At 38.6% G+C, this 117,356-nt stretch overlaps 2 protein-coding genes across 2 annotated transcripts; one reads left to right on the forward strand and one right to left on the reverse strand.

Moving 5' to 3' along the window:
• The first annotated feature begins 4,592 nt into the window (after positions 1 to 4,592).
• Positions 4,593 to 115,596, forward strand: LOC115503744 (ATP-binding cassette sub-family A member 3-like). Its single transcript, XM_032591628.1, has 4 exons — positions 4,593 to 4,750; positions 101,112 to 101,299; positions 101,992 to 102,162; positions 115,327 to 115,596. The coding sequence occupies exons 2-4, from the start codon at positions 101,163 to 101,165 to the stop codon at positions 115,355 to 115,357; spliced, it is 339 nt and encodes a 112-aa protein (XP_032447519.1). The 5' UTR covers positions 4,593 to 4,750; positions 101,112 to 101,162; the 3' UTR covers positions 115,358 to 115,596.
• LOC115503745 (non-histone chromosomal protein HMG-14-like) lies at positions 40,532 to 40,933 on the reverse strand. Its single transcript, XM_032591629.1, has one exon. It carries the CDS (start codon positions 40,931 to 40,933, stop codon positions 40,628 to 40,630), a length of 306 nt encoding a protein of 101 aa, XP_032447520.1. The 3' UTR covers positions 40,532 to 40,627.
• Positions 115,597 to 117,356: the final 1,760 nt, after the last annotated feature.

Here is a 117,356-nt window from a genome sequence, read left to right on the forward strand (position 1 = left end):
CTCCAGTTGAGGCTCTGAGGGATGAAGGGCTTTGTCTGCAGTCACTCAGCACATCAGCAGAGGAGTTGGGATCTGCCTTTGAAGTCTGTCTCCGGGACTCTAATCCTTTTTTTTTTTCTTTTTCTTTTTTTAATGTTTATTTATTTTTTGAGAGAGACACACACACACAGAGGGTGAGCAGGGGAGGGGCAGAAAGAGCAGGAGACCAAATCTGAAGCAGACTCCAGGCTCTGAGCTGTCAGCACAGCCTGATATGGGGCTCAAACCCACGAACTGCGAGATCATGACCTGAGACACTTAACTGACTGAGCCACCCAGGCGCCCCTCCAGAACTCCAATCCTTACAATTAAGCTACACAGGCAGAAAGAGAGGAAGAGGGCATTTCAGGCCAGGTGAAGTCCATGGCTGGAAAAAATATTGTCTAGTCCTTGGGAATAATAGTGTTCTGCCAGACAGAGTTGGGTTGGAACAGGAGTGTGAGTGTGGAGGGGGTGGGGGCTGATGTCCAGGAGCACCAGAAGATAAAACTGGAAATGCCTCTTGGAATCAGGAGGCTAAGAAGTGCGATTCTTTGGAAAGAAATAACATGCTCCAAATAACTGACCATTTAAAAAGATGATTCTTGTGCCAATGTATAGGATGAAACAGATGAGCAAATGTGCAGTCTGGGAGACAGGTCAGGGGGCTCGAGTGCTTCTGTTGTTACTTCCCTGATATTTGGGTTGTGAGCTGTGCAGGGCATTTCTTAGGGAATAGTCATATCATAATAAAAGGTAGTATATGGGGAAATGCCAATATATTTACCAATGAAATAAATTGTATATTATGTATTTAGCACAGAGTAGCCACATAATAAATGAACCTCTTCTATCATCAAAAAACGAAAAGATACTGTGGTGGTTGGGAAAAGCTGATTTCAATTACACAATTTTTTTGTTCAGTTTACTATTCTTAGAAATGGATGCCAAGGACTGCTGGGAATACAGAAATGTTTATGGGCCATAAATTGTGTTGTTATTATTCTGTAATATTTATTGAGTTTAAAAAATGTAGAGGTATAAAGAAAATAAGGAGTTGGTCTGTTATTCTTGAGGATAAAAAAAGCAAAACCAAATACTAACTAGAAGAGATATGAAATAGGAGAGGCAGATTTTTCCCCTTCCATTGTTAATTAAATAACTGAGCCTTGGTTAAAATACAAAGCTCCTGTATTCATTTCTAGAAAATCCTGTAGGAATAAGACTAGTCTGTAAATCGCCTCAAATCATCTTCCTTATAAAGCTTTGTGTATCATCATTCAGGTCTTCAGTCAAGTACCACCGGGAAAATTGATCTTGGTTGAATTAATTCTGTTGGGGCCAGTGACACAGGGTACTAACTGGTTCCAAGGTTGCAGAACCTTTTCATAATGGAAGTTATGCAATACCTCTGACTGTGGTCAGGAGTTATACAACCTGGCAGGTAGAAGCGGATTCTTAGGTGATCACATATGCCAGGAGTCCAACTGGCAGGTTCTGTGGAGGCTCTAATACCTTCTGACATCTCTTTTGTTGTTTACTTAATATATTTTGTTAAAAATTATAGTACCTTCTTTAGCTTCAGTAGAAGCAAAATTAGCATATGATTGGAGATTAATGTTCTTTTTTAATCATTTTTAAATTGCATCAAAATAACTGTGTAACTATTTAAAAGACAGGGTCTGTGAATTACTCAAGGTCATCTTCCTTTTATGAGTTTGGGTAACATCACCCAGGTCCTTAGTAAAATTTGACTTGTCAGACAGGAAGTTCTTGTTTGAACTTAGGAGCCTGTGACCACCTTTGGAAGAAGTCCTCATAGAAGGGTAGGGCAGCCTTCTTCCTCCCACCCAGACTGGGTAGGAATAGTGGTTTTAGGGAGGCTGGTTGGTCCTGAATTCCAACTGACTACCACAAGTCTGATGTCCACCTGTAGAACATGATCTAGAATCTAGATTAGAAGCTGGTTTTGCAGGTGTGGACTGAAAGGCCATCCAGTTGTTCAATAAACACTTCCCTGCCCCAAATGTTCTGGGGGGGGGGAGGTGGCGGGGGGGAGGGTGTCACTGAAGTTGGCTGAGACAGTGAGGGATATGGCATGCTTTTGGGTGACATAGAAATAAACACCCTTTTATGCCTAGTTTACAAAGAGCTTCCATCCAGAATGGTTGTTAAGAGTTTCATATACATTTAGGGATTTATGAAAATGATTACAATCTACCCTTGAACAACATAGGGGTTAGGGGCACCAACACACCCCCTCACACACAGTCAAAAATCCACATATAACTTTTTCCTCTCCAAAACTTAACTACTATTGACCAGAAAAGCCTTACTGACAACATAAGCATAACATAAGCATACCAATTAACATATAATTTGTATGTTGTATTATATACTGTATTCTTACAATAAAGTAAGCTGGAGAAAAGAAAATGTTATTAAGAAAATCATAAGGAAGAGAAAATACATTTATAGTGCTGGACTGTATTTACAAAAAAAAAAAAAAAATCTGAAGTGGACCTGCATACTTCAAAAACCTAATGCTTATGGGTCAACTACATGTTGTTAGTTTAACTCATCAGTGTGATGCATTATTAACAGATGTCCTAATATCCCAATTTGTCTCTAAGGCTTTTACTGGTGTTCTAATGCCTTTTTTGATGAAATCACCACCAAATCATTCTCAGGTAGAGGATTAGGAGCTTCTCCATTAGTGATTCCCAAGAAAAGGCTCTGAGATCAGCTAGTTTGGATTTGGATCCTGGTTTTTACTACTTGTACATACTGGATGTACAAGAGACTTTACCACCTTTATGCTGTTTCCTCAATTGTAAAATCAGATAATATTAGAACCAACCTCCCAGAATTTGTGTCTCCCAGAGGCATAAATGAAATCATTTTGTTGTGTTTAGCAGGTTGGTGTTTCATGAGTATTCTTAATAAGTACAGTAAAACCTTTGTTTGTGATCATAATTCATTCCAGAAACATGCTTGTAATACAAAGCACTTATGTATCAAAGCGAATTTCCCCCAGAAGAAATAATGAAAACTCAGAGGATTCATTCCACAACCCCAAATATTCATATAAGATGATCACAATACTGTAATATAATACAAGATAATAAAGAAAATACAAAATATAAAGAAAAATAAACAAATTAACCTGAACTTACCTTTAAAAACCTTTGTGGCTGGTGTGAGGGAGACAAGAGAGAGGAGGGTTTTTGTGTAGGATGAGTTTCACTATCGCTAATGGATGTTGACTACAGTACAGTATTAATAAATTCTTGTCATAGACTGTATTTAATGTAACTGGTAATAAGACAGTGGAAGAAAGGGTCTGTGTCTGCAGGCAGCCTGACCTAGAATGAAGCAAAGCATTCCTAAGCTTACTCTTGTGTGGAAAGGCAAAGGACCATCCACAGGTGCTTTGAAGGGACAAAAGATACACTAGTGTCAGTTGTGGGCACCTTCCAATGTTCTGAAAAATCACCAATTTCTGTCAAACACCACAGCCTGAGACCGGGCATCCGGGCATGGGAGACAATCACCCACAATGCTGCAGAGATGGGGGAAGGGGGAGAAGAACCATTGGCTCAGTTATGATCACGTGACATTCCGCATCAGGTACAGTTAAAATTTATTAGAAATGTGTGCTCCTCTTGCTGAACACTTGAGGAAGTTACTCACAATCCGAGGTTTGACTGTATTATATTAGTATTATTAAGTGCTATTGATGTTTTTATTTTATTATTATTAAAATAATGAAAGTCCTCTTAGTAGTAATGACTTAATAGAAAGAATATTAATAAACGTAGCAATGCAGGGACTGGTAAAGACGTCACTGGTGTCACTGCCCATTCCCTGTCCTCCCCTGAGGCTTTGTCCAGGGGCAAGGCAAACCTGCTTCTGGAATTTGGGAAGTTCTCTGCTAGCTTCCACCTCCCCCACCCCAGGAGGTGGCCACTTGTACTTCTCTAGATTTTCTGCCACTACCATGCTGAAGGTGATGGCAGGGCAGAGCTGTCACTAGGATGAGGCAAACACAGTGGCTAAGGTACTCACTTCAAGCGCCAAATTTAAGAGACATATTCAGAACTCAAAATACACACTACTTTTAAAAGATTTTTAAAAAATTGTTTTAAGTGCAATATTGAAAAAAATTAAAACACCAAGAAGATAAAAATCCACCATGAACAAAATACCAAAGTTTTAAATAAAAACAGGGTCAGGATTACCCTCGCACCTCACGGCACTTTTATATTTGATTTTTTTATTTTGAAAACTAAAAATTAATCAAAAATATTGATCTTGATTACTCAGCTGGCTTCCCCTTAAACGCAGCCAATGTGAGCATCTCACTTCCCTCCTCCTTTTCTAGTTGGGGAGGTGCCGGGAGAAGGAAGCAGAGACCCACCCTCGAAGTCGGAAGTTGGGCTGGGCTTGTAGGCGCCGGGTGGGCGGTGGGGAGGGGCAGGCTGGAGAACCGCCACCGCAGGGGCTTGGCGGGTGGGCGGTGATGGGGCCCCAGCGGCGCGCTCTGGGTCCTCCCGCCCGCCGGGTAGCGCGCCTTGGAGAGGTCAGAGAGAGAGATCCGGGGGCGGTAAACCCGCGGCGGGGCGGTTGGGTAGGGCGTTCCGACATCGTGTCGCAGGCGGAACTCGCGCGTGCACCTGAGCGTGGGAGGTGGGGGCAGATGGGCAGGTGTGGCGCTTTGGATGCCTGTGTGGTGAGTGTCGCAGTTCTCTGCCTTGGGGTCCTCCCGTCCGGTCTTCCCTCCTTGGGGTCATTCTCCCCAAGTTCCCGGGCTGTGGTGGAGGGTGCTCCCGGACTCTTCCGGAGTTCCACCCCCTTGTTGGCGCTCCTCCTGGAAAACCTGTATCTGCACTCCCCAAAACGAATACAAACTCAAAAACCCATTAGAGACGTAGGTTTGAATTTAACTGTTTTTATTTTATTTTTTATTTTGGTTGTAGCTTAATGATTAGAAGGAAGGTTTGGGGAAGTGCCCCAGCTTTGGTTTTAACTTGACGTTAGGGAAGTGAGTTGACCTTTGTGAATCTAAGCTATAATGTAGGAATATGATCTTACCTATCTCATAGGGTTTTTCTTTATGGGTTTTTTTAAGTTTGTTTATTTTGAGATGCCCAAGAGTGGGGGGAGGGGCAGAGAGAAGGAGAGAGAGAGAATCCCAAGCAAGCTCCCCACTTTCAGCACCTAGGCTGATCCCATGAACTCTGAGGTCATGACTTGAGCCAAAATCAAGAGTTGGAGGCCTAACCTGCTGAGTCACCCAGGTGCCCCCCATTTCTACCATTTTAAGTATTAGACCTCTGTGCTTTTATTATATTCACAGTGTTGTGCCCCCATTACCACTACCTAATTCCAGAATATTTTTGGTTTTGTTTTTTTTTTTTTTAATTTTTTTTTTTTCAACGTTTATTTATTTTTGGGACAGAGAGAGACAGAGCATGAAGGGGGGAGGGGCAGAGAGAGAGGGAGACACAGAATCGGAAACAGGCTCCAGGCTCTGAGCCATCAGCCCAGAGCCTGACGCGGGGCTCGAACTCACGGACCCCGAGATCGTGACCTGGCTGAAGTCGGACGCTTAACCGACTGCGCCAACCAGGCGCCCCTGTTTTTGTTTTTTTTAAGAACATTATTTATCATTCTTAAAGTCTATACTCACTGAGCTGTCACTTGCTATTCCCTCTTATCTACAGTCCTGGCAACCGCCAACCTTTCTATCTCTATGGATTAGCCAATTCTGGGCATTTCACATGAATAGAATCATATAATGTGTGGGCTTTTATGTTTGGCTTCTTTTACTGAGGATAATGTTTTCAAGGTTCTTTTTTTTTTTTTTAATGTGAAATTTATTGTCAGTTGGTTTCCATACAACACCCAGTGCTCATCCAAACAGGTGCCCTCCTCAATGCCCTTCATCCACTTTCCCTTCCCTCCCACCCCCCATCAACCCTCAGTTTATTCTCAGTTTTTAAGAGTCTCTTATGGTTTGGCTCCCTCCCTAACTTTTTTCCCCCCTTCCCCTCCCCCATGGTCTTCTGTTAAGTTTCTCAGGATCCACATAAGAGTGAAAACATACGGTATCTGTCTTTTTCTGTATGACTTATTTCACTTAGGATACCACTCTCCAGTTTAATACACATTGCTACAAAAGGCCATATTTCATTCTTTCTCATTGTCACGTAGTACTCCATTGTGTATATAAACCACAATTTCTTTATCCATTCATCAGTTGATGGACATTTAGGCTCTTTCCATCATTTGACTATTGTTGAAAGTGCTGCTATAAACATTGGGGTACAAGTGCCCCTATGCATCAGCACTCCTGTATCCCTTGGGTAAATTCCTAGCAGTGCTATTGCTGAGTCATAGGGTAGATCTATTTTTAATGTTTTGAGGAACCTCCACACTGTTTTCCAGAGCGGCTGCACCAGTTTGCATTCCCACCAACAGTGCAGGAGGGTTCCCATTTCTCCACATGCTCACCAGCATCTATAGTCTCCTGATTTGTTTATTTTAGCCACTCTGACTGGGGTGAGGTGGTATCTGAGTATGGTTTTGATTTGTGTTTCCCTGATGAGGAATGACGTTGAGCATCTTTTCATGTGCCTGTTGGCCATCTGGATGTCTTCTTTAAAGAAGTGTCTATTCATATTTTCTGCCCATTCACTGGATTACTTGTTTTTTGGGTGTGGAGTTTGGTGAGCTCTTTATAGATTTTGGATACTAGCCCTTTGTCCAATATGTCATTTACAAATATCTTTTCCCATTCCGTTGGTGGCCTTTTAGTTTTGTTGGTTGTTTCCTTTGCTGTGCAGAAGCTTTTTATCTTCATAAGGTCCCAGTAGTTCATTTTTGCTTTTAATTCCCTTGCCTTTGGGGATGTGTCAAGTAAGAAATTGCTGTGGCTGAGGTCAGAGAGGTCTTTTCCTGCTTTCTCCTCTAGGGTTTTGATGGTTTCCTGTCTCACATTCAGGTCCTTCATCCATTTTGAGTTTATTTTTCTGAATGGTGTAAGAAAGTGGTCTAGTTTCAATCTTCTGCATGTTGCTGTCCAGTTCTCCCAGCACGATTTATTAAAGATACTGTCTTTTTTCCATTGGATGTTCTTTCCTGCCTTGTCAAAGATTAGTTGGCCATACTTTTGTGGGTCTAGTTCTGGGGTTTTTATTCTATTCCATTGGTCTATGTGTCTGTTTTTGTGCCCATACCATGCTGTCTTGATGATGACAGCTTTGTAGTAGAGGCTAAAGTCTGGGATTGTGATGCCTCCTGCTTTGGTCTTCTTCTTCAAAATTACTTTGGCTATTCAGGGTCTTTTGTGGTTCCATACAAATTTTAGGATTGCTTATTCCAGCTTCAAGAAGAATGCTGGTGCAATTTTGATTGGGATTGCATTGAATGTGTAGATAGCTTTGGGTAGTAATGACATTTTCACAGTATTTATTCTTCCAATCCATGAGCATGGAATGTTTTTCCATTTCTTTGTATCTTCTTCAGTTTCCTTCCTAAGCTTTCTATAGTTTTCAGCATACAGATCTTTTACATCTTTGCTTAGGTTATTTTCCTAGGTTTTTCATGCTTCTTGGTGCAATTGTGAATGGGATCAGTTTCTTTATTTCTCTTTCTGTTGCTTCATTATTAGTGTATAAGAATGCAACCGGGGGCGCCTGGGTGGCGCAGTCGGTTAAGCGTCCGACTTCAGCCAGGTCACGATCTCGCGGTCCGTGAGTTCGAGCCCCGCGTCGGGCTCTGGGCTGATGGCTCAGAGCCTGGAGCCTGTTTCCGATTCTGTGTCTCCCTCTCTCTCTGCCCCTCCCCCGTTCATGCTCTGTCTCTCTCTGTCCCAAAAATAAATAAAACGTTGAAAAAAAAAAAAAGAATGCAACCGATTTCTGTACATTAATTTTGTATCCTGCGACTTTGCTGAATTCATGTATCAGTTCTAGCAGACTTTTGGTGGAGTCTATCGGATTTTCCATGTATAGTATCATGTCATCTGCAAAAAGTGAAAGCTTGACTTCATCTTTGCCAGTTTTGATGCCTTTGATTTCCTTTTGTTGTCTGATTGCTGATGCTAGCACTTCCAACCCTATGTCAAACAACAGCAGTGAGAGTAGACATCCCTGTCGTGTTCCTGATCTCAGGGAAAAAGCTCTCAGTTTTTCCCCATTGAGGATGATATTAGCTGTGGGCTTTTCCTAAATGGCTTTTATGATCTTTAAGTACGTTCCTTCTATCCCGACTTTCTCGAGGGTTTTTTATTAAGAAATGATGCTGAATTTTGTCAAATGCTTTTTCTGCATTGATTGACAGGATCATATGGTTCTTATCTTTTCTTTTATTGATGTGATGTATCACACTGATTGATTTGCAAATGTTGAACCAGCCCTGCAGCCCAGGAATGAATTCCACTTGATCATGGGTGGTGATATAATGGTGAATAATTCTTTTTATATGCTGTTGAATTTGATTTGTAAGTATCTTAGTGAGAATTTTTGCATCCATAATCATCAGGGATATTGGCCTGTAGTTCTTTTTTTTTTGCTGGGTCTCTGTCTGGTTTAGGAATCAAAGTAATGTTGACCTCATGGAATGAGTCTGGAAGTTTTCCTTCCCTTTCTATTTTTTGGAACAGCTTGAGAAGGATAGGTATTATCTCTGCTTTAAATGTCTGGTAGAATTCCCCAGGGAAGCCATCTGGTCCTGGACTCTTATTTGTTGGGAGATTTTTGATAACTAATTCAATTTCTTTGCTGGTTGTGGGTCTGTTCAAGTTTTCTATTTCTTCCTGTTTGAGTTTTGGAAGTGTGTGGGTGCTTAGGAATTTGTCCATTTCTTCCAGGTTGTCCAGTTTGTTGGCATATAATTTTTCATAGTATTCCCTGATAATTGCATGTATTTCTGAGGGATTGGTTGTAATAATTCCATTTTCATTCATGTTTTTATCTATTTGGGTTATCTCTGTTTTCTTTTTGACAAGCCTGGCTAGAGGTTTGTCAATTTTGTTTATTTTTTCAAAAAACCAACTCTTGGTTTCATTGATTTGCTCTACAGTTTTTTAGATTCTATATTGTTTATTTCTGCTCTGATCTTTATTATTTCTCTTCTTCTGCTGGGTTTAGGCTGCCTTCGCTGTTCTGCTTCTGTTTCCTTTAGCTGTGCTTTAGATTTTGTACTTGGGATTTTTCTTGTTTCTTGAGATAGGCCTGGATTGCAATGTATTTTCCTCTCAGGACTGCCTTTGCTGCATCCCAAAGCATTTGGATTGTTGTGTTTTTATTTTCATTTGTTTCCATATATTTTTAAATTTCTTCTCTAATTGCCTGGGTGACCCACTCATTCTTTAGTAGGGTGTTCTTTAACCTCCATGGTGTTGGAGGTTTTCCAGACTTTTTCCTGTGGTTGTTTTCAAGCTTCATAGCATTGTGGTCTGAAAGTGTGCATGGTATGATGTCAGTTCTTTCATACTTATGAAGGGCTGTTTTGTGACCCAGTATGTGATCTATCTTGGAGAATGTTCCATGTGCACTCTAGAAGAAAGTATATTTTGTTGCTTTGGGATGCAGAGTTTAAATATATCTGTGAAATCTATCTGATCCAATGTATCATTCAGGGCGCTTGTTTCTTTTTTTTTTTTTAATATATGAAATTTATTGTCAAATTTGTTCCCATACAACACCCAGTGCTCATGCCAAAAGATGCAGGGCCTTGTTTCTTTATTGATCCTGTGTCTAGATGATCTATCCCTTGCCATAAGTGGAGTATTAAAGTTCTCTGCAAATACCACATTCTTATCAATAAGGTTGCTTATGTTTGTGATGAATTGTTTTATATATTTGGGGGCTTCCGTATTCGGTGCATAGACATTTATAATTGTTAGCTCTTCCTGATGGATAGACTCTGTAATTATTATATAATGCCCTTCTTCACCTCTTGTTACAGCCTTTAATGTAAAGTCTAGTTTGTCTGATATAAGTATGGATACTCCAGCTTTCTTTTGACTTCTAGTAGCATGATAGATAATTCTCCATCCCCTCACTTTCAATCTGAAGGTGTCCTCAGGTCTAAAATGAGTCTCTTGTAGACAGAAAATAGATGGATCTTGTTTTTTTTATTCATTGTGATACCCTATGTCTTTTGGTTGGAGCATTTAATCCATTTACATTCAGTGTTATTATTGAAAGATACAGGTTTAGAGTCATTGTGATGTCTGTAGGTTTCATGCTTGTAGTGAGGTCTCTGGTACTTTGTGGTCCTTGCAACATTTTACTCACAGAATCCCCCTTAGGATCTCTCATAGGGCTGGTTTAGTGGTGATGAATTCCTTCAGTTTTTGTTTGTTTGGGAAGACCTTTATCTTTCCTTCTATTCTGAATGACAGACTTGCTGGATAAAGGATTCTCGGCTGCATATTTTTTCTGTTCGTCACATTGAAGATTCCTGCCATTCCTTTCTGGCCTGCCAAGTTTCAGTAGATAGGTCTGCCACTAGTCTTATGGGTCTCCATTTGTAAATTAGGGCCTGTTTATCCCTAGCTGCTTTCAGAATTTTCTCTTTATCCTTGTATTTTGCCAGTTTCACTATGATATGTCGTTCAGAAGATCGATTCAAGTTACGTCTGAAGGGGGTTCTCTGTGCCTCTTGGATTTCAATGCCTTTTTCTTTCCCCAGATTAGGGAAGTTCTCAGCCATGATTTGTTCAAGTACACCTTCAGCCCCTTTCTCTCGCTCTTCCTCTTCTGGAATTCCTATTATACCGATATTGTAGCATTTGATTGTATCACTTAGTTCTCTAATTCTCCCCTTATACTCCTGGAATTTTTTATCTCTTTTTCTCAGCTGCCTCTTTTTCCATAATTTTATCTTCTAATTCACCTATTCTCTCCTCCACCTCTTCAATCCTAGCTATGGTCACCTCCATTTTATTTTGCACTTCATTTATAGCATTGTTTAGCTCCTCATGACTATTGCTTAGTCCCTTGATCTCTGTAGCAATAGATTCTCTGCTGTCCTGTATGCTTTTTTCAAGCCCAGCAATTAATTTTATGACTATTATTCTAAATTCTTGTTCCATTATATTGCGTAAATTGTTTTTGATCAATTCGTTAGCTGTCGCTACTTCCTTGAGTTTATTTTGAGGAGAGTTCTTCCATTTCGTCATTTTGGGTAGTCTCTTCAGTGGCTCCAAACTTCAGGCACTTCCCCTGTGCTGTCTGGAGTAACTTGTGTTGGTGGGCGGGGCTGCAGCCAGACCCGATGTCTGTCCCCAGCCCACCGCTGGGGCCATAGTCAGACTTGTGTGTACCTTATCTTCCCCTCTCCCAGTGGCAGGACTCACTGTGGAGTGGTATGGCCCCTGTCTGGGCTACTTGCACACTGCCAGGCTCGTCGTGCTACACTGATGGGATCTGGTGTGTTAGTCAGGGTGGATCCACAAGGTGCATAGGGGCGGGAGGTGCAGGCTGAGCTTGCTTTGTGTTGGTGGCCCCCTATGGGAGGGGCCCTGCAGCACTGGGAGGGAGGCAGACCTGTCAGAGAGATGTATCCACAGAAGCACAGAATTTGTGTGGTGCAAGCAAGTTTGGTGACAGGAACAGGTTGTCTTTGGGGTTTCAGCTGGGGGATGGGAAAGGGATCTGACACTGACCAGTGCCTTTGTTCCCCGCCAAGCTGAACTCTGCCTTCCAGGGCTCAGCAACTCTCCCTCCTGGTGCCCTCTCGCCCTCCCCACTCTTTGAGAGCAGAGCTGTTGACTTTTAAAATTCCAGATGTTAAGTCCCGCTGACTTTCAGAACTCACAAAGTCCAGCCCCTCTGCTTTTGCAAGCCAGACTTCAGGGGCTCTGCCTTGCAGGGTGGGCTGCCCCTCCACCCCCCGGCTCCCTCCCGCCAGTCCGTGTAGGGCGCACCACCTCTCCGCCCTTCCTACCCTCTTCCGTGGGCCTCTCGTCTACACTTGGCTCTGGAGACTCTGTTCTGTCAGTCTTCCACCGTTTCTCTGGGTTATTTAGGCAGATGTGGGTGGAATCTAAGCGATCAGCAGGACCAGGTGAGCCCAGCATCCTCCTACACTGCCATCTTCCGGTCAAAAAAACCGTTTTCAAGGTTCTTGGGTGTTTATCAGTACCTCAGTCAGTTTTTGGATATACCACATTTTGTTTGTCTGTTCATTAGTTGATGAACTTTTGGGTTTCTACTTTTTGACTATTACCAATAATGCTACTATGAACATTAGTGTACATATTTTTGCATGGACATGTTTTGTAGTCTGTTGGGTATATACCTAGAAGTGGAATTGCAGGGTCATATGGTAATTATATATTTAGCTTCAAAAAAAAGTGTTGTTTTTTTTTTTTTGGTGTATTTAAGTAATCTCTACGTCTAAGGTGGGGCTTGAATTCCTGACTCCCAAGATCGAGTCATATGCTCCACCAATAGAGCCATCCAGGCACCCCTGTATGTTTAACTTTTTGAGGAACTGCCAGACTTTTTCACAGCAGCTGTACCATTTCACATGCCCACCAGCAGTGTGTGAGGGTTCCAGGTTTTCAAGTTCTTGCCAACACTTGTTTTTTTTTTTCTGTTAAAAAGTGTGTGTGTGTGTGTGTGTGTGTGTGTGTGTGTGTTTTAAATAGCCATTCTAGTGGTATCTCATGGTAATCCTGATTTGCATTTCCGTAATGACTCGTGATGTTGAGCATCTTTTTATGCCCTCCTTGGTCATTTGTGTAATTTCTTTGGAGAAATGCCTATTTAGATCCTTTTGCTCATTATTTAATTGGTTTGTCATTTTGTTGTTGAGTTGTAAGAGTGCTTTATAAATATTCAGTATATGAAACCCTTATCAGATATATAATTTGAAAATATTTTCATTCCATTCATGAGTTGTCTTTTAGTACCCTTCAGTACTCAATAGTTTTATTCTGATGAAGCCGAATTTATCTGTACCTTTATCTGGTATCCTAAGATTGCATTGCTAAATCCAGATTGTGAAGATTAACTCCAATTTTTTTTTTTTGGAGTTTATTGTTTTAGCTCTTACATTTGGCTGTTTAATCCATTTGAATTAATGTTTGTATGTGGTACAAGGTAAGAGTTGAACTTTATTGTTTTGTATGTTGGTTGCTTAAGCACTGTATGTTCAAAAGACTGTTATTTCCTCTTGGATGAACGTGAGACCCTTGCTGCAAATCAGTTGAACATAGATGAATGGGTTTATTGCTAGACTCTCAACTCTGTTCCCTTGTTTTATATATCTGTGCTTATGCCAGTACCATACTATTTTGATTATTGTCACTTTGTAGAAAGTATTGAAATTAGTAAGTGTGAGCCCTCAAACTTTGTTCTCTTTCAAGATTGGCTATCCAGGGTTCCTTGCCCTTCCATATGAATTTTAGAATCCATGTATTCATTTCTACAAAAAGCAGTTGGGGATTGATTGATTCTGTAGTTCAATTTGGGGAGTACTGCCATCAATTTGGGGAGTACTTTGAGTCCATGAACATGGGATGTCTTTTCATTTATTTAGATGTTCTTTAATTTCTTCTTTTTCCCAGTTTTAAATTGTAAAGCTGTAGAATTGTAGGGTTTTTTTTTTCTTAAATATACTTCATGCCCATTGTGGAGCCCAGTGTGGGCCCTGAGATTAAGACCTGAGCTGAGATCAAGAGTAGGACACAACCAAATGAGCCACCCAGGCACCCCAAATTGTAGTGTATTTAAAGTGTACAACCTGATGATTTGGTATACGTATACGATGTGAAAGAATTCCCTCATTCAAGTTAATTAATACATCAGTCATCTGACCTAGTTGCCCTTTTGTGTTAAAAGAGAACGCTAAGAACACTCTCTTGGCAAACTTCAATGATACAATACAGTATTATCAACTATAGTCAGATTATACATTAGATCCTCAAAATTTGTTCATCTTATAACTGAAAGTTTGTACTATTTTACCAATCCCTCCCTACTTCTCCCCACCTCTCAGCCCTTGGCAACCTTGAGATTACATAGAATCTATAGATGGACTTTAGGTAGTATGGGCATATTAATAACACTTTCAATCCATGAATTCAGGAAGGCTTTCCATTTATTTGTGTATCAGTTTCTTTCATCAATGCCTTATAGTTTTCAGTGACTTTATCTTTTATTTCCTTATTTAAATTTATTTCCAGTGTTTTATTATTTTTGATACTATTGTGAGTGAGGTTGCTTTTTCTGATTTCATTAAATTGCTTATCTGTATTCTCTTGAAGTCTTTGAGCATCTTTAGAACATTTATTTTGAATTCTTTCTTGGGCAATTTAGTTTGGGGTCAGTTGTCAAACGTTTACTGTGTTCCTTTGGTGGTGTCATGTTACTCCTATTCTTTGTGATTCTAGTAGCCTTGCTTATGAGGCTGCACATTGGAAGAGACAGTCATCTTTTCCAGAATTTGTGGGCTGACTTTGATAATGAAAGACCTTCACTTGTTGCTGGGAGCATGCTGGAGTGTGTTGTGACAGTGGGTCTAGTGTTGCAGGGTGCCAGCTGCAGGGGCATATGCCTCCTCTGGCTCTGTGGGGACAGAATGTCTTTTTGGAGGTCCACAGCAATGGAGGCCAGCACTGCTGGAGTCCACAACATTGACAACTAGGTGGTCTTTGGTGGGCACCATGGGGGTTCACAATGGCTGCAAGGACTGCTGGGGTCCTCAGAGGCACTTCCAGGTCTGAGGCTATGGACAAGGGCAGGCAGCATTGATGAGTGGAGCCTGTGATGTGTACACCCTTGGCTTTGGGGGCCAGCTGCTGGTGCTGGTGTAGTGGCAGGGGATGGCTGCAGACACACACACACTTAGTGGTGGGGACCAGAACCAACTAAGGATGCATTATCAGCTCCAGGTACCCTGACTGTTGGCATGCCCTCTGTGGCTAGGATCTCATGCCAAGGACTTACAACAGCAGAGGCTGGTGACAGGAGTCTGGTTGTTGTGTTCAAGTGTACAGCTGGTGGGGCTAGCTTCAGGTAAGCCCAGTGGTGCAAGCCAGTGACAGGAGACAAGGTTGGAGCTGGGCCACAAGAAGCTCTGGGGGTCCTGGCTGTCGGTGTGCATTACTGTGGCTATAGTGTCTCCACAGGATAGGAATGTTCAGGTGCACAGCCTGGAAGGGCTAGCTGCAGGTGAACCCAGTGGTGCTGGCCAGTACCTATAGATAGGGCCAAATCTGGGCCCACAAGCAACTGTAGGGGCCTTGGCTGTTGACATGGCACTTATGTGGCTATAGGCCCCTTCAGCAGAGGCTGGTGATGGGAAGTGAGGCTAGTGGCAGGCAGGTGCACGGTTGGAAGGGCTAGCCTCAAGTGTACACATGGTGGTGAGGGTCAGTCATGGGAGGTCAGGTTGGCATCATGTACTTGAGCAGCTGCAGAAGCCTGGACTGGCTACTAGTGTGGATCCTGGGATCTGGTGGGGATAGGGAACCTGAGAGGCATCTGGTGTCTACAATGCAAATACCTGTGGCATTAAAACTAGTGAAATCTGCAGGGCATCTGCAGTGGCTGTGCTGGCCAATGTTTTCTTCAGTGATGAAAGGTGCTGAGGTCCTTTGCAGAACAGGTCACTGAGAACCAGGGTTGCTCCTACTGTGTGGCTGATCCTGTAGTCCCTGCCCTTCTTCCTTGTTCCTAGCCATCTCTGTGTGTCAGCTTTGCTGGTCTCTGGATGGGATGAAGCAGAATCAGGTCCTTTGTGTGGTACACAAAAGACTGGGGGAACCTGTTGCTTAACTTGATCTCCCTTTCCATGCAGGAAGAACTCCTTCTAGATGGGGTGCTGCCTCTTGGTACTGAGCAGTGCCAATATGGGGGATTGGGATGATGAGACAAAAATGAAGCTGTTCTTCCTTTCCTTTTTCTGTAGTTATTCTCCAGTTTTTTGTTCCATTACACTCCTCAAGTTTCTTACGTGGACTCCACTGCTCTCCCAGAGCTATTTTTATTCATGGATAGCTGTCTAATTATTGATATCTGTGGAGAGGCTGGGGTCTCCTACTTTGCTGTCTTGGTGATGTCATTTCCTTTTTTTTTTTTCTCTCTTAATGTAGGCATTCAGTGCTATAAACTTCCCTATTAAAACTGCTTTTGTTGTATCCTATAAATTTTGATGTGTTGTGTTTCCATTTTCATTTGTTGCCAGATTTTTTTAAATTTCCCTTTTCATTTCTTCTTTGACCCATTGATACTTAAGGAGCATGTTGTTTAGTTTTCACCTATTTAAAAATTTTCCACTGAATTTTCCTGTTTTCCTCCTGTTATGGCTTTCTAGTTTCATATCATTACAGTTGGAATAGATGATTGATATGATTTCATTATTCTTAAACTTAAGATTTGTTGTGTGGCCTAACATATATCTGTCCCTGAGAATGCTCTGAGAAGAATGTGTATTCTGCTGCTGTTGGGTGGAATATTCTGCATATGTCTGTTAGGTCCATCTGGTCTAATGTGCAGTTTAAGTCCTGTGTTTCCTTGTTGATTTTCTTTCTGGATGATATGTCCATTGTTGGAAGTGGGGTATTGAAATCCCTTCTATTATTGTATTGCTGACCATTTCTTTTTTTCAGTTCTTCTGATTTTTGCTTTATACATTTAGGTGCTCTGATGTTTGGTGCACAAATATTTACAATTGTTATATCCTCTTAGTTGATCACTTTATCATTATACAATGCCCTTCTTTGTCTTTTGTTACAGTCTTCCACATAAAGTCTAATTGTGTGCTGTAAAGATAGCTACCTCTGCCCTCTTGTGGGTCCATTTGCATGGAATATGTTTTTCTACCCCCTCAGTTTGAGCCTATGTTTATTCTTAAGGCTGAAGTGAGTCTTTTTATTTATTTATTTATTTATTTATTTATTTATTTATTTAATGTTTATTTACTTTAAAGAGAGAGAGAGAGAGCACAGGGTGCTTGGTGGAAGGGAGGGGCAGAGAGAGGGAGATGAGGCTCTGAACCCTGCTAGCCCACAGTAGAGAACCCAATGCCAGGCTCGAACTCACAAACCATGAGACCATGACCTGAACCTAAGTTGAAGCCTTAACCAACTGAGCCACCCAGGCACCCTTAAAATAATTTAGAAGAATGGATTTACTCTTGTCATTTTATTATTTTTTTTTCTCTTTTGTGGTTCCTTTGATCCTCTCTCCCTCTCTTGCTCTCTTCCTTTATGATTTGATAACTTTTTGTAGTGGTATGCTTTGATTCCTTCCTTTTTTTCCTAGATGTAGGCTCTTTTTTTTTTTAAATAAATTTTCTTATGTTTATTTATTTTGGAGAGAGAGAGAAACCGAGTGTGAGAGAGGGAGGGGTAGAGAAAGAGGGAGACACAGAATCCAAAGCAGGCTGTAGGCTCTGAGCCGTCAGCACAGAGCCCGATGCAGGGCTTGAACTCTTGAACCGTGAGATCATAACTTGAGCTGAAGTCTGATGCTTAACTGACTGAGCCACCCAGGTGCCCCTGATTCCTTCCTTTTTACCTTTTATGTATCTATTCTAGTTTTTTGTTTTATTGTTAACACGCGACTCACATAAAATGTCTTATGACAGTCTATTTTAAGCTGGCAACAACTGAATTTTGAATGCATACAAAACTGTACATTTTCATGCTATCCCCTCCACCTTTTGTGTTTTTGATGTCACAGTTTACATCTTTTTATATTGTGCATCCAGTAACAAATTATTGTAGCTATAGTTATTTCTATTTTTTATTTTTTTTAAGTTTATTTCTTTTGAGAGAGAGAAACAGAGTGCATGAGTGGGGGAGGGGCAGAGAGAGAGGGAGAGAGAGAATCCCAAGCAGGTTCCCAAATAGCGTAGAGCCCGATGTAGGGCTCAAACTCAGGAGCTGTGAGATCGTGACTTGAGCTGAAATCAAGAGTCAGATGCTTAACTGACTGAGCCACCCAGGTGTCCTGTAGCTATAGTTATTTTTTAATACTTTTGTGTTTTAACCCTTATGCTAGAGTTATAAGTGATTTAGACATGACCATGGCAATATTAACAGTATTCAATAAATACTCTTTGTCTTGTTGAGGAAGTTCCTTTCTGTTCCTACTTTATTGGATATTTTTGTCATGAAATGATGTTGGATTTTGTCATGTGCTTTTTCTGTATCAATTGAGATCATGTGGGTTTTTTCCTTCATCCTTAGCCAATGGATGAGTAAGTTAATCAGCAGACATTGATTTAATCAATTTTTACTCAATGAGTCCTCAATAAAACTCTTGAACAATGATATTTGGAGAACTTCTGACTTGGTGAAGTTCATCAGTGTGCTGGCAGTGTGGCATGCTGGAGAGGTCATGTAAACACCGTGCCTCCAACCCCTTGCCCTATGTACCTCTTCATGTGGCTCTTCATTTGTAAGAAACTGTAATTTTAAATATAGCCTATCCCTGCATTCCAGGAATCATTCTAGTAAATTAGTGAAGTTGAGGATTGGGGGAAACCCCGAATATGTAGTTAGCCTACATGAGGAACCTATTTGATGCTAGCATCTAAAGTAGGGGCAGGTAGTCTTCTCAGACTGAGCCTTTAACCTGCAGGCTTTGTGCTAACTCTGGGTAATTAGTGTCAGAACTGAACTGAATTGTTGAACACCCATTTGGGGTATGAAAGAATTGGAGAATTGGTTGTTTGGAAAAGCAAACAGAAGGATTGATGTAAATCATTTTTTAGATGTTTGCTAGAATTCACCATTGAAGTCATTTGATCCTGGCCTTTTCTTTGCTAGCAGGGTTTTGATTACTGATTCAATGTTTTATTATAAGTCTGTTTATATTTTCTACTTGTTCTTGAGTTGGTTTGGTAGTTTGTGTGTTTCTAGGAATTTGTCATTTCCTCTAGGTTATCAAATTTGTTGCCTGTAATTGTTCATAGTATTTTTTTATAATCCTTTTTATTTCTATAAGATTGGTTGTAGTATTATTACTTTCTTTCCTTGTTTTAGTAATATGAGTCTTTTCTCTTATTTCTGGACAGTCAAGATGAAGATTTGTCACTTTGTTGTTGTTAAGCAAACAACGTTTGGTTTCCTTGATTTTATTGTTTTTATATTCTCTATTTTATTTATTTCCACTTTGAAATTTATAATTTCCTGCCTTCTATTATCTGTGGTTTTAGTTTTCTCCCTTTTCTAAGTTAGAAGGCTAGGTTATTGATTTAAAATCATCATTGATTTGAAATGTGTGAGTTTATAGTTAAACCGCTTTCACTGCATTGCATAAGTTTTATTATGTTTTATCTTTGATTTCACTCATCTCAAAGTATTTTCTAATTTTCCTTGTAATTTCTTCTTTGACCCGTTGGTTGTTTAAGGGTGTATTGTTTACTTTCCACATATTTGTGAATTTTCCAGGATTCCTTCTACTGATTTCTAATATTATTCCTTGTGTTCATGCAAAATACTTTGTATGATTTCAGTCTTTTACAATTTATTATTTTGTGTAATGGTCTGTTTTAGAGAATGTTCCTTGTGAACTTGAGAAAATATGTATTCTGTTATTGTTGGGTAGATTTTTCTATATATGCTAGTTTAAGGTGGTTGATAGTGTTGTTTATAACTTCTGTTTCCTTACTGATCTTCTGCCTTTATTGTTGTATTCACTAACTGAAAGTGGGGCATTGAAGTTTCCAACTATTCTTTTTGAGCTATTTCTCACTTAATTCAGTTTTTGCTTTACGTATTTTAGGGGCTCTGTTGTTAGGTTCTTATATGTTTGTAACTTTATATCTTCTTGATGAGTTGACCTTTTAATCTGTATATTATGTACTTCTTTGTCTCTTTTAACAATTTTTGTCTTAAAGTCTATTTTGTCTTTTATTAGTACAGTCATTCCTGCTCTTCTTTTGCTTACTGTTTACATGGAATATCTTTTCCTGTTCTTTAACTTTCAACTAATGTGCGTCTTTGGATCTAAAATGAGACTCTTGTTGAGAGCATTTAGTTGAATCAGGCTTTTATATCTATTCTACCAGTGTTAGCCTTTTAAATGGGGAGTTCAATCCATTTACATTCAGTGTAATTAATTATAAAGTAAGACTTCAGACATTTTTCTCTTTGTTTTCTTGATGTCTTATTTTTGTTATTCGTGATTCTATTACTGTCTTCTTTTTTGTACGATACTCTCTAGTGTACCATTTTGATTCTTGTTTCTTCTACAATATATTTCTTACTAATTTTTCTAGTCGTTGCCCTCTGGATTATATTTAATATTTTAGTTTATAATAATCTAGCTGAATTAATACTTACTTAATTTTAGTAGTATACAAATACTTTGCTCCTATTTACCTCTGCTCCCTTTATTTTCTTATTATCACAGATTGCATCTTTATACTTTGTTTTCCAAATAAATATGAATTCATACATTTTTTAGGCAGTTGCTTTTAAGTCATATAGGGAAAAATGAGTTACAGACCATTAATACTGACTTTATATTTATATTTTAATCATTTAATTCACTGGTTTCTCCATGTGAATTTAATTTACTGTCTAATGTCTTTTCTATTTCATTTTGTCTATTACAATTTTGTGTAACTTTTTAGTTGTTGCACTATAGTTTGCAAAATGGTTTTAACTTGTAGTCTATTTAGAATCATTATTTTATCAATAAATTGAAATGTAGAAGTTTTATGACCATATCAGTCCTCTTACTTTTTCCCCTTTGTACTGTATTTGTCTCTTATGTCTTCATACTGTATTTATCTCATACATCTCCACTTATTGAAAACTTCTTCAACTCATGTTCTTTATTTTCAACAATCAAGAACTATTCTAATGAACTCAGGAAGAGAAGAATACCTTGTTTTATGTGTCCAGATGTTTACCATGTATGTTCTTCTTTCTTTACTTCTTATGTTCCAAGTTTTCTTCTGTTCTCATTTCCCTTTTGTCTGAAAAGCTTACTTTAATAATTTTTATAGATCAGACTAGCTGTCAATGGAGCCACTTAGTTTTCCTTCACTTGTGAATGTCTTTATTTCAAACCTGCATTTCTGAAGAAATTCGTTGCTAAATATCCAATTATACGTTAATAGTTGTTTTCTTTCCGCATTTAAAAAATGTTGGTCAGTTCCTTCTCACCCCTCTAATGTCAATCTGTGATTTTTCAACTCTTTGTCTCCTCATAAGTAATGTGTTGTTTTCCTCTGGCTTTTCTTCAGGAGTTTTTATTTGTTTTAAATTTTTGAGTTTGATTATGATGTGTCTACATACATTTCTTCAGTTTATCTGATTCAGGGTTTGCTCAACTTGTGATACCTGTACGTTTGTGTCTTTTGCCACATTTGGAAGTTTACGACCTTTATTTCTTTAAATATTTTTTCAGCGTCACACTCTGTGTCCTGTCTTCTGAGACTCTGATGAATTGTATGTTAGACTTTATATTTGTTGTCCCACATAATCTGGAGGCGGTGTTCATTTTTTAAAAATTTCCTCCTCCCCTGTTTTGTTCATATTGAATAATTTCTATTGATCTTTCTTCAAGTTTGCTGACTCTTTCCTCCATCATCTTCATTCTGCTCTTGAGTCTATCCAGTGAATGTTTTATTTTGGTTACTTTCAATTCTAAAATTTCCCTTTGTTTTTTTCTCATATCTTCTATTTCTTTGCTCATACTTTCTTTTTTTAATTTATTTTTATTTTTTAAAGTTTATTTATCTTGAGAGAGAGAGAGAGAGAGCGAGCAGGGAGGGGCAGAGAGGGAGGGAGTGAGAGAATCCCAAGCAGGCTCCCCACTGTCAGCGCAGAGTCTGAGGCAGGGCTCAAATTCATGAACGATGAGATAATGACATGAGCCAAAACCAAGAGTTGGATGCTCAACCAACTGAGCCACCCAGGAGCCCCTCATACTTGCTATATTTTAAATTTTGTTTCAAGACTGTGATTATTCTCTTGAATATATAATAGTAGCTGCTTTAAAGTTTTTTTGTTTTTTTCAGGTAATTCCAATATCTATCACCATTGGTATCTATTGATTGTCTCCTCCTCTGCAACCTGAGACTTGTGGTATCTTATATGCTGAATAATTTTGGATTATATTCTGGACATTTGTGTATTGAACTCTGAGACTCTGGGTCCTGTTTTAAATCATGTGGGGAATATTGATATTTTTGTTTAGCAGGTAATTGGCCTTGTCATAGGGTTGCCAGATGTAGCAAATAAAATACAGAGTGTCCAGTTAAATTTGAATTTCAAATAAAGTGTGGCTAATATTTTAGTATAAGTGTGTTCCTCTTAAATATTTGTTACTTCTCTGAAATTCAGATTTAACTGAGCATCCTGTATTTTATCTGGCAACCCTACTTGCTTACGTTTAAGCCACAAGTTCCAACCTACCTCTGTGGGCTGTGGTTGCAATATCAGTTCAGTTTTTTTTAAATTTGTTATTATTTGAGAAATTGATAGTGGTTTCAGGCACAGGAACAATATAAGTACTGTTTTCTAGGAAATGCTAAACTGTACTGCAAGACGTAGGGGTATTATGCAAGTCTTATTTATTTATTATCGAAGTATAATTAACACACAATGTTACATTCGTTTTCAGGTGTACAATACAGTGATTTGACAGCTCTATATATTATATTATGGTCACTATAAGCATAGCTATACCTGTCAGTGTACAACACTATTAGAGTACCATAGACCGTGTTCCCTATGCTGTACCTTTACTTCCTGTGACTTATTCATTCCATAATTGGGAGCCAGTACCTCTCACTCCTCCTCACCCATTTTTGTCCATTTCCCCACCCATCTTCCTTCTGGCAACCACCAGTTTGTTCTCCATAGTTATGGGCCTGTTTTTGCTTTGTTTGTTTGGTTTTTTCAATTCTGCATACAAGTGAAATCATATGGTGTTTGTGTTTCTCTGTCTGACATATTTCACTTAGCATAATACCCTCTGGGTCTATCCATGTTGTCACAGTCAGGTCAGTTTTTTTAAAACTTTGCTGTTCTCTCTGAATCTTCCCGGATCTTAGACTTTTCAGCTTAGTAATCAAAGTGATTAGCATACTGGGAGCCGCTAAAATGGCGGAGAAGTAGGGGGACCCGAATTTCCCTCCTCCCTCAAACACACCTGTATTGAGTTCCAAACACTTGGAATACCCAGGAATACAGGCTGCAGAATGACAGAAAAATCTCCACAGGTGGAAAGAGACAGCTTGGCAGGACAGATGTGCGTCTTGGCGAATTGGAAGAGATAAAACAGGAGGCATATGCTCAGAAGAGAGGGGACCCCTTCTGTGGAGAAACTAGAGAGGCTGTGGAAGTGTGGTATTGTACTTGGACAAGAGAAAAACCTCTCTGGACCATGGATCTGGGAACGAAAAATATGGAGAGAGCCAGATTCTACTTTGTAAACAGCCTTAGGAGATAAAGATCAGAGTTTTCAGGGGTGTGCGACTTTCTCTGGACTGGAGCCTGCCATGTGCGCGTGCCTGGTGGGGAGGGGAGCCAGCACTCTGTGTGGTAGTGATCTCAGGGGCGCACTGGGAGAGAGCAGTCCCCTCCCTTGAGTACTGTGGGAAGAGGATTGATTGCCCTCCCAAGGATAAAAGACCCTGCAGGCGCCATCCAGAGGCCCTTTGTGGGCTGGGCAGAGTGGCATTACCCCAGAACCAGGTTTGTGCAGAGCAGGATCCTTTAAGACATTGGGTTTTGAATCTCAGCCGAGCGCCTAGGAGGCACAGGAGACTGTGGAGCAGGACAAGCTGGCTGGCTTGCCCCCATGCTACTCTGTGAGGATGGCCTGAACAGCATGGTTTGATGTACCCAGTCCAGGGAGGAGAGTTTGGGGTGTCGCCATTTTTCTCCCCATCACCAACACAATGGAGCTTCATAGAACAGAACAGCAGCCCCTAGTTGAGGTGGGACCAGCTTATACCAAACTCTGCCCCTCTGTGCCTGGTAACTGCTTATCAACTGGAGCGGGACTGGCACTGACTGAACCAGATGGCCTTTCCTCCAGACCAGCACAGCCACTGGTCCCAGGCACTAACAGAGAACTATTCTATGGTTTTGTGTGTTAGTCTGTTTTTTAAATTATTATTATTATTATTATTATTATTATTATTTCACTTTTCCCTTGTTTTTCCTTTTGCCGGCCTCTTTTTTTTTTTTTTTTTTTTTTCCTTTCCTTTCCTTTGGAATCAGGCTTATAGTTTCTGTTTTGATTTTTGGTCAATTCCTATTATCTATCTACATCTTTCTTTCTTTCTTTCTTTCTTTCTTTCTTTCTTTCTTCTTTCTTTCTTTCTTTCTTTCTTTCTTTCTTCTGATTGTTTAATCAGGCATTTTTATTCTTTTTACACCTTTTCTGTATCTCCTTTTTATTTATTTTCCTCTGTCTCTCTTAGGATTAAGCCTTGTAATTCCTTTGATTTTCTGCCTGGTCTTTTTTTTTTTCCCCTGCCCCTTTCATTTTTCTCTTTGTATGAGATAAGGCTTTCCCCCCACCTTCCCCCCTTTTTTTTCAGAGTTACTTCAGTGAACAAATCAAAGCACACCTGGTGGTTAAAGAATATCCTACTAAAGAATGAATGGGTCAACCAGAAAATTAACGAAGAAATTAAAAAAACACATGGAAGCAAATAAAAATGGAAACATGGCAGTCTAAGCCCGTTGGGGTGCAGCAAAGGCAGTCCTAAGAGGATAATACATTGCAGTTCCAGCCTATCTCAGGAAGCAAGAAAGGTCCCAAATTTGAATGTAACCTCATAGCTAAAGGAACTAGAGAGGCAGCAGCAAATAAAACCCAAAGCCAGCAGAGGAAGAGAAATAATAAAGATTAGAGCAGAAATAAACAATACAGAATCCAAAAAAACCAGTAGAACAGATCAATGAATCAAAGAATTAGTTTGTTGAAAGAATAAACAAAATTGATAACCCCCTAGCCAGACTTCTCAAAAAGGAGAGAGGACCCAAATAGAATCACGAATGAAAGAGGAGAGATCACACCAACACCCACAGAAATGCAAACAATTATTAGAGAATACTATGAAAAATTATATGCCAACAAACTGGAAATCTGGAAAACATGGACAAATTCCTAGACACTCACACACTACCAAAACTGAAACAGGAAGAAATAGAAAATTTGAACAAACCCATAATCAGAGAAGAAATTGAATCAGTTATCACAAAACTCTCAACAAATAAAAGTCCTGGGCCAGATGGCTTCCCGGGGGAATTCTACCAGACACTTAAAGCAGAGTTAATACCTTGTCTTCTCAGACTGTTCCAAAAAAAAAAAAAAGAAAAGAAAAAGAAGGAAAGCTGCCAGATGCAGACTATGAAGCCAGCATTACCTTGATTCTAAAACCAAAGACCTCCCTAAAGAGGAGAATTACAGGCCATTATCCCTGATGTATATGGATGAAAAATTCTCAACAAGATACTGGCTAAGGGAATTCAACAGTACACTAAAATAATTACTCACCATGATCAAGTGGGATTCATTCCTGGGCTACAAGCCTGGCTTAATATTCATGAATCAATCACCATGATACATCACATTAATAGAAGAGAGGATAAGAACCGTATGATCCTGTTAGTAGATGAGGTAAAAGCATTTGACAAAATACAGCATCCCCTCTTAATAAAAACCCTCAAGAAATTAGGGATAGAAGAAACATAACATCATAAAAGCCATACATGAAACGCCCACAACTAATATCATCCTCAATGGGGAAAAACTGAGAGCTTTCCGCCTGAGATTGGGAACACACAGGGATGCCCACTCTCACCACTGTTGTTTAACATAGTGTTGGAAGTCCTAGCCTCACCAACCAGGCAACAAAAAGAAATAAAAAGTATCTAAATTGGCAAAGAAGAAGTCAAAATTTCACTTTTTGCAGATGACATGATGCTCTACATGGAAAACCCAAAAGACTCAACCAAAAAACTGCTAGAACTGATCCATGAATTCACAAAACCACAGGAGATAAAATCAATGTACAGAAATCAGTTGCATTTCTATGCACCAATAATGAAGCAACAGAAAGAAATATCAAGTTATCGATCCCATTTACAATTGCATCAAGAACTATAAAATACCTAGGAATAAATGTAATCAAAGAGGTAAAAGATCTGTACGCTGAAAACTATGGAAAGCTTATGAAAGAAATTGAAGGGGACACAAAGAAATGGAAAATCATTCCATGCTCATGGATTAGAAGAATAAATATCGTTAAAATGTCAATACTACCCAAAGCAATCTATGCATTCAGTTCAAGTCCAATCAACATAGCACTAGCATTCTTCACAGAGTTAGAACAAAAGGTCCTAAAATTTGTATGGAAGCACAAAAGACCTCAAATAGCCAAAGTAATGTTGAAAAAGAAAACCAAAGCTGGAGGCATCAGAATCCCAGACTTTAGCCTGTATTACAAAGTTGGAATCATCAAGACAGTATAGCGTGGCACAAAAATAGACACATAGACCAGTGGAACAGAATAGAGAACCCAGAAATAGACCCACAAATATATGGCCAACTAATCTGCAACAAAGCACAAAAGAGTATCCAATGGAAAAAAGACGGTCTTTTTAGCAAATGGTGCTGGGAGAACAGGATAGCAACATGCAGAAGAATGAACCTGGACCACTTACTTACATCATACACAAAAATAAATTCAAAATGGATTAAAGACCTAAATGTGAGACAGGAAACCATCAAAATCCTCAAGGAGAAAACAGGCAACAACCTCTTTGATCCAGCTGCAGCAACTTCTTACTTGACATGTCTCTGAACTATTGGTCAAACTATTGGTCATGTCAATGAACTATTGGTACCTCATGAAAGTAAAAGTTTTCTGCACAGCAAAGGAAACAATCAACAAAACTAAAAGGCAACTGACAGAATGGGAGATGTTTGCAAATGACATTGGGTAAATGGATAAAAATCTATAAAGAACTTACTGAACTCAACACCTGAAAAACAAATAACCCAGTGAAGAAATGGGCAGAAGACATGAATAGACACTTTTCCAAAGAAGACATCCAGATGGCAAACAGACACATAAAAGATGTTCAGTATCACTCATCATCAGGGAAATACAAATCAAACCACATTTAGATACCACCTCACACTGGTCAGAGTGGCTAAAATTAACAACTCAGGAAACAACAGATGTTGGTGAAGATGTGGAGAAAGGGGAACCGTCTTGCACTGTTGGTGGGAATGCAAACTGGTGCAGCCACTCTGAAAAATAGTATGGAGATTTGTCAAAAAATTAAAAATAGAACTACTCTATGACCCTGCAATAGCCTACTAGGAATTTATTCTAAGAATATAAAACGCTGATTTGAAGGGGTATGTGCACCCCAATATTTATAGCAGCTGTATCAACAATAGCTAAATTATGGAAAGAGCCCAAATGTCCATGAACTGATGAATGGATAAAGAAGATGTGGTGTGTGTGTGTGTGTGTGTGTGTGTGTATACAGTGCAATAGTACTTGGCAATGAAAAAGAATAAAATCTTGCCATTTGCAACAACATGGATGGAACTAGAGGGTATTATGCTAAGTAGAATAAGTCAGTCAGAGAAAGACAGATATCATATGTTTTTACTCACATGTGGAATTTGAAAAACTTAATAGAAGACCGTAGGGGAAGAGAAGGAAAAATAAGTAACAGAGTGGGAAGCCAACCATAAGAGACTCTTAAATACAGAGAACAAACTGAGGGTTGGGGGGTGGGGAATATCAATGATGGGCATTGAGGAGGGCACTTGTTGGGATGAGCACTGGGTGTTGTATGCACCCTTCATTGTGGTCTCCTGGCCAGAAACCGTGTTACTATGAGTGCTTGCCACTGAAAGTTCAGAAGTACTTGTGATGCTCTTCCTTGCTGCATTCCCTGGTTATTCTTTCTGATTCACTCACTGAAAGGATGCGACACCTCTTAGTACTGATGCAATGGACGCCACATCCTTCTCCCCCCTTAGCATATCTCGAAGTCTACTTTGGATTCCGAAAGACCTATGAGGCCGTGAAATGCTTAAAAATGGTTAAAATGGCAAATTTTATGTTATGTGTATTTTATCACAACTTCTGAAAAGTACATAGCCTTTTAGCCACCCTCTCCATAGTAGCAGATCACCCCAGGGAACACCTTATAAGGTAAATATTGTGATTTTTCTGATTTTACAGTTGATAAGCAGCTATAGACTAATTATTTTGCTGAAAATTATATACCTTGTGAGAGAGTTAGGATTTGAACTCAAGGTACCAGAAGGAAGATGACGGCGTAGGAGGACGCTGGGCTCACTGCATCCTGCTGATCGCTTAGATTACACCTACACCTGCCTAAATAACCCAGAAAACCACCAGAAGACTGGCAGAACGGACTCTCCAGAGCCAAGCGTAGACGAGAGGCCCACGGAAGACAGAAGACAGTAGGAAGGGCGGAGAGGCGGTGCGTGCTACACGGACTGGCGGGAGGGAGCCGGGGTGGAGGGGCGGCCCACCAGCAAAGTAGAGCCCCTGAGTCTGGCTGGCAAAAGCGGAGGGGCCAGACGGAGTGTGTTCTGACAGCAGGCAGGTCTTAACATCTGGAAGGTTATAAGCTAACAGCTCTGCTTGGAGAATGGGAGGGCTGGAGGACAACGGGAAGGAGAGTTGTTGAGCCACGGATGACAGAGCCCAGCTTGGTGGGGAACAAAGGCGCTCACCAGTGCCTTCTCCCTCGCCCATCCCCCAGCCAAAATCCCAAAGGGAACCAGTTCCTGCCAGGGAACTTGCTTGCACCGCGCAAACACCCAACGCTGTGCTTCTGTGGATATATCCCTTCAGCAGGTCTGACTCCCTCCCGGTGCTGCAGGGCCCCTCTGAAGCAGATCTCTGAAGGATAAGCGAGCTGAGCCTGCCCCTCCCACCCCTGTGCACCTTTCCCATCCACTGCAGCTAATATGCCAGATCCCCAGAACCACAAGCCTGGCAGTGTGCAAGTAGCCCAGACAGGCCATGCCACCCCACAGTGAATCCCACCCCTAGGAGAGCGAAAGAGAAGGTACACACCAGTCTGACTGTGGCCCCCAGCGGTGGGCTGGGGGCAGACATCAGGTCTGACTGTGGCCCCGCCCATCAACTCCAGTTATTCAAGACAGCACAGGGAAGTGCCCTGCAGTTCCGCACCACTCCAGGGACTATCCAAAATGACGAAATGGAAGAATTCCCCTCAAAAAAACGTCCAGGAAATAACGACAGCTAACGAACTGATCAAAAAGGATTTAAAAAATATAACAGAAAGTGAATTTAGAGTAATAGTCATAAAATTAGTCACTGGGCTTGAAAACAGTATAAAGGACAGCAGAGAATCTATTGCTACAGAGATCAAGGAATTAAGGAACAGCCAGGAGGAGCTAAAAAATGCTATTAATGAGCTGCAAAATAAAATGGAGACAACCACAGCTCGGATTGAAGAGGCGGAGGAGAGAATAGGTGAACTACAAGATAAAATCATGGAAAAAGAGGAAGCTGAGAAAAAGAGAAAAAAAATCCAGGAGTATGAGGGAAAATTAGAGAACTAAGTGATGCACTAAAGAGAAATAATCTACGCATAATCAGTATTCCAGAGGAGGAAGAGAGAGGGAAAGGTGATGAAGGTGTACTTGAAGAAATCATAGCTGAGAACTTCCCTGATCTGGGGAAGGAAAAAGGCATTGAAATCCAAGAGGCACAGAGAACTCCCTTCAGACGTAACTTGAATTGATCTTCTGCACGACATATCATAGTGAAACTGGCAAAATACAAGGATAAAGAGAACATTCTCAAAGCAGCTAGGGATAAACGTGCTCTAACATATAAAGGGAGACCTATAAGACTCATGACCGATCTCTCTACTGAAACTTGACAGGCCAGAAAGGAATGGCAGGAGATCTTCAATATGATGAACAGAAAAAATATGCAGTCAAGAATCCTTTATCCAGCAAGTCAGTCATTTAGAATAGAAGGAGAGATAAAGGTCTTCTCAAACAAACAAAAACTGAAGGAATTCGTCACCACTAAACCAGCCCTACAAGAGATCCTAAGGGGGATCTTGTGAGACAAAGTACCAGAGACATCGCTACAAGCATGAAACCTACAGACATCACAATGACTCCAAACCCATATCTTTCTTTAATAACACTGAACATAAATGGACTAAATGTGCCAACCAAAAGACACAGGGTATCAGAATGGATAAAGAAAAACAAGACCCATCTATTTGCTGCCTACAAGAGACTCATTTTAGACCTGAGGACACCTTCAGATTGAAAGTGAGGGGATGGAGAACTATTTATCATGCTACTGGAAGTCAAAATAAAGCTGGAGTAGCCATACTTGTATCAGACAAACTAGACTTTAAATTAAAGGTTGTAACAAGAGATGAAGATGGACATTATATAATAATCACAGGGTCTATCCATCAGGAAGAGCTAACAATTAGAAATGTCTATGCACTGAATACGGGAGCCCCCAAATATATAAAACAATTCATCACAAACATAAGCAACCTTATTGATAAGAATGTGGTAATTGCAGGGGACTTTAACACCCCACTTACGGAAATGGATAGATCATCTAGACACACGGTCCATAAAGAAACAAGGGCCCTGAATGATACATTGGATCAGATGGACTTGACAGATATATTTAGAACTCTGCATCCCAAAGCAACAGAATATACTTTCTTCTCGAGTGCACATGGAACATTCTCCAAGATAGATCACATACTGGGTCACAAAAGAGCCCTTCATAAGTGTACGAGAATTGAGATCATACCATGCATACTTTCAGACCACAATGCCATGACTCTTGAAATCAACCACAGGAAAAAGTCTGGAAAACCTCCAAAAGCATGGAGGTTAAAGAACACCCTACTAAAGAATGAGTGGGTCAACCAGGCAATTAGAGAACATTAAAAAATATATGGAAACAAATGAAAATGAAAATACAACAATCCAAACGCTTTGGGATGCAGCGAAGGCAGTCCTGAGAGGAAAATACATTGCAATCCAGGCCTATCTCAAGAAACAAGAAAAATCCCAAATACAAAATCTAAAGCACACCTAAAGGAAATAGAAGCAGAACGGCAAAGACAGCCTAAACCCAGCAGAAGAAGAGAAATAATAAAGATCAGAGCAGAAATAAACAATATAGAATCTAAAAAACTGTAGAGCAGATCAATGAAACCAAGAGTTGGTTTTTTGAAAAAATAAACACAATTGATAAACCTCTAGCCAGGCTTCTCAAAAAGCAAAGGGAGATGACCCAAATAGATAAAATCATGAATGAAAATGGCATTATTACAACCAATCCCTCAGAAATACAAGCAATTATCAGGGAATACTAGGAAAAATTATATGCCAACAAACTGGACAACCTGGAAAAAATGGACAAATTCCTAAACACCCACACACTTCCAAAACTCAATCAGGAGGAAATAGAAAGCTTGAACAGACCCATAACCAGTGAAGAAATTGAATCAGTTATCAAAAATCTCCCAACAAATAAGAGTCCAGGACCAGATGGCTTCCCAGGGGAGTTCTACCAGACGTTGAAAGCAGAGATAATACCTATCCTTCTCAAGCTATTCCAAGAAATAGAAAGGGAAGGAAAACTTCCAGACTCATTCTATGAAGCCAGTATTACTTTGATTCCTAAACCAGACAGAGATCCAAGTAAAAAAAGAGAACTACAGGCCAATATCCCTGATGAATATGGATGCAAAAATTCTCAATAAAATACTAGCAAATCAAATTCAACAGCATGTAAAGAGAATTGTTCACCATGATCAAGTGGGATTCATCCTGGGATGCAGGGCTGGTTCAACATTCTCAAATCAATCAACGTGATACATCACATTAACAAAAGAAAATATAAGAACCATATGATCCTGTCAATCGATGCAGAAAAAGCATTTGACAAAATTCAGCATCCTTTCTTAATAAAAATCCTTGAGAAAGTCGGGATACAAGGAACATACTTAAAGATCATCAAAGCCATTTATGAAAAGCCCACAGCTAACATCATCCTAAACGGGGAAAAACTGAGAGCTTTTTCCCTGAGATCAGGAACACGACAGGGATGTCCACTCTCACCGCTGTTGTTTAACATAGTGTTGGACCTGCTAGCATCAGCAATCAGATAACAAAAGGAAATCAAAGCATCAAAATTGGCAAAGATGAAGTCAAGCGTTCACTTTTTGCAGATGACACGATATTATACTTGGAAAATCTGATAGACTCCACCAAAAGTCTGCTAGAAGTAAGACATGAATTCAGCAAAGTTGCAGAATACAAAATCAATATACAGAAATCAGTTGCATTCTTATACACTAACAATGAAGCAACAGAAAGACAAATAAAGAAGCTGATCCCATTCACAATTGCACCAAGAAACATACAATACCTAGGGATAAATCTAACCAAAGATGTAAAAGATCTGTATGCTGAAAACTATAGAAAGCTTAGGAAGGAAATTGAAGAAGATATAAAGAAATGGAAAAACATTCCCTGCTCATGGATTGGAAGAATAAATATTGTCAAAATGTCAATACTACCCAAAGCTATCTACACATTCAATGCAATCCCAATCAAAATTGCACCAGCATTCTTCTCGAAACTAGAACAAGCAATCCTAAAATTCATATGGAACCACAAAAGGCCCCGAATAGCCAAAGGAATTTTGAAGAAGAAGACCAAAGCAGGAGGCATCACAATCCCAGACTTTAGCCTCTACTACAAAGCTGTCATCATCAAGACAGCATGGTATGGGCACAAAAACAGACACATAGACCAATGGAATAGAATAGAAACCCCAGAACTAGACCCACAAAAGTATGGCCAACTCATCTTTGACAAAGCAGGAAAGAATATCCAATGGAAAAAAGACAGTCTCTTTAACAAATGGTGCTGGGAGAACTGGACAGCAACATGCAGAAGATTGAAACTAGACTGCTTTCTCACATCATTCACAAAAATAAACTCAAAATTGATAAAGGACCTGAATGCGAGACAGGAAACCATCAAAACCCTAGAGGAGAAAGCAGGAAAAGACCTCTCTGACCTCAGCCGTAGCAATTTATTACTTGACACATCCCCAAAGGCAAGGGAATTAAAAGCAAAAATGAACTACTGGGACCTTATGAAGATAAAAAGCTTCTGCACAGCAAAGGAAACAACCAACAAAACTAAAAGGCCACCAACGGAATGGGAAAAGATATTTGCAAATGACATATCAGACAAAGGGCTAGTATCCAAAAATCTATAAAGAGCTCACCAAACTCCACACCCGAAAAACAAATAACCCAGTGAAGAAATGGGCAGAAAACATGAATAGACACTTCTCTAAAGAAGACATCCGGATGGCCAACAGGCACATGAAAAGATGCTCAACATCGCTCCTTATCAGGGAAATACAAATCAAACCACACTCAGATATCACCTCACGCCAGTCAGAGTGGCCAAAATGAACAAATCAGGAGACTATAGATGCTGGAGAGGATGTGGAGAAACGGGAACCCTCTTGCACTGTTGATGGGAATGCAAATTGGTGCAGCCAGTCTGGAAAACAGTGTGGAGTTTCCTCATAAAATTAAAAATAGACCTACCCTATGACCCAGCAGTAGCACTGCTAGGAATTTACCCAAGGGACACAGGAGTACTGATGCATAGGGGCACTTGTACCCCAATGTTTATAGCAGCACTCTCAACAATAGCCAAATTGTGGAAAGAGCCTAAATGTCCATCAACTGATGAATGGATAAAGAAATTGTGGTTTATATACACAATGAAGTACTACGTGGCAATGAGAAACAATGAAATATGGCCCTTTGTAGCAACATGGATGGAACTGGAGGGTGTTATGCTAAGTGAAATAAGCCATACAGAGAAAGACAGATACCATATGGTTTCACTCTTATGTGGATCCTGAGAAACTTAACAGAAACCCATGGGGTAGGGGAAGGAAGAAAAAAAAGAGGTTAGAGTGGGAGAGAGCCAAAGCATAAGAGACTCTTAAAAAGTGAGAACAAACTGAGGGTTGATGGGGGGTGGGAGGGAGGGGTAGGGCGGTGATGGGTATTGAGGAGGGCACCTTTTGGGATGAGCACTGGGTGTTGTATGGAAACCAATTTGACAATAAACTTCATATATTAAAAAAAAATGAAACCTGGGAGCCAAAAAAAAAAAAAAATTGATATTTAGGGATACTCTTTCATTAGAGTGTGGTGACTGGGAGTTAGGTGACTTGGTGTTTTTTGTTCAGACTGTGTTAATCAGTAGCTTTATGATCCTAAATAATCAGGGTTTCTTCTTTGTCAAGTTTCTTCTTCTGAAAACGAATGTTTGGACTAGGTGACCTTTAGGTCCCTTACACTAAGGTTCTGTAATATTAATTATTAGGACTTTAGCCGATTAAATCAGCTGAGGATAGGTTGTCAGAATTAGTGAAATTAGATCAGAATTAGTTCAGTGAAATTTAAAAGTGATATATTTTTTTAAAATATTTATTTTGAGAGAGAGAGAGCGAGATCGAGCATGGGGGAGGGGCAGAGAGAGAGGGAGAGAGAGAGTCTGAAGCAGGCTTCGCTCTGTCCTTGCAGAGCCCAAACGCAGGGCTCAAACTCATGAACCAGGAGATGGCACCTGGGCTTCAGGAATCAGATGCTTAACCAACTGAGCCACCCAGGTGCTCTCACTTTCTTAACTTTTTAAGTACATAATACAACATTGTTAATTATAGGCACATTGTGCAACACATTTCTAAAACTTTTAATGTTGCAAACCTGAAATGCTACCCATTAAACAATTCCTGATTTTCCTCTCCTTCCGTCCCTTGCAAACCAAGATTCTACTTTGTATTTCTTTGTATCTACATCAGATTCCTAATGTAAATGGAATCACACATTACTTGTCTTTTTGTGCCTAGTGTCATCAGGATGCCTCTATGTTGTAGCATATGACAGAATTGCTCTTTTTTAAAGGCTGAATAGTATACTACATTTTGTTTATCCATTCATTTGTGGAGGGTTGCTTTCACCTTTGGCTATTATGAATAATGCTGCAGTATACATGAGTATGTAAATGATTTCTTTGAGATCTTTTTTCAATTCTTTTGGATATATGCTAAGAAGTGGGATTGCTGGATCATATGATTGTTATTTTAGTATTTTGAGAAACCTCTGTACTGTGCACCATTTTATATCCCTACCAACAGTGCACAAGGATTCCAATTTCTTTACATCCTCACTAACACTTGTTCTTTTCTGGGTTTTTTTGGTAGTGGCCATCCTAACAGTTGTGCAGTGGTATCTCATTTTGCTTTGGATATGCGTTTCCCTGATGATTAGTGAAATTGAATGCTTTTTCTGGTGTGTTTTGACCATCTGTGTTTTCTTTGGAGAAATGTGTATTCAAGTCCTTTGCCCATATTTTTAATAGGCTTATTTTTGTTGTTGAGTTAGAGAAGTTCTTTATATATTCTGGATATTAACCCTCTATCAGTTATATGGTTTGTGAATATTTCCTCCCGTTCCATAGATTGCTCTTTCACTGTTGATTGTTTCCTTCACTGTGCACAAGCTTTTCAGTTTGAAGTCATCTCATTTGTCTGTCTTCTGCTTTTGTCACCTATGCTTTTGGTATCATATCCAGTAAATCACTGTCAAATCTAATGTCACAAAGATTTTGCCATATGTTTTCTTCTAGAGTTTTATAGCTTCAGGTATTATGTTTAGGTCTTTAATCTATTTTGATTTAACTTTTGTATATAGTATAAGATAAGGATCCAGCCTCATTATTTTGCATGTGGATATCCAGTTTATCCAGCACCATTTGTTTTGAAGAGTGTGTCCTCTCTCCTAGTGCCCTTGTTGAAGGTCATTTGACCAGATATGTGAGAATTTTACTTTGGGCTGTCTGTTATGTTGGTCTCTATGTCTGTCTTTTTTTTTTTATGTTTATTTATTTATTTGAGGGGGAGAATCCAAAGCAGGATCTGCAATGACAGTGGCCGATACAGGGCTTGATCCCACAAACCTGAACCAAAAGCAAGAGTTGGATGCTTAACTGACTGAGCCACCAGGTGTCCCTCTATGGTGTCTTTATGCTGCTACTGTACCATACTATTTTGATTACTGTAACTTTGCAATATATTTTGAAACCAGGAATTGTGAGGCCTCCAGCTCACAAGAGCAAGTGTTCTCTTTGCTGAAGATCATTTAGACTATTTGAGGTTCTTTGCAATTTCATATGGATTTTAAGATCATTTTTCTGTTTCTGCAAAAGATGCCACTGGGGTTTTTTAAAAAAGTTTTATTTAAATTCCAGTTAGTTAACATACAGTATAATATTAGTTTTGGGTGTACAGTTTGGTCATTCAACACTTTTAAACACACCTAGTGCTCATCACAAGTGCACTGGGATTTTGATAGAGATTGCATTGAATCTGTAGGTCATTCTAGGTAGTATGGCTAAGTAAGTTTTCCAATCCAGGAACAAGGAATGTCTTTACATTTACTTGTGTCATCTTTAATTTCTTTCAGCATTGTTTTTTAGCTTTCAGTCTATAAGTCTTTCACCTCCTCAGTTAAGTTTATTCCTCTGTATTTTATTCTTTATGATGCTATTGTAAATGGGATTGTATCACTTCTTGTTTTGAGCTTTTACTTCTATTTTCATGTCTGGGATATCGGGTATTGAATTATGTCTGGTATCAAATTCTCATTTATTTTGGCTGATAAAATCACATAAAGCAACTGTACCATTTTCATGCAGTATTTTAGTTTTGGGAAGATGGTGATACAATTCCATGTTATTTATTATCTGTTTGTGTCCCAAGTCGCTACAGGTTTTAGGAAGTTGTTTTGTTCTTTGAGTTAAAAGCTTGGGATTACCCAAATTGCCTTGTTTGTTTGCCTGGCTGTTTCTTGGTATGCTGAACTTGACCATCTTTGCTTTCTCATATAGGGTACATCATGGAAGGGTTCCTGGCTCTGCAGCATGCCCTGGATATTGCCATCATGATGTACCATAACAGCGGATCTGCATATATTTTGTTCAATGATTTCCTCATTTTTGTTAAGAGGTTTCCATCCCCTGTTTATTTTTATGATAGTTTTTTGTGGTTTTTTATAACTGTCTTCCCTTCGATAATTTTACTTATATTTTCTCTAACTGAACTTACCCTCCTCAGGACCATTGTTATGGAAAAGGAAAACAGATTAAAGGAAATGTCACTTTCTTTGTAGCATTTTGGGCCTGTGGAATACATTTGTGTTCTGTACATTTGACATATTGCAAAATGTGAATATTGCATATTCATGTGTGAATGGTGAATAGATGTGAATATATTATATTGAATATATGATACGTTCAATTATATACTGAATATATATTCAATGGTGAAGTTACATTGTGATAGCAGTATACAAATATAGACTGGGTGGAGTATACACTATGTCATTTATCAATTTTCTGATGTTCTGCTTTTATCTAAATTCTTGATTTGGCCTGTAGCTTTATTGACTAAATGACTATTTGACAAGAATGTTATGGAAGGAGGTCATATATTAAATGTCCCGAGTCTTCTTTGGAGTACAATGGGCAACAAGGAAATAATCATATGAGCTCTTGAATTAGACTAATTGAAGATGCACCTCAATTCCAAGATTTGAGATGCTTTTCAATATTAAGTCAAATTAAGACCATTGGTTAAGAACAGTGGCTCTAAAGTCAGAGAGAAAGCTGTTGATTCATCCATCTATCCACTGATTGGTTCACTTATTTATTAGTTACCTACGCTTTATCAGGGAATTTCATAAATCTTGGCTTTAAATCTTGACTCTGCCAAGTATTAATCCTGTGATCATAGCCTATTTCTTCAGACGTAAATTGAAGATAATACCAAATTTCTAGGCTATCAGGGAGATTAAGTGACATGTTATTTTAAGAATTATCTATCTAGGTCTATCTCTGACCTGTAGGAAACACTCGACAAATGGCAGTTAAAAAGGGAGGATGGAATTCCTAAAGGTTTAGTTGAGGAAATACTAATAAACTGAGCTACTTTTCTAATATGATAAGAACCTAGGGGTGTGGGCAAAGTTGTTCTTAAAGTACTGAGGGTGTGATGCTTGGTCTGAGCAATGGAAGACAACTGGAGTTCACTGAGGAGACAGCATGGGAGGATTGGCTTTGAGACTATCTGTATCCTAATCATGTTCCTATCAGTGCATTGTCAGAAGAAGGACTCTGGAAAGGAATGTGGAGGACAGCTTAGATTAAGGGTTGGCAAGCATTTTGTGGAAAGCACAAAAGTAGTGAATGTTTTAGGCTTGTGGGCCACATGTATCTCTGTCGCTTGCTTGCTTGCTTTCTTTCTTTCTTTCTACCACCTAGAAATGTAAAAGCCATTCTTAGCTCACAGGACGTACAAAAGTAGTCTGTGGGCTGGATTTGGCCAATAGGCTATAGTTTGCTGACACAAAGTTTGACTATGACATCAAGACTGAAGGTGTGGAACTAGTTGTGAGGTAATTGTAACAGACCAGGAGAAAAGCAAGGAGGGTCTGAGTCAAAGTGGTTTAGTATAAAGGAACAGAGAAGGAAGAGTTTAATAAATATTTGGGTGGTAGAAATCAATGGAAATGGGATATGTACATAATTAACTTCATATTCTGGAAGTTTGTACACACTTCTTTAAACGACTTTCTTTCCCATGTATCAGGCTGTTCTTAAGGTATTTTGATGTTGCTACTTATCGAGTTTATTGGGGTGAGGAAATATGATGTATTTCCTGAAGCAACAATGATGCTTGGGTTTAATGAAGACAGAATGGTATAGAGAGAAACATCATTCTTTTAAGGGGCAAGGGATTGTCTCTCCTCCTGGGTTGTCTAGATATGCTAATGAAATTATCCTCCCCCAAATCACCCAGGCTTGAAACTTCAATCTTATCAGTATAGTATAGTATAGTATAGTATAGTATAGTATAGTATAGTATAGTATAGTATGTTTAGTGTTAAGAATGTTGCCATTTCCTGCCTCTATAACTATTAGGTAAGTTTCTTAACTTCTCTGTGCCTCGCCTGTAAAATGGTGGTAAAAATATTCCTATCACACTGGGTTGTGGCAATGATTAAAGAGATACTGGTTGTTAGTAGGAAATATTATGTAGCTGTCGATATTAGTTATCTGTTTTCTAAATCCTGTTTCTTTCTCACCATGTGTAAAAATGTCCTTTTCCAGTGCAAACTCTTAGTGATTTTTCACCATCCAGCTATTTCAGAAATCCTCTCATTGGTTTCCCTTATTACCGTTTCTCCTTAATCTTACTTCACATTAAACCCTTTTCCCTCCACCCCAAATGGTTCATTTTGTACCATTCTTCATTTTGGCTAGAGGGTTTGAAAGGGAACCCTTTTGGGTTCATAGGGTCATAGGGTCATAGGGTAGGTCATAGGGTAGGTCATAGGGTAGGTCATAGGGTAGTTCTATCTTGTGTATGTGTGCTTCAAGAAATTCTTTCATAATTGAGTTTTTATTGGTTGTTCTGAGGATCAATATACACAAATTCAATTTGTATAGAACTCTTAATGTATTACTGAAAATCTAAAAAATCATGTAGTTGTGATTCTTTTCCTTTTTAAAAAAATTTTTTTGATGTTTGTTTATTTTCAAGAGAGAGAAAAAGAGACAGAGTGTGAGTGAGGGAGGGGCAGAGAAAGAGGGAGACACGGAATCTGAAGCAGACCCCAGGCTCTGAGCTATCAGTGCAGAGCCCAATGTGGGGCTTGAACCCACGAACCATGAAATCATGACCTGAGCTGAAGTTGGACACTTAACTGACTGAGCCACCCAGCGGCCCCAGTTGTGATTCTTTTCTAAAAGTTATTCCAGTGACTTTTCAGCTTAAAATTTGGAGGCAAATTTTCCTTAACAGTATATCAAGTATCAATATCTTCAAATGTTGATATGCCATTAGAGCGTTAAGTCCCATTAATTCACAATTTAGTATCATATACACTACATACTCAAATTTTCAATCTTTTACAGCACGTTAACAAAGTTACTAGGAAACTGGACTACCATGACAAAGATGCTACAGAATGCATCAGATTCTGATGGGGAGAGCCAAGATCAAGGGGTGGTTTTCTTTAGGAAACAATTCTACCAAAAACAACATGGGAATAGAAGTAATTTAAAATGTTCAAGACATATTAAATGCACGACTGACTCCAAATTGCCATTTAGTATGCTTGGTATTATAGGATGTAAAAACTACCCCATCTATGGAATGTTAAGCTGACACCCAAGACAGTCAAATCCTCTCATATTCAATATCCCACTATTTTCTGGTTGTACAAAAAAATAACTAGCACATTATTTCACTTCTTTAAAAAAAGCATTTACACTTAAAAAAATGAGGTGAGGTGGGGTTCCCTCCTTTTTGTTTCTAGAGCTACTAAAAAACTTGCATTTACAAAATAGTTGATAACAATATTCCTCTGGATTGTACAAGGAGGGAGACAGGGAACACTGATAAGACATGGGATATGATATTAATCAGATTTGGCTTCCTTCTCTCCTGCTTCATCAGAGGCTGGGCTCTCCTCATTTTTAGTTTCTCCATTTTCTGCAGGTAAGGCTTCTTTTGTCTCTTGGTTAGCCACTTCAGCCTGTTTTCTCTTTGCTTTGCCTTCCCCCTTTGTTTGCACTTTCTTGTCTGAAGATTTATCCTTTCCTGTCGCCTTTTTGGATTTCATTTCCAATTTTGCAGGAGCAGATTTAGCTGACAACCTCGCTGCCCTTCCATTGGGCTCCTTCTTCTCCACCCCCTTGGTGGAGCTGACCTTCCTTTTGGGCATCGTGGGGGTGGGGTGAGTGCATGCTGGGTGCCTGCAGGCTGCTGGACTCCTAGAGCCTTCCTGAAGCTGGGCTGCCTGTCCATATCTGCTCCTCCCACTGCTGGAGATGCTGTGACGCACTGGGTAGTTCTATCTTTAACTTTCTGAGAAATGTCCACACTGTTTTGCAGTGTAGCTGTACCTGTCTGCATTCCTACCAACAGTGTAAGAGGATTCCCCTTTCTCCACATCCTGTCCAACATCTGTTGTTTCCTCTGTTGTTAATTTTAGCCATTCTGACAGGTGTGAGGTGGTATCTCATTGTAGTTTTGATTTGCATTTCTCTGATGTTGAGTGAGATTGAGCATTTTTTCATGTGTCTGTTAGCCATCTGGATGTCTTTGGAGAAGTGTCTCTTCATGTCTTCTGCCCATTTCTTAACTCAATTATTTTTTAGGTGTTGAGTTTGATAAGTTCGTTATATATTTTGTATACTAACTCTTTATCTGATATATCATTTGCACATATCTTTTCCCGTTCCCTCTGTTGCCTTTTAGTTTTGCTGATTGTTTCCTTTGCTGTGCAGAAGCTTTTTGTCTTGATGAGCTCCCAATAGTTCATGTTTGCTTTTGTTTTTCTTGCCTCCAGTGACATGTCTAGTAAGAAGTTTCTGCAGCGGATGTCAAAGAGGTTGCTGCCTATTTTCTCCTCTAGGATTTTGATGGTTTCCTGTCTGACATTTAGGTCTTTCACACATTTTGAATTTATTTTTGTGTGTGGTATAAGAAAGTGGTCCAGTTTCATTCTTCTGCATGTCTCCATCCAGATTTCCTAACACCATTTGTTGGTTTTTTTTTTCCATTTTTCTTTCTTGCTTTGTTGAAGATGAGTTGACCATATAGTTGTGAGTTCTCTTCTGGATCCTCCATTCTGTTCTATTGATCTGTCTGTTTTTGTTCCAGTACCATACTGTCTTGATGATTACAGCTTTCTAATACAGCTTGAAGTCTAGTCCAGAATTGTGATGCCTCCAGCTTTGCTTTTCTTTTTCAACATCACTATAGCTATTTGGTGTCTTTTCTGGTTCCATACAAATTTTAGAATTGTTTGTTCCAGCTCTGTGAAAAATGTTGATGTTATTTTGATAGGGATTGATTGAACGTGTGGATTCCTTTGGATAATATTGACATTTTAACAATATTTGCTCTCCCAATTCATGAGTATGGGATGTTTTTCCATTTCTTTTGTCTTCTTCAATTTCTTTCATAAGTGTGCTATAGTTTCAGAGTATAGATCTTTTATCTTTTTGGCTAGGTATTCTATGTGGAAAACCCTAAAGACTCCACCAAAAAATTACTAGAACTGATACATGAATTCAGCAAAGTCTCAGGATATAAAATCAATGCGCAGAAATCTGTTGATTTCTATACAACAATAATAAAGCAGCAGAAAGAAAAATAAAAAAATCAATCCCATTTATAATTCCACCCAAAACCATAAAATACCTAGGAATAAATCTAACCAATGACTTCAGTCTTTTGAAATGACACTAGCTTTGTGGGCTTGACTACAGTCAATTTTATTTTATTTTATTTTTTTAATGTTTTATTTTATTTTCGAGAGACAGAGAGAGACAGAGCATGAGTGGGGGAGGAGCAGAGAGAGAGAGGGAGACACAGAATCTGAAGCAGGCTCCAGGTTCTGAGTGTCAGCACAGAGCCTGATGTGGGGCTTGAACCTACAAGCCATGAGATCATGACCTGAGCTGAAGTTAGACGTCCAACAAACTGAGCCACCCAGGCGCTCAACTACGGTCAATTTTAACAAATGTTCTCCATTCACATTTGCACGAAAAACAATGTGTACTGTGTGTTCAATGGGTGCAATTTTCTGGGCACGTTACAACAACTTTGTTAGTAATGTTGTTCATATCTTTTTTAAGAAGTTTATTATTATTATTCTTTTAAATAATCTCTACACCCATTGTGGGACTTGAACTCACAACTGGAGATCAAAATTCACATGCTGTAGTGACCGAGCCCGTCAGGTGCTCTGTGTTGTTCATATCTTTAACATGTGTTTTTATGTCATTTGTATCAGTTATGGAGGGAAGTGTGTTAAAAATCTCCGTCTATGATTATTGATCATTAGGTGGTCAGTGTTGATGATCGATTGTTATTAGAGCATTTTTTAAAGTAATAGCTGCTTTAAAGTCTTTATTATTAGATAGTTCTATTATCTATGTCATCTTGATTTGGCATCTGGGGATTTTTTTTTCTTTTCTTTTCTTTTTTTTTTTCGAGTTTACATTTTCCTAATCTTGGTTTACTGAGTAGTTTGGGGTTGTATCGTGAATATTTTGAATATTATGTTATGAATCCCTTTTTCCGTTGATAATTTTCCATTTTAGTATGTAGCCAATCTCTTTATATTTAGAATACACATCCTTACAAATGGCAAGACCTCATTGTTTATTATGGCTGAGTAATGCCACATCTTCCTTATCCATTCATCTATTGATAGACATGTGGGTTGCTAACATATTTTGGCTATTACAAGTAATACAAGTAATGCTGCAATAAACTTAGGAATGCACATATCTTTTCCAGTTAGTGTTTTCATTTTTTGGGGGTAATATCCAGTAGTGGAATTACTAGATCATATCAGATGGTAATTCTGTTTTTACTTTTTTGAGGAAACTCCATACTGCTTTCCACAGTGGCTACACAAATTTGCATTCCCACCAAAAGTGCAAGAGGGTTCCTTTTTCTTCGCATCCTCACTAACTCTTATTATTTCTTATCTTTTTGATTCTAGCCATTCTGACAGGTGTAAGGTTGATAATCTCATTGTGGTTTTTATTTGCATTTCCCTGATGATTAGTGATGTTGAACATATTTTCATATGTCTGTTGACTATCTGTATGTCTTCTTTGGGAAAATGTCTATTTAGGGCCTTTATTTATTATTTTTTTAAATTTTTTTTTCAATGTTTATTTATTTTTGGGACAGAGAGAGACAGAGCATGAACGGGGGAGGGGCAGAGAGAGAGGGAGACACAGAATCGGAAACAGGCTCCAGGCTCTGAGCCATCAGCCCAGAGCCCGACGCGGGGCTCGAACTCATGGACCGCGAGATCGTGACCTGGCTGAAGTCGGACGCTTAACCGACTGCGCCACCCAGGCGCCCCAGGGCCTTTATTTTTAAATTGGATTATTTTATTTTTTGGCTGTTGTTTAAATTCTTAATATATTTTGTGATATTAGCCCCTTATCAGATATATCATTTACAAATATCTTCTCCCATTCAGTAGGTTGTCTTAGTTTTTTATTTCCTTTGCTGTGTGGAAGCTTTTTTTTTTTTTTTTTATGTAGTCCTAGTAGTTTATTTTTCCTTTTGTTCCCTTGCCTCAGAGACATATCTAGAAAAATGTTGCTATGGCCCATGTCAAAGAGGTTACTGCCTGTGTTCTCTAGGTTCTTGATGGTTTCCTGTCTCACATTTAGGCCTGTGATTTATTTTGAATTTATTTTTGTGTTTGTTATAAGAAAGTTGTGCAGTTTCATTCTTTTACATGTTGCTGTCCAGTTTTCCCAACACCGTTTGTTGAAGAGACTTTTTTTTGCATATCCTTTCCTCCTTTGTAGAAGATTAATTGACCATATTGTTGGGGGTTCTTTTCTGGATTTTCCATTCTCTTCCATTGATCTAGGTGTTTGTTTTTTGTGCCAAAACCATAGCATTTTGATCACTACAGATTTGTAGTATAACTTGAAATCTGGAGTTGTGATAACTCCAGTTTTTTTCTTTTACAGGATTACTTTGGCTTTTCGGTGTCTTTTGTGGTTCCATATAAATTCTAGGATTGTTTGTTCTAATTCTGTGAAAAATGCTGGTGGTATTTTGATAGAGATTGCATTAAATGTGGAGATTGCTTTGGTAGTATGGGTATTTTAACATTTGTTCTTCTAATTTGTGAACATGGAATATCTTTCCATTTGTGTCATGTTCAGTTTCTTTCATTGATATTGTATAGTTTTCAGAGTACAGGTCTGTTATTTCTTCAGTTAAGTTTATTCCCAGGTATTTTATTGTTTTTGGTGCAACTGCAAATGGGACTATTTTCTTAATTTCTTTTTCTGATGCTTCATAATTAGTGTATAGAAATTTGACAAATTTCTGTATATTAATTTTGTATCATGTGACTTTACTATTCCTGTGTTTTTTAATTATTTCTTTTTTTAAAAAATTTTTAAATGTTTATTTATTTTTGAAAGAGAGAAAGCATGCAGGGGACCCACAGAGAGAAAGGGAGATACAGAATCCGAAGCAGGCTCCAGACTCTGAGCTGTCAGCACAGAGCCCGATGTGGGGCTCGAACCCACAAACCTTGAGATCATGACCTGCGCTGAAGTTGGATGCTTAACCAACTGAGCCACCCAGGCATCCTGTTGATATAGTATTTTTTATCATTCACTTGAACTTACTGTGTTGTCTTATTGGCCATAACTATTAGTTGTGTTGACTTCATGGTTGCTTTAGGGCTTATAGCATGCATGTTTGCCATTTTGTCATACATTTTACTTCTTTACAATATATTGGTATTATTTTGCTTTTAAAAGTAAATTACAGTTCTTTTTTTAAAAAGTTTTTATTTATTTTTGAGAGATAGAGACAGAGCACGAGCTCGGAGGGACAGAGAGAGTGGGAGACACAGAATCTGAAGCAGGCTCCAGGCTCTGAGCTGTCGGGATGCTCAACTGACTGAGTCACCCATGTTCCCCAAAGTAAATTACATTTCTAAAGAGATTTAAATAATAAGAAAAAAAGTTATATGTTTCCAATGTACTTCTCACTTTTTGTTCTCTTTATTCCTTGTGTAGATACACATCCATCTATATCATTTTCCTTCTACCTGAATGCTTTTCTTTAACATTATTTGTAGTGCTGTTCTGTTGATTTTATTCTTTCAGCTTTTACATATTTGGCAAGGTCTTTATTTTGCTTTTCTTTTGAAATTTTTTTTAATGTTTACTTATCTTAGAGAAAATGAGAGAGAGAATGAGAATATGAGCATGAGCAGGGGAGAGTCAGAGGGAAAGGGAGGCACAGAATTCAAAGCAGGCTCCAGGGTCTGAGCTGTCAGCACAGAGCCTGATGTGGGACTCCAACTCACGAACAAAGAGATCATGAGCTGAGCTGAAGTTAGATGCTTAACCAACTGAGCCACCCAGGTGGCCCTAAGAATTCTAAAGTAAGAAGTTTTTCTTTTAACATTTAAATATCTGTTCCATTGTTATGTGGCTTCCCATGTTTCTAGTTAGCTGGGCTTTCCCCCACTCTGTACATAATGTGTCATTTTTGGAGGCTGGTTTAAAGATTTCCTGTTTTGAGCAACTTGACTATGATATGCTTTGGTATAGTTTTCTTCAGGTTTCTTGTGCTTGGATTTCATGGATCTTCTTATATCTGTGGTTTTATGGTTGGTCAGAATTTTGAAAAAAATTTGGCCTTTATATTTTGACATGTCTCTTATACCCTCTGTCTCCCTCCACTCTCTCAGGGACCGCCATTAGGCTACCTGAATTTGTCTTATTGATACTTTATTCATTTTTTTTCAGGCCTTTTGTGTTTTATTTTGGTTCATCTATAGTACTATGTCTTCAAGTTCATTAATATTTTTGCAATATCTAATCTGATGTTAATCCAATCTAGTGTATTTTTTGTCTCAGATACTTTATATTTTCCATGTGTCTGCTGAACATGTACCATTTTCCTTTAGCTTACTGAGTAGATGGAATGCATTTATAATAAGCTTTAATGTCCTTGTCCATTGGTCCTGTAATTGCACATTTGTGTGTCAGTTTTGATGACTGACTTTTCTTCTCGCTATGAGTTATGTGTCTCCTTCTTTGCATACCTCATATATTATTTATTTACTACTATGTAATAATATTACCACAACTTAGTAGCTTATAATACCACACATTTATTAGTTCACACTTTCTGTGTGTTGGATTCAGGCCTGGCTTAGCTGAGTTTTCTGCAAGGCTGCAACCAGGATGTTATCCAGGGCTGTGGTCTCATCTAAGTCTCAAATAGGGGAAGAATCTTTTCTAAACTCTTGTAGTTTTTGGCATATTTCAGTTTGTTATGGTTGTTGAACTGAGTAGTTTCTTTCTTTTTTTAATGTTTATTTATCTATTTTGAGAGAGTACACATGCGCATGTGAGAGTGGGAGAGGGGCAGAGAGAGAGAGGGAGTGAGAGAATTCCAAGCAGGCTTCATGCTGTCAGCACAGAGCCAGATGTGGGGTTTAGTCTCACAAATCATGAGCTCATGACCTAAGCCAAAATCAAGAGTTGGATGCTCAACCAACTGAGCCACCCAGACGCCCCAATTTAGTTTCTTTCTCACTGTTGGCCAGAGGCTGCCCTCAGCCACTTGCCTTATGGAACTTCTAAAATGGCCTTACAACATCATCAAATTGAATAAGAAGAGAGAATCTCAGAGTGAGACCAATGCCATGATCAATGTAACATAATCACAGAAGTGACATTTCATCACCGTCACTACATCACTGGTTAAAATGAGTTACATGACCCAGCCACACTCAATGGGAAGGAACCACACAGGACTGTGAACACCAGAGGGCAGAGATGATAGGGATCACCTTAGAGACTGTCCATCACATCTAGTAATTTTTTATTGAATGCCAGGCATTGTGCATTTTAATTTGTTGGGTCTTGGGTATTTCTGTATTCCTGTATTCCTCAGTTTTATTTTGAAAACATGTCAGATAATCTGGAAACAGTATTATCCTTTGGGGGCTTGCTTTTTAATTTTTGTTAAATGTAACCAGAGTGGCACTTATTCTAAGACAGTAGTTCTCAACTGGAGGCAGTTTTCCTCCTGTAGGATATTTGGTAATGTCTGGGGATAGTTATACACCTGGGAATAGTCATTGCTCCTGACACCTTGTAGGTAGTTTAGGGTCACTGTTAAATATCCTATAATGAATGAGATTTTTTTTAAATTAGGGATTAAAAATGAATCCAAAATGTAAATAGTGCTGAAAGTGAGAAATCCTGTTATATATGAAGCACTTAGGATACTGCTTTGCATTGAGTATGTTCTCAATAGTGCTGAGGTTGGGAAACCCAAGTCTAGGGCTAAATTTGGCCCCCTCTTAATACAAAATCCTTGTAAATATTCTACCCATGACCTATAATTATATGGTTTTCAATTACATACTTTTAAACTCTGAATGGTGGGACAGGAACTATTCGTAGACATCTGTGAGCTGTAGGTATTTGCCCTAATCCTTACAAGTTGTTCTTTTCATGGCCTTGACCCCATTCTTCACACATATGTGCTGACAAGTACTAACCTGAAGACTCTGGGAGTACCTTTAAAGATCCCTGGAGCACTCCCTCTATGATTATCTCTCTGCTTTTATTTAACACTGCAAACTCCAGCCACCTTGTCCTCCATGGCTTCCCAGCTGTCTTCTGCTCTCAGGAACATTGCTGGGCTCTCACTCCAGTTAGTTAGGCAACTAATTAGCAACTTGCTAAGTGAGTGCTTGATCACAGGGCTCATCTCTTTTGTTTTCCTCTTCTCTAAGGGATTATTGGCCTTTATTTATTGCCTGGTCTCCCATGTCTTAAAAATCCATTTTTCACTGTGTTTCTTTCCTTTAAAAAATTTTATTTTTTAGTTGAGATATAATTGACATATAAAGCATATGAGTTTTAGGTTATATTATACATATATACATATATATACATAATAATTTTTATATATATATGAAATTTATTGACAAATTGGTTTCCATACAACACCCAGTGCTCATCCCAAAAGGTGCCCTCCTCAATACCCATCACCCACCCTCCCCTCCCTCCCACCCCCCATCAACCCTCAGTTGTTCTCAGTTTTTAACAGTCTCTTATGCTTTGGCTCTCTCCCACTCTAACCTTTTGTTTTTTTTTCCTTCCCCTCCCCCATGGGTTCCTGTTAAGTTTCTCAGGATCCACATAAGAGTGAAACCATATGGTATCTGTCTTTCTCCGTATGGCTTATTTCACTTAGCATTACACTCTCCAGTTCCATCCACGTTGCTACAAAAGGCCATATTTCACTTTTTCTCATTGCCACGTAGTATTCCATTGTGTATATAAACCACAGTTTCTTTATCCATTCATCAGTTGATGGACATTTAGGCTCTTTCCATAATTTGGCTATTGTTGAGAGTGCTGCTATGAACATTGGGGTACAAGTGCCCCTATGCATCAGTACTCCGGTATCCCTTGGGTAAATTCCTAGCAGTGCTATTGCTGGGTCATAGGGTAGGTCTATTTTTAATTTTTTGAGGAAACTCCACACTGCTTTCCAGAGCGGCTGCACCAATTTGCATTCCCACCAACAGTGCAAGAGGGTTCCCGTTTCTCCACATCCTCTCCAGCATCTATAGTCTCCTGATTTGTTCATTTTGGCCACTCTGACTGGCGTGAGGTGATATCTGAGTGTGGTTTTGATTTGTATTTCCCTGATAAGGAGCGATGCTGAACATCTTTTCATGTGCCTGTTGGCCATCTGGATGTCTTCTTTACAGAAGTGTCTATTCATGTTTTCTGCCCATTTCTTCACTGGGTTATTTGTTTTTCGGGTGTGGAGTTTGGTGAGCTCTTTAGAGATTTTAGATACTAGCCCTTTGTCCGATATGTCATTTGCAAATATCTTTTCCCATTCCGTTGGTTGCCTTTTAGTTTTGTTGGTTGTTTCCTTTGCTGTGCAGAAGCTTTTTATCTTCATAAGGTCCCAGTAATTCACTTTTGCTTTTAATTCCCTTGCCTTTGGGGATGTGTCGAGTAAGAGATTGCTACGGCTGAGGTCAGAGAGGTCTTTTCCTTCTTTCTCCTCTAAGGTTTTGATGGTTTCCTGTCTCACATTTAGGTCCTTTATCCATTTTGAGTTTATTTTTGTAAATGGTGTGAGAAAGTGGTCTAGTTTCAACCTTCTGCATGTTGCTGTCCAGTTCTCCCAGCACCATTTGTTAAAGAGGCTGTCTTTTTTCCATTGGATGTTCTTTCCTGCTTTGTCAAAGATTAGTTGGCCATACGTTTGTGGGTCTAGTTCTGGGGTTTCTATTCTATTCCATTGGTCTGTGTGTCTGTTTTTGTGCCAATACCATGCTGTCTTGATGATTACAGCTTTGTAGTAGAGGCTAAAGTCTGGGATTGTGATGCCTCCTGCTTTGGTCTTCTTCTTCAAAATTACTTTGGCTATTCGGGGCCTTTTGTGGTTCCATATGAATTTTAGGATCGCTTGTTCTAATTTCGAGAAGAATGCTGGTGCAATTTTGATTGGGATTGCGTTGAATGTGTAGATAGCTTTGGGTAGTATTGACATTTTGACAATATTTATTTTTCCAATCCATGAGCAGGGAATGTCTTTCCATTTCTTTAAATCTTCTTCAATTACCTTCATAAGTTTTCTATAGTTTTCAGCATACAGATCCTTTACATCTTTGGTTAGATTTATTCCTAGGTATTTTATGCTTCTTTTTTTTTTTTTTTTTTTTATATGAAGTTTATTGACAAATTGGTTTCCATACAACACCCAGTGCTCATCCCAAAAGGTGCCCTCCTCAATACCCATCACCCACCCGCCCCTCCCTCCCACCCCCCGGTATTTTATGCTTCTTGGTGCAATTGTGAATGGGATCAGTTTCTTTATTTGTCTTTCTGTTGCTTCGTTGTTAGTGTATAAGAATGCAACTGATTTCTGTACATTGATTTTGTATCCTGCAACTTTGCTGAATTCATGTATCAGTTCTAGCAGACTTTTGGTGGAGTCTATCGGATTTTCCATGTATAATATCATGTCATCTGCAAAAAGCGAAAGCTTGACTTCATCTTTGCCAATTTTGATGCCTTTGATTTCCTTTTGTTGTCTGATTGCTGATGCTAGAACTTCCAGCACTATGTTAAACAACAGCGGTGAGAGTGGGCATCCCTGTCATGTTCCTGATCTCAGGGAAAAAGCTCTCAGTTTTTCCCCGTTGAGGATGATGTTAGCTGTGGGCTTTTCATAAATGGCTTTTATGATCTTTAAGTATGTTCCTTCTATCCCGACTTTCTCAAGGGTTTTTATTAAGAAAGGGTGCTGGATTTTGTCAAAGGCCTTTTCTGCATCGATTGACAGGATCATATGGTTCTTCTCTTTTTTTTGTTAATGTGATGTATCACGTTGATTGATTTGCGAATGTTGAACCAGCCCTGCATCCCAGGAATGAATCCCACTTGATCATGGTGAATAATTCTTTTTATATGCCATTGAATTCGATTTGCTAGTATCTTATTGAGAATTTTTGCATCCATATTCATCAGGGATATTGGCCTGTAGTTCTCTTTTTTTACTGGGTCTCTGTCTGATTTAGGTATCAAAGTAATACTGGCTTCATAGAATGAGTCTGGAAGTTTTCCTTCCCTTTCTATTTCTTGGAATAGCTTGAGAAGGATAGGTATTATCTCTGCTTTAAACGTCTGGTAGAACTCCCCTGGGAAGCCATCTGGTCCTGGACTCTTATTTGTTGGGAGATTTTTGATAACCGATTCAATTTCTTCGCTGGTTATGGGTCTGTTCAAGCTTTCTATTTCCTCCTGATTGAGTTTTGGAAGAGTGTGGGTGTTCAGGAATTTGTCCATTTCTTCCAGGTTGTCCAATTTGTTGGCATATAATTTTTCCTAGTATTCCCTGATAATTGTTTGTATCTCCGAGGGATTGGTTGTAATAATTCCATTTTCATTCTTGATTTTATCTATTTGGGTCATCTCCCTTTTCTTTTTGAGAAGCCTGGCTAGCGGTTTGTCAATTTTGTTTATTTTTTCAAAAAACCAACTCTTGGTTTCGTTGATCTGCTCTACAGTTTTTTTAGACTCTACATTGTTTATTTCTGCTCTGATCTTTATTATTTCTCTTCTTCTGCTGGGTTTAGGCTGCCTTTGCTGTTCTGCTTCTATTTCCTTTAGGTGTGCTGTTAGATTTTGTATTTGGGATTTTTCCTGTTTCTTGAGATAGGCCTGGATTGCAATGTATTTTCCTCTCAGGACTGCCTTTGCTGCATCCCAGAGTGTTTGGATTGTTGTATATTCATTTTCGTTTGTTTCCATATATTTTTTAATTTCTTCTCTAATTGCCTGGTTGACCCACTCATTCGTTAGTAGGGTGTTCTTTAACCTCCATGCTTTTGGAGGTTTTCCAGACTTTTTCCTGTGGTTGATTTCAAGCTTCATAGCATTGTGGTCTGAAAGTATGCATGGTATAATTTCAATTCTTGTAAACTTATGAAGGGCTGTTTTGTGACCCAGTATATGATCTATCTTGGAGAATGTTCCATGTGCACTCGAGAAGAAAGTATATTCTGTTGCTTTGGGATGCAGAGTTCTAAATATATCTGTCAAGTCCATCTGATCCAATGTCTCATTCAGGGCCCTTGTTTCTTTATTGACCATGTGTCTAGATGATCTATCCATTTCTGTAAGTGGGGTGTTAAAGTCCCCAGCAATTACCACATTCTTATCAATAAGGTTGCTTCTGTTTATGAGTAATTGTTTTATATATTTGGGGGCTCCGGTATTCGGCGCATAGACATTTATAATTGTTAGCTCTTCCTGATGGATAGACCCTGTAACTATTATATAATGTCCTTCTTCATCTCTTGTTACAGCCTTTAATATAAAGTCTAGTTTGTCTGATATAAGTATGGCTACTCCAGCTTTCTTTTGGCTTCCAGTAGCATGATAAATAGTTCTCCATCCCCTCACTCTGAATCTAAAGGTGTCCTCAGGTCTAAAATGAGTCTCTTGTAGACAGCAAATAGATCGGTCTTGTTTTTTTATCCATTCTGATACCCTATGTCTTTTGGTTGGCGCATTTAATCCATTTACATTCAGTGTTATTATAGAAAGATACGGGTTTAGAGTCATTGTGATGTCTGCATGTTTTATGCTTGTAGTGATGTCTCTGGTACTTTGTCTCACAGGGTCCCCCTTAGGATCTCTTGTAGGGCTGGTTTAGTGGTGACAAATTCCTTCAGTTTTTGTTTGTTTGGGAAGACCTTTATCTCTCCTTCTATTCTAAATGACAGACTTGCTGGATAAAGGATTCTCGGCTGCATATTTTTTCTGTCTAGCACACTGAAAATTTCATGCCAATTCTTTCTGGCCTGCCAAGTTTCAAAAGAGAGATCCGTCATGAGTCTTATAGGTCTCCCTTTATATGTGAGGGCACGTTTACCCCTTGCTGCTTTCAGAATTTTCTCTTTATCCTTGTATTTTGCCAGTTTCACTATGATATGTCGTGCAGAAGATCGATTCAAGTTACGTCTGAAGGGAGTTCTCTGTGCCTCTTGGATTTCAATGCCTTTTTCCTTCCCCAGTTCAGGGAAGTTCTCAGCTATTATTTCTTCAAGTACCCCTTCAGCACCTTTCCCTCTCTCTTCCTCCTCTGGGATACCAATTATGCGTATATTATTTCTTTTTAGTGTATCACTTAGTTCTCTAATTTTCCCCTCATACTCCTGGATTTTTTTATCTCTCTTTTTCTCAGCTTCCTCTTTTTCCATAACTTTATCTTCTAGTTCACCTATTCTCTCCTCTGCCTCTTCCATCCGAGCCGTGGTGGTTTCCATTTTGTTTTGCATTTCATTTAAAGCGTTTTTCAGCTCCTCGTGACTGTTCCTTAGTCCCTTGATCTCTGTAGCAAGAGATTCTCTGCTGTCCTGTATACTGTTTTCCAGCCCAGCGATTAATTTTATGACTATTATTCTAAATTCACTTTCTGTTATATTATTTAAATCCTTTTTGATCAGCTCATTAGCTGTTGTTATTTCCTGGAGATTCTTCTGAGGGGAATTCTTCCGCTTGGTCATTTTGGATAGTCCCTGGTGTGGTGAGGACCTGCAGGGCACTTCCCCTGTGCTGTGGTGTATAACTGGAGTTGGTGGGCGGGGCCACAGTCAGTCCTGATGTCTGCCCCCAGCCCACCGCTGGGGCCACAGTCAGACTGGTGTGTGCCTTCTCTTCCCCTCTCCTAGGGGCGGGATTCACTGTGGGGTGGCGTGGCCCCTCTGGGCTACTTGCACACTGCCAGGCTTGTGATGCTGGGGATCTGGCGTATTAGCTGGGGTGGGTAGGCAAGGTGGACAGTGGCAGGGGGGGCAGGCTTAGCTTGCTTCTCCTTAGGTGATCCACTTCAGGAGGGGCCCTGTGGCAGCCGGAGGGAGTCAGATCCGCTGCTGGAGGTTTGGCTCCGCAGAAGCACAGAGTTGGGTGTTTGCGCCGAGCAAGCAATTTCCCTGGCAGGAACCGGTTCCCTTTGGGATTTTGGCTGGGGGATGGGCGGGGGAGATGGCGCTGGCGAGCGCCTTTGTTCCCCACCAAACTGAGCTCTGTCGTCCAGGGGCTCCGCAGCTCTCCCTCCCTTTGTCCTCCAGCCTTCCCGCTTTCCGAGCAGAGCTGTTAACTTATGACCTCCCAGACGCTAAGTCGCGCTTGCTGTCGGAACACAGTCCGTCAGGCCCCTCCGCTTTTGCAAGCCGGACTCGGGGGCTCTGCTTGGCCGGCGAGCCGCCCCTCCGCCCCGGCTCCCTCCCGCCAGTCCGTGGAGCGCGCACCGCCTCGCCGCCCTTCCTACCCTCTTCCGTGGGCCTCTCGTCTGCGCTTGGGTCCGGTGACTCCGTTCTGCTAATCCTCTGGCGGTTTTCTGGGTTATTTAGGCAGGTGTAGGTGGAATCTAAGTGATCAGCAGGACGCGTGGTGAGCCCAGCGTCCTCCTACGCCGCCATTTTCCCTTCACCTGCTATACATAATAATTTGATATACATATCTGTGTATTGCAAAATGATCGTAATAAGTTTAGTTAACATCCATCACTATACATAGTTAAAATTTGTGTATGTATGTGTGTAAGGAGAACTTTTAAGGTCTACTCTCTTAGCAGCTTTCAAATACACGTATTGTAACTCTAATCATCATGATGTACATTATATCCCCAGGATTTATTTATCTTATAACTGGAAATGTTTACCTTTTGAGCACCTTCCCCTATCTCTGCCTGTAGTAACTGCCAATCTGTTTTATGTATCTATGAGTTGGGTTTTTATTGCTATTGTTTTTTTTAGATTTTGCATGTAAGTGATATCCTAAAGTGTCTGACTTATTTCTCTAAGTGTAGCATCCTCAAAGTCTATCCCTGTTGTTACAGATAGCAAAATTTCTTTCCTTTTTATGGCTGAATAATATTCCATGTGTCTTTTGTCCATATATGTCTGTTTGACTTATTTCCCTGACTATAACCCTGAAGCCACATTTGTATTATTGCACATGGTAGGATTCCTTCTTTTTTATGGCTGAGTAATATTCATTGTACATATGTCTTTTTTTTTTAAGTTGTTTCTAGTTAGAGAGTACATTTGGTCCCATTTGTCCCATCTCAGCCAGAAGGTGAAGCCTTCCATTTCTCTTAATTTTTGTTTTGTATTAGAAATTTTGTATGAAAGAACTATGGAGACCGTGCCCTCTTATTTAAGACAGAGTTACCTTGCATCTTGGCTGGGTTGCTGCCTTAGCTTCATTCATCACTCATTGAAGATATAGGCACAGAGTTCCAAGTGATTTTCTTTTAAAATATCAATGTCTATTACACAAATAATGCAGGTTAAAAAAAAAAAAAAGACAAGGAAAACATGCCTGGGCCCCTGACCCAGAAATCTTTCAGCAAGTTAGTCTATGTTTGTCTTTTTCTTTATCTCTACAAGTGTTTGCATGTGGACATCACACATCTCTACATACAAGTTTGGCCTCTTGGGAGTTTTAGTGTCCTTTGTAGGTTACTTAAGTTCATTGTAAACTTTCTTTTTGATTTTTCATTGAAATTTGCTTTAAAAGACTGAGTTTGTCACTGATCCTTAGTAAATCTGTTATTTCATGGTTTTTCAGTCTTTTTTTTTTTTTTTTAGTAGCCTTCATACCCAGCACAGAGCAGGACTGAACTCGCAATCCTGAGATCAAGACCTGAGCTAAGAAGAGTTGGACACTTAGCCGACTGAGTCACCCAAGTGCCCAGGTTCTGCAGACTTTAAATTAACACTTTATTTCCTTATTTGGTTCCTTTGCATAATAAAATGTACCTGAATCCATCTGTAAGGATATTGGAAGCAATCAAATAACCAGGTACCCTCACATTTATTTGTTTATTCAACACACAATTTTAAGCACTTCCTTTGTGCTAGACAGAGGACACTAAAGTCACAGAATTTAATATTGAAGTATAATAATTGAAGTATATTACTTTAATAATAAAACATCTACTTTGAAAAGCTTCTGGAAATTAGCACCACTAATTTGACTTTTTTTTATTATCCTTTTAAATTAAAATGATTTTGTAACTTTTTTTAAGTTTTTATTTTAAGTCTAGTTAGTTAACATACAGGGTAATATTAGTTTCAAATGTACAATATAGTAATCTAACACTTCTGTCCACCACCCAGTGCTAATCATGATAAGTGCACTCCTTAAGCCCCATCACTCACCCCTCTGAAATCATCATTTTGTTCTCTATAAAAGAGTCTGTTTCTTGATTTGTCTCTCTCTCTCTCTCTCTCATTTTTTTCCCATTGTTTATTTGTTTTGTTTCTTAAATTCCACATATGAGTGAAATCATATGGTATTTGTCTTTCTCTGACCTACTTCACTTAGCATTTTACTCTATAGCTCCATCTATATCATTCTTTTTTATGGCTGAGTACTGTTCCATTGTTTCCGTTGTATATATGTATATACCACATCTTCTTTATCCATTCATTATCAGTCAGTGGACATTTGGGCTATTTCCATAATGTGGCTATTGTAGATAATACTGCCCTAAACATCAGGTGCATGTATCCCTTTGAATTAGTATTTTTGTATTCTTTGGGTAAATGCTGGATCATAGGGTAGTTAGTTCTATTTTTCACTTTTTGAGGAACCTCCATACTGTTTTCCACAGTGGCTGCACCAGTTTGCATTCTCACCAACAGTGCATGTGGGTTTGTTTTTTATCCACATCCTTGCCAACACCTTTTGTTTCTTGTGTTTTTGATTTTGGCCATTCTGACATGTGTGAGGGGATACCTCACTGTAGTTTTGATTTGTGTTTCTCTGAGGATAAGTGATGATGAGCATCTTTTCGTGTGCCTGTTGGCCATCTGAATGTCTTCTTTGGAGAAATGTCTGTTCATGTCTTGTGCCCAGTTTTTAATTGGACTATTTGTTTTTTGGGTGTTGAATTTTACAGGTTCTTTATATATTTTGCATATATATGATATATTATAGTTCATGAATCTCACTATTAAAACTCTGTGAATTTGCCCATTATATTATTTGGATCTTAGCATTTACAGATGAGGACTTTGAGGCACAGAGAGGTCAAGTTTTCTCACGGTTATATTGCTGGTAGGTGGCAGAGTGAGGATCCAAACCCAGGGAGTCTTGTCTCCAATCTGTGCTTGTACCAGGGAAAAATGGCCTCTAGGGGCGCCTGGGTGGCTCAGTGGGTTGAGCGCCCAACTTCAGCTCAGGTGATTATCTCACACTTTGTGGGTTCAAGCCCAGCATCAGGCTCTGTGCTGACCTCTTGGAGCCTGGAGCCTGCTTTGGATTCTGTCTCCCTCTCTCTCTGTCCATCCTTGCTTGAGCTCCATCTTTCTCTTTCTCTCTCTCTCTCTCTCTTGAAAATGAATAAATGTTAAAAAAAAAAAAAAAAAAAAGGCCTCCAAAACATGCCGAGGCAGCAGGATGGAGTTGGAAGAGCACAGAACAGGGAGGTCTTTCGGTGCAACTTTGTAGAAGCAACTCACCCTCTTTGAGTCTGACTTTGTGATCTGTAAAATTAGAGAGGTTTATGTAGATTAAGGATTGGCAAACTTTACCTGTAAGCAAAACCTGATAATATATATTTTAGGTTTTGCAGGCTGTATTACAACTATAACTCTGTTTGGGATGAAAGCAGCCACAGACCATACGAAACAAATGAGCATGGCTGTGTGCCAATAAAGCTTTATTTATAAAAGTATGAGGTAGACTGGATTTGGCCCATGAGCTGTAGTTTGCCCCTCTCTGCTTTAATCTATAATTGAATTAAAGCTTATTTGCCTTCCTCTAATACTTCCTGGAAGTAGAACATAATAAAAAGAAAGGCGGTCTTATTCTTTGTGTTTTAAATTTTTAATTAAGTGTTATGTTAGAATTGCATCTGGTAAGTTATTGGGGAAAAGATCTGGACTCAGAATTCTGAGTTGGAATCGCACTGCCAACTCATTAGGTGGATGATTTTGATCAGGTCACTTGACTATTCTGAGACTTGATTTCTCTGTAAAATAGAGATGATAATACTTAACCTATGTAAGTTTTTGTGGGCGTTAAGTCAGATAATATTTTTGAATGCATTTTGAAAACTGTGAATTGTTTGTCATGACATTTGGTTTGTGTTAACTCTCCTACAGGAGTACCAGCTCATGATAGGGCTCAGTAGAAATATGCTCTGGGCTTCCTATTTCGTCTCATTCTTTTTGATATTTTTAATTATTGTCTGTTTCCTGTGAGTGATTTTATTTGTCCAGGCAAGTATCTATTTGAATGTAGCATGCTGCAGCTTAACTTCGAAAGGAATAAAATAGCTGTGGGTCTGGACTGAGTGGGATTTAGGTTGTAAGAATGCATACATTTTTCATTGAGTCCCCTCGGAAATTCAGTTTATCAGCACACAAAACCACCTAGATGGACAGCTCTTCCACGACAAAGGAGTTATTTAATGAACTTTGTATCTCTCTGAACAGTGACCTGTTTCCCTAGGGCTACTAAGTGTTAAGGGTTATTTTCTAACCCTTGTTTTTCTGCGACACCTCTTATGGTATGACTAAACTGGCTTCCTGGTTGTTTTGTTAGATCGTACCTGATGTAGTCCTTCAGTACTGTGACCCATTTCTTGTCTTCGTCTTTTTCCTGTGTTTTACTGTCACCTCGTTAGCCTTCAGCTTTCTGATTTCCACGTTCTTCAATAGAAGTGAGTCTAACACTCCTCCCATGAAATTCTCAGCATTTCAGTTGACTCTAAAGAGGATTTCACTTGGAAGCTCCTTCTTTTTTTTTATGTTTATTCATTTTTGAAACACAGAGAGAGACAGAGCACAAGCAGGGGTGGGGCGGAGAGAGAGGTGGACACAGAATCTGAAGCAAGCTCCAGGCTCTGAGCTGTCAGCACAGAGCCCGACTTGGGGCTCGAACTCACGAACTGTGAGATCATGACCTGAGCCGAAGTTGGACACTCAACTGACTGAGCCACCCAGGTGCCCCTGGGAGCTCCTTCTAAACATCAGTTGCCCCCTGATATCCAGTCTCTGCTTATTGCATTCTAATAAAAAGGACAGATACCATATGCATGTGAAATGATTTGAAAGGAAGAGCAAAGATCAGAGAAAATCAATACAGCATTAGGATGCCTGTAAAAAGAGGATAAAAACCAACATAGGATCTCATGTGACAAGAGTGTGTCAACTAAAATAGGGTCATGTGGAAATACTCATTCATTTACTCACCCACTTGTTGAAGTCTTTGGATCACTCATCACATGCCTGGAACCATGTTGAATTTGCAAAAAGCAGATGAGAAACCACTTCATGCCCTTTGTGTTCTCACATACGAGAGAGATGTGGGACCAGATAAATTCACACTAGCTTAAGTTAGGGAATTCATACAATTACTTCTCCAGTGGCCATTTTCTGTTATTATTTATTAAAAAATAAGTATATTTTTCATGCAACAAATATTCACCATTTTTTCACTTTTATATCTTTCATATTTGCTGATTAATTAGAGTATTACCTTCTCTCAGTCATTTACGGCACAAATTGCTTTATGGTAAAATTTACATTTCGTAGGGATTTTTTATTGTTTTCAGCAATAACACTGCTACCAGTTAATTAGTTCTTACAAAGTAGAGAGTCATACCTATCGCCTACCCTATAGTAAAACCGTGAGTGCAGAAAATCGTTTTGTCAGAGTCAGCTGGAGGTGATACGCTGAAGAGCAGGGTAAAGTGCACAAATGCCAAGGAGGGACACTTGGCCAAAACAATTATGATACTGATAAAATGTTTTTTTAAAATCCCTTGTGTTTATAAATATTGCTGAGGTGGCACAAAGTCCAAAAATTAGGCGGGAGGTGATTGAAAGCCAAAGCTAGCTTTTGTGTTGGGATTTTCTGTCGAACACCAGAGATTTCAGTGTTCTCCTCCAACAGCAATTTGGGGAGCTAAGGTAAGTCTGGAGAACCTGCCAGAGGTGGACTATTTAAGAGGACACCTCAAATAAAGGTGAGACCTTAAAGAGCCACAGTTGCTGTGTGCGTGAATGAAAAACAAAGGTGCCACACAGAAGGAACAACAAGTTCTTGCTTTGCCTAAATTCACCAAGATATTAATCAGTTCGTTAGCTGTTGTTATTTCATGGACGTTTTTCTGAGGGGAATTCTTCTGTTTCGTCATTTTGGATAGTCCCTGGAGTGGTGTGGGACTGAGGGGCACTTCCCCTGTGCTGTCTTGAATAACTTGCGTTGGTGGGCGGGCCGCAGTCAGAACTGATGTCTGTCCCCAGCCCACCAATGGGGGCCACAGTCAGACTGGTGTGTGCCTTCTCTTCCCCTCTCCTAGGGGCGGGATTCACTGTGGGGTGGCATGGCCCATCTGGGCTACCTGCACACTGCCAGGCTTGTGGTGCTGGGGATCTGGTGTATTAGCTGGGGTGGATTGGCAAGGTGCACAGGGGCGGGAGAGGTAGGCTCAGCTCGCTTTTCCTTCTGAGATCCGCTTTGGGAGGGGCCCTGCGGCACTGGGAGGGGTCAGACCCGCTGGAAGGATGGATCCGCAGAAGCACAGCGTTGGGTGTTTGTGCGGTGCAAGCAAGTTCCCTGGCAGGAACTGGTTGCCTTTGGGATTTTGGCTGGGGCATGGGCGAGGGAGATGGCGCTAGCGAGCGCCTTTGTTCCCTGCCAAGCTGAGCTCTGTGGTCAAGGGCTCAACAACTCTCCCTCCCGTTGTCCTCCAGCCCTCCCGTCCTCGGAGCAGAGCTGTTAAGTCCCGCTTGCTGTCAGATGTTAAGTCCCGCTTGCCGTCAGAACACACTCCGTCTGGCCCCTCCACTTTTGCCAGCCAGACTTGGAGCCTCTGCTTGGCCGGTGGGCTGCCCCTCTGTCCTGGTCCCTCCCGCCAGTCCCTGTAGAGCTCACCGCCTCTCCGCCCTTCCTACCCTCTTCCGTTGGCCTCTCGTCTGCTCTTGGCTCTGGAGAATCCATTCTGCTAGTCTTCTGGAAGTTTTCTGGGTTATTTAGGCAGGTGTAGTTGGAATCTGAGTGATCAGCAGGACGCGCGGTGAGCCCAGCGTCCTCCTACGCTGCCATCTTCCCAGGATCCCCCCCTCACCAAGATATTAAGATTGTGGCTTATGTGAGAAGGACATCAGTGAATGTAACCAGATATAAAACCCCTGAAGATTGGTAAATTATGTAAAATTTTATATTTTGGAAGTTATAGAATGCTTTTTTTTTTAGATTTTTTAATTTATTTTAATTATTTTAATTTTTATTTTTTAATTTACATCCAAATTAGCATATAGTGCAACAATGATTTCAGGAGTAGATTCCTTGGTGCCCCTTACCCATTAGCCCATCCCCCCTCCCACAACCCCTCCCATAACCCTCAGTTTGTTCTCCATATTTATGAGTCTCTTCTGTTTAGTCCCCCTCCCTGTTTTTATATTATTTTATTTTTGTTTCCCTTCCCTTATATTCATCTGTTTTGTCTCATAAAGTCGTCATATGAGTGAAGTCATATGATTTTTGTCTTTCTCTGACCGACTAATTTCACTTAGCATAATACCCTCCAGTTCCATCCACATAGTTGCAAATGGCAAGATTTTGTTCTTTTTGATTGCCGAGTAGTACTCCATTATATATAGATATCACATCTTCTTTATCCATTCATCCATCGATGGACATTTGGGCTCTTTCCATACTTTGGCTAGAATGTTTCTTTATCCCTCTAGCCATCTACCCCACATATCTGAAGTTTTTTGGTGGTTTGTTTTTTGTGATTCCTGTTTTAGTTGCCTTTTTTGACTAAATGAAACTACACATATTGTGTAGGAAATGATGTATATATGAATTGGTATCATTCTATTATGTTTCCACAGATGGTTTTCCATATCTTTTTTTAAATTGTAAGTCCTTTAAGTTTTTTTCATGGCATGAAGTGGACAATAAATGCAAGAGTGTATATACAGTGTACATAATAATAAAAGGAACACCCAGTGCTCACCCAGAGACTGAAAACAGAAATTGCTAGTACCTAAGAAATACTTTAGGTACCCCTTTCTGATAATAACCACTATTCTGATGGACTTTTGTTTACAGCTTTTCCACTTAGTATCTATCACTGGCTAATGTATTGCTTAGTTTTCTTAGTGAAATTACACTGTGTGATTTTGATACAACATGGTGTTATGCTTTTAGCTTTATCTAGTTATTATTTTATTTTTACTGCTATACAGTGTTCTGTTGTGCAGTTATCAGTTTTAGACTTGGTAGGTATTTGGGTTGTTTCTAGTTAGTTATTGTTATGAATAATATTGATGTGAACATTCTTGTATATGTCAGCTGGTAGAGATGTACAAGATTTTTTCTGGGGTGCATAAGTAGGAGTGGAATTGTTTTATTCGGGTGAATGTGATACCTTACTAGGTTATGTCAAACTGTTTCCAAAGTGGTAGAATTTCACATTCCTTCTAGCAGTCGGTAAGTATTCCTATTGTTTCAGGCTTTTAAAATTTGTATCGTATTTTGAGGTGTGAAAGGTATCTCATAATACTTTTAATTTGTAATTTCCTGGTAATTATTGATTCTGATCAAATTTTTAGGTTAATATGAACCATGTGTGTTTTTTCTCTGTAAAGTGTCTGTTTGCACCTTTTGACCACATCTTTTTTGACCATAGCTTTATAAAAGTATAATATACATACCATAAAACCCACCCACTAGTATATTTATCAAGTTATGCAACCATAACCAAATCTCAGTTTAGAAATTTTTCATCACTCCCAAAATTTCCTTTGAGCTAATTTTCACTCAATCCTCATTCTTACCTCTCTGGGACAAGGCAGTAACTTTTCTGCTTTCTTTCTACATAAATTTGGCTTATCTAGACATTTGGTGTAGATGGATAAAATATGTAGTCTTTTCTTCTTCTCAGATATGTAGGCTAGCTTCTTTTACTTAACATAGTGATTTTGAAATCCATTCATGTTCCAGCATGTACCAGTATTTCCTTTTTGTTAATTGCTGAATATTATTTCCTTATATGAATATGCATTTTATTTATTTATCCATCTAAGAGTTGATGGACATTTAAATTGTTCACAGGTTTTTTTGCTTTTTTTTTTTTAATCATTGTGAATAACGCTGCTATGGCTCTTTACACACAAGTCTTTGTGTGGATATATGTTTTCACTTCTCCTGGAAATGGAATTGTTGGATTGTGAGGTAAATTTATATTTAGCTTATATAAGAATTTCCCCCAATTTTTTCCAGTATGGCTATATAATTTTATATTTAGCCCCACCAACAATGAATAAGGGTTCTTGTTTCACTACATTCCTGGCCTTTTTTTTCCTTTCCTTTAATTTTAATTTAATTAATTAAATTTAAAATTCCAGTACAGTTAACATACAGTGTTCTATTAGTTTCAGGTGTGCAATATAGTGATTCAGCATTTCCATACGGAAGGGCTTCAACATGTGAATTAGGGCGGGTGGACACCATTCAGCCTATTCTAAAGTAATACTCTTAGAAAATTACTGGTATTCTTAGTAACTTCTAATTTAATGTAAAACATTGCATATAAAAATTATATAAATTATTTGAGTCTTTGCATGACTTTTTTTTTCCCTGCACAGAGGATTTACTTTGAAATCTGTCAGTCATTTAGGTTCGGGGCTCTAGCACCCCTAGATTAGGGGTTAGATCATAATCCATTAAGGATTTGAGATGATTGAAAATGATCTGTTTCTGGTGCACCTATACTTTAGATGGAGGCTTTCAGGGCTCTAAGTAAAAGTTTGAGGTATTAATGATGGCTTTTCTTTAGCATGTCTTAATTTCTGTAAGCCCTTGACACTGTCAAAAACTCAGCTCATTTTCTCAGACTCTAAGCCATAGTTAAGATTTTATAACTGCTTCAAGGTGAAAATTAGCAACAAATTCTAGACTTCTCTCTCTTTACTTCTCTTCTTACCTTGATTTTGGTCCTATAAGTTGTCCTTGCCCGGTAGCTTCTTAACATACTTAAAAAGTAATTCTTAATAAATATACTTAAAAATAAACAAATAAATAAACATATTTGTCTAGATTTGTCATTAAAAGAGTTGGTTCTGAAATAATGTAGTCCCCATGATATGTAACATCCTAATCCAAATGCTTCTCTATTACACTGACTTTCTTCCCTGTCTTTTGAATGAACTGCGTTATAAAATATTATAAATAAGTATTCAAAGTGTCATAAATACGACCGGAGGTATATCTAAAACCACTGTCAATGTTTTTAGTTTTCATCTATCAAAATTCCAAAATAAATGGAAACAGTGTAGGTGTATTCATATGATGTGATTAGTGGTAGTGTACATCTAGAGATTGTTAGGCTGAGTACTCATGAATAAAAATGAAAAAGTTTTTATAACCATAAGGGTAGGTCCTTTTTTAGATAAGTAAATACCCACAATCATAGCATAAGAAGGGAAAGTTTATTCCTCATATCATTCATTAATTCTTCCAAGCAAAACTATTTATTGAGCACCTGTGTTGAGCACTGTTCTGGATGCTGTGATACAGTGGTGACCAAAACAGTTTCCCTTCTTTTGTAGGGTTTCCATTTTAGACCTTTTTTGTAATAAAATGAGGATATTTCTGTGTCAAGCTTTTGTGGTTTATGTGAGCTAACTCTATTTTCCTTCTTACTTTTTAGCTACCTTGGCTATTTTTATTGGAGGTTTCCTCTATTTTCTCACTTTCTTTCCATATATATTCGTGATTGCAATGTATCAACATTTGAGCCTCGCGGAGAAGCTGTCTTTCTGTCTCTTGTCAAATATTGCAGTAGCTTTGGGGATTGAATATATATGCAAAATGGAAATGAAACGTGAGTCTTTCCTTTAGTAAAATTGACTTCGATGATTTGATTCCTGGGAAGAAAAACATGTGATCTGAGTTTGCCAGTGGAATGGGTGGGACAGTGGGTGAGAGATTATTGTAGTGTGTCTTAAATATTTTTTCTGGATTGTAGTATTTTTTTATTATAAAAGTGGTATCTCTATCCATACACACACACACACACACACACATACACACTGTATGTATACATATATGCATGCAGATATATATGTACGTACGTATGTATGTATGTACGTATCTACGTGTCTTTATATCTGTGCTCTCATGTGGGGGGCAATTTTACCACCTAGAGGATATTGGCAATGTCTGGAGATATTTTTGGTTTTTGATTATCGTGTCTGATGGAGGACTGTGACTGATCCCTAGTGTGTAGCAGCCGGAGATGCTACTAAATATCCTACAAAGGACAAGACAGCCCCTGAAACAGAATTACCCAGGCTCAAATGTCAGTGGTGGCAAGATTAAAATACCCGGGTTAATATTCATATTTTAACATCTATGAGTTCATGCTATTGCATCTAATACCTATCTAATATCGAGAGTTCTTCCTAGCTTTCCCCTGTTCTGTATATTTACCTCCCTTTTCAACCATGGGAAATGTGCCCCCCCATCATTATCAATATAATTACACATTTGTTCAGTTTTGCAATACTCAGAAAATAGTGAATTTCTCATTCATACCACTGTAAACAAGAAACATATTAAGTGTGGTCATTGTAATTCTACATTTAGCCTGAGGCTTTGTAGTCAAAGTACTGTGTTAAAAAATTACTTGGGTTAGTATTTCATTTTACGTTCACTGTAGTTATTCTCTTGAAATGTAAGTAGGTACATTTGTTTTTGTTTATACCCCATTTTTCATCCCACCACCATTGTAAATTTAATATAAATTGCTCAGTATGTAAAACATTAACACAATTTTTAGAAATTGTGTACAAACTATAGAAAAAGCATAGTTAGATAAGAATAGTTCCCTCCTGGGGTGCCTGGGTGGCTCAGTCGGTTAAGTGGCCAGCTTCGGCTCAGATCATGATCTTCCAGGCTGTGGGTTCAAGCCCCACATTGGGCTCTGGGCTGACAGATTGGAGGCTGGAACCTGCTTCAGTTTCTGTGTCTCCCTCTTTCTCTGCCCCTTGCCTGTTTACATTCCGTCTGTCTGTCTCTCTCTCTCAAAAATAAGTAAACATTAAAAAAAAAAAAAGAATGATTCCCTCCTCTTACCAGTCCATCTCACCCTCGTAGATAGTATCTTAATTAATTCTGTTTTATCTTTTGTGTATTTTATTTTCTAAAAAATTAACAATTTTCTATATTATTTTCCTTAGTTTCTTATAAAAATGTTAGTGTACTGCACACTCCTTTACAATGTGCTTTTTCAGCTAACATATTTTAGAAATCATTCCCTGTGAGCTTACAGATACATCTTCATTAGTTTTTACAGATACCTTGTGTGGATATGGCAAAGTTTGTTCAACCTATCTTCCATCTATGAGCATTTAGGACCTTTACAGTATTTTTCAAACAAAGTAAAACTTAAATGAATTATATGTATGTATTTTTGTGTTATTGGATATGTAGCATAAGGGTAAGTTATCAGAAGTGGGCCTGGAGTAGGATTTTGACTACAAATTTAATTCTTCAATTGATGTGGAAATGTTCAGATTATCTATTTTCCTTGAGTAAGCTTTAGTACCTTGTGTCTTTTATAGAATTTGTCCATTATATGTAAGTGGTCAAAACTGTTGAGATAAAGTTGTTCTTCATATTCCTTTATTATCTTTTATCTGGGCCCTTTAAAATATCATTAAATTTCATATTCTTACAGTAAGATTGCCCATCTGGGGGGAGTACACTTCTGTGTTTGAACCCATGTATATATTAATTTAATTTCTATGGCAGCCAGGATGCAGAACCATTTCCTCATAACAAAAAAATTCCTTTGTGTTGCCCCTTCTCTTCAACCCCTATACCTAGCAATCACTGATCTGTTCATCTTGGTAGTTTTGCCTTTTCTGGAATCATGCAAATGGAATTGTATAGTTTTGACACTGGCTTTTTCCACTTAGCCTAAGGCATCTGTTTTTCATCCATGCTCTTCCTTGTATCAGTAGTTCACTTCTTTATGCTGCTGTCAACTGATTAGGGATTCCTAATTACATATGAAAAATCCTTCACCTTTGCTACATAACATATGTATGTTCTTTTTTTTTTTAATAATCCATGTTTCTCTTCATTTGAAGTTGTATTTTCTCCTCCTTTTCTAAAAAAAAAAATATTCTGAGCTGAGATCAAGAGTTGGACACTTAACCAACTGAGCCACCCAGGCGCCCCTAAAAAAACATATTCTCATCCTAGTGGGTATGAAGTGGCATGTTATTGTTGTTTTAGTTTTTAGTTCTCTAAGGACTAACGATATTAAACATCTTTTCATGTGCTTCTTGGACATTTGTACAATGTCTTTGAAGAAATATCTATTCGAGTCCTTTGCCTATTTTTTTATTTTATTTTTTTTCAATATATGAAGTTTATTGTCAAATTGGTTTCCATACAACACCCAGTGCTCATCCCAAAAGGTGCCCTCCTCAGTATCCATCACCCACCCTCCCTTCCTTCCCACCCCCCATCAACCCTCAGTTTGTTCTCAGTTTTCAAGAGTCTCCTATGCTTTGGTTCTCTCCCACTCTAACCTCCTTTTTTTTTTTCCCTTCCCCTCCCCCATGGGTTTCTGTTAAGTTTCTCAGGATCCACATAAGAGTGAAAACATATGGCATCTGTCTTTCTCTGTATGGCTTATTTCACTTAGCATCACACTCTCCTGTTCCATCCACGTTGTTACAAAGGGCCATATTTCATTCTTTCTCATTGCCACGTAGTACTCCATTGTGTATATAAACCACAATTTCTTTATCCATTCATCAGTTGATGGACATTTAGGCTCTTTCCATAATTTGGCTATTGTTAAGAGTGCTGCTATAAACATTGGGGTACAAATGCCCCTATGCATCAGTACTCCTGTGTCCCTTGGGTAAATTCCTAGCAGTGCTATTGCTGGGTCATAGGGTAGGTCTATTTTTAATTTTCTGAGGAACCTCCACACTGTTTTCCAGAGTGGCTGCACCAGTTTGCATTCCCACCAACAGTGCAAGAGGGTTCCCGTTTCTCCACATCCTCTCCAGCATCCATAGTCTCCTGATTTGTTCAAAAAAATTTTTTAAGGAAACAGTTTCCTTATGATTTGCTTTAAGTTCTGATAGAAATGCTTAGAGCATTTCTAGCTGATAATTAAAGTAGCGTTACTAGCTAATAATTAAAACCAAGAAAAGCATATTCAAAATACTGATTTACTTTGGTAGCAAATGGTTATTATTTGAAGACTAATGAAGGTAGACATGACCCATTAAGATGAAGTGAGCTCTTTCAAATACTCAGTAATTTACACAATATATTTACATATTTACACATATATTTACATATATATTTTTTAAAGTATTTATTTAGAGAGAGGGAGGGAGTACATGTGAGCAGGGGGAGGAGCAGAGAGAGAGGACGAAGAGAATCCCAAGCACTCCATGCTGTGAGTGCAGAGCCTGACACAGGGCTCGATCTCACAAAGTGTGAAATCCTGACCTGAGCCAAAAGCAAAAGTAAGACGCTTAACTGACTAAGCCACCCAGGCACCCCTAAAATATATTTTTTAAAGGGCTAAGCATCTCTAGCCACTTAAAGCAAGGCAATACCTAGTTTATGATGACTTAAAAGAAAACAAATGCCCATAAGGAAAAAAAAAGCTTTACTTTAATATTATCAGAATTTACCGAATTTACTCTTAGCCGGTAGTTCAGTAACATTTTCCTCTCAATACAGTATTCTTTCCTTATAAGGTAGTTCCTGGGAGCCAGACAGTTTAGGTAATGAGGGGGTTACATTAAGGAGTAATTGCTTGCACTTTAAATAGTAACTTTTTGCTTTCCACTCAGTGTGCTAGCAGTTGTGTCTTAAAAAAAAAAAAAAAAAAAAAACAATTCTTAAAAAGGTACCATTTCTGTTCTCTTTACAATGTGTAACCTTTGTAAATGAATCATGTGAAACTGTAAAATTAGCAAATGTCTTGAAATCTGTATATAAAACATTTATCACCTCTAATTTCAAAACTCTTACATATCTGTGTAGCATTCAAACTTTAAAAAGTGGCCCCACACCTGGGTGGCGCAGTCGGTTAAGCGTCCAACTTCAGCCAGGTCACGATCTCGCAGTCCGGGAGTTCGAGCCCCGCGTCGGGCTCTGGGCTGATGGCTCAGAGCCTGGAGCCTGTTTCCGATTCTGTGTCTCCCTCTCTCTCTGCCCCTCCCCCATTCATGCTCTGTCTCTCTCTGTCCCCAAAATAAATAAACGTTGAAAAAAAAATTAAAAAAAAAAAAGTGGCCCCAGAGATAAAAGATAGTCTTGTACACAGGAAACTTCTCCTTTTAACTTTATACCCTCCTCACACCCTGATTTCATAACAGGTCATTTTAATTATCTTGGTCATGGACCTTTCCTTTTTTTTTTTTTTAGTTTTTTTTTTAACGTTTATTTATTATTGAGAGACAGAGCACGAGCAGAGGAGAGCAGAGAGAGAGGGAAACACAGAATCCGAAGCAGGCTCCAGGCTCCAAGCTGTCAGCAAAGAGCCCAACACGGGGCTTGAACTCACGAATGGTGAGATCATGACCTGAGCTAAAGTCGGTCGCTTAACCGACTGAGCCACCCAGGTGCCCTGGTCATGGACCTTTCCAAGAAGAGATTTTATATTTCACTTCCATAGCTTTTGGTTATCAGGAAACCCTGCTATCCTTTCTTGAAGGAGTTTGGTTCTGCTGATGTTGGTGTAATCCCTTCTGCCACTGACAGGGTCTCTGGAGCAAGAATTGAAAGTTTCTTTTGTTTGGGCATACTTGATCCAAGTCGGATGAATATGGCGAATGCTTTCTTTCTTTGTTATCTGACTCCCATGCCCAGACTTGGAGGTCTGTACAGGCTTTGTTTGGAAGTCTGCAGCTTTCCCTTCAGCTGGGCATTTCCCAGCACCATGACTGGAACTTTCCCCTGTTACTTCATAGGCTGTAGCCAGCTGTGGCTTCCCAGGCTCTTCCTCTCCTGCCTTCCTCTCCATCCGTGTTCCTGCCACAACCTCCTCTGTAGCTCACCAAGGACTCTGGCATTTCTTTTCTTATTCTTTCTTAGAATTTCCATCTCTCCGCGTAGGTTATCCATCTGCTCTTATGTGTGGTATGCCTCTTCCATTAAAGCACTTACAGTGTTAATCACAGTTTTTAAAAAATTCCTGGCCTGATAATCCCAACATCATTGTCAAATTGAAGTCTGATTCTATGCTTGGTCATTCTCTTCAAACTGTGTTCTTTGCCCTTCAGTATGCCTTGTAAGTTTTTGTTAAAAGGTGGATATGAGGTACTGGGTAAAAGGAACCGCAGTAAATAGGCCTTTCCTGATGTAGAGGTCAGGTGCATAGTTTTTCCCCTGCTTAGATGGGACAGGAAGGCTAGAGGGGCTAGAGTTAGGTATTTCCCTTCCCCTAGGCAAGTTAGGCTCTGATAAAATCATTTCTCACGAAGGAAGGCCTGGTTAAGAATGGAATTCTGGGGGGGGGGGGGTGCCTGAGAGGCTCAGTCAGTTAGCCGAGACTCTTGGTCTTGGCTCAGGTCATGATCTTAGGGTTAGTGGGATCGAGTCCTGTGTTGGGCTCTGTGCTGTCAGAGCCTGCTTGGGATTCTCTCTCTCTGTGCCCCTCTCCCACTCATTTTCTCTCTCTCTCTCTCTCTCTCTCAAAATAAATAAACTTAAAAAAAAAAAAGGAATGCTCAGGCACATTTCCAAATGGCTCCTTTTTTGCCTCTCCCTCTTAAAAGCATGAGGGGATTTTTCTCTGATAATTAACTGTGAGGAACTGGCAGGCTCCTACAGATAAAACTCACAGTTGGGGAACCCTTCATGACTTGATCCCCTGGAGTTTTTAACTCTCAGCCTGGCCCACCCTGGGCCTCGGCAATTCATCAATCACTGTTCATGTTTTCCTACCCCAGTTCTGGTTCTCTTGGACGTTTCTGCTCAGGGTTTCTGTTTCATTAAATTCTGTTATCTGCCTGTCTCTCCAGCTGTGGAGGCAGAGGTTTGCCCTGTGACCTCACGTGTCTGATGGATCTAAGAAGAATGGTTGATTTTTCAGTTCATCCTTTTACTTGTTGTTAGGATGGGGGTGATTCCTAAGCTCCTTACATGCCAGACCAGAAACTAGAAGCCGAACCTTATTTTTATATTTATGAATGTATTTCCAAATTTGTATATCTGGTTGATTATTTCATTGGAGATTCACATGAAAGAGAATGGAGGAATAGGGCCACCATCCCAACCAGTAGGCCTGTTTATGGCTTTAAAGCTTATTTTATGGACTTTTTGTGATTGTTTATTTTTGTTTCAGTCACTAAGTCTTAGTTGAGTTTGGCTGTAGGAAGAGGCCCACTGTATCATTGCTTATTTCATTATCCTCTTGGACAGCCCGAAATTTTAAAGTATTGGCATATAGCAAATAGACAGTACCTGTCTCCACAGAACACCAATGCATTTTTTGTTTAATTATGAAGCAGCTGGATAACTTTGTTCTAGTCACAGCTGGGCACCTCAAGTAACTGTCTTCTGTTATGTTTCAGAGTTTGGTGTCAAGTGGGATAACTTCCTGTCCCCAGTGATGACTTTCTTTTTGCCCATATTATGGGAATGCTTTTATTTGATGCTCTCTTGTTTGGCTTATGGCCTGGTATATAGATTCTGTCTTTCCAGGGAAGTATGGTGTGCCCAAGCCGTGGTATTTCTTTTTGCAGGTAAGTTCTAATGCTTCTTATGTTCTTAGTTTGTCTTAAGTTCTTATGTACTTAGTTTGTCAAACAGTGAATATTATTACCTTGAACACCCTCCCTAAGGTGCTCCAGTCTTATGGTACTAATACAGTTTTTATCCTTTCTGAATTAAAGCCTTTACAAGTTAACTTTGTAACATGTATAATAGAATCAGATGGCTTTCTACAGAAAAAAATATCTCCATCAATGAATATGTGGTGGGGTTCTTTTTTTTTATTTTTTTTAACGTTTATTTATTTTTGAGACAGAGAGAGACAGAGCATGAACGGGGGAGGGTCAGAGAGAGAGGGAGACACAGAATCTAAAACAGGCTCCAGGCTCTGAGCAGTCAGCACAGAGCCCGATGAGGGGCTCGAACTCACGGACCACAAGATCGTGACCTGAGCCGAAGTCGGAAGCTTAACCGACTGAGCCACCCAAGCGCCCCAATGTGGTGGGGTTCTTAGATTCTAGTGAAAGGGGGATGAATTATGTCCCATATTTGGTCTATCACCATCTGCTTTTTTCCACTGTTAGTCCAGATTACTCAGAATCAAAGCCATAGAAATGTGGGGAGAATCTGTATCTTAGCCTCTATTTTCAGTCCCCTTCTTTATCATTCTGTAATTCAAATCAAGTGGTTCCCAAACTCTTTAGTCTCAGAACTCCTTTATACCCTTAAAAATTATTGAGCACCCCAAAGAGCCTTGGTTAATATGTTTTATCTATCAATATTAACCTTATTTGGAAATTAAAATTGAGAAATTGAAAAAACATTTATCAACTTATTTAAATATATCACTAGTAAACATATTACATGGTGAGGTCAACATTTTGGTGAAAAATAACTATTTTCAAAATTTAAAAACATTAGTGAGAAGAGTGACCTGTTTTACATTTTTACTTTTTTAAATTTTTTAATGTTTATTTATTTTTGAGAGAGGAAGGGGGAAGGGGCAGGGAGAGAGAGGGAGACACAGAATCCGAAGCAGGCTCCAGGCTCTGAGCTGTCAGCACAGAGCCTGACGTGGGGCTCAGACTCACAGACCACAAGATCATGACCTGAGCCAAGCTAAAGTTAGATGCTTAACCAACTAAGCCACCCAGGTGCCCCTACATTTTTTCATATATCTTTTATATTTGCTTGGTAGCAAATATAATTCTCATTGGAGAGTGTGTATCTGGCTCTGCATTTAATCTTTTGTATTAAGTTGTTTTGCTTAAGATATATGGAGAAAATATAGCCTCATGCAGATATCTAGTTGAAAAAGGAGTATTTTAGTAACCTGTTAAACAAATTTGGGTATTCTTTGGTACTTCACCAAAACTCGACTAATGATAATTTTCTAGTGGTTAGTTGAAGTTTGGAATCTGAAAACACATTAATGAACATTTCTTATGTTTTATAATAATATTCATTGGTGTATGTTGCAATTTGAATAGATCTTTAACCATTCATAAATTTGTAACTCATATTTTGATTATTTGAAAAATATTGGTTCACTGATACATATCTTCCAAGGGGTGACATATTTCATCGTACATTATCAAAGCGTCACATCTATTAATATCAATATGTCTACATAGTAGTTTTTAAGTATTGGAAATCTGTCACACAACAGTGGATATCAGTTTTTCACAATTCTAATTTTCACTTGAAAGTTCAGATTTTATCATCAGCAAAAGATACTGTCAGCTCTTTTCCTTGAGATGATAACATCATTTCATATAACATCAAATGATAATTTTCTAGAAAATGTCTACTAGATATCCAAGTCTGAGCAACCGTAATTTTTATGTCTTTCATTCTTTCACATAAAAGGGGTATCTCTTGAAAAAAGTGACTAGGTCACAACTCAAACAATGACACAAGTAATTTTTCTCGGGGCTTCTATTATATTTTCATTCACTAAAGAATTGCTTTATGTATATTTCCCATTTCATCACGCAAAATATTAAAAAATAGTATTCAAGGAATGAGACTTAATAAGTTAATTTTACCTTTTCATCAAAGACCTAATTAAGTGAGACAGATTTATTTATTAACTAACTAACTTACTTACGTGTGTCTAGTGGTAAAGAAGATAGTGATTGCTTAGTACACTTCTATGCTACTAATTTGATTTGTGTTAAAGCACCATCCATTTTACCCAACATTGCTTTTACACCACCAATGAAAATATCAACACATTAAAAAGGCAAATAATGTGTTTTTTAAAGTATTTTTGTGAGAAAGAATTTTGAACTCACAGACCCATTGCAAGTGTGTTAAGAATCTCTAGGGATCTGTCTGATACCACATGGCTGAATAAAGAGATCTGACTTAGAGTGATAGAATGCTTTTTACTGAGCCATTTTAAAGTGTATTTTATTTTGTTTCTCTTCTTGAACAATGAGCTTTTAAATAACATGTTTTGTGCTTATTGTGTAGAAATTCAAATTCTAGGCAGTTTGCTTCCAAATTTTGTTTCAATTTATCTGCTTCAGCCTATCTTGAAACCAAAGTGAAATGAGGCAAAGTGTTAATAGCATTTCATGTTTCATTGACATCATGATTATTATGGTTTTGGTCTTTTCTTAGAAATCCTACTGGTTTGGTAAAACTTCAAGCATTATGAAGGAAGAAGATAGTCAAATTAGTGATGTAATTAGAAATGTTTATTTTGAAGATGACCCTATTGGTTTAGTGCCTGGTATCAGTATCCAATATCTGTACAAGGTACTGTTTTATAGGTCTCTTTTGCCTGATGCAGCTGAAAGTTAATTTACAGTGCATAGTAAATATTTTCACTGGCCATGGCCCTACCCTCACCCCCTCCATAAGATGTTAATAAAAGTTGTATTCAGCATATTAATTATTTGACAAAATTAAAATGAAATACATGGAAATAAAATAAAAATCCATGTGTTTCTTTCTCTCCTTTCTTCAGAATAGAACCCAGGTTTGTATTATGATAATGGTGGGTTTTTTTTATAGTACTTGCACTATAAGCCTAGTAGGAACTGTGATGATTTGATGTGTACATATTAATTTATCTTTACAGTTGGGTTTTACTTGTTCTACCAATTATTCATTAGACTATTTGGCTGAATTCTCCTTTGTCCAAACATTTGGTGAGGAGGTGTTCCTAGATATATCAGTTTTTTTGGACCAATTGCAGGCGTGTATTATTTGAATAACTCATATGTCTACCTGCATTCTCTTGCCCCTGAACGAGATAGTTCAGCTTAACCTGAATCTCTATTTTCACAACTTGTGGAAACTTAAATTTCTATTCACAGTTTCTGCTAATTATTTACATGTGTTGGAAAGGGGATTATTTATGCTCTTCTAGTTTTCTTTGCCTCCAGCATATTGCATTTTGATTCCTTTTTGATCACATCAATCCAGATGTAAAACTCACCTTTTTCTCTGGTTTTCTTAGGTAATCCACTCACATCAACAATTTTGTGTGTGTTTTTAACCTTTAATATAGTCTGGAGCTTGATGGGGTTATATCGCAGAATGCTTGAGCTGTGGCCATATCCCTGCCTTTATTCACGCATGTCTCTTTTAATCTATCTTGTTTTTGCTTTTTCTCTAAGATTGTCCTTGAGAGTTTTCTCTACTGTGTATTGTGGTTCACCTCTTCCCAGATCTTTCCCCTATACTTGCATATCCAGACTTATGAGTAGGGGGTATAGCTCAATGGTAGAGCATTTGCAGATTCATGAGTGTTCAGCAGAGCCAAAGACCTTCCATAAGCCATTTATTTATTAATTCAAGTTCAAAACCTAGTTTCTTAGCATCTATCATGTTCTAGGAACTGATCGTATTGGGGTATAGTTGTGAACCAGGCAGAAAAATCTCTATTTTAAAGGAAATGTAAACAAATATTACTTAGGGGCACTTCTGCTTCCAAGTTGGATAGAGAAGGTCTTGGCATCTCAACACTCAAACTACAAAAGGTAGAAGATGCTGGATAAATTATACTTATCAGATAGCTGTAGAAGCAATGAGGACTAGGTTATTATTAGTTCTCAAGGATAAGCAACCCTTCTAAACAGAACTTAGAAATGCTGGCTATTTTCTTCCTTATAGCCATTTGCTGATTCTAACTATGGGCTGAGAATCAGGTCCCCATACAAAAACTCCACTGGAGGTAAGAGATAGGTAATCTTTTTGATGGTCCCATTTAGCTGGCATGACATTTTAGAAGATTGAGGGAGTCCAAACATATGGTCACCTTTACATATGGAACATTTGCTTATTTATAGAACTTCATGTGGGATTCTAGGCAACTAGATCAAGGATTCTAAAAGGCAGCATGAACACAGTGAACATGTGAATTTCAGAAAACAAAGTGACACTAGAGGAAGGGCCCACCTCCTACACATCTGCCATATTTGTAACAAGCAGGAGGATAAAGAGCTAAATGTAAAACAGAACAGAATCTCCTTTAGTCTCTTTGGACTGAAAATATATAGACCTGGAACATGTTCCACCAGAAGCTTAAGAGGACCATGTCCAAAGAACAGGAATAATCTGGGATGGACCAAGTCTTTCTAAATTTGCAACCTTTCCTTCACCCTGCTGAATCCCATATTAGGTGGAAGTGAAAACCACTTTTCTGTATCTGTTTAATCAAGGAAAGGGGTCACTCTTTAGTGGGAGATAGTTGGAGTCTCCATGGTTCTTTTATGCAAAATGCATGGTACAAATAAATAAATTACTAGGCATGTGAAGAGGCATAAAACAGTAACTGGTAACCAAGAGTAAGAATATATTATAGAAGCAGACACATAGATGATCTAGGTATTGGAGTTAGCAGAGAAAGATTTTAAAAGAACTATGATTACTTTATTAAAAATGTAGACAAAAAGAAAAAAATATTGATAATGTCAGCAGAGAAATATAATAACCAGTAAGAATATGAAGATTTGAAAAACGATTAACCAAAATGACCCAGTTGACACATTTCATTCAGTAAGTGTCAAAAATTATGCCCAAGTGCATGGGAAACATTTGAAAAAGAGATCAAATGCCAGCCATAATGCACATCTCAACATAAATTGAAATCAGAGTATCGTTGTTGGCCAAAGTGGAAATTAACTAGGACAGAATAAGCAAAAAATAATTAGAAAATCCCCCAATGTTTGGTCAAAGAAGAAAGCAAAATAAAAATTAGAAAGTATTTTGAAGTGCATAATAGTGAAACATGGCACCTAAAAACTTACAAGTTTCAGCTCACACCATTTTAGATAAAGACGTGTATCTAAATGCATATAGTAGAAAATCATTAATCATTAAAGTTTCATTTCAATAAATAAAAAAAGAGCAAATCAAGTCCAAAGAAAGAAGGAAGACAATATAAAGAAAAAAATAGGAATCAAAGAAATAGCAGATAGAAAATAGAAAAAAATCAAAAAGTTACAAGTTGGCTGTTGGAGAGATCAATAGAATGAATAAACCCTAAGAAAACCTATCAAGAAAAGGAGAAAACATTACACTTTTGACAAGTGCATAATGACATGTATTCACCATTACAGTATCATACAGTGTATACTTTTACTGACTCCCAAATGCCTTGTACTTCACCAGTTGATTTCTCCCTCCTGCCTCAAACCCTGGCAACTGCTCATCTTTGTACTGTATGTATAATTTTACCTTTTTCAGAAGGTTATGTAATTGGAACCATACACATATTTAGCCTTTTCAAAAAAGCTTCTTTTATTTTGCAGTATACACATAAGGTTCCCACATGTCTTTTCATGGCCTGATAGCTCACTTGTTTTTGTCATTGATTGTGTGGATGTAACACACTTTGTTTATACATCCATTTTTTGAATGATTCCAGTTTTGGCAATTATGAACAAAGCTGCTGTAACATTTTCAGGAAGGTTGTGATAAATTGTCAAATCAATTGGGAAATACCTAACAACACAATTATTGCATTGTATGGTAAGACTATGTTTAGCTTTCTTAGAAACTGCCAGATTATCTTCCAAGAGGCTGCACCATTTTGCATTCTGACCAGCAACGAATAAGAGTTATATTGCTCTGCCTCCTCCTCCTCATTTGATGTTGACATTTAAAAAAAACTGTAGTCATTGTAATAGGCTTCTGGTAATATCCCATTTTTGTTTTAATTTTGCAATTTCTTAATGACAATGTTGAGTATCTTTTTGTATGCCTATTTGCTATCTATCTGTGTTCTTTGGTAAGATGTCTTTTCTGATCTTTTGCTTATTTTCAAATTGGATTGTTTTTTTAATCTTGAGTTTTAAGAGTTCCCTATGTGTTTTATATATTTTGGTTATAAGTTCTTTATCGACTGTGTGTTTTGGAATTATTTTCTCCCAGTCTGTGGCTTGTCTTTTCATTGTCTTAACATATTTTAATATTAACAAAGTCCAGTTTATCAATTTTTATTTGACGGATCTTGTTTTTGGTTTGTATCTAAAACTCACCACTAAACTCCAAAGACATCTAGATTTTCTCTTATGTTTTCTTCTAGGAATAGCTTGTGGGCTTTACATTTAGGGCTGGAATTCACTTTGAATATGTGTGTTTTTGCTTGTGTGTGTGTGAAAGGTGTAACGTTTGTGTCTGGATTTTTTCTTTTGCATATGGATGTCCAGTTGCTCCAGCAACCATTTGTAAAAGGCTATTCTCCATTGAGTTGCCTTTCATACTTTGTCAACTATCACTCATCTATATTTGTCTGGGTCTATTTATATACTCGGTATTCTGTGATAGACTCGGTATATTTATTTATAGACTCGGTATTCTGTTCCATTAATGTATATATTTATATTTTTGTAATATCACACTGTTCCAAATACTGTAGTTTTTAAAAATTTTTTTAAACATTTATTTATTTTTGAGAGACAGAGACAGAGCATAAGCAGGGGAGGGTCAGAGAGAGAGGGAGACACAGAATCTGAAGCAGGCTTCAGGTTCCAGTCTGTCAGCACAGAGCCTGATGCAGGGCTCGAACCCAAAAACCATGATATCATGACCTGAGCCGAAGTTGAATGCTTAATTGACTGAGCCACCTAGGCACCCCTTCAATACTGTAGTTTTATACTAAGTCTTGAAATGTGAGTGTTAGTCCTCCAACTTTGCTGTTTTTCTTCAGTATCTTGTTGGCTATTCTGGGTCTTTTGTTTTTCCATATAAACTTTATTTTTTTCTGCAACTTTACTGAGGTATAGTTGACAATCTAAGATTACATATATTTAAGGAGTACAACTTGATTGTGTGATTTATATGTACATTCTGAATATTTCACTGTAATAGGTTATTTAACATATCCATAACCTCACATAGTTACCATTAACTTTTTTATTGTGGTAAGAACACTTAAGATCTACTCTTATCAAATTTCAAGTATGCCATATTGTTAACTATAGTCATAATTGTTGTACATAAATTTAAAGAACTTATTCATCTTATATACCTAAAACTTTTTACCCCCTTGGCAAAGGTTTCCCAATTTCCTTCTCCCCCCCAACTCTAGCAACTGTCATTCTGTTTTCTGTTTCTGTAGGTTTGACTGTTTTAGATTCCACATATAAGTGAGATCACACATTATTTGTCTTTCTGCATCTGGCTTATTTCACTTATCGTAATGTCCTCCAAGCTCATCCATGTGGTCACAAGTGGAAGGATTTACTTCTTTATCAAGGCTGAATAATATTCCATTGTATATGGACACCACATTTTCTTTACCCGTTCATCTGTGGACACGTAGGTCATTTCCATATTTTGGCTCTTTTGAATAATCCTGAAATAAACACAGGAATGCAAATATCTCGTTGAGATCTGATTTCATTTCCTTTGGTTATAGATCCAGTGAGGTCGCTAAATCATAAGGCGGTTCTAGTATTAATTTTTGAACCTCAATACTATTTTCCATAAGGACTGTACATATTTACATTCGAGCCAGTGATGTATAAAGATTCCCTTTTTTTCCACATCTTTGCCAACATGTATCTTTTATCTTTCTGATAATGGCTATTTTAATAGCTGTGAGGTTTTCTGTCATTGTAGTTTTGATTTATATTTCTCTCATGATTAGTGAAATTTAGTACCTTTTTTTATACCTGTTGCTTATTTGTGTATCTTCCTTGGAAAAATGGGTTCAGTTCCTTTATCCATTAAAAAATGTTTTTTAATGTTTATTTACTTTTGAGAGAGAGAGAGAGAGTTGGGGGGGGGGGTGTGTGCAGAGAGAGAGGGAGACACAGAATCCGAAGCCAGGTCTGGACTCTGAGCTGTCAGCACAGAGCCTGACATGGGACTCAAACTCATGGACCACAAGATAGTGACCTGAATTGAAGTCGGACACTTAACTGACTGAGTCTCCCAAGGTGGCCCTCCTTTACCCATTTTTATTTTTATTTTTTTTTTCAACGTTTTTTATTTATTTTGGGACAGAGAGAGACAGAGCATGAATGGGGGAGGGGCAGAGAGAGAGGGAGACACAGAATCGGAAACAGGCTCCAGGCTCCGAGCCATCAGCCCAGAGCCGGACGCGGGGCTCGAACTCACGGACCGCGAGATCGTGACCTGGCTGAAGTCGGACGCTTAACCGACTGCGCCACCCAGGCGCCCCTCCTTTACCCATTTTTAAATAAAAATTTATAATATTGAATTCTATGAGTTTCTTACATATTTTGGAAATTAACCTTTTATCAAATAGGTAGTTTTCATATATATTCTCCTTTTCCATAGGTTGTCTTCTCACTTTATTGTTTCCTTTGCTGAGCAGAGGACTTTAAATTTTACACACTCCCATTTGCTTATTTTTGCTTTGTTTCTTGTGATTTTGGTGTTATATTTAAAAAAAAATCATTGCATAGACCAATGTCAAGAACCTTTTTCTCTGTGTTTTCTTCTAGGAGTATTTTTATTTCAGGTCTTACATTTAAGTTCTTAATCTGTTTTGAGTTTACTTTTGTATATAGTGTGAGATAAGGGTCCAATGTCATTTTTTGCATGTGAATATCCAGTTATCAGTGTACCATTTATTGAAGAGACAATCCTTCCCCCATTGTATATTCTTAGCATCTCTGTTAAAAATTAGTTGGCTATTATATACATGGGTTCATTTCTTGGCTCTATATTCTGTACCATATTCTATTCTATGTATGTTTTTAGGCCAGTACCATATTGTTTTGATTACTGTACCTTTGTAATATAATTTGAAATTAGAAGTATTATGCCTTCAACTCTGTTATTTTTTCTCAAGTTTGCTTTCGCTCCTCAAGGTCTTTTGTAGATCCATATGAGTTTTAGAATTTTGTTTTCTATTTCTGTGAAAAATGCCATTGGAATTTTGATAGGGGTACATTGAATCTGTATATTGCTTTGGGTAGTATAAATATTTTTTTAAGGATAAAAAAAATTTTTTACATTTATTTATTTTTTATAGACAGAGAGAAACAGAGCACAAGTGGGGGAGGGGCAGAGAGAGAAGGAGACACAGGATCCAAAGCAGTCTCCAGGCTCTGAGCTGTCAGCACAGAGCCCGATGCAGGGTCGAACTCACAAACTGTGAGATCATGACCTGAGCCGAAGTCTGACGCTTAACCAACTGAGTCACCGAGGCGCCCCCTTAAGGATTTTTTTTAAGTTTATTTATGTATTTTGAGAGAGACAGAGGCAGCACAAGTAGGGGAGGGGCAAAGAGAGAGGGAGACAGAGAATCCCAAACAGACTCTGCACTGCCAGCACAGAGCCTAACATCGGGCTTGAACCCATGAAACCATGAGATCATGACCTGAATTGAAACCAAGAGTAGGATGCTTAACTGACTGAACCACCCAGATGCCCTGGGTAGTATAAATATTTAAAAATATTAATTCTTCCAATCCATGAACATGGATTATCTTCTCACTTATTTGTATCTTCTTCAGTTTCTCTCATCACTTATAGTTTTCAGAGTTTAAGTCTTTCACATCCTTTGTTAACCTTATTCCAAAGTATTTTGTACTTACTGATGCCATCATAAGTGGGATTGTTTTCTTGATTTTCTTTTCAGCTACATTGTTGTTGGTGTAAAGAAACAACTGATTTTTGTATGTTCATATTATATCCTACAACTCTACTGAATTTGTTTATTAGTTGTAACCAGGGTTTTATTTGTTTGCTTGCTGGAGTTTAGGATTTTTTAGGAGGATCATGTCATCTGTAAACAGATAATTTTACTTCTTCCTTTCCTGTTTGGATGCCTTTTACTTCTTTCTCTTGTCTGGTGGTGCTTGCCGGTACTTTCACTACCACATGAATAGAAGTGACTTTGCCTTATACCAGATCTTTGAGGAAAAGCTCTTAGTTTCTGACTCTTGAGTATGGTGTTATCTGTGGTTTTTCATAAATGGACTTTATTGTGTTGAGATTTCCTCTTACACATGTTTTATTAAAAGGTTTTTACCATAAATGGATGTTGAGCTTTGTTAAATGCTTTTTTGCATCTAGTGAGATAATTATGTGCTTTTTATCTTTCATTCTGTTAATGTATCATATTGATTGAGTTGCACATGTTGAACTGAACTTGTATCCACTTAATCATGGTATAAAATTCTACTTGGATAAATTCCACTTGGTCATGGTGTGAAATCTTTTTGATGTGTTGTTAAATTAGGTTTGCTAGTATATTACTAAGGATTTTTGTATTTATGTTCATCAGAGATATTGGCCTGTAGTTTTCTTTTTTGTGTGTGTTGTCTTGGGTTTTGGTATTAGAGTGATGCTAACCTCATGAAATGAATTTGAAAATATTCCTTCTACTTCAGTATTTTTGCAAGAGTTTTGGAAGGATTCATTTTAATTCTTTTTTGAATGTTTGGTAGAATTCACCTGTGAAGTCATCTAGATCTGGGCTTTTCTTTCTTGGAAAGTTTTTGATTACTGTTTCAATATATTTATTTATTTGTTTATATTTTTCTATTTCTTGATTCAATCTTAGTAGGTTTTATGGTGCTAGAAATTTATCCATTTATCCAGTTTTTTGGGGGGATGTAATTATTCATAATAGCACATTATAATCTTTTAAATTTTCTGTTGCATTGGTTGTAATGTTTACTTTTTCGTTTCTGATTTTATTTGAGTCTTCTCTCTTTTTTTCTTTGTCTACCTGAGGATTTATTGATTTTGTGTAAATGAGTTCTCAGTGTTGTTTTTTCTACTGGTTTTCTTTTTCTTTTTTTCTTTTTTAAAAAAACTTTTGTAGTGTTTATTTATTTCAGAGAGAGAGAGACAGAGGGTGAGCAGGGAAGGGGCAGAGAGAGAGAGAGAGACACAGAATCTGAAGCAGGTTCCAGGCTCTGAGCTGTCAGCACAGAGGCCAACGTGGGACTGGAACTCACGAACTGTGAGATCATGACCTGAGCTGAAGTCAGATGCCTAACCGACTGAGCCACCCACTGTTTTTCTATTCTTTATTTGAGTTCTGCTCTGATCTTTATTATTTCCTTCCTTCTGCTAACTGTGTGCTGTTTCTTCTTTTTCTCATTTCTTGAGGCACACAGTTGTTTATTTGAGATCTTTCTTTTTTTATATGCTTTGGTTGTTTATCTTTTGTGTGTCTATTACAAATTCTTTTTTGTTCTTACCATGAAGCTGCATTGAGCCTTATTATTATGACATCTATTTTAAGCTGGTAACATCTTCATCTCAATTACATCCAACAGTTCTACACTTTTACTCCCTCCTCATACTTTGTTATTAATGTCAGTGTGTACTTCTTTCTCCATTGTCTATCCACTAACAAACTTTGCAATTAGAGTTACTCTTAATATTTTTGTGTTTGTGTACTTTTATACTGTATTTAAAAGTGATTATGCACCACCATTACAGTATTATTATATTCTGTGTTTGTCTATATATTTACCTTTACCAGTGAGATTTATTTTCTTGTGCTTTTGTGTTGCTCTTTAACATCAGTTCATCTCAATGTGAAGAATTTCCTTTATCACCTCTTGCAAGGCAGGTCTACTGGTGATGAATTTGCTCCTGCTACTTTGTTTAACAGGGAAAATCATTACCTCTCCTTTATTTTTTTTAAATTTTTTAAATTAACATTTATTTATTTTTTCAGAGTCAGAAAGAGACAGAGCACGAGCAGGGGAGGTGCAGAGAGAGGGAGACACAGAATTGGAAGCAGGCTCCAGGCTCTGAGCTGTCAGCACAGAGCCCGATGTGGGACTCAAACCCACGAACCGTGAGATCATGACCCCAGCCGAAGTCAGTCGCCCAACCGACTGTGCCACCCAGGCGCCCCTCCTCTCCTTTATTTTTAAAAGACAGTTTTACTAGGTAGAGATTTGTTGGTTTGCAGGATGTTTTTTTTTTCCTTGAGTACTTTGAATATATTTCCCTGCTGTCTTTCGGCCTGCAGGATTTCTGATAAGAAATCCACTGACAGTTTTATGGGGGTTCCCTTGTATGTGATGAGTTAGTTTTCTTTTGGAGATTTGAAAATTCTCTGTTTGTCTTTGACTTGACTTTTGACAATGTAATTATAATGTGTCTTTATGTAGACTTCTTTGGTTCAACCTATTTGGGCATTTTTAAGCTTCATGAATCTGGATGTTCATTTCTATCCCCAGATCTGGAAATTTTTCAGCCACTATTTCTTCAAAGAAGCTTTCTGACCCTTTCTCTGTACCTTCTACTTCTATGACTCTCTTAATGAATATGTTATTTCTTTTCATGGTGTCTTATCTGTCTTATAGTATTTCTTCATTATTTTTCATTCATTTTTTTTCTTTTTGCTCATTTGAGTGGATAATTTCAAATGACCTATATTGGAGTTCACTAAGCCTTTCTTCAGCTTGATTGAGTCTGCTGTTAAAGTTGTCTATTGATTTTTTTTTTCAATTCAGTCACTGTATTCTTCAGCTGTAGGATTTTTGTTCATTTTTTCATGGCTTCTCTCTTTGTTGAACTTCTCATCTGTTTATGTATTGTTTTTGTTCATTTGTCTCTCTTGTTCTGTAGTTCACTGAGCTTCTTTAAGTATGGTTATTTTGAATTTTGTCAGGCATTCATAATCTCTATTTCTTTAGGTTTCGTTACTAGAGCTTTATTAGTTTCATTTAGTAGTGTCATGCTTCCTTGAACCTTCATGATCCATGTAACTTTGAATTTGTGTCTGCACATTTAAGAAGTTACCTCTTGCATTCTTTATGGACTGCATTTGTCAAGAAAAGATATTTTTGCCAGTCAGCCTAGCCTGGAATTTGGGGTGGGCCTGCTTGTGGGGCCCATGGCCAAATGTGACCCACTGTTGGGGCCCATGGGGTGTACCATTGTATGAGAACTGCAGGGTCAGGCAGGGCCCATTGCTAGTACTCTGCAGTGTAGTGGAACTATAGTTTACTGGGGCTGGCTGGTGGGGCTTTTTGGTCATGGAGGCCTACCTGGCCTCTGCATTCCCATAAGATTGCTGGTGGGACTCTGTTGTTTTACAGGATTGGCTGGTGGGCCTCTATTTTCAGGAGGATCCACCAGTGGAGATTTTGTGGCCAGGCAGGGATGTCTGATGGGAATCACAGAGCTTCCACTGAGATCCACCACTACTGCCACCTGAGAGCTTTTACTCCTTCTATTTGGTCCCAGCTCTTGCCTGGTGGTCTAGCTGTATTAGTTCCCCTAGCATTCCATGTGAGGTAAGACAGAAGTTGGAAAGACAGAAATCTGGGAAGTTGGGTGTCTACCTCTTTTTCCCTTTATGCCACTGGAGAAATTAGGATGAAAGGATCCTTCTTTATGCTGTTCTGTGTTGGCTTGGAGGAGAGGCATTGTGGGCAGAGTGAGTGGGCAGTGTGTTTCTCTTTCTTTCAGTTTCTGTGCTCCACTGGGTGCTATTACCTTACCCCCAGACTCTAGAAATCTCACAGTGCCATTCTTGTTCATGGGTAGTTGCTAAATCTGTTTATGTGAGGGGATAGAGTTGAGGACCTTTTATTCTGTTATCTTGCTGACAACATTCTGATAATGCCTTTTTTTATCCCTGGTAATTTCCTTGTTCTGAAGTCTGTTTTGTCTGAAATTAATATAGCTACTCCAGATTTTTTTTTTATTAGTGCAGCATCATATATCTTTTTCCATCCCTTTACTTTAAATCTATCTGTATCTTTGTATTTTAAGTGGATTTGTTGTAGGCAATATATAGTTGCATCTTTTAAAACATCTACTTTGTTGGGGACACCTGGGTGCTCAGTTGGTTAAGTGCCCAACCTGGGCTCAGGTCATGATTTTGCTGTTCCTGACTTCGGGCCCCATGCCAGGCTCTGTGCTGACAGCTCAGAGCCTGGAGCCTGTTTTGGATTCTGTGTCTCTGTCTCTCTGCCCCTCCCTTGCTTGTGTTCTGTCTCTCTCTCAAAAATAAATAAACATTAAAAAAATTTTTAAGTATCTACTTTGTCAAGTCTCTTTTAATTGGTGCATTTAGTCCATTATCTGTAAAGCAATTATTAAAATAATTCAATAAGTATCTACAGAATTATAACTGTTTTACATATGTTACATTTGTTCTTTGTTGCTTGTTTTATCCCCCCCCCCTTTTCTGCCCATCTAAAGAATAGCCTAGTGTAATTTTATCCATATTCATCAATAGGTAAGCTTTTCCCCACCTAATCACTGCTACTTTCAAAATCTTTTTATTTTTCAAGATTTTTGTTACCTGGTTTTCTGCAGTTTACACATGGTATGTCTAGGTCTGGGTTCTGCTTAGTGTTCTGACATTAGTTCTGCTTAGTGTTCTCTGAGTTACCTGTAGTTTGATGTAGTTTACCTGTAGATCTGTTGTTTGATGTTTACCATTAGTTTGGAAAATTCTCAGTCAGTATTACTTCAGATATTTCTTCTGCTCCTTTTTCTTTTTATTCTCCTTCTAGCATTCCATGTATGCTTGCTACACCTTGTGTGTTTTTCCTAGAGTTCTTGAATATTCTATTCTGGTCGTTTCCATTCTCTTTTCTTTTTATTTCGGTTTAAGATGTTTCTATTAATGTATCTTCAAGCTTACTGATTCTTTCCTAAACCATGTCCAGTCCATTGGTGAGCTCATCAAAAATATTTTTCATTTGTCACGATATTTTTACTTTCTAATATTTCCTTTTGATTCTTTGTTAGGGTGTCCATCACTCTGCTTACATTGCACATTTGTTCTTCATATTGTCTGTTTGAGATCTTAGCATATTAAACATAGTTATTATTAATTTATGTAATTATAATTATTATTATTTTTATGTTTGTTTTTTAAGGAAAGAGAGAGACAGCATGAGTGGGGGGAAGGCAGGGAGAGAGGGAGCACAGAATCCAAGCAGGCTCCAGGCTCTGAGCTGTCAGCACAGAGCCTGACATAGGGCTTGAACTCACAAGCCGTGAGATCAAGACCAGAGCCAAAGTCGGACGCTTAACCGACTGAGCTACCCAGGTGCTCCAAACAGTTATATTACCAGCCTGATAATTTCAAAATCTGTGCAATGTCTGTATCTGTCTGTTCCTTTCAGTCCATTCAGACTGTGTTTTCCCTTGCCTTTAAATTTTTTACTAAAAGCCAGACATGGCGGATTGGTTAATATAACTGGTGTAATTATTCCTTAATGTGAGGTTTCATTTTTATCTGGCCAGGAATTAGACTGTGTTTACTCTTTAGTTTTGTAAGCATCAGAGGCTTTAGTTTCCTCTAGTGTCCTTGTTTTTTCTTGCCCCCTTTATCTTTGGGTTTTCCTAAAGACTCCTTAAGTAGTCTGAGTCTTGTGGTTCTTTCTGCTCTAGACCCATTATTATATATGAGCCCTACTATTGAGGTGGTGAGATGTACAGGGAGGAAAAGTGTTCTATAATCCTCTGACTAGGTGTCAGTATTTTAGTAGGCCTGTGCCCCTGGTCTCAGAGCTTCCGCAGAGTTCCCCAGTTCTCCTGCACCTCCTTATTTGAGACTGGAAGGTTATGAAGTTGGGTATTTCACTTTCTCATAAGTCTGCAAGGCTCTGATAAAGGAGCTTCCCTTGAGGATAGGCCATTGTTGCTAAGAACAGAACAGTTGGGCATATTGAAAAGTTGTTTATTTTGCCCCCATTTTCCCTTCTGGGAAACCTGAGGATGTTTTTCTCTAATCTGTACCAGGAGAACATGGTGAGGCTGCTAGAAGGTAAACTCAAGAAAGTCTGCAGACCTCTTGAAACTTGTTCTCCAGGAGTTTTTAACTTTCGTGCTAGCCCACACTTAGCCACCAGGAATTCGTCCATCACTATGTCAGTGGTCTTACCAGTACTGGCTCCATTGGCTTCTGCTCCCAGTAAGCTGTAATTCCGTGTATTTTCTAGCATCCCAGTTTCTGAGGTGTTGGTTTGTTCTGTGACCTCAACTCCACTGGATCTAAGAATTACTGCTGTTTCCTCAGCTTTTTTTTGTCATAGTGAGAATGAGACTTTTAATTTCCAAAATCTTTATCTGTTGAGGAGACTATTTTTATTAGTTCCTTGAGCATATTAAATTTCAGATTGTAGCTTAAAAACGTTATGACTTCGAGGAACTTTACTTGACCATCTTATATTAAGTAGCACCATCTACCAATGTTTATTCCAATCGATAATCACTGACAAGTTTTTGCTTTTTGTGTGTTTCTCCTACTGGAATTTTTCTCTCATGAGAGCAGGAGCTGCATTGGTCTTGTTCATAAATGTATTCATAGTACTTTACACAATGTATGTTGCATAGTAGGCCATCAATAAATATTTATTGAATAAATGGATTGGTTATCAGTGACTAGTGACTGAGGAGTTTTAGTAGATAAGGCAGAGGGAAGTGTCTAAAGTAAGTCAGTCCCAGGTTTCTGTCTTTGTACATCTACATGGGTAATGGTGCAACTCACTCAGGTAAGGAATGTGGCACAAGGAGTACATTTTCAGAGGTGATAATGAGTAGTGTTGGGAGTGCCTCAAGGAAAACCTAGTATAATGGGTTTCCAGTATGAATTTCTGGAACTTAGGAGAAGACATTGACTGGAGCAGCCTCAAGACTGTAACTGGAATGAAGCAGGACTAGATGAGATGGTTCAGTAGGAGTTTTGTAGACCTATTTTCAAGGTCTCTGCATATATTGCCTTTAAAGATTGTTTCTTTTTCAGTTTTATCTCTTCTATGCTTTTTCCCCTCTTTTTCAGATTAATGTTCTCTCATTTGTTCTTCTCTAGATAATTGATAGATATGTCTGTTCTTTATAAGCAATAGTAATAGATACATACTTTGTTGTGTTCTTTTCACAAGAATTCACAACGCACAACACTACCATTTTAGCAGTACAAGACTTATCCTTCAATGTATATGAAGGGCAAATCACTGTTCTTCTAGGACATAATGGGGCAGGAAAGACTACCACCTTATCAGTTCTCACAAGTAAGTTTTCAGGGTCACCCTGATCACAGATACTGTGCATGAAGCTCTGAAGCTTCTGTTTCTGTGTACCCTCTTGACATTAACATCATTGTTATTTAAGTGATATACACAGTTGTTTATTAATTCATGCTCTTCCTAAAGTGTAAATCATTTATTATAAAGTTTAAAAATTAGTATTTGTTTCTGTATTTTAAGTGCATCACACTTCTTCATAGTACAATGTTCTCATTGGTCAATGCCAAGACCCTCTTTTTTAAAAATTTTTCAATGATTTTAAAGTTTATTTATTTTTGAGAAAAAGAGAGACAGAGTGTGAGTGGAGGAGGGGCAGAGAGAGAGGGAGACCCAAAATCCGAAGCAGGCTCCAGGCTCTTAGCTGTCAGCACAGGGCCCAACACAGGGCTTGAACTCATGAACCATGAGATCATGACCTAACCCAAGGATGGATGCTTAACTGACTGAGCCACCCAGGTGCCCCAAGACTCTCTTCTTCTTCTTTTTTTAAATTTAATTTATTTTTTAAATTTACATCCAAGTTAGTTAGCATATAGTGCAACAGTGATTTCAGGAGTAGATTCCTTAATACCCCTTACCTATTTAACACATCTCTCTTCTCATGACCCCTCCAGTAACCCTCTGTTCTCCATATTTAAGAATCTCTTATTTTTGTCCTCTGCCCTGCTTTTATATTATTTTTGCTTCCCTTCCATTCTGTTCATCTGTTTTGTGTCTTAAAGTCACATATGACTGAAGTCACATATTTGTCTTTCTCTAATTTTGCTTATTAGCATAATACCCTCTAGTTCCATCCACATAGTTGCAGGTGGCAAGATTTCATTCTTTTTGATTGCTGAGTAATACTCCATTGTATATATATACCACATCTTCTTTTTTTTATATACAATGACATTTTTATTTTTTTTCTTTTTCAAGATTTTTAAAAATATAATTTATTGTCAAATTGGCTTCCATACAATACCCAGTGCTCATACCAACAAGTGCCTTTCTCAATGCCCACCACCCACTTTCCCCTCTCCCCCAACCCTCAGGTTGTTCTCTGTATTTAAGAGTCTCTTATGGCTTGCCTCCCTCCCTCTCTGTTTGTAACTTATTTTTTTCCTCCTTCCCCTTTTTAATCTTTTTTTAAGATTTACCTCCAAATTAGTTAGCATAGAGTGCAACAATGATTTCAGGAGTAGATTCCTTAATGCCCCTTACCCATTTAGCCCATCCCCCCTCCCACCACCCCTACAGAAATCCTCAGTTTTTCTCCATATTTATAAGTCTCTTCTGTTTTGTCCCCCTCCCTGTTTTTATATTTGTTTCCCTTCCCTTATGTTCATCTGTTTTGTCTCTTCAAGTCCTCATATGAGTGAGGTGATATGATTTTTGTCTTTCTCTGACTGACTAATTTCACTTAGTGTAATACCCTCCAGTTCCATCCATGTAGTTGCAAATGGCAAGATTTCATTCTTTTTGATTGCCGAGTAATACTCCACTGTATATATATACCACATCTTCTTTATCCATTCATCCATGGATGGACATTTGCGCTCTTTACATACTTTGGCTATTGTTGATAGTGCTGCTATAAACATGGGGGTGCACATGTCCCTTCGAAACAGCACACCTGTATCCCGTGGAGAAATGCCTAGTAGTGCAATTGCTGGGTTATAGGGTAGTTCTATTTTTAGTTTTTTTTGAGTAACCTCCATACTGTTTTCCAGAGTGGCTCCACCAGCTTGCATTCCCATCTTGAGAGTTTTTTATTAAGAAAGGATGCTTTATTTTGTCAAATCCTTTTTCTGCATCTATTGGCAGGATCATATGGTTCTTATCCTTTCTTTTATTAATGTGATGTATCACATTGATTGATTTGCAAATATTGAACTAGCCTTGCAACCCAGGAATGAATCCCACCTGATTATGATGAATAAATCTTTTTATAAGCTGTTGAATTTGATTTGCTAGTATCTTGTTGAGAATTTTTGCATCCATATTCATCAGGGATATTGGCCTGGTGTTCTCTTTTTTTGTTTGGTCTCTGTCTGGTTTGGGAATCAAGGGAATGCTGGCTTCATAGAATGAGTCTGGAATTTGCCTTGCATTTCTATTTTTTGGAACAGCTTGAGAAGGATAGGTATTAACTCTGCTTTAAATGTCTGGTAGACTTCCCCAGGGAAGCCATCTGGTCCATGACTCTGATTTGCTCAGAGATTTTTGATAAATGATTCAATTTCTTCACTAGCTTTAGGTCTATTCAAATTTTCTATTTCTTTCCTTTTGAGGTTTGGTAGTATGTGGGTGTTTAGGAATTTGTCCATTTCTTCCAGGTTGTCCAGTTTGTTGGCATATAATTTTTCCTAGTATTCCCTGATAATTGTTTGTATTTCTGAGGGATTGGCTGTAATAAATCCAGTTTCATTCATGATTTTATCTATGTGGGTCGTCTCTGTTTTCTTTTTGAGAAGTCTGGCTAGAGGTTTATCAATTTTGTTTATTTTTTCAAAAACCAACTCTTGGTTTCATTGATCTGCTGTACAGTTTTTTAGATTCTATATTGTCTATTTCTGCTCTGATCTTTATTATTTCTCTTCTGCTGGGTTTTGGGTGTCTTTTCTGTTCTTCTAGTTCCTTTAGGTGTGCTCTTAGATTTTGTATTTGGGATTTTTCTTGTTTCTTGGGATAGGCCTGGATTGCAATGTATTTTCCTCTCAGGACTGCCTTTGCTGCATCCCAAAGCGTTTGGATTGTTGTATTTTCATTTTTGTTTGTTTCCATATATTTTTAAATTTCTTCTCTAATTGCCTGGTTGACCCATTTGTTCTTTAACCTCCATGCTTTTCAAGGTTTTCCAGACTTTTTCCTGTGGTTGATTTCAAGTTTCATAGCATTGTGATCTAAAAGTTTACGTGGTATGATCTCAATTCTTTTATATTTACTGAGGGCTGTTTTGTGACCCAGTATGTGATCTATTTTGGAGAATGTTCCATGTGCACTCAAGGAGAAAGTATATTCTGCTGCTTTTAGGATGTAGAGTTCAAAAGGTATCTTTCAAGTCCATCTGGTCCAGTGTATCATTCAGGGCCATTGTTTCTTTACTGATTTTCTGTCTAGATGATCCATCCACTGTTGTAAGTGGAGTATTAAAGTCCCCTAAAATGACTACATTCTTATTAATAAGGTTGCTTATGTTTGTGATTAATTGTTTTATATATTTGGGTGCTTCCAAATTCAGTGTATAGACATCCATTTCTCTTCCTGATAGATAGGCCCCATAATTATTATATAATGCCCTTCTTCATCTCTTGTTACAGCCTTTAATTTAAAGTCTAGTTTGATATAAGTATGGCTACTCCGGCTTTCTTTTGACTTCTAGTAGCATGATAGATAGTTCTCTATCCCCTCATTTTCAATCTGAAGGTGTCCTCAGATACCTTGTAGTGGATCTCTTGTAGACAGCAAATAGATGGTTCTTGTTTTTTTTTTTATCCATTCTGATATCCTATGTCTTAAGGTTGGAGCATTTAGTCCATTTACATTCAGTGTTATTATTGAAATATATGGGTTTAGAGTCATTATGATGTCTGTAGGTTTCATGGTTGTAGTGATGCCTCTGGTACTCTGTGGTCCCTGCAACATTTCACTCACAGAATACCCCTTGTAGGGCTGATTTAGTGGGGATGAATTCCTTCATTTTTTGTTTGTTGGGGAAAATCTTTATATCTCCTTCTATTCTGAATTACAGGCTTGCTGGATAAAGGATTCTTGGCTTCATATTTTTCCTATTCATCACATTGAAGATTTCCTGCCATTCCTTTCTGGACTGCCAATTTTCAGTAGATAGGTCTGCTACTACCCTTATGTGTTTACCTTTGTATGTTAAGGCCCATTTATCCCTAGCTCCTTTCAGAATTCTCTCTTTGTCCTTGTATTTTGCCAGTTTCACTATGATATGTATGCAGATGTGTGATTCAAGTTACATATGAAGGAAGTTCTCTGTGCCTCTTGGATTTCAATGTCTGTTTCCTTCCCCATACTGGGGAAGTGTTCAGCTATGATTTTTTCAAGTACACCTGTTTTTTGTTTTGTCTATTTGTCTGTCTGTCTGTTTGTTCTTCTCTTTTCTTCCTTTTCCTTTTTCTTTTTCTTTCTGCTTTCTCTTTTTCTTTTGGAATCAGGCTTATAGTTTCTGATTTGTTTTTGGTTAATTTACTCCATATATATCTATATATAGATATACATATAGGTATATATATATATATATATACATATAAATCTATACATATAATTTTTTCTGTTTTGTTTGTTTAATCAGGCATTTTTACTCTATTCTTTTCATACACTTTACCTATTTTCTTCTTTATTTTCCTTTCTTTCTCTCTAGATAAAGTCTTATAGTTCTTTTGGCTCTCTGCCTGGTCTTCCTTTCTCCCCTTTCATTTTTCCCTTTGTATGGGATCAGACTCCCCCTCCCTTTCCTTTTTCTTCCGGGGTTACTTCAACAAACAATTCAAAGCACCAGGGTTGAAGTCCCAACATTCCATCACTACAAGCAAGGAGGAGCCTTGCAGAGGACTGACCAATGGGATAGAGGAGCCAAAACACAATAACAGAGTGCACACAACACACTCCAAAAACACTTTTCTGAAGTGCCAGGGCCTGAACAGCGTATGACCCCTTTTTAATATAGTAGTAGTTGCGAGTGAAGGAGACATAATGAGCTATTAAAACATGTAAAAGACAGAAACCTTGCCAAAATGATGAAATGGAAGAACTCTCCTCAAAAGAAAATTCAGGAAGAAATCACAGCCAGAGAAATTCTCAAAACAGACATAAACAATATATCTGAACAAGAATTTAGAATAACAGTCATAAGAAATAGCTGGGCTTGAGAAAAGCATAGAAGACAGCAGAGAATCTATTACTGCCAAGATTAAAAACCTAAGAAATAGTCACAATGAATTAAGAAATGCTATAAATGAGATGCAAACTAAACTAGATACAGTGACAGCAAGGTGGAAGAAGCAGAGAAAGAGTAGGTGAAATAGAAGACAAAATTATAGAAAATAATGATGAAGCTGAAAAAAAGGGGGGAAAGAAAATGGCTAGATCATGAAAGGAGAATTAGAGAGCTAAGTGATTCCATAAAATGAAACAAAGTTCATATCATAGGAGTTCCAGAAAAAGAAGAGCGAGAGAAAGGGGCTATATTTGAACACATTATAGCTGAGAACTTCCCTATTATGCGAACGGAAACAGGCATCCAAGTCCAAGAGCACAAAGAACTCCCTTCAAAATCAACAAAAACAGGTCAACACCATGACATATCATAGTGAAACTAGCAAAATACAAACATAAGGAGAGAATTCTGAAAGCAGATAGGGACAAATGGTTCTTATCCTACAAGGGTAGGCACATGAGGGTAGTAGCAGACCTGTCGATTGAAACTTGGCAGGTGAGAAAGGAATGGCAGGAAATATTCAATGAGCTGAGTAGGAAAAATATGCATCCAAAAATCCTTTATCAAGCAAGGCTGTCATTCAATATAGTAGGAGAGATGCAGAGTTTCCCAAACAAAAGCTAAAGCAGTTCATGATCACTAAACCAGCCCTGCAGGAGATTCTATGGGAGACACTGAGTGGAAAACAGCAAAGACTGCAAAGGACTGAGACATCACCACAAACAGCAAAACCTACAGATAACACAATGGCATTGAATCCATATCTTTCAGTAATCACTCTGAATGTAAGTGGACTAAATGCCCCCATCAAAAGACATAGGGTATTAGAGTGGATAAAAAAAAACACACAAAAAAAACGATCCATCTCTATGCTACCTACAAGAGACTCATTTTAGACCTGAGGACACCTATAGATGGAAAATGAGAGGATGGAGAAACATCTATCATGCTACTGGATGTCAGAAGGAAGCCAAAGTAGCCATACTTATATCAGACAAACTAGATTTTAAAACAAAGAATGTAACAAGAGATGAAGAAGGGCATTATATCACAATTAAAGGGGTTTGTCCACCAAGAAGAGCTAACAATTGTAAATGTTTATGCCCCCAGTGTGAAAGCATCCAAATATATAAATCAATTAATAATAAACATAACCAAAGTTATTGATAATAATAGCGTGATTGTAGGGGAATTTAATACTCCACTTATAACAATGGACAGATCATCTAAGCAGAAGATGAATGAGGAAACAATGACTCTGAATGACACATTGGAATAGATGGACTTAACTGATATATTCAGACCTTTTCATCCTAAAGCAGCAGAACACACATTGTTCTTGAGTGCACATGGAACATTCTCCAAAATAGATCACATAATGTGTCACAAAACAGCCTTCAACAAGTATAAAAAGATTGAGATCATACCATGCATATTTTTAGCTCACAACACTATGAAACTTAAAATCAATGACAAGAAAAAATTTGGAAAGCCCCCAACTACATGGAAGTTAAAGAACATCCTATTAAAGAATGAACAGGTTAACCAGGAAATTAAAGAAGAAATTTAAAAATATATGGAAGAAAATGAAAATGAAAACAAAATAGTCCAAATCCTTTGGGAAGCAGCAAAGGCAGTCCTAAGAGGAAAATGCATTGCAATGCAGGCCTATATGAAGAAGCAAGAAATGTCCCAAGTAACCTTACAACTACAGGAATTCGAAAACCAGCAGCAAATAGAGCCCAAAGACAGCTAACGAAGGGAAATAATAAAGATTAGAGCAGAAATAAATGATATAGAATCCAAAAAACAGAACAGATCAATGAAACTAAGAGTTGGTTTTTTGAAAAAAAAATAAACAAAATTGATAAACCTTTAGCCAGGCTTCTCAAAAAGAAGAGAGAGGACCCAAATATATAAAATCACAAATGAAAATGGATTTATTACAACCAATCCCTCAGAAATACAAGCAATTATCAGGGAATACTAGGAAAAATTATATGCCAACAAACTGGACAACCTGGGAGAAATGGACAAATTCCTAAACACCCACACACTACAAACCTCAAAAGGAAGAAACAGAAAATTTGAACAGACCCATAACTAGTGAAGAAATTGAATCTGTTATCAAAAACAGAGTCCTGAACAAATCAGAGTCCTGGACCAGATGGCTTCCCTGGAGAATTCTACCAGACATTTAAAGCAGAGTTAATACCTATCCTCCTCAAGCTATTCCAAAAAATAGAAATGGAAGGAAAACTTCTGGACTCATTCTATGAAGCCAGCATTACTTTGATTCCCAAACCAGACAGAGACCAAACAAAAAAAGAGAACTGCAGGCCAATATCCCTGATGAACATGGATGCAAAAATTCTCAACAAGATACTAGCAAATCAAATTCAATAGCACATAAGAAGAATTATTCATCGTGATCAAGTGGGATTCATTCCTGGGCTGCTGGTTCAATATTTGCAAATCAATCAATGTGATACATCACATTAATAAAAGAAAGGATAAGAACCATATGATCCTGTTAATACAAACTCCTTCTTGTCTGACAGATTTAAAAAAAAATTTTTTTAATCTTTATTTATTTTTGACAGAGACAGACAGAATGCGAGTGGGTTAGGGGCAGAGAGAGAGGGAGACACAGAATCCGAAGCAGGCTCCAGGCTCCAAGCTGTCAGCACAGAGCCCGATGTGGGGCTCGAACCCACAGACTGCAAGATCATGACCTGAGCCAAAGTCAGATGCTCAACTGACTGAGCCACCCAGGCGCCCCATGATCCTATTAATAGATACAGAAAAAGCATTTGACAAAATACAGCATTCTTTCTTAATAAAAACCCTCACGAAATTTGTGATAGAAGGAACATAACATCATAAAAGCCATATATGAAATGCCCACAGCTAATATCATCCTCAATGGAGAAAAACTGAGAGCTTTCCCCCTGAGATCAGGAACATGACAGGGATATCCACTCTCACCACTGTTGTTTAACATAGTGTTGGAAGTCCTAGCCTCAGCAATCAGACAGCAAAAATAAAAGGCATACAAATTGGCAAAGAAGAAGTCAAACTTTCATTCTTCGCAGATGACATGATACTCTACATCGAAAACCTGAAAGACCAACAAAAACTGCTAGAGCTGATACAGGAATTCAGTAAAATCTCGGGATATAAAATCAATGTAGAGAAATCAGTTGCATTTCTATATCCCAATAATGAAGCAACAGAAAGAGATACCAGGGAATCAGTCCCATTTACAATTGAATCAAAAACCATAAAATACCTAGGAATAAGCCTAACCAAAGAGATAAAAGATATGTACACTGAAAACTATAGAAAGCATATGAAAGAAATTGAAGGAGACAAAAAGAAATGGAAAAAGATTACATGCTCATGGATTGGAAAAACAAATATTGTTAAAATGTGAATACTACCCAAAGGAATCTACACATTCAATATAATCCCAATCAAAAGACCACCAGCATTCTTCACATAGCTAGAACAAACAATCCTAAAACTTGTATGGAACCACAAAGACCGTGAATATCCAAAGTAATGTTAAAAAAGAAAACCAAAGCTGGAGGTATCACAATCTTGGCCTCTACTACAAAGTTGCAATCATGAAGACATTATGGTATTGGGACAAAAACAGACACATAGACCAATGGAATAGAGAACTCAGAAATGAACCCACAATTATATGGCCAACTAATCTTGGACTAAGCAAGAGAAAGTATCCGATTGAAAAAAAACAGTCTCCTTAGCAAATGGTTCTGGAAGAACTTGACAGCAACATGCAGAAGAATGAAACTGGACCACTTTCTTACACTACATACAAAGATAAATTCAAAATGGAGACCTAAATGTGAGACAGGAAACCATCAAAATCCTACAGGAGAAAACAGGCAGTAACCTCTTTGACCTCGGCTGTAGCATCTTACTTGACATGTCTCTGGAGGCAAGGGAAATAAGAGCAAAAATGAACTATTGGAATGTCATCAAGATGAAAATCTTCTCCACAGCAAAGGAAACAATCAATGAAACTAAAAGTCACCTGACAGAATGGGAGAAGATATTTACAAATGACATATCGGATAAAGGGTTAGTATCCAAAATCTATAATGAACTTATCAAACTCAACATCCGAAAAAAAAAATCTAGTGAAGAAATGGGCAGAAGACATAAATAGACACTTCTCCAAAGAAGACATCCAGATGTCAAACAGACATATGAAAAGATGCTCAACATCACTCATTATCAGGGAAATACAAATCAAAACCACAAGGAGATACCACCTCAAACCAGTCAGAGAGGCTAAAATTAACAACTCAGGCAACAATACATGTTGGTGAGGACATGGAGGAAGGGGAACACTCTTGCACTGTTGGTGGAAATGCAAACTGGTTCAGCTACTCTGGAAGACAGTGTGGAGGTTCCTCAAAAAATTAAAAATAGAATTACCCTGTGACCCCACAATTGCACTACTAGGAATTTATCCAAAGGATATATGAGTGCTTATTTGAAGGGCACGTGCACAATGTTTATAGCTGCACCATCAACAATAGCCAAATTATGGAAAGAGCCCAAATGTCCATCAACTAATGAATAGATTAAGAAGATGTGATTTATATGCACAATGGAATCCTACTCAGCAATGAAAAAGAATGAAATCTTGCCATTTGCAACTATGTGGATGGAACTAGAGGGTATTATGCTATGTGAATTAAGTCAGAGAAAGACAGATTCCACATGATTTCACTCATGTGGAATTTGAGAAACATAACAGATGATCATGGGGGAAGGGAAGGAAAAATAAGGTAAAAACAGAGAGGGAGACGAGCCATAAGAGACTCTTAAATAGAGAACAAACAGGGTTGTTGGGATGGGGGAAATTGGTGATGGGCATTAAGGAGGGAACTTATTGGGATGAGCACTGGGTGTTATATGTTAAGTGATGAATCACTGGGTTCTACTCCTGAAGCCACACCTACACTGTATGTTAACTAACAAGGAAGAGAGAGAGAGAGAGAGAGAGGAGTAAGAGCAGAAAGAAAGAAAGAAAGAAAGAGAAGAAAGAAAAAGAAAAGAAAAAAGGGAAGGAAGGGAGGGAGGGAGGGAGGCAGGGAGGAAGAAAAAGAAAGTCATTTTAAAGTCTTTGTGTAACAGATCTATCATCAGGTCTTACTCAGGGACAGTGTCTATTGATTTATTTTATTCCTTTGAATGGGCTCTACTTCCCGGTTTTTTTGCATCTCTCTGATCAGAAGCAGAAATAAGCAGTCAGAGTACAAGGTGCCCAATATTTGGAAGAGAGGATCCCTTTTGCCCACCCTGCTCCACCTAGCTCTATGCAAGCTGCTCCAGAAACATGTCCTCAGATACTATCATAGTGCTGGGAATAGAGGATGGTAGGTGCTAGTGTGCTAAAAGCTAATTAAAACTAACTACAATTTATAGTGCATATCTGCCTCTGGAATTTCCAAGCTTGTAGTAGACTCCAGAGTTCCAAAATATTCTATTAGACAGCTTCTGCCTGTGTAATTGTTGTCTAGGTGGGGAGGTAAATTGATGCTTCCTACTCTGCCATCTTCCCAGAATCCCCTCAATCTGTATTCTTTTTATATTGTTTTGAGTTAACTTCTTAATTGTTTAGTGGGCTTCTCAATGGATCACAGTATTTGTTGTTCAAAATAGTTTGCAAGATGTATTGGGTTCTCTAAAACACCTGAATTATGAGTGTAGGCTTAGAGATTTGTTTTAAAATTTGTAAAATAAACAAGTTTTTAAAATATTCATTATTTTTATTATTGGTTTTAACTTAGGTTTTAGTCAGCTATTTTGTCTGAATATTAGATAATTTTTATAATACATTATCATCAATATATGACTGCAACCATCACTAGGATCCCAGTTCTACTCGCCTACATCTTAAACAATGGTCATAATGTCATATTGCATATAATAGAGCTATGGAAGTCCCCAGTTACTGCACATCTATCTACTACCACTACCAAAAAGTAGGATGTCACTGAGCCGAACCTAGCTGTTATTGTCCAAACCCCCTTCTTTGACAGTCTTTGCTTATGATATCATAGCATCCCTTGAGACTAAACCAATGAAGACTTATTAGAGAAAATAAAGTCCCAAATTTCAAAAATATCCATCCAGTTATTAACACTGTACATCAAACTAGTGATTTAGATCTCTTTTACTTTTCAGGGTCATCAGATTTTCCTTTAGGTTTACAGTGAGTAAAGGTTGAGCCAATGGTAGGCTAACCACTTTCTAGCTCATTCAGCTTGTTCAGGTGAATATACTTATGTAAATCGGTACACTGCTATTTTGTAATTATTTTCCATGTATTTAACAGATTAATTATGGCCCTTTATAGGGAAATAACATCATGACAGAAAAATCCATACTTTTGCACAGTTGTAGATCCAGCACATGACAATACCTTCTAGATGTAATGATTCCATAATCACTGGAGAAATTCTTTGGAAAAACTGTGGGTTCTAACCTTTTTAGACACATGGGCTGGAGAACTACAGGTCTTCTATATTATCCATATTTACCATATGCTCAGTAAGATAGTTGAGTTGTGTTCATTGTTATTTCTTATTGCAGGTGAGGTAAAAAATTGGCTATTGTCCACAGTTTGATGCCTTGCTGGATTACATGACTGGTCGGGAAATAATGGCCATGTATGCCATGTTGTGGGGGGTTCCTGAGAAGAAGATTAAACCATATGTGAATAAATCATTGCAATCACTGAATCTGGAACCCTATGCTGACAAGTTTATTTACACTTACAGGTGAGGTATTGTACTGGTGCTCTCATTGCAGCTAATATTGATGAGCCTCCTGTGTTTCTGTTCTTTGAAATGGATGCCCACGGTTTAACCAGAGTTCCATTGACAAACAGAGGCAATGACTGTGAGGTGATCTAATGCCCTGGCAGTGTTTAGATGCCAGTAGTAAAGCAGACCTAGACAGTATCATATCTCCCCTTTGCAGAGATGAAACTAAAAATCCTGGTGCTATTAAAATTGTAGCCATTGAGTTACAAAAGAGACGATTTTTCTACCTGTCTCTCTATATAGTTCTTTGTCTCTCAAATAAAAACAGTGTAAGATTCTTTGCATTGGCCTGGCCACTACGTAGTTTATATATCTAGGAATCCCAATGAACCTCAAGAATAATAATACAAATTTCACTGATAATGTGGCTAAATTGATTTTGTAAACAAAAGTTACCCTTCTACATTTCAAATCATCTGGTTTTAGGTCTGGAGCCTTGATTGAGACACATGTAATCAGCATTTTTAGTATCTCTGCTTGTTCCCTGACTCAGCATTTTGGAAATAGGCAAATTATTTTCTGTAAATGTTGATATGTGTTAAGTAGATGTTTTTAGATTAAGTAGATGTATTAAGTAGATGTATTAAGTTACTATAATGTATAGCCATCTCTGCTTCTGCTTTCTGTCTCCTTCCTTGACCATGAAGTGGAGGAAACAAATGTAGACTCAGCACTGCCATTGCCCTAATCGGAAAGCCCTCGGCTATCTTCCTGGATGAGCCATCACCTAGCATGGACCCAGAGGCCCGGCATCTGCTTTGGAACACAGTGACAAAGACACGTGAAAGTGGCAAAGTCATCCTCATTACCTCTCACAGGTGTGGTTTTTCAGGAAGCTTGATTAAGGATTAGAAGTGTTTTCATGGCTATGGGAGGGCATTATTTGGAGCTTGCAATATTGGACAGTGAACTTGCCTAAGCATGAGCTCCTCCTGAATCCTAGTGAGTGGAATGGGCAAGAATTCTCACTGAGAGGAGAAAGCAGAAAGTTTAGGATCTGTTCCATTTGAGAATTTAGTCCTCAACTACCTTGAACTTGAAAATATCTCCATTTCCCATGATATTAATGATGGGAAATGCACCTTCCAATTTTAGAGTCACAAAATACTGAAAATTTGAACTACAGGATGTCTTCCAATAGAGATCTTTTCAGCCTTACATCATTCTGGTGTCTTGTTTTGCTAGTATGGAGGAATGTGATGCCCTCTGTACCAGGCTGGCCATCATGGTGAAGGGAAAATTCATGTGCCTGGGCAGCCCTCAGCATCTCAAGAACAAGTTCAGCAGTATTTACATACTGAAGGCTAAGGTCAAGATTGATACAGATGAGAATAAATTAGAGAATTTTAAACAATATATTGCAGCATTTTTCCCAGGTAAATTAAGTTGGCTACGCTAACTTTGTTAGACATGTGTTAAATCATATTAGTTGTTCTCACCATCCATATGGTGTGTGTCTCCAATAACTATTTCTTGTGAGTGATTGATATTTATTGATACTCCACATTGAGATCCTTTTGAATGTTTGTTCTTATAAAACTATTGTATCCGGTTGTGTTAAGAACTTTTCACACAAAAAAACACAGAAGTACAGTTGACCCTTGAACAACATGGGTTTGAATGGCATGGGTCAACTTATACATGGATTTTCTTTTCAGTAAGTACAGTATAGTACTATAAGTGTATTTTTTCTTGCTTATAGTTTTCTTAATAACATTTTCTTTTCTCTAGCTTACTTTATTGTAATAATACAACATATAATACATATAACATACAAAACATATGTTAATTTACTATGTTATCAGTAAGGGTTCTGGTCAACAGTAGGCTATTAGTGGAGGACCTGGGGAAGATGGCCGTGTAGGAGGACTCTGGGCTCACCGCGTCCTGCTGATCACTCAGATTCCACCTACACCTGCCTAAATAATCCAGAAAACTGCCAGAAGACTAGCAGAATGGACTCTCTGGAGCCAAGCGCAGATGAGAGGCCAACGGAAGAGGGTAGGAAGGGCAGAGAAGCGGTGCGCGCTATATGGACTGGTGGGAGGGAGCCGGGGTGGAGAGGCAGCCCGCTGGCCAAGCAGAGCCCCCAAATCTGGCTGGCAAAAGTGGAGGGGCCGGATGGAGTGTGTTCGGACAGCAAGCGAGACTTAACATCTGGAAGGTTATAAGCTAACACCTCTGCTTGGAGAATAGGAGGGCTGGAGGACAACTGGAGGGAGAGTTGCTGAGCCCCGGGACGACAGAGCTCAGTTTGGTGGGGAACAAAGGCGCTCGCCAGCGCCATCTCCCTCACCAATGCCCCAGCCAAAATCCCAAAGGGAACCAGTTCCTGCCAGGGAACTTGCTTGCACCATGCAGACACCCAACGCTGTGCTTCTGCGGATCCACCCCTCCAGCGGCGGGTCTGACTCCCTCCTGCTGCTGCAGGGCCCTTCCCGAAGCAGATCATGAAAGGAGAAGCGAGCTGAGCCTGCCCCTCCTGCCCCCGTGCACCTTGCCTATCCACCTCAGCTAATACACCAGATCCCCAGCACCACAAGCCTGGCAGTGTGCATAGCCCAGATGGGCCACGCCACCCCACAGTGAATCCCGCCCCTAGGAGAGGGGAAGAGTAGGTACACACCAGTCTGACTGTGGCCCCAGCGGTGGGCTGGGGGCAGACATCAGGTCTGACTGTGGCCCCACCCACCAACTCCAGTTATTCAAGACAGCACAGGGGAAGTGCCCTGCAGGGCCGCACTACTCCAGGGACTATCCAAAATGATGAAACGGAAGAATTCACCTCCAAAGAATCTCTAGGAAATAACAACAGCTAACGAACTGATCAAAAAGGATTTAAACAATAGAACAGAAAGTGAATTTAGAATAATAGTAATAAAATTAATTGCTGGGCTTGAAAACAGTATAGAGGACAGCAGAGAATCTATTGCTACAGAGATCACGGGACTAAGGAATAGTCAGGAGGAGCTAAATAATGCTATAAACGAGCTGCAAAATAAAATGGAAACGACCACGGCTCGGATTGAAGAGGCAGAGGAGAGAATAGGTGAACTACAAGATAAAATTATGGAAAAAGAGGAAGCTGAGAAAAAGAGAAATAAAAAAAATCCAGGAGTATGGGGGGAAATTTAGAGAACTAAGTGATGCACTAAAGAGAAATAATCTATGCATAATTGGTATTCCAGAGGAGGAAGAGAGAAGGAAAGGTGATGAAAGTGTACTTGAAGAAATAATAGCTGAGAACTTCCCTGATCTGGGGAAGGAAAAAGACGTTGAATTCCAAGAGGCACAGAGAACTCCCTTCAGACGTAACTTGAATTGATCTTCTGCACAACATATCATAGTGAAACTGGCAAAATACAAGGATAAAGAGAACATTCTGAAAGCAGCGAGGGATAAACATGCTCTAACATATAAAGGGAGACCTATAAGACTCATGACTGATCTCTCTTCTAAAAGTTGGCAGGCCAGAAAGGAATGGCAGGAGATCTTCAATGTGATGAACAGAAAAAAATATGCCGCCAAGAATCCTTTATCCAGCAAGTTTGTCTTTTAGAATAGAAGGAGAGATAAAGGTCTTCTCAAACAAACAAAAACTGAAGGAATTCGTCACCACTAAACCAGCCCTACAAGAGATCCTAAGGGGGATCCTGTGAGACAAAGTACCAGAGACATCGCTACAAGCAAAAAACATATGGACATCACAACGACTCTAAACCCATATTTTTCTATAATAACACTGAATGTAAATGGACTAAATGCGCCAACCAAAAGACATAGGGTATCAGAATAGATAAAAAAAAAAAACAAGACCCATCTATTTGCTGTCTACAAGAGACTCATTTTAGACCTGAGGACACCTTCAGATTGAGAGCGAGGGGATGGAGAACTATTTATCATGCCACTGGAAGTCAAAAGAAAGCTGGAGTAGCCATACTTATATCAGACAAACTAGACTTTAAATTAAAGGCTGTAACAAGAGATGAAGAAGGGCATTATAAAATAATTATAGGGTCTATCCATCAGGAAGAGCTAACAGTTATAAATGTCTATGCACTGAATACGGGAGCCCCCAAATATATAAAACAATTACTCATAAACATAAGCAACCTTATTGATAAGAATGTGGTAATTGCAGGGGACTTTAACACTCCACTTACAGAATTGGAAGGATCATCTAGACACACTGTCAAAAAAGACACAAGGGCCCTGAATGATACATTGGATCAGATGGACTTGACAGATATATTTAGAACTCTGCATTCCCAAAGCAACAGAATATACTTTCTTCTTGAGTGCACATGGAACATTCTCCAAGATAGATCACATACCAGGTCACAAAACAGCCCTTCATAAGTATACAAGAATTGAAATCATACCATGCATACTTTCAGACCACAATGCTATGAAGCTTGAAATCAACCACAGGAAAAAGTCTGGAAAACCTTGAAAAGCATGGAGGTTAAAGAACACCCTACCAAAGAATGAGTGGGCCAACCAGGCAATTAGAGAAGAAATTAAAAAATATATGGAAACAAACGAAAATGAATATACAACAATCCAAACGCTTTGGGATGCAGCAAAGGCAGTCCTGAGAGGAAAATACATTGCAATCCAGGCCTATCTCAAGAAACAAGAAAAATCCCAAATACAAAATCTAACAGCACACCTAAAGGAAATAGAAGCAGAACAGCAAAGACAGCCTACACCCAGGAGAAGAAGAGAAATAATAAAGATCAGAGCAGAAATAAACCATATAGAATCTAAAAAAACTGTAGAGCAGATCAACAAAACCAAGAGTTGGTTTTTTGAAAAAATAAACAAAATTGATAAACCTCTAGCCAGGCTTGTCAAAAAGAAAAGGGAGATGACCCAAATAGATAAAATCATGAATGAAAATGGAATTATTGCAACCAATCCCTCATACATACAAGCAATTATCAGGGAATACTAGGAAAAACTATATGCCAACAAACTGGACAACCTGGAAGAAATGGACAAATTCCTAAACACCCACACGCTTCCAAAACTCAATCAGGAGGAAATAGAAAGCTTGAACAGACCCATAACCAGCGAAGAAATTGAATCAGTTATCAAAAATCTCCCAGCAAATGAGTCCAGGACCAGATGGCTTCCCAGGGGAGTTCTACCAGACGTTTAAAGCAGAGATAATACCTATCCTTCTCAAGCTATTCCAAAAAAACAAAAAGGGAAGGAAAACTTCCAGACTCATTCTATGAGCCAGTATTACTTTGATTCCTAAACCAGAGAGAGACCCAGTAAAAAAAGAGAACTACAGGCCAAAATCCCTGATGAATATGGATGCAAAAATTCTCAATAAGATACTAGCAAATCGAATTCAACAGCATATAAAAAGAATTATTCACGACGATCAAAGGGGATTCATTCCTGGGATGCAGGGCTGGTTCAGCATTCGCAAATCAATCAACGTGATACATTACATTAATAAAAGAAAAGATAAGAACCATATGATCCTGTCAATCGATGCAGAAAAAGCATTTGACAAAATTCAGCATGCTTTCTTAATAAAAACCCTTCAGAAAGTCGGTATAGAAGGAACATACTTCAACATCATAAAAGCCATTTATGAAAAGCCCACAGCTAACATCATCCTCAATGAGGAAAAACTGAGAGCTTTTTCCCTGAGATCGGGAACACAACAGGGATGTCCACTCTCACCGCTGTTGTTTAACATAGTGTTGGACGTGCTAGCATCAGCAATCAGACAACAAAAGGAAATCAAAGGCATCAAAATTGGCAAAGATGAAGTCAAGCTTTCACTTTTTGCAGATGACATGATATTATACATGGAAAATCCGATAGACTCCACCAAAAGTCTGCTAGAACTAATACATGAATTCAACAGAGTTGCAGGATACAAAATCAATGTACAGAAATCAGCTGCATTCTTATACACTAATAATGAAGCAACAGAAAGACAAATAAAGAAACTGATCCCATTCACAATTGCACCAAGAAGCATAAAATACCTAGGGATAAATCTAACCAAAATGTACAAAATCTGTATACTGAAAACTATAGAAAGCTTAGGAAGGAAATTGAAGAAGATATAAAGAAATGGAAAAACATTCCCTGTTCATGGATTGGAAGAATAAATATTGTCAAAATGTCAATAGTACCCAAAGCTATCTACACATTCAATGCAATCCCAATCCAAATTGCACCAGCATTCTTCTCGAAACTAGAACAAGCGATCCTAAAATTCATATGGAACCACAAAAGGCCCTGAATAGCCAAAGTAATTTTGAAGAAGAAGACCAAAGCAGGAGGCATCACAATCCCAGACTTCAGCCTCTACTACAAAGCTGTCATCATCAAGACAGCATGGTATGGGCACAAAAACAGACACATAGACCAATGGAATAGAATAGAAACCCCAGAACTAGACCCGTATGGCCAACTCATCTTTGACAAAGCAGGAAAGAACATCCAATGGAAAAAAGACAGTCTCTTTAACAAATGGTGCTGGGAGAACTGGACAGCAACATGCAGAAGTGTGAAACTAGACCACTTTCTTACACCATTCACAAAAATAAACTCAAAATGGATAAAGGACCTGAATGTGAGACAGGAAACCATCAAAACCCTAGAGGAGAAAGCAGGAAACGACCTCTCTGACCTCAGCCGTAGCAATTTATTACTTGACACATCCCCAAAGTCAAGGGAATTAAAACCAAAAACTACTGGGACCTAATGAAGATAAAAATCTTCTGCACTGCAAAGGAAACAATCAACAAAACTAAAAGGCAACCAACGGAATGGGAAAAGATATTTGCAAATGACATATCGGACAAAGGGCTAGTATCCAAAATCTATAAAGAGCTCACTAAACTCCACACCCAAAAAACAAATAATCCAGTGAAGAAATGAGCAGAAAACATGAATAGACATTTCTCTCAAGAAGACATCCAGATGGCCAACAGGCACATGAAAAGATGCTCAACGTCGCTCCTCATCAGGGAAATACAAATCAAAACCACACTCAGATATCACCTCACGCCAGTCAGAGTGGCCAAAATGAACAAATCAGGAGACTATAGATGCTGGAGAGGATGTGGAGAAATGGGAACCCTCTTGCACTGTTGGTGGGAATGCAAACTGGTGCAGCCACTCTGGAAACAGTGTGGAGGTTCCTCAGAAAATTAAAAATAGACCTACCCTATGACCCAGCAATAGCAGTGCTAGGAATTTACCCAAGGGATACAGGACTACTGATGCACAGGGGCACTTGTACCCCAATGTTTATAGCAGCACTCTCAACAATAGCCAAATTGTGGAAAGAGCCTAAATGTCCATCAACTGATGAATGGATAAAGAAATTGTGGTTTATATACACAATGGAGTACTACGTGGCAATGAGAAAGAATGAAATATGGCCCTTTGTAGCAACGTGGATGGAACTGTAGAGTGTGATGCTAAGTGAAATAAGCCATACAGAGAAAGACAGATACCATATGTTTTCACTCTTATGTGGATCCTGAGAACCTTAACAGAAACCCATGGGGGAGGGGAAGGGAAAAAAAGAGGTTAGAGTGGGAGAGAGCCAAAGCATAAGAGACTCTTAAAAACTGAGAACACACTGAGGATTGATGGGGGGTGGGAGGGAGAGGAGGGTGGGTGATGGGTATTGAGGGGGGCACCTTTTGGGATGAGCACTGGGTGTTGTATGGAAACCAATTTGACAATAAATTTCATATATTGGAAAAAAACAGTAGGCTATTAGTAGTAAAATTTGGGGGGAGTTGAAAGTTATACACTAATCCTCACATTGTTCAAAGGTCAATAGTACTCACCAACCTTCTGTATATTAACAAGTAAGTCTGTTGTAGATTAGGCTGTCCATATGTTTATATATGTAAAGTCATATATTTTAGCATAATTCTCAATTATTTGCACATATAATCTAAGTCTGCTAGGGCTGCTATAATAAAATACCATACACTGTGTGACTTAAACTACAGAAATTTATTTTTTCATAGTTCTCTGGCTAGAAGTCCAATATCAAGGTTTTAGCAAGTCTGGTTTCCTCTGAGGCCTCTTTCTTTGGCTGCTGATGGCTGCCTTCTTCCTTTGTCCTCATCCAGCCTTAGCTCTGTGTGCACCTTAGCTCTGGTGTCTCTTCCACTTCTAATAAGGACACTAGTTAAGAGTGGATTGAGGCCCCATTCTTATAATCTCCATTAGTATTAATTACCTCCATAAAGGCCCTTTGTCCAAATACAATCACATTCGGGGTTAGGACTTCAGCATATGAATTTGGGAAGATACAGTTCAGTCTATAAGATCTTTTAAGGTTTTTTCCTTGCACTAATAATGTAACTCTTGTCTCTTTCTGTAAGAGCCAGGATATGGAATTGAGATTCAAATAAAAATCAGTAAGCTTTTCTCTCCTTTCAAGAGTAGCATGGTTCTACAAGCTAAATTCAATAAACATCTCTCTGACTATATGGTACAATACCAGAGAAAGCAACTATTTTTTTCTACCCTTTATTTCTCTTTCCTAAATATAAAGCATGGACCTAGCAAGACTTAATTATTATGGTTTTTCACCTTAGTTTCCACCCCGCTATGCTGTACAAAATATCACAGAAGTTTCCACTGTGTGTCAGGCTGGGAAGTTAGAATGTTATCTTCTAAGCAATGGAAAATAGCATGATGGATTATGCAATAAGAATGAAGATCAGAAAATAGAAAGAAATGGATAGTAGATTACATCTTGGAAACATATATGTGGGAAATAGAATTACTTCAGTGGTGTTCATAGTCCATTAAAAAGTTCAGTTTTCACTTATGCATTCATTTGGTAAATATTTCTGAGTAGTACTTGTATCAGAGGTCTATTTGATGTGGTCCCTAAATCACCACAAAGAAAAGCTGCCACCAGAAAACCTTACTGTGTGCTGTCCTAGAAACTTGCTCTACTTGAAGGAGGAACACTAAACACTGACACAAGACCTATCCCCAAGGATGTGGACACAAGAACTTTAATGGGAATATGGGTTTGAGGCACTTTCTTGTTTGAGGCACTTGTAAGGTGGTTGTTGCCCTGTTGTTCCTCGCATTATTTTGAACAAAAATCTATTCAAATATGATATAATCCAAAAGAAACTGACATGGAACCCCTATATAAATATTGACTTTAAAAAGATGGAATAAATATTACAAGCAAAGGCAGCTGGAATATCCACTTCTTTTTTTAAAAATTTTTAAACATTTACTCATTTTTGAGAGACAGAGACAGATTGTGAGTGGGGGAGGGGCAGAGAGAGAGGGAGACACAAGATCCAAAGCAGGCTCCACGCTCTGAGCTGTCAGCACAGAGCCAAACTTGGGGATCGAACTCACAAACCATGAAATCATGACCTGAGCCAAAGTCAGACGCTCAACCAACTGAGCCACCAGGCACCACTGGAATATTCACGTCTATAATGGGCTTACCAGAGGAATGAGAAATATTTAGAGTAAATGGTTCCATGAAAGAAAATACTAAATCACATTAGGAAGGGCTAAGAAATTAGATGACTAGACAACAAAGAGATATGGAAAGACAACTGACAGCTTTTTTTTTTAAGCAAACATTTCAGGGGTGCCTGAGTGCCTCAGTTGGTTAAGTGTCCAACTTCAGCTCAGGTCATGTTCTCATGGTTCACAGGTTCAAGCCCCACAACAGGCTCTGTGCTGACAGCTCAGAGCCTGGAGTCTGCTTCGGAGTCTGTGTCTCCCTCTCTGTCTGCCCTTCCCCTGCTCATGCTCTCTCTCTCTCTCTCGAAAATAAATAAAACATTTTTTAAAAGTAAACATTTCAGAAATAATTAGGTATCAGGAACAAATAGTGTAGGAAGTTCACGGGAAATGGGGATTGGAATGGAGAAAAAGAGGAAAACACCAAACAAAAATATAAACAAGCACTTGAGAGACATTCAGAAAGAAGGAAGGGAATGTTAATACAGCACAATCATAAAAGTAGTCCACAAAGAAAAAATGTCACAGAATAGAATAAATACTAAAAATTTTCAGGAAAATTTCCTAAACTAAAACAAAACCTAATTGAAAAGGCAACGAGACACCCCCGAAAAAACTTACCTCAAATCATTAATGCAATGAATTCTCACTTGGGTGCCACCTTCCAAGGATCACTGAGGTAAAAGGAATGGGCTTTTACCATTGTGGATCGCATAGGAACAGAGAAGGTAGGTGGTGCTTAAAGCAAGCAGCATCCAGATCTTGGCAGACCACATTCCTACTTGTACTGGCATTGGAGCAGAGATTCCACTCTGTGGGTGTGCCTGTCTGCAGAGCTGAGCTGGTACTACGTCTGGCCTGGGAACAGGAGGGTACTTCTGCCTGATTTGGGTCCCCAGCCAAAAAGCTGTGCCAGATATGGAGCCCATTCTACAGCTCTGCTAGCCAGAGAAGTAAATGCAAAGTCCTGACCAACTGCTAAGCATAGCCTCCAGTCTTGCCCAACTAGGAAGCCAGGAAGCCATGGAGCCTACCCTACAGCTATACTTTCATCGGTGTCTAATCAGAGATTCCAGCCAGTAGCTCTGCCCAGCTGCAGAGCTGAACCAGTGGCCCTATCTGACCAGTGAACTCAGTGGGCCATCTGCCTTATTTGGATCCCAACAATGAAGCACAGCCAGTAGCTTACTAGATTATAAAGGCCAGCCTTCAGTCTTGCCCAAATTTGGGAAACAGTCACGCCCCTGCATAATTTTACAGCACAGTTTAGGCCTTATCTGACTGTTAGGCCCGGCTTGTGGCTCCACCAGAACACAGAGATCAGATGGTAGCATCAACCTGTTAGAGAGCACAGCCTGAGGCCTCCCCTAGATAAGAGCAATGGGGCTTAGTCCCTGGCCCTGAACAATTGTGGAGTCCAAACAGTGGCGCCACCCTTCTAGGGGTACAGAACCAAGTTAATGGCACTGCTAGACTGTGGAGCACAGCCAGTAGTCCTGCCCAATCAGGAAGCCTACCCAGTAGCCCTGCTTGAACACAGAGCTCAATGGGCAGGCCAATCAAGCGATGGAACACAGACAACCACTGCCCTTCCCCTCACCTTAGAGCACAAGTGTTCGACCCAACCAAACCAAGACCCTGATAACAAGCACTCTCTGCCTTTGGAAGCTACCACGTAAAAACAGTCTAGTACCTCAAGTTGATGGATGAAGATCTGTCCCTGATAAAGTAAACCTGTAAAGTCTAGGAGACTATTCATTCAAATGTGCAGGTACAAACACAAGGACCACAGAGAATCAGGTAAACATGATGCCACCAAAAGAAACTAATAAATCTTCAACAATCGACCCTAAAGAGAGATCTGTGAACTATATGACAAAGAATTTAGAATAATCCTTTTAAAGAGGCTTAGTGAACAACAAAAACATACAGAAAGACAGCTAAGCAAAATTAGTTGCATGAACAAAATGAAAAATACAGAAATTGACACCATCATACAAATCCTAGAGCTGAAAAATACAATGACTGAACTGGAGAATTCAATAGAGAGCTTCAGCAACAGACTCAACCAAGCAGAAGAAACAATCAGTGAAATATGAGGTATGTCATTTGAAATTATCCAGTCAGAGATGCAAAAAAGAATGATAAAAAAATGAAAAAAAAAAGCCTACAGGACTTAGGGGACACTGTAACAGAAACAATTATAGGCATTATGGAAGTTCCAGAAGAGAAGAGAAAAAGAAATAGAAAGTCTATTTAAAAAAATAATGGCAGAAAACATTCCAAACTTGGGGAGGGATATTATGTACATATTCCTGGGGCCCAAGGGACCCCAAATAGTTGAATTAGAAAAACGTTAACTGAGAAACACATTTTAATACATTTCTCAAATGTCAAAAACAAAAGATAATTTTGAAAACGCAAGAGAAAAGTGATTGTCACACAAGGGAATCCCCTATAAGATTCCTTAAAAGAAGCTTTGCAGACTAAAAGAAAGTGAGATTATATATTCAAAATATTGGGAAAAAAATCTGTCAACCAAGAATAATACACCTGGCAGAGCTGTCCTCTAGAAAGGAAGGCCAGAAAAGATTTAAACTTTATTAAACTATCCAACCAAAAGAGATTGGCAGAATGGATAAAAAACATGGACCCATAATTTTTATACATTTGGAGTCCCAGATGGAGAACTCCCGGACTCTTTGGGCTCAGAGGAACTAATTTTTTCCTCTCCATTCCTTAAAACAAAATTTAAACCTACCTAAGGCCCCACACTGAACTCAGTTCAGTTTTAGTTGGATCCAGTCCAACCCTGGACCCAGTTTCATTGAAGACAGAGAACTAATAATGTTTAAGTCAGACCTTGTTCAACTCCAGACTCAGTCTGGTAAAAGAAAAGGTCAAATGAAGTCGGAGAGCTCGTGACACAATACTGAGGAGCTCAGATATCCAATAGGAACATACAGACTTTCAGGCACAGTGTGAAAGTAAATGAGTGCAAAGGGCTCAGTGAGTACCTATGCCTGTTTGATCTTTGCTCCCAGGGCCACTGGGGGGCTCTTTTGGATCCAGTTCTATCACCAGAACTATTAAAAGATAAACTGGTGCATATTACGATTTTCAAGAGTTCATTAGAACATATATCAATTCTAATTGGGCAGCTCCAAACTAAAGGTCATGAGGAGGATTCCACAAACAGGAGCTAAGGGAGAGGTTTATACAGAAAAAACCTGTGGATAATCAAGGAAATATTTGATTAAGTAGTTGCCTTATTTGAGAAAAACTAGCTGGTTATTTGTGGCTATCTTTTCTTGAGTTTCATTTTCTTAGATTTGAGTACATTTACTCTGGCTTGGGTTTTGATTTACTTATGTAGCCTACCAAGGAATTAGACCCACCTCAGTCTCATGACTTCTTTAATTACTTTAACATATATTTTAAAAACAATTTTAACCTCGATGAATTTAATTAGTAATAGTTTGCAAATACGCAGTGCTAAGAATAAACACATCTATTTGTTCTTAATTTGAAATGGATGCCCCCTGACCATCCCTCTCATTCCACCAGTGGGTTCTTATTCACCTGTAAAAGAAATAACACGTGGCCTGACTTTGGGGATTTATATGTGTGATTTCCTATTTCATGTGAGAATAGAAATCCTTGTCCTGCTGCACTCCCCAGCGAACATAGTGTACATGCATACATACTCATACAACCAGAATGAAAATCCTTTCAGTTCATATTCTCAAAACTTGGTTTGTAGTAACAAAAATTTCAGAAGGTTCAGGTTTTACATTGTACATATGAAGTAATAATTTTTTGGTGACTGAAGCCTGCTGAAATAATTAACCGTGTTACGTATACTAAAAGGTTGGCCTTTGGATTATGTCCCTCTTTTATTTGAGACCTCTATTCATCCCTCTATTGTGTATAATCAAGTTGGTGTAGCAATATTTTAGAACTTGAAAATTAAATCTGTAAGATTATTTATCTTTCTTTTCCTAGGTAGGGAATTAAAATACGAACATCAAGGGCTCCTTAACTACTACATTCCCAGCAAGAACAATGCCTGGGCAAAGGCGAATGTTGAAACCATGTTCTTCTAATATTACATGTTAAGAAAGTCCTAATGATGGGAAATATTTGGGACTCTCATGTGGAATGGGAGCCTGATATTATAGAATTAGCAGAGACCTTAGGTTGCTTTTCAGTGGTTCCTAGAGTTTAATTGCTTCAGATTTCTACCTTTAAATCCCATTTTTTGTCCCTCTCAAAAAAATGGGGACAGGGAACTGCTTCCTCACAGATTATCAATGATTTATTCTGTCACTTTCTCATCTCCCCTTTCTGTGCTTTTTGTCTTCCAACAATAACTTGGTAGGAGTTGGAAGAAATGATAGAGAGGCTCATCTGGGTTGGGTACTGGAGGGGATGGCTGCAATGTTAACTGTACTTTTTTGTTGTTGTTGATAAAGATGTTTGATGTTTTGGAGAAAGCTAAAGTGAAATTCGATTTAGAAGACTACCCCATCACTCAGAAAATGCTGGAACAAGTCTTCCTGACCTTTGCTAACTCAGAGAACATTGGAGTTGATTGAAAAAAAAGGTACAATGAGACTCACTTCTAACTAGTGACATTTACTATGTCTTCTGTAGTACTCTTTACTAAGCCTGGATACATAGAGGGGCATATCTGTATGTGTACATCTTAGTGTATATATATTTATGTAATAAAGATTCCCCCTAAGGAGACTATTTGTCACTTTTTTTTTTTGTAGGTTTACATGGCCTATACAAATCTAAAGACATTTGGTAAAACTCCTGTTTTCTATGCTAGAAACATGAAGGAGCAGCATTTATCAGGGTGAGAACAAGGACTTATTCCTGAGTATTTTGAATGTCTGAACAGAAACATCCAATAATGATAGAGCTGCCACATGGGACAACATGAAGAGCAAAAGCTTTATGTTTTAGCAGCTGAATTAAACATAAGAGGATCATAAAGCCTGGGTCAAAAAATCATCTTTCCCATAGATACACACACACACCAGTTTTATAACAAAAAGAGTAATTAAAATCAGTATCAAAGTTTATGGTGATAAGTTGGATTATTTTTCAAAATTCAAACCAAGATTCTACATTTGTCTACATTTGTAAAAGAATCTTTGCATCAAGAACATTTAGAGTCCAAGAAAGGAAGCAAAAACATTCTTTAAAAATAGTGTGTTTAAACTGAGGGTTGATGGGGGGTGGGAGGGAGGGGAGGGTGGGTGATGGGTATTGAGGAGGGCACCTTTTGGGATGAGCACTGGGTGTTGTATGGAAACCAATTTGTCAATAAATTTCATATATAAAAAAAAATAGTGTGTTTATTTTCCTACCCTTGCCCAACTCTCTGATTAAGAAGGAACAAAGGACAAATAAGGTGTAGAGGAAACAGAGTTCTGATTCTTGTTTGGGCACATGGAGTCCCCCTTAGAGAGAGAGGGAGAGAGGGAGAGAGAGAGAAAGCTAGTCAGTTCTCTAGATTCTTGGGCAGATGATCAGAAGGGAGGATAATTCTCCTGAAATTACAAGATGGAAAGAGTCACTGAAGCTGTTCTATTTTGGGGTTGTTTGGGGACAAAGGGTTTTATGTCCTCATTTGGGTTGTTTGGGGATAAAGGTTTTTATATCCTCATTTGGATACTGTAATAAAGTGATATCCAGAAACTATTCTGTTTTATTGTTTTTAGCTGTAAAATAACTTTCTGTGGTTTCCAACCAATACCACCCATAGATCTCTGACATGTGATTTCAGTTATTGCAAAAGTTGTTTCCCAGGCTGGCCATCTTTAAAAAGGGAGAGGAACCTCACTTGATTAAGCTCTTAGTTGCATTTCATCTCCCAGTAGTCTTTATTAATGATCCCTTTAAAAAATTCCTTTAGTCAGGTGGTCTTTTTCACTGACTCTGCCTATTTCTCAACCCACCTTTAATCTTCCAGCAATAAACAAACAAACAAAAAATTGTGTCACTTCCTCTACTAAGCACTTTACATGTATTACATCATTTAATACTACTACAGAACTCTGCTGCTATTATCCTCATTGTACATGGAGCCTCAGAGGGGTTAAGGAATTTACCCAGGGTCACCCAGCAAGCAAGCAGGAACACCTGTCAGTGTCCCTATTAGGAGCCAGGAAACCACACAGCAATTTGAACAGGGAAAGTTAAAAGAATTAGTAACTATAATAGGGCGATAGCTGTAAGGAGGTACAAAGAACTCTCAAGAATAGACTATGGCTGAAGAAAATACCCAAATACCATGGAAGAGGACCCTTCCCCAAGGCTGAGATTCAGGTCTTGGAGAAAGTGCACTTGGGGCTCACTTGATGGTGGAGAAGTTTCTTGGCCCTGGGTCAAGGCTGTTCCACACCTGCTGAGCAAGCAAGAAACACCCCATAGTTACAGGCTGCCTAGGCTAGCCAGCAAGGAACTGTGGCTGGATCTAGCAAGCAGGAAA

Source organism: Lynx canadensis, chromosome E3 (assembly GCF_007474595.2).
Source record: "Lynx canadensis isolate LIC74 chromosome E3, mLynCan4.pri.v2, whole genome shotgun sequence".
NCBI lineage: Eukaryota > Metazoa > Chordata > Mammalia > Carnivora > Felidae > Lynx > Lynx canadensis.

Bases quoted from the DNA above. Each gene is read 5' to 3' on its own strand.
- LOC115503745 (XM_032591629.1), bottom strand. From the start codon at position 40,933: ATGCCCAAAAGGAAGGTCAGCTCCACCAAGGGGGTGGAGAAGAAGGAG.
- LOC115503744 (XM_032591628.1), top strand. From the start codon at position 101,163: ATGACTGGTCGGGAAATAATGGCCATGTATGCCATGTTGTGGGGGGTT. The intron at 101,300-101,991 runs GTGAGGTATTGT...TTGACCATGAAG, and splicing joins AAGTTTATTTACACTTACAG to TGGAGGAAACAAATGTAGAC. The intron at 102,163-115,326 runs GTGTGGTTTTTC...TTGTTGATAAAG, and splicing joins ATCCTCATTACCTCTCACAG to ATGTTTGATGTTTTGGAGAA.